Here is a 144,179-nt window from a genome sequence, read left to right as displayed (position 1 = left end):
ACCACTTGCATGATCAATTCTAAACTAGGCCACTGAAATTATGATACCAAGAATGCCGAAATTGTGTGGCAGGGTTAATTAAGTTATGTGGCATATATTAGAAAACTGTGTGGCTACATATGATAAAATTAAGAGGTTAGCAAAATTATATGGCAAGAAAAAGCCAATTTTGTTGTAGAATCTTTGTCATCAATATCTAGCTCATATATGGTACTTTCGTTTGATGCGCGCATTGCTGCAGGGTGGCTCCCAGTGGTTCACAAGTTGTAAAGAGTTCCCAGCAAAGACCTCCATATACAGTCAATCGCTGGCGAGTTGAACAGGTGCAACACCAAGGCTAGGAACGAATATCACACAGTGTATGTGGGAGCGCAAGCACACACACCGACGTCACGTGTGTGTGAGAGTGTAAAAGAAACGAGGTTGGGTAGTATAAATGAAAGAAAAAGTAGAGTGAAAAGGAAACTAGAGCAGGACAGGAGTATTGAGCAGGAGTTACCAGGTAGTGTTTCTCTGGGGCAAGGTTCATGCTTTATAAATAACTCCAATAAAATAAGAGTTTGTGAGCGAATAAGCAGCAGGACAAATGTTAGAGAAATGGGGGTAAGTTTGGATTTTCGAGAAAGGTGGCAGTGAGCGTGGGAGTGTGCTCGTGAAGAGAGTCCTAGTGAAATAGAAGTGTGTCTTTGTGGGTGGGGCATGCAAGAGAAGGATGCAAGAAAGGTGGGTGCAAGGGAATAAAATATGAAAGTGCAAATTAGAGGTACGGAAGAGGAGGATGCAGGAAAGAAAGGGAGATGTCATGTGGAGGGGCCTGTTAGGGGAGACTAGAATTTGTGAAAGGACTTTGCGGGAGAAAAATGTGTAAGAGAAGGTGGCGAGGCCTAGATGAGGAAGAGAAGGGTGTGTAAGAGGTAATGTTGACGAAAGTGACAAAAAGGAAGGAAGGCCGATGGAAGATGGAGGAAGCTGATGACTGCAAAAGATGAGGTGTCACAGAATATACCTATATCCTGAACTGCCTTACAGCGCTAATCTAACATTGCCGTTCTAGAAATCCTTTAAAAATGTCTCTACCCTGACCATGTCAATGCACTGGTTTCAAGTAAAGAAACACTCAAGAAGACCTACATAGCTGTATCAATTTCTAAATCTCATAACACTTGTATGAAATAGCAACATTTGATAACAAAATTTATTACCTTTTGGACAGGGATATGTATTAGAGCCCATGTTATGTATGGCCCCTCCCATTACTCCTCTGCCACTGTGTAGCAGTTGAAAGCATGGGCAGATGAGTGTTTTTGTTGGGAGCTGGGGATACATGGGATAAAATTATAGATAGGTAAAAAGTGAATTATGGGGATGTTTTTCACCTCAAGGTTCTGAGTGTCATCATAGACAACTCAAGCTTCGCTCTTGTCTAGTTAATGTCACTTGGAGCCCCTCTGTGAAAAACATCACCGTATTTAACTGTTACCCATCTATAATTCTACATATAATGCTCTTCCTGTTTCGGGAGGTAGGATAGCTTGCTGCTGCTTCCAGGCTGTGCTTGTTCTGTGAAGGAGGAAAGCTTGCACTGCTTCTTCCTACGCTATGCTTGTTCTGTGAAGGAGGCAAGTTTGCACTGCTGCTTCTTGAGCTGTGCTTGTTTGTTGAAGGAGGGAAGCTTGCACTGCTGGTTCTCAATCTCTACCTGTTCTGTGAAGGAGGAAAGCTTGCACTGCTGCTTCCTGAGCTCTACTTGTTCTGTGAAGGAGGAAAGCTTGCTCGGATGCTTCCTGAGCTCTACTCCTTTTGTGAAGGGGGAAGCTTGCACTGCTGCTTCCTAAACTGTGCTCGTTCTGTGAAGGGGGAAGCTTTCACTGCTGCTCCCTGAGCTCTACTGGTTCTGTGAAGGAGGAAAGCTTGCACTGATGTTTCCTAGACTGTGTTCATTCTGCTAAGGGGAAGTGTGCACTGCTGTTTCCTAAGCTCTACTTTTTCTGTGAAGGAGGAAAGCTCTTCACTACTACTTCCTAGGTTGTTCTTATTCTATGAGGGAGGAAAGCTTGTACTGCTGCTTCCTGAGCGCTACTTCTTCTGTGAAGGAGAGAAGCTTGCACTGCTGCTTCCTAGGCTGTGCTTGTTCTATGAAGGGGTAAGCTTGCACTGCTGCTTCCTAGGCTATGATTGTCTGTGAAGGAGGGAAGCTTGCACTTCTGCTTCCTAAGCTGTGTTTGTTCTGTGAAGTGGGAAACCTTGCACTGCTGGTTCTCGATCTCTACCTGTTTTATGTTTAGGGAAGTTTGCCCTGCTGTACTTGTTCTGTGAAGGAGGGAAGCTTGCACTGCTGTCTCCTGAGGTCTGCGTATTCTGTGATGGAGGGAAACTTAAACTGCTGCTTCCTAGGCTGTGCTTGCTCTGCGAAGGAGGGAAGCTTGCACTGGTGCTTCTTATTCTTTGCTTGTTATATGAAGGAGAAAAGCTTGCACAGATGCTTCTTGGGCTGTGCTTGTCTGTGAAGGAGGGATGCTTACACTGCTGGTTCTCGATCTCTAGTTGTACTGTGAAGGAGGGAAGCTTTCACTGCTGCATTCTGAGCTCTACTTGTTCTGTGAAGGAAGGAAGCTTGTACTGTTGCATCCTGTGCTCTACTTGTTCTGTGAATGAAGGAAGCTTGCACAGCTGCTTCCTGTGCTCTACTTGTTCTGTGAAGGAAGGACGCTTGCACTGCTGCTTTCTGAGCTCCACTTCCTCTGTGAAGGGGGAAGCTTACACTCCTGCTTCCTAGGCTGTGCTTGTTCTGTGAAGGGGGAAGCTTGCACTGCTGCTTTCTGAACTTTACTTGTTCTGTGAAGGAGGAAAGCGCTACACTGCTGCTTCTTAAGCTGTGCTTGCTATGTGAAGGAGGAAATCTCTGCACTGCTGCTTCCTGTGCAGTATTTGTTCTATGAAAGAGGGAAGCTTGCACTGCTGCTTCCTGAGGTGCTCTTGTTCTGTGAAGGAAGGGCGCTTGCACTACTGGTTTCTGATCCCTACCTGTTCTGTGAAGGGGGAAGCTTGCACAGGTGCTTTCTGATCTCTGCTTGTTCTGTAAAAGAGGGACGCTTGCACTGCTGCTTTTTAGGCTGTGCACGATCTTTGAAGGAGGGAAGCTTGCATTGCTGGTTCTCGATCTCTATCTATTCTTTGGAGGAGGGAAGTTGCACTGCTGCTTCCTGAGCTCTGCTTGTTCTGTGAAGAAGGGAAGTTAGTACTCCTGCTTCCTGGACTGTACTTGTTTTGTGAAGGGGGTAAGCTTGCACTGCTGCGTCCGGAGCTCTGCTAGTTCTGAGATGGAGGGAAGCTTACACTGCTGCTTCTTGGAATGCGCATGTTCTGTGAAGGAGGGAAGCTTACACTGCTGCGTCCTAGGCTGTGCTTGCTCTGTGAAGGACAGAAGCTTGCACAACTGCTTCCTTAATTTCACTTATTTTGGGAAGGGTAAAGCTTGCACTGCTCCTTCCTGGGCTGTACTTCTTCCATGAAGGAGGGAACCTTGTACTGCTGGTACTTGATCTCTACCTTTTCTGTGAAGAAGGGGACCTTGCACTGTGGCTTCCTGAGCTGTACTTGTTCTGTGAAGGATGAAAGCTTGCACTGCTGCTCCCTGAGCTCTACTCCTATGAAGAGGGGAAGTTTGCACTGCTGCCTCCTAGACTGTGCTCGTTCTGGGAAGGGGAAAGCCTGCACTGCTGCTTCCTGAGCTTTATTTGTTCTGTGAAGGGGGAAAGCTCTGCACTCTTGCTTCCTAGGCTGTGCTTGTTCTGTGAAGGAGGAAAGCTTGTACTGCTGCTTCCAGTGCTACTTCTTCTGTGAAGGAGAGAAGCTTGCACTGCTGCTTCCTGCGCTTTACTTGTTCTCTGAACGAGGGAAGCTTGCACTGCTCTTTCCTGGGCTGTGCTTGTTCTGTAAAGGGGGAAGCTGGCACTGCTGCTTCCTAGGCTGTGCTTGTTCTGTGAAGGAGGAAAGCTTGCACTTCTGCTTCCTAGGCTGTGCTTGTTCTGTGAAGTGGGAAACCTTGCACTGCTGGTTCTCGATCTCTACCTGTTTTATGTTTAAGGAAGCATGCACTTGTTATGTGAAGAAGGAAAGCTGGCACTGCTGCTTCTTGAGCTTTAATTGTTCTGTGAAGGCGGGAAGCTTTCACTGCTGTTTCCTGAGCTCTCCTTATTCTGTGAAGGAGGGAAGCTTTCACTGCTGCTTCCTAGGCTGTGCTTGCTGTGTGAAGCAGGGAAGCTTGTACTGGTGCTTCTTGGTCTGTGCTTGTTATATGAAGGAGAGAAGCTTGCACTGCGGCTTCCTGGGCTATACTTTTTTGTGAAGGAGGTGAGCTTGTACTGCTGGTACTTGCTCTCTACCTGTTCTATGAAGAAGGAAAGTTCACACTGCTGCTTCTTGGCCTGTGCTTGTTCTGTGAAGGAGAGAAGCTTGCACAGCTGCTTCATGGGCTGTGCTTGTTCTGTGAAGGAGGGATGCTTACACTTCTGATTCTCGATCTCTACCTGTTCTGTGAAGGAGGGAAGCTTTCACTGCTGCATTGTGAGCAAGCTCTACTTGTTCTGTGAAGGAAGGAAGCTTGCACCGCTTCTTCCTTTGCTCTACTTGTTCTGTGAGGGGGAAGCTTGCACTGCTGCTTCCTAGGCTGAGCTTGTTCTGTGAATGTGGAAGCTTGCACTCCTGCTTCCTAGGCTGTGCTTGTTCTGTGGAGGGGGAAGCTTGCACTGCTGCTTCCTAGGCTGTGCTTGCTGTGTGAAGCAGGGAAGCTTGTACTGGTGCTTCTTGGTCTGTGCTTGTTATATGAAGGAGAGAAGCTTGCACTGCGGCTTCCTGGGCTATACTTTTTTGTGAAGGAGGTGAGCTTGTACTGCTGGTACTTGCTCTCTACCTGTTCTATGAAGAAGGAAAGTTCACACTGCTGCTTCTTGGCCTGTGCTTGTTCTGTGAAGGAGAGAAGCTTGCACAGCTGCTTCATGGGCTGTGCTTGTTCTGTGAAGGAGGGATGCTTACACTTCTGATTCTCGATCTCTACCTGTTCTGTGAAGGAGGGAAGCTTTCACTGCTGCATTGTGAGCAAGCTCTACTTGTTCTGTGAAGGAAGGAAGCTTGCACCGCTTCTTCCTTTGCTCTACTTGTTCTGTGAGGGGGAAGCTTGCACTGCTGCTTCCTAGGCTGAGCTTGTTCTGTGAATGTGGAAGCTTGCACTCCTGCTTCCTAGGCTGTGCTTGTTCTGTGGAGGGGGAAGCTTGCACTGCTGCTTCCTATGCTGTGCTTGTTCTGTGGAGGAGGAATCTTGCACTGCTGCTTCCTAGGCTGTGCTTGTTCTGTGAAGGAGGAAAGCGCTACATTGCTGCTTCCTAAGATGTGCTTGCTATGGGAATGAGGAAATCTTTGCATTGCTGCTTTCTGGGCTGTACTTGTTCTGTGAAAGAGGGAACCTTGCACTGCTGCTTCCTGAGCTCGTCTTGTTCAGTGAATGAGGGAAGCTTGCACTGCTGGTTCCCGATCCCTACCTGTTCTGTGCAGGGGAAGCTTTCACAGATGCTTCCTGATCTCTGCTTGTTCTGTAAAAGAGGGACACTTGCACTGCTGCTTTTTAGGCTGTGCTTGATCTTTGAAGGAGGGACGCTTGCATTGCTGATTCTCGATCTCTATTATTTGGAAGAGGGAAGTTACATCACTGCTTCCTGAGCTCTGCCTGTTCTGTGAAGAGGTGAAGCTTGCACTGCTGTTTCCAAGGCTTTGCTTGCTCTTTGAAGGAGGGAAGTTAGTGCTCCTGCTTCATGGGCTGTATTTGTTTTATGAAGGGGGAAGATTGCACTGCTGCTTCCTGAGCTCTGCTAGTTCTGAGAAGAAGGGAAGCTTGCACTGCTGCTTCCTGAGCTCTACTAGTTCTGAGAAGGAGGGAAACTTACACTGCTGCTTCTTGGGCTGGGCATGTTCTGTGAAGGAGGGAAGCTGGCACTGCTGGTTCTCGATCCCTACCTGTACTGTGAAGAAAGGAAGCTTGCACTGCTGCTTCCTGTGCTGTTTTAGTTCTGTGAAGGAGAGAAAACTGCACTGGTGCTTACTGGGGCAGACTCGTTCTGTTAAGGAGCGTGGCTTGTACTGCTGGTTCCCGGTCGCTACCTGTTTTGTGAAGGAGAGAAGCTCTTTTGTTTCCACAAGCAGTGCACCTGTTTTTTGAGCAAGGGGAATTCGGTACACTAAAGCTATTTTTTTTTTGCCTTGGGAAGATAACAAACTTCCAGAACAATGCTCACTTTAATAGGCAATGTGAAACCGTGTTGTTGTTATCGCTGGGCTGCATCCAAGCCGTTTGAAGTCTTTACTCAGTTGTAAATGTTTAGCTAAAAGCACTTGGCATGCTGGGTTTTTAAAAACCCACACTTATAATGGCAAAGTGAAAATGATGAATCCCAAAATGCAAAGCGTTGTTAGTTAGATATCTAGAACTCCCTGAAGGTGTAACTCGTGCCGGGGAGCAGCTTGGCAGCTATTTGTTTCACGTTTGGCTCTGAATGTGCAGCAAGCAGTCGCAGTGTGAGGATGTTTTTGTAGAGTTAGTTTTTATTTATAACGTTCTGTTTTTCATTTGTTGCTTTGCCTTGGGAGGGAATGTATAGTCAAACAGGACAGTACGGAGGTTGTCTTTTTAAGCATGTAAACACTTTCTGCAAAAGTTGAACATGCTAATATGGAATGCACATTATGACAGCCAAAATGGAATTTGAAGAACCTGATCATAGTAGAAACACAGTTAAAGTAGGCAAAGATAGCGCATACCTCTGCAGCTCACTCCTCTAGCTGTCATACTGTCACAGCAGCTGTGCTGGCGCCTACATGCCCCAGCGCTGCCCCGCTGACATGCACTCTCCCTGGAACAGGGGCAGCACGGGCTGCAAGGACCTCCAGTGGATCTGCTCTTCAAGATGTAATTCACATTCAGTTAGTGATGTACTAGAATAGCACAGTTGTATTTATACTGCCTTCTCTGCCCTAAAAGTGAAATAGCTTGTGTTAAAAAAAAGTTTACAGTGCAGCTATAATACAAAAAAAAACAAAAAAAAAAACCGTCCTCAATTACTTTGCTCAGGCCAGCTATATTTTGTAAATTGGAAGGAACCCACCCAGAGATCAGCGTCCGTCTGTTTTCTTTTTAGAATGTGGGGCTTATGGAACCACTTTTAATCTGGAAACAACCATGCAGAACGTGTGTATATTATGTAATTATATAACTGCTACTTTAGGAAAACGGTTTAAGGAATAGGTGCTGCATTTAGAACAGAGATATAAAGTGGATTTGTGTGAATAGTGAAACAAAAACATTTTTAGGGTCGAGCCTGAGTCGCATGCGCACTTCGCTAGCGAGACGCTTTAGGTATCAGAAAAGGGCTCGGAGCCCCGTCCACGTCACGTCAGTGTCTTTCATTGGCAAGTTGGCTTGCTTGTTAGAATCCGCTTCTTTTGATTAGCGGAAGGCACGCATAGGTCATGCCTTTTGCAGTGGTTAGCCCTCCCCCAGCGCAGGGTCCAAGTATAGAAAACATGCGAGGCTTGCTGCCCTTCGTGGACTACTTTTTCTCTGTTGATAGGTATTATTACGTGTGAACAGTAGCAGCGCGATCGCGCTGTTTTTTCCTTTTAATGAAAGAAAAATCCGGTTGGGAGTTTACAACTGCGAACAGCTGTAACTCCGACAAATGTGAGATCCTAGTCCTAGTGCATTTTAAATGCTTGTTATGACAAAGGAAACATCTTCCCACTCCGAATTCCGTTGAAGTACGGAAAGATGTTCTTTCCTGCTGTAGGCAAAATTCGTTCCTCAAGTTAATTATCTGGAAAGGTTAACTCCTTCTGGCTGACTGTTATCTGCTTTACAACTTCAACAACTGAAAGATTAACAAAGTGTCCTGCTGTCAGGGCCAGACTGTCACATTAAAAATGACCTGGCACCAAAATAAAGTGCCCACGTTCAGCGAACCATAGAGATTAAAACGTGGCCCACATTTGAAAGAGGGTCCGTTTTCAACTTGCAAATAAATGCTGTATAGGTGTTTTGTAAGTTCTAGGGGGCTGCGTGCATTTGTGCGTGCTGCGGTCATTGTTTGTGGTAATATAAAAAAATCATGGGCTAAAAACCATCCCTCCTCACCATAAAACATCCCCACAAACAGCCAGCACCACCCTGCCTGGCACGGAGCGGCAGCTCCTCCGCTATAGCGGGGGAGCGTGGCCCCTCCCCTCTCCCAGCATCAGCAGCAGCTGCAAACCTTTCACAATAAAACAATACTAAACTATGTTTATTATTGTTTTATTGTAAAGGGGCGGGGCCATGGGGCATGACAGGTACGGAGGGTGAGTGTACAGCACTCCCCTCAGTGTGCATGTATATTTGGCCGGCCGTTTCGGGATGGCCAAACACACATGCGCACTGGGCTCTCTCCAACCCACCATTGTGTTGCTGGGTTGGAGAAAGCAGGCAGAGGCTTCCACTCTGCCTCGGAGTGTCAAGCCAGGGCACTCTGGCCAATCCTAAAGCTGCTATCATGCTGCCAGCAGCATGAAAGCAGCTTTAGCCGCAGGGCAGGTTTGGAGCTTGTGCATGCTGTGAGGATCGAGGAGCGGCACAGTATAGGCTGTGAGGAAGGTAACGTTTAAAAAAATAAAAAATAAAATAAGAATATTTTTTTTGTGTGTCCTCCCCCGCCTGCCACTCGCCGCACTGCCGCTTCCCTACCTTCCCCCCACCCCCTGCGAGCCGCAACTGCTGGCACAATGTAACCGTTTGGACCTTTGTCATGTCTTTTGACGAGTTTCAACCTGAAAATGCTAATTTTGTAGCAAAATTGTAAGTATTGTGGTAAGTGATGTAATGTTTCCATGGAACATGTTGCAGAATTACATAATTTTAGTAGTCCTGCTTGGAAAGCACTTTAAGAATCAAAGATACAAAACCATGAAACTTGCTTAAAATTATTCCAATATGTGGAAATGTTCTGTCCTGGTGCAGACATTTCTTTTGCTATCTCTGCATTTGAAACCGAGACTAACGCTTTGTGCTGTCTTGGTGTATGTATACTGACTTGCCTCATCGGTTTACCATGATCAACAAACCAAATTTGCAAGTCTGCACATAAAGAGGGTTTAAGTTCTGTTTGATCTTCTTGAAATGAAAAATCCCCAATATTCTAAATACTTACCATTTTTGGGTTTTTATTGGTGGTTCTGGGTACCTTTATAAATCCTTTAGTAAATCTTAATTGGCCAACTTTATTTCGCAATGCATTCCTTTGTTTCTTCAGGGGGACATTTTTTTAAAACCAGGATTTGAATTGTGTTCAGCAGTCAAACAAGTGAATAATTACATGACGAAGTAGTAGATGAATTATATTCATAACCCTCTTTCTTCATTGGATTACCCTCTATTCTAAAGTTATATTGCCTCAGCAGGGTTACATTTTGTCACAACAGTTTCTTGAAGTGTGCTGGCTCTTATTATAGACACTTACTAGACAGTAACAATAAGAAAGTGGATTATTAGTTGAGATTACTTATTACCCAAGCCAGGCAGCAATTGCGACCCTTGTCAGGGTGAGCCCTCAAAGTCACTAAATTATCTCACTAAATTAACCTGAGTTCAACCTGGGTAGCTACAACACATAGCAGACCTGCTTAATTTAGGGCAACCAGTAAAGTATTTATGCGGTACCAAAAAAGTAATAAACTTGAAATGCAAAACAATAAATGTCCCAAACCGATTTCTAAAAAATAGCACCAGAAACACAAAGCACCAATAATAGTCACTGGTTGCAGTAGATGGGACATAGGTGCAATTTAAGGCTAAGCACGATGGAGTAGAGGTTGGAAACATTAATCATGTTCATCCTCGTTCAAGATTTTACCTTCTGACTTTGTCTTTAAGTCCAGTCCTCTGAAGGATAAACTTTAAAAGCCCACAGGGCCTCAGTGAATAGATACAGGGTATCAACCATAGGATAACAGCAGGCTCCAGTCCAAGGCTAGTTGCCATTGGTCAGCTAGGTACTTCCAGCAAAAGGCCTCTAATACCTTGTTGTATCCCTGTGCCCGAACAGGAGGTCAGCTTTATGGCCCTTTGAGTCTACTGCTTTGACTTGGGCACAAGAGGTAACAGGTCTAGCCCTCCAGGGCTCCATTCAGGTCACAGACTACAGCTCCATCCCACTTCTACTTTTCCACATATCTAACAGTGTTTTGAAGTGGGTCCCTGGAGATGCTCTGTTGATGCGTGGCACTGGCTGTAGGTGGGAATGACTTCTAGGCATGCCTAACCAATGGGGTAGAAGTTTCTAGGGCCAATCCTACACACAATGGTCATTTTCAAGGTGGTAAAAGTCTTTCACCACACCAAATGTAGGCTCTGAAGGGTGGGGTGTGGGTGAGGCATGCACTAGGGCAATCAAAGTGTCCTTCCACATCTAACTCTAAAATCCAGTTGGAGTCAGTTATTTTACTCACAATAAACTAAGAGACAGAAGTCTGCTAGGACAAAAGTAGAGTCCTTCCTGAACCAGACAGTGGATTCACAAGAATTGTCTTTGCATCCTGTATTCCCCTTTCAAGTGTGTCCCAGGAGTTAAATGCAAACCAAGCATATCCATCAACCAGTATTCCCCTTTCAAGTGTGTCCCAGGAGTTAAATGCAAAGCAAGCATACCCATCAACCAGGATTTGACACTGAAGCAGGATCGACACTGTAGTGTCAAAAAGGATGCCCACATCTCACACACTGCAGATTCTGTGGAGGTTGAAGGAGTCATCTATGTCCATACAGGTCAGGCTATTGTTTGCTCCTGGGAAACATTTAACACTTAATCACACCTATTCAACGGTAATCAGTTGCTGGAAGAATCTGTAGAGCCATTGCAAATTAGACTCCAGGAAGTTTATGCAGGCAAAGGACAACTTTCTAAAAGTTACTTTTCCTTAATATTTATTTAAAATGTGACATGACCATTACATTGGCTTTTTATATGTATTAAAAATAGTTTGTTCTTATTGTACCAGCTGGTCCCATTCCTAAGATACATATATATGTAAGTTAGCACTGCCAAAGTGAAAATAGCTTTTAAGTGCTAGTTACTGTAAGCACATATTAACATGAAATTTCTATACGTTCTACTTTTTAATACCATGCACTTTGTTTTGTGGGCTACACACCGTACATTGGGGGTGAAATAGTAATATCCAAAAGAAAAGTTCTGATCTGTCAATAGGGTTTGTTTTAACAGGTTGAAAAGCAGTTTTACATTGCTACAGTCGAGTACAATGGTAGGCTTGAAGCAATGTTTGTCCTGCCACTGTAGTGGATGGCACAGCTGGGGCAGCAGTCCACTAGTGGCATTTAACGCCCAGGCCCTGGGTACACTTATCATTTACTATGAACTTATATGCAAGTTAAATATGCCAATTCAACCATGTTCGAAGCAGAAGCACAGGCACTTTATTGCTGGTTAGTGTGGGTAAAGTGCACAGAGTTTTAAAGCCAGCAATAATATAGGGTCCAGCGGTAGGCAAGAGTCAGGGTGGATTTCTTACAGGGACGCATGACTAACCACACTAGCAATTTCAGAGTTGCACTTTGTGACAGTAACCGTCATAAAGCAGCTTATTTGATTTCATAAGATCCTTCCTTACATGAAGATGTCCTAGGTAATGACTACAGGCCAGATTTAGAGTTTGGCCCAGACAAGCTTCTCTGTTACAAACCTGACTGATACCTTGTCTGTCTTATTGCAAGTGTATTATATCCTTTGGCACTTGTAAGAAGGTGAAATGGGCAGTGTGTTACCATTACACTGTGGGAGCTGCATCAATAGTAACATCACTAGTCAATACATTGGGGTAAGTTTTACACTCTTTCACATTTCAGAATGTTACTTCGGTGGTCAGTTAGCTTTAATTGTCCTAACCTTAAAAGGATGTGTCTCAAACACACACTGATATTGTAAAATTGTAATAGTAGTTCACATTAAGTTAAAATGTATTTTACTATTAAGTAATTTAATTGCAAAATACATAATTTTTAAATATTAAATTAAAATAATTACATTTGACTAAAATTAATTGATTTTTAATTTAGAATTGTTAATAAGTAATTTACAAAAATTTAACAAAATGTAGATTCATTAAAAAAAGTTTTGAGGTTAGATTTAGGAATGGCTAGTGAATGAGGTGATAAGAGGCTTTTGAAATTTGGGGAAAGGTGGAGTAGGGGGGTAGTGATGAGTTGTTAGGGCTTACTAAGGTGTAAATTAAAATCAAATCATATAAATTGTGATTCATTGATTCATATTTAAAAATAATATTTTTAAATATTTACTATATGTAATTGAATTACTCTATAATAGTGTTATTATATCAAATCTATTAAAAGGAGATTGATATAAAGAATATATAATGAAACAATAGTTACCAACTTACCTATGTCGTAAAGTACTGTGATGTGATGGTGCTCCAGAAGTAACAACTTCTGGTGTATTCACCTATGTAACAACTGACATTAGAATGGTGGACGCGCATTGGAAGCACAGCTGAGATGGCAAAGACTAAAAAGCCTAGAGTGCCCTGTGAGTTAGGAAGCAGGGAGCATCTACAACGCCAGTCAGATGCTTTATCAGGACTCCATTTTTCACGTGGCAAGGGACGCACATTGGAAGTACAGATGAGGGGGCGAGGACTACAAGCCGCAGAGTGCCCGGTGAGTTAGGAGGCAGGAAGCCTCTACAAAGCGCTGGTTGTGTGCTTTATCAGGACTGCATTCTCCCTGCAGTGTGAAATGCGCCCGGGGCACGCCTGGGTGTGCGAAGGCTGAGCCAAGAGCGGGCCTAACTGTGCACATCAGCGACAGGAAGAGGCAGGGCCACCCCCATTGGCTCTGTACATAGACATGTTTGGTACATTCCAGTAGGACTGTTTTATTTCTCTTTTCTCTGTTCACTGGCCCCAAGAGAGATCCGTGTGCTTTCCTCTTTTTGTATATTGTCTTGAGATGGCTTTTTATTATGGGGAGGAGAAAAGGAGTCAATCATCCCTCGGTACTGAGAAGGAACCCAAGTCTGTTAGGTGACAACATGTGGCCAAAAACTGCTCCTTCCAGGATATTGATAATTTGGTTGTGTAGGTGTAATATGCCCTTAATAATAGAACTTTGCCAGCGGTGCATGCACCGAAGGCCACAAATTCCAAGATAACTCAGTTTTAAAGGGGAAGTCGACTGACGTCTGCCCAGGGGCTATTTGCTCCTTGTCGACAAACTTACAAGTAGCCCAGGAGGCAGGGGTTTTGTCCTCTTCCATCCCGGACCCCATACAGTTAACCACCACAAATGGGTAGTCATCTCCGGAAGCCCTAATGGCTGTTCAATTGTCCAATCCGACCCCTGTAGTCACCTCTAACTGTAACACTCTATTGACTGGCCTGGATAAAGAAATGGAACGGCAGGCAACGTTTGTTCTCGCACCTAAATGTTTGGCTGATATGAAAACTACTGGATAGTCTGAGGAATGAATTTAATCTTGTAAAGGATGCTATTTCTGCTCTAAACATGAAGCTGGCGAATTTCCTAGAAATCAACAATTACTTACTTGAGAAATCCTCTATACGTAAGGCTTTCAACAATTTGGTTTGTCATTCAGAGCAGCCCACCTCTCATCTAGTCTTTCCATCCCTGCGACAGCCTAACGGGGTAACTGTGTCATAGAGAACGGCCATGTGATTCCTGCTCCCGCCCCCCTTATCCAGAGATATCATTGTTCATAATGGCTTGGGTTGCTGGTGTAGCGAAGAAAGATACACCTGTTAATATTGAGGCCATAACACACCACACACTCCATTATGTCCCGGGCCTACCCAAGGATATACCTGTCGCACACATTTTTAAGTAAAGATCATTCAGTACCACAGCCAAGGCCGTCAATTTGTGTCCTTTCCCCATTGCCATCCATCTGGATCTTCCACCTGAATGCACACCCTATGTGCTTGTTTTGGTAAATGTTCCACCACTCGCGGCAAACACAAGTGAAAAAATATTGTCTGCTCAAAAACCAGGTGACGCACTGGCTGATAAGAAGGGCAGGGGCTGATATGAGTATTTCTGTTCAAATCAATATGGTACACAGTGTAGGGTGTTTGGGACAGGGACACCAACATCTTGTTGGTGATTGTATAGTAATCAATTTCACGAATAGTTGGGCTGCTGGCAGAATTGTATCCTTTTTAGCGGGTAAGGAAGATCCAACTGTGTGCACTGGGATGCATCCATTGTTATTTTTTACAGACCGGGTAATATGCATAATTTGAACCTGAGTATTTCAAGGCACATCTCACTTTTGCTGAATAAAGCACCTGCCTTATTTTAAGTCTACTGCGGCAACTGCAACCACATCTCTAACAGGTTTGATGCTTTTAACACACTTGAAGGGGTTGATTGACTACCTCCTATTAGTTGTTAAATTGCAAATGTATTGCGGGGGAGGGATCTGATTCCCCTTTTGTATGGGTTTACGCCACATAGCTTAATCTTGTGCCAGGAAGTGTTGCTGGACTCGAAGAGAAGGTCAGTGACCCGAATTGGCTAGATTTTGTAAGGCAATATAGCATACTTGCCCTTCAAGAAACGTGGTCAATTAGAGACACCCCCTTCCTAGATGTTTTTGTTCACTTCTTTAACCCTGCTGCACCTTTGTCTTCTGGGCGGGCCAAAGAGGGAGGAGGGGAGTATTCTAATCTCACTTGCTTTGGATTGTTTAATGAACAAACTCCTCTAATCTAGGAGTGGTTCTCCTTACCTTTCCTGATAAAACAAATCTTTTTGACTCTAAACATTTACAGCCCTAATGGACAGTCTGCCCACTGTGTTGTTATTGCTTCTGTGGGTACTTTACCACTGCTGATGAGTGCTTAAGTGCATGTGTTGTCCCTTCTAAACTTGGAATGATTGGCACATTTAATTTACCTGTAAATCCCTTATACAGTGGTATCCCTATACCCAGGGCCTGTAAATTAAATGCTACTAGTGGGCCTGCAACGCAGTGTGCGCAACCCACAGAAGTAGCCTTTCAAACCTGTCTCAGGCCTGCTACCTCCAAGCCTGCGTGAGCAAGTTTACTGCCACAGGGACTTGGCATCTAAATTCTCTTGCCAGGCTTGGAACTTCCCTTTTTACTACATATGTCACCCCTAAGGTAGGACTTAGCTAGCCATATGGGCGGGTGCTGTGTATGTAAAAGGTAAGACATATGTCTTTATGTACTACATTTCCTAGTAGTGACATACAGCCTATTTGGTTTGTCACTACTATGAGTGCTGCCTCTCTCATAGGGCTGCATTGGAAATGCACTAACGTATGTCTAAGTGATATTATCTAATCCATGAGGGGTAGTGTAGGCATGTTTGGTATGGTTGTAGTAGTAGTGAGAAATGGTGCTTACTGGTGTAGTTGGATTTTTTTATTACCATTATAAAAATGCCACTTTTAGAAGGTGAGCTTTCTCTGTGCTTATGACTCTGGCGTTTGTCAGCTTGAATCCAATCCACGTCTGGGGCAGAGTGGCAGCTGGGGTTTGTGCATACTTTTCAGACAGCCTATACACAGGGACGGTGGAGGTGTCACAAGAGTGCATCTCCATACTGAATGGTCATCTAAGGCTGGGAGAGGTAGAGGTGTGACACACCTGCATTGGTAAAGGCTATGCAGTGGCCTCACACATAGGGCTCATTTACCCTCTGCTGATGTCTAGAGCCATAGCTGGAGGAGAAAGGGGACATTCTTGGAACCGGTTAGTGCTGGTTGGAACCCCCGCTCCACCTTTGTGGAAGCTGCACAAAATGAGTATAAGTATAGGGGGTTTGCCCCCACATTATTGAACACTGATGGGCCAGGAACCAGATGCTGCTGGAGGGACTTGCCAGGAAACTGCCATGAGGACTGCCATGCTGTAGTGATGATTTGTGGCTTGCTAGGCCACTAGAAAAACTGCCACTTTTAGTTGTAAGGAGCCTGATGTGTTGGCCTGCTGTTGTTCCCCCCACTTCTGTGTGCTCCCAGTGATCTCCCAAAACCTGTTGCCTGGTCCCCTGGGTGTTTGTGACTCCAGGGACCTCATAAACAACTGTAGCTCACCCTTGCCTTGGGACTCTGGTGGCCTGTGAGTCCGGCGGCCGCGTGAGCCACACAAGGAACTGGGCTCTGGGTCTGGCTATGGGGTTGCCGTGCGTGGTGATTACTGATGGAGGCTGGTGGCATTTCCCTCCCACCAGGGGAACCGGGACCCAGGAGTGCATAGGGAGGGCTGCCGCACCCCTAACACTCCCTTCATAGGCCTTCAGTCAGTCAATAGTGTGGGGGCTCAGTGAGGCCAGGGGAACGCCTGCCCACTGCCTCTTAGGCCGAGCAGCCCTGCCGTCTCGCACTGGGACAAAGCAGCCCCAGAGGAGTCATCGTGGGACGGACTCTTCAGAATCTCTGCCGTCTTCAAGGGGGATCGCACTCCGCTAGCGCAGAGTGGAGGACCCGGCGAGATCTCTCTCTCCCCATGCTCGGCAGTGGAGCAAGTGGTTTGCGGCCGGTGTGTGTCATTCTGCCAGCAGGGAACTTTCGAGGTTGCCCCGCCGACTTGGGAGATCTGTGTGCCCCCTCCGTCCAATACCTCTATGCGGCATACCTTGAGGGACCACCCTGGGTCATGTCACCACAAGGTGAAAAGCAGCAGTCTGGTAGGCCCAGGATGGCTCTTGGCAGGCAGCCCCAGAGAGGTAGCGCTCTGGGGGCAGATAGCAGCCGTTCCGTGTGCACGCAGGGAGCTGCCAGGCACTTTCTCTTATTTCCTTGGTGTGGGGAAACGAGGCCGACAGGAGCCGACTTCCCCCTCCGCACAGCCACTGTGCCGCATTTCTTGTGGTAGCGGCCCCCCATAAGGGAAATGGGGGCATTACCCAGGATACCACAAAAGTATCCTGTTTATGGTATTAGGAGCACAGGAGCTCCTGTGGGGATTGAGTGTGCCCCATTCACCACATTCCCCGGAAAAGAAGCACAGATGCGCTATGATTTTCAAGTAGGAAGGACCATGGAGGAATCGCCTCAATGATTTTCTCTTCTTCCACCAGGGTATGTCCTTCCCTCAGTGGTTTCCCAGCAGTTCATGAACTAATGTTTTGTGACACATCGTTTTTGCCTTGCTTGACGATGCACATATGTTCAGGGCCTGTATGATCTGCATTAAGAGGGTAAGGTTGGCATAGGGTGTATGCCCTCAGGAAATGCTTCCATGATTGGTCTATTCATGTTGGTGACACTGAAGACTTGCCATTGGGGGAATGTTTCATTTTATATGCATTCAGGATGAAGTCTTGGCATCTCTGATAATGTGTTTACCCTGACCTGTGCATTTTTGGTGGTAATGACAATCTGACTTCTGCTTGTGTTGCAGAATACGAGTACCCTATATGTTTACCTGACTACTGCTTATTTTGGCAGAAGACTAGTAACATGTGTGATGTTCTGACAACTGCGTGTGTAGCAGGGTATTACCAATATATGTTGTGTTTGGTTTAATGATGTTTTATGCAATAGAGTTTATTTTCATTTATCTTGTTGTTGTGTTTCCTTTGTGGTGTAGTTATTGTGTCTCGTGTGTTGTGTATGTGTGTTGTGCAAACGCTTCATACATTGCCTCTGGGATAAGTCTGACTGCTCATGCCAAGCAATCAATGGGGGTAGCAGGGGGCATCTTGGGTGTGTAACTCCTTCGCCCTGACTAGAATGGTGGGTTCTGCCTGGCTTAGGTGCATACCCCAGCTAATCAGAAACCCCATTACTAACACCTGGGAACAGTAAGTGAGTGCATGTGAAGTACTAGATAGCGCCACTTTTTGGAGGGTCCTTTTAGCTCAACCCTAATGGCACAGAATTTGCCAACTTTGACCTCCGTGATAGAGGAAGACACATGGTTTGATCATTTCTCACAGATATATTCCTTTGACTCATGGACAGACCCTCAATCTCAATCTGTTCTGGTAGCCTGTCATTTTCAGTTTCATAGATTGCAAGTGCCATATCAAGATTAGGGTTAAATAAGGCACCGGGGCCTGATGGAGTGCCGGCAGATCTTTTTAAGAGTGATCCTCTTGCTTGGGCCCCCTTCTTATCCAGGGTTATAAATGCAGCTGTGCATTTTGGTCCCCCGAGTTCATGGGCACGTAATCGTACCCATATTTCAAAAAGGGTGATCGGTGGGTCTAAGATGTTACAAACCAATCTCCTTGAGTGATTCAAATGTCAAGGTTCTGGGCCAGGTGTTCTTGGATAGGCTATCTCTGTTGGTCAAGGAGAATAAAATCTTATCCGACGTGCAGAATGGTTCAGGCCTGGGTAAAGCACCATCAATCAGTGCCTGAGCCTATATTTAATAATTCAGAAGTGTACAGTGGCAAAAAGAGGCACCCTCTTTCTGAATTTTATGGACTTTACCTCAGAGTTTGACCGGGTAAATCGCAACATGATTTGGCCCATGCTTTTGTCAATAGGGGTAGATCCAGTTTTTGTGTCCTTCTTGGGGGACTTACCTAAGGTTATGTCTGTGTCTGTGAGATTCTGGCAGGATGGTTGTTATACAAGTTTATTCCCAATAATCCAGGCATTAGCAGAGATGTATTCTGTTCCAATTCTTGTTTTCTATCTGTGTCAATTGCCTAGAGGCTGTGTTAATATGTGAGAAATCTGATGCTCCTCTTGTGGGCTCTCGCCTGTTACCCGTGCTGCTTTATGCAGATGATGCTGCCCTCATGTCAAGGACAGCTGTAGGGATGCATTTACTTCTTAACACTTTTGCAGATTTCATGGACCATCTAGATATTTCTACAAACCATTTGAATTCATATGTAATGGTTGGTGGAGTCAAGCCTACTAAAATTACAGCTCTTTTCTGTAACAAAATTAATATTGCCTAGGTGCCTAGTTTCAACTACTTGGGCATTCTGTTTGATTCCAGAACATATGGGGCCACTGTTAATTTCTAAACGACTAATGCTTGCCCGTTCATGGGGGAGGTTATGGGCTTTGGTTCAAAGTTAGATAGCAAACCTATTAAGTCCCTTCTCCGGGTCTATAATGCAAAATGTGTGTCTGCCACAGACTATGGTAGCGATATCTGGGGATTCAAGGATTGCAGTGTCATTCAAGTTGCGGAAAATCGATTTGCTAGACTCCTGTTGGCCGTCCTGCAAAGCACTTCAAACTTTGTAGTTCATGAGGAGGTGGTTTAAAATATATTTCAGACATCATCACTTTAAGATCACTGCTACGATGGTTATCAGTGTGGTACAAGAGTGAGCCTACCCTAAATAGAAGGCTCATTGGGGATTGTTTCACTCTGGATAATGTGAGAGCGATTTCCTGGTTTAGCTATTTCAAATCTGAATTTATCATATTGGGTCACACATAGTTGTATATGTGCCCTGATAAGATCACTAAAGCATATTATGAGTGGGTTAAACACAATTTTACCATCCGTGCTGCTGCCCTCAGGGAAAATGTTGAATTACTTAAACGTGTTGACTGTGCATATTGTTTACTTAATACTGTACCCTCATCCGAATTCTATATGACCTGGATGACCAATGTTTATCATCGTCAGTTATTAAAAAGGATTAGACGTAATCTTTTTTTTACCATTGATCAGCTTTCCTAAGCGGTGGTCTGTTGAGGGCTCTCTGGGACCCTGTCGGTATGATAATCGTTTGACACATACTATTGTATATTTTGTTGTTATTTTGCCCACTCTTTTCTTGGTCTAGGAAAATATTTTTAATACCACTTTTACAATATCTAAAATTTAAACAAGTGAGGAAGTGGTGTTACACCTCCAGATGCTTAAGAATATTTACACTTCTGTATGTGTAGGCAACTTCCTGAACAGTGTAATCAAGCTCTGGGAGGCTTGGACTTATCTTTTACTGTGGCCTTGGGAGTGTGCTGTAAGGGCTTAAACGTAGGCCTGATCGTACATTTTTTGTTTAACTATGCCCTTTTGCATTGCTGTTATCATATATGCATTTATCTTTTTATGTTTTTTTTTATTTGACATGTATTGTTCTAGTGTTATTGCATGTTTATAGTTTTTCAGTGATTGTGATATTATGGTTATGTATTTTAGAAAGAGTATTTGCTGTCATCCATGAAGGTGGAAAACACATTTCTATATGCTCATACAGTATCCAGGATATACATCTGTATGACAATAACAAGCTACACTGAGTGTTTATTCAAATTGAGAAAAAAAGCATGGGATAGGCTGCTTCTGATTAAGTTGCAAGCTATGCACTTTAATATTATTGCACTTTAATGAAGGAGAGCGTCTAGGATAGAGAGATGTAATTTTTTATACAAACTTTCTTCTTTATATTTTGTTGTACTTTAGTCATGCATTTTTATGTGAGTTTTCAGTTGCACTCTTTGTGATTATGTGACCAACAAATGGTCTTGCCTCTGATTAAGTCGTAATAAAGGTACGATTGCACTTTTGCATATGAGATTGTTTATGATAGAGAGATGCTGTATCTTTTTTTAATCATTTTTCTTCATCCCCTTTTATGTGTTTTTAATGTGATATTATATTGTACTTGTTGTGAAGTTGTTGAATTTTATGGCCAATTGCGAGCCGAATAAAGTACTTGATGATGAGCGTAGGGTATGAATCAAGATTATTATGGAGTGACATATGCACAAGACTCTAAATCGGGCCCTAAGAGTTACATGCTATGTCCTATTATAAGTGCATTCTCTGTAGATTAGCCATATCAATGTAGTTTTTTTTTAAAAAGTGGACTAAAAACTGTTGAACTGCCTGTTGGATGAATCGGTGGATGAATCGATGGGAACCTTGCTTCTATGGTTCGTCTCAGGTCCAGCATGGAAGCAGGTATTTGGATATGTGAGAACTGGTGAATTATTGGCTTTGCAAGGACTTGAACATCTCTTTCGGTCTGTTGAAGCTCCAGAGTGCCACCCATCATCTCTGAAGAAGCAAGTGAAGGAAGATGTTAGCTAGCACCTACTGCATCTCACTCATTTGTTTTCTGCTGATGTGGAAGGAGCATGGGGATTCTTCCTTTGTATTGACAACAGTACAAGCATGGGGTCCAGGGAAAGTGGAATTCCAATGATTGTTTCAATGTAGGCATAGACTTATTGCCTGTTTTTTTTCTTTACAAGGACTAAAGCACTACTGATGAGACAGATCTATCTCCTTTTTAGGTCGAGTGCAGAAGCGCTCTGACGTGTTGTAACCTATCTGTGAACATTTAGCCACGTCCACCGCACTCCCATCACTATCACTCGTTCATGGAATTACCTTTCAAAAATCCTTTGTCATCATTGGTAAATGCTTATGTTTGTTTGTCCCTCCTTGGAGCAGTTTTGTTACCGACTTGGCCATCGACCCTGCTACATGAACAATTGCACGTTTGCCGATACATTTGACTGCGACCAAACTACTTTTTCCTTTTGTGTCTCTCCTTCGCGCTCATGGTCATGGCAGCTGTGGCGCTTTGAAACGTCTCGCTTATGTCAACTGTTTTGCTTTTTATTTGAATATATATATATATAAGAAAAGTCCAGTTAGGAATTTACAACGCTAATAGCTCTAACTGCAGCAAACGTGAGACCCATTGCATTGCAAATAATTTTTTGTCAATATCGGCAACGAGATGAGGTACGCTTTGTAATGGAACTATATAAAAATCCGGTCTGTCCACAGGAAACTATAGAGGTAATATTTGCCTGCGGATACCAGTTGGTAAGGTGCCATACAGTATCTTTTATATTTTGGCACATGAAGGGAAGAAGATCAACTGAGATTATGCAAAATGGGAGACTTCCTCACTAAGTATCAACATGGACACGGGTTCCAATCCGAGGCTTTCGTGTGACTTCCTAATGCATTCTAAGTGTTGGGGTCTTCTTTAGCTTCCATTGTACTAATGAGACTGACACACCTGATAAGAACGATTTGTAGGTTAAAGAGCCTAGAACTGGAAATACTTTTACCTCCCTCCAGGCACTGCTTGCCATTCAGATTTGGGCACCTGAATAACCTGCAGTTGAAATTTAAGAGCTGAACTGTGCACCATTGGTGATTACATCTTTATTACTATTGCCTGTTTTGATATAGTGTTGACATAGTCCCAGTTTGTCCACCCCTGGGGTGACATTGCGCACACAAAATACAGATATGGTGATAAGGCAATGGGTGTACCAAAGTTGAGGTGAAATGCTGTCACCAGAATTGGGAAGCAAAAAGCCTGATCTTCCAACCAGGGGTATAGCTTCAAAGGGGGTGTTTAGGGTGTTACACCCCCCTAATAAAAGTACTCTGTAGTAAATAGTCGGGTACAGGTGCTCTAAGTTGGGTATTTTGAGGTGTTTGTGGATTTCACTTGAGATTTTAACAGACAAACACAGAGACACACACTTGTCTCTGTTTTAAAGATCTTAAAATGGTTTATTTTACAAAATACTGATTTGGTTTATCATCACTGGTACCACGATACCGAGACTTATCTTTTTTAAGTTTAATTTAATGTAATGTAAATCAAATGGCTGCCTTAATTTTGAAGCACTATTATTCTGTGAACTTAAAATGGACATCATTTACAAAAAGTAGTTATTTCACAATAACAATTTGTATTTTTTATAGTTTTTTTGGATCTGATTTAGAGTCGTCTGGTATCTTTTTTAATGTAATATAAATTCACTTAATTTAAAATTCTAAATATATTATTTGTCATGTAAAAGGGACAGGTGAAGAAATTGGATTAGCATTAGGGCTAGAAGGTGCAATAGTTTCCGCTCTAAAGATTGGTTTTGGATTTAGTTTGTGTTGGGGCTTGTGTTGATACATTCCAAATGATGGAGTCTTAGTGAAAGGCATTACAATATTAGGAATAGGAGCATGCAATAATGCTAATCGAGTCTGTGACAAGTATTCATATGCATGCTCTCTCTTCCACAGGTGCTGACTTTGCTCTTGTCACTGAGCCCAGTTATAGGTCCACTAGGGGGATTAAAAGGTTGGGATGGCCGTGTGGCCCAGAGTGCTCCTATTGTGACTATTTCCAGGATCTCGATAGTGAGCCTCCTTGTTACACATCCCATCCTTTCTTTGTACTGCTGCTTTGGTTGGGAGTTATATTGATGCATTGGCCTCCGGGAAAGGAACTATATACAGTTAATGGTTGTGCAGACAGACCCCAACTCACAGTATTCTCTGCCTACCACAGGAGCTGCCACCCATCCTTGTTTTGGGAATTAAGATGTTGCATGATGAGGTGCACACAGCATGAGCTCTGTTTGGACAAAGCCCGACTGCTCCTTTGCCTGTCTGTGGCGGGAACAGGACCGGCTTGGCTCCTCCTCCTCCTAACACCCAATGTATTATTATTATTATTATTTTTTTAGTGTTAGGGTGTTTTTTGTGTTAGGTTTAGTGTAGTCTGAGCTCTAACATAGAAACTGAATGTCGGGATAAGGAAAGCTGAATCTACCTGCCAGAAGAGAAAAACTCTAAATAAAGACACACAGGCCCTCATTCTGACCTTGGCGGTCTTTTCGCAAGACCGCCGAGTTACCGCCGCGGTGAAGACCGCCGACCGCGGCGGTGTGCCGCTGTGCGCATTCTGACCGCTGGGAGCGTTCCGCCGGAAAACCGCCAGCAGCCACACTGGCGGTCGGCGGGAAAGTGGAGACTGGTCAACCTCCACCGCCACGCCAGCAGAACACCGCCCACAGAATTACGACCCACATATCTGTGTGGCGGTCTTCTGTTGGCGGTCTTCTGTTGGCGGTCACGTCCCTATGGCTCCCGTCGCCTCCCGGAGGACCAACGCACAAGGTAAGTTGATCGTCCGTGAGGGGAGGGGGTGGGGGGGTGTTGTGTGATGTGGGCGTGCATGGGGGTGTGCGTGTGAGTGTGTAGAGGGGGTGTGTGAGTGCGTGTATGCGGGCGGGGGGTGCTGCTGTGTCTATGGGTAATGTGTGCTGTTCGGCGGGTGCGCATGTCGGCATGTATGTGTGCGGGTATGTGTCCCCGTTGTGTATGTGTGTGTAGGGGGGGTGTATATGTGCATGTTGGGGGTGTGTGCATGTCGGGGTACATGTATGTGCATGTCGGGGTGGGGGTGGGGAGGGGGTTCGTACCACCTCTGGGGGGTGGCAGGGGGGTGGAGGGTGTGGGGGGAGGACTCGGGTGGGTAGTGGGGGGTGGGGGAGACCCCTATCAGTGCCAGGGAAGGAATTCCCTGGCCCCGATAGTGCTTACCGCCATGGTTCGCACGGCGGTTCCCGCTCGCAAGAAACCGCGGCGGTAGGCAGGGTCATAATACCCTTGGCGGTCTTGGGACGACCGCCGGGCCGGAGTGCGCAAACTCCAGCCCCGCGGTCATGACCGCCGCGGCGGTCGGAGTGGAGAAGTAGCGGTCGGTCGCGGCGGGGACCGCCGCGGTCAGAATGCCATTTTTAATACCGCCGGTCTGTTCGCGGTCCGACCGCCGTCTCTCCGCCGACCGCCAGGGTCAGAATGAGGGCCACAGTTTCTACAGAAGAAAACGCTTTAAGCAAAATGTCCTCTTGGCTTGATTAGTTGAACAACTTTTGGGAGATTCTGAACCAAAAACTAACCACTTTGACCCGATATTGCTTTCAAAATCTAGCGTTATTTCGATTGACTGTGGAAATAAATTAATGGGTTTTACTTTAATGTATGATCAACAACTACCAGTGAAAATGTCAACTTCCTTTGCTAATCCTCGAAACAGACCCCTAATTGCTATGTCAAAATGCAGGCTACAATTCAAAGTATGAGTTGTTAAATTGCGAAGAATAATTGTAAACCTGCTAGAAAATATAGAGTTATCTTGGTTAGTAGTGAGCTATCGGCATCAAAGGCAACCTATGTAAAGTAAACGGCTCAGTCTAATCAAGTGAATACTCTGCAGCTTAGAATTGTACAGGCTTGTAACCCTAACCACCTTCCCGTAGCCTGTCTAAATGCCCTTGTAAAGTAGAACAACAGTTTGATTTGGTCTGTGCCCCACAGGCCAGAGTCCGGCATTCGAAGTCAGAGTACGGAAAATTTCGTAATTACAGAATCTTGTTCTAAACGAGGCTCTACTATCTAGTATGGCAGTGTATGCTTCATGATAAGCCAGTTACTGTGGGCACTAACCCTGCGTGCTGCTCCCCACAGGACAACACATTTATAAAGAAGATTCTTTTCAGATGTAAATGTTGGCTGGCAGGTTTAAAAACAAATTTTAATTGGTAGATGTACCCAAGCAGCCTCACTCCTCATATGAACGCCAGGACTCTTTTTTTCAAAATCGTAATCCAGTGGCGTCAGAATCCAATACATTTCTACCTTGTTGTTAGATCGGATATTATTGGTGCTAAGGCTATCATCTGGTCAGGCTGATACTACTTGTATACATCTTGTCCGCTATAGTCAGGATATCCACCAAGGAGTAGTTAACATTCATTATTAGAGCTTCCTATCCTCATCTATGAAAATACATTTGAAATGTAACCTACTTACCATCTCCAGTGTCATCATAGCCATGAAAAGCTTTGCCTTAAATACATCTCACCCTGGTTCAGTAAGTGATGAATCAAGATGATTAACTGGATTTGAATCACATGCCTGTGGTATGTGATTCAAATCCAGAAAATAATTATCGACTTGGAAATGTCGCTGCTAACAGCTGTGCCACTTTTGTGTCAGCTCCCAGCACAACATCCTGCGAAACACAGCCTCCTGTGTGGTTCTCCTGCGGCGTGGGATCCACTTTTGTAGTGCTGCATGGACTCCTTATGCGACTCCTGTGTCCCCATCCGGTGGGACTTCTGTGGGCGCTGCCTCTGCTCCTGTGGACTCTCTGCAAGGCTGAGGGTCCTCTGTGACTCCCTCCTCCTGGGTTGAGTCCTCCTGGGCCTTTCTAATCCCCGGCGGCACCTCTTTTTCCACTAGCCGCGAGTTTGCCTTTGCCAAGGCTTGTTGGTGGAAATCCTGCACCGACACCCGTGTGCTATCTTCCTTCCGGCGTGGGACACCTTCTGCATCCATCTGGAACTCTTGTCTGGCTCCAGGGCTGCAGTGCTGACCTGTTCTTCAGTACTGTCAACCAACTCCTGAATCCACAGCTGGGTGGGTAGTACCTCCTACTCCTCCTGGATTCCACTGTGACTGTTGGTGACGTCGATCAGCTCCGCGTCCATCATTGCGCGCATTGCGGGACCTATACAGGTGTCAACCTAGCACGCTGACATCAGTTCTTTTCTTTCTGTGCCAGCGATGCTGAGAAACAAAGAACAGCTACCTCAAGTCACTTTTTGACTGATCTTTATGAATGTCTTGTAGAATATTTTTGAGTGTTTCACCCCTGGTGCGTCACAATGTCATCACGCAGGACTGGGTTCAAGCCTTGCGAATCCTGTCATCGGATGATGTCTGTGATGGATTTGCAGCTTATGTGCTTGTGGCGTGCTGTCATAACCCAAAGTCATGCTCCAAGTGTCGGGCAATGAACCTGCAGCTTTGGGGATGCGGTCCCTAAAGTTTCTTGCGTCCTGGCACTCCGCTCCGCATCCCTCCTGATCTCGGTCAAGAGGAAGGTCCCAAGAATGGTTGTGGAGCCCCCATTCTTCGTCATCCCACTCCTCGTCCTCAGGACGGACAGGTAAGTCAAGGTACAAGAAGTCGAAAAAGAGCAAACGTTCTTCAACTTCAGCCGGTCCATCAGCCGATAAAACGACGGAAAAGGAGCATTGTAGTTCCAGGCCTCTGTCCTCGCAGCCTGTGTCTGTGTCAGCTCCACGCCTCCCTGAGTTTCCAAGAGCTGGAGTAGCTCCTACCAACTCTGCAAGTTTTATTAGGCCATGCGCCTCATACTGGGGCAGTCAGACTCTGCTGGAGCACCTTCGGACGCCATGGAGTTGGTGGAGTCCCCTTCCAGTTCCGTGCCAGTAGCTTCAGCTCTGGAGGGCACCCTTGGATCCATTCCTGGATCTGAACCGGCATTTGCCATTTCATCTCAACCTTTCCCAACGATGATTCCAACGCCGACGCTCCTGATGGTGTTCTTGCTTACGGTCGGTGTCAACCCCATCTTCATTGCTGACATGGAGCCAGACCTGTGTCTCGCGGGACGCCAATTCTGACTTCAACAGGGGCCTTGCTCCCTAGGTTGGATCCTGATTCCCTTGGTTTGGGTTATGGGGACGATTGTGAGGGGTCGCTGGACCCTTTGGAATATCAGCATGAAGAGCTGATGGACTGGCAGATAGACCTGGGTGAGGCTAGTGGTCTGGACTGTGGCTTTAGAGGAGGGAGCATCCTGCTCCATGGTGGTAAGGAGAGCGGCTGAGGTGTTGGGCCTCGAGTTCCCTTCAGTGGCAGTCAGGGCTAACCTCCTGACAGAGGTGCTTCAGCTTGGGTCTTCTGCTTCTGAACACCCTTTGCCCTCTTAATGAAGCCCTCACTGATGTCCTGCTGGGGACCTGGTTCAAACCAAGCACAGGGTCTCCTTTAAACAGGACAATTGCCGCCCCCATAGATCGGCTCCAAATGACTCAGTGATCCTGATGGAACACCTGACCACTGAGAGCTTGGTTATCCAAGCTGCCACGTCCCCAGATGCATTCCCTTCCGCACTCCCGGATAGGGAATCAAAGAGGCTGGATCAGCTTGGGAAAAATATGTGGTCTCCCTCCTATTCTGGCATTGCGGTCAGTGAACACCACATGTCTTTTGGGCTGTTACACTCATACCTTATAGGACACAGTTACATAAGTGCTGCCACGGGTCACAGAGGAGGCCCAGGGCATTCTCTCCCAAGCTGTTACTGTCGGGAGATACGCAGCTAAGTTCACAATACAATGTGGGCTGGATACAAATGACTCACTAGGCTGATCGGTTGCATCGACAGTGGCCTTAAGGCACCACGCTTGGTGAGGACATCTGGCTTTTCGGGGGATGTCCAATCCACTCTTACGGACATGCCCTGTGATGTCACCTGTCTTTTCAGAGACAAAGCATACTCGCCCCTCAAGCACTTTAAGGAGTCCCAGGCTACGGCCAGGTCCTTAAGCCTCACAGCTGCTCGTCGCCCCCCTCAGTCTGCTTTTCACCCCTTTTGTGGCTACAGAAGGGATGTGCTATCACGTCCGTTCCCCTCCAGACACTGCGCCACGCATGCTGCTCAGACTCTGTGTAGCTGGGGACGTGGGTTCGAACGTCCTCATGGATCAGGGAGCCATCGGCCTTGCCAGTCCACTGCCTGCCCACCTGTAGCTTCCAAAACTTCCTAGTCTGATGCTTCCCCATCAGGGACCAATCGGGAGCAGGATTCGCCATCACCTGCCCTTGCTGGCAGTCCATCATATCATAGAGGTGGGTTTTGTAAATAGTCCAAAGGGGCTACTCCCTCCCCTTTCAGATTACTCCTCCATCCATGCCACCATCCTACGATCAGATGACGGAGGAACACTTGGCACTTCTCAGCGAGGACGTTACGGCTTTCTTGAACAAGGGAGCCATAGAAAGGGTCCCTGTGCCAGAAGTAGGTTGTGGTTGTTATTCCCGCTACTTTCTGGTGCACAAAAAGGACGAGGACGTCCGCCCTACTCTAGACCCCTGGCCCCTCAATCTCTTCCTCGGGAAGGAGATGTTCAAAATGCTCACGCTGGCTCAGGTTCTATCTGCCCTGGACCCAGGAGACTAGATGGTAGTGTTGGACTTGCAGGACACCTATTTTCATATTCCCGTCCTGCCTGCCCACAGACATTACTTGCTGTTCATGGTAGGCCACAAGCATTTTCAGTTTACCATGCTCCCCTTTGGGCCTACCAGCACCCCATAGGTGTTCACCCTAGGGATGGCAGTGGTAGCAGCTCATCTGCGCAGCTCATGGGGTTTCAGGCTTCCCCGACCTCTACAACTGGCTGTTGAAGGTGGGCTTGCCCAGGCTTTTATCTCCGTCCTCCAGACAACAGTGAACCTCCTGCATTCACTTGCGTTCACTACAAATGTGCTGAAGTCACACCTGACTCCCTCTCCAATGCTCCCCTTCGTCTAGACACAGTGCAGTTTCGGGCTTATCCTCCCAAGCGGCAAGTCCAGGATATTGAGTCTATGATCACCATGTTTTAGCCTCTATCCCAGATTTCGGTGAGAATCACTCTGAGGCTGTTGGGCCTCATGGCCTCCTGCATCCTGCTGGTGACACATGCCAGATGGCACATGCAGGCTGTGCAGTAGGACCTGAAGTTCCTGGGGGTGCAGCATCATGGGAATCTCTCAGACATGGTCCAGATCTTGGAGGAATTGTAACAAGCAGTGCTGGTGGGGTTGTGAACACTCTTGTCAGGAGGCTCTACGCCTCTGGACATGGCTGAAACATCCAGGCATTTCCCTGGTTGTTCAACACCTGGCAGGATCTCTGAATGCCATAGCAGACAAACTGAGTGTCAGTGCCTGGTCAAGCATGAATGGCATCTCCATCCGGAGGTGTTGCAAGGTCTCTTTCAGCAGTGAGGAGAGCCTTGGTTAGATTTGTTTGCCTCTGCAGAAAATGTGTAATGCCATCACTTTTTGCGCTTTGGAGTTTCCAAGTTGGCACTTACTCATACCGGCTTTTTGTCTTGAGTGGAGCTCAGGCCTCCTGTGCGCTTTTCCACCCATACCATTTCTGCCCAGAGTTTTCAAGAGGAACAAGAATGACCAGGCCCAAGTTTGTGACTGCAGATTGAGCATGAAGAGTCTGGTATCCCGAGTTATTGAGCCTGGGCATCGATCCTCTGATATTTCTGCCCCTTTTGGAGGATCTTCTGTCGCAGCAGCAGTGGAGGGTCCTCCGCCTGAACCTGTCCAGTGTCCGCCTTCTTGCATGGAGATTCAGTGGTGGCAGTTGACAGTTTTTGACCTTCTTCACGAAGTCTGTGACGTTATCATGGGAGCCAGGCGTCCCTCCAACAAATCGGTACACACCTGTCAATGTAACAAATTTGTGGCATGGTACACAGACAAGTTTGTTGAGCCCCTCTCTGACCCTCATTCCGAGGTCCTTTTGTTTATTCTTTCTTTGGCCCAGCAGGGCTCTGCTTTTTGCACCATCAAAGTTTGTGTGCTATCTGATTTTTCTGAGATTACTTTACCAACCCTCTTTCTTTAAATCTCTTATTGTTAGTAGATCCCTTAAGGGTTTTACCTTTTATGTTTCCTCCATCACCATCCATAATGCCCCAATAGGAATTGAATCTGGTTCTTACTTTCTGAATATGGGCTCCCTTCAAGCCCCTTCACAACTTTCCTCTCAGGCTCTTGAAGTTAAAACAGCCTTCCTTGTGGCCATCATATCTGCCCGTAGGGTAGTGAGCTGCAGGCATTGTCACCTAAGCCAGTGGTTCCCAACCTTTTGACTTCTGTGGACGCCCACTTTATCATTACTGGAACCCAGGGTCCTCACTGAATCATCATTGGAATCCAGGGACCAACACTGAGTCATTACTGATATCTGGGGACCTAATATAATAATCCCCGGACCACAGGTTGGGAACCACTGGTCTAAGCCACCTTTCCTTTCAATGTATCCTGACAAAGTGGTGCTTCGCACCAGAGCTTCGTTTTTACCAATAGTGGTCATGCCCTTTCATATAGGCCAATACATCACATTGCCTACTTTTTACACACACCGCCATACTTCTAAGGAAGAAAAGAGACTCCACCGCCGGGATCCAAGATACTTGGGTATGCAGGTCACACATATGGAGGCGTTACACAAAAGTCTGAATGTTGATGAAGATGTGAATGGCTTGGAAGGACCGATACGATTCTGGAACATGCTCCACATGTCCGTCATAGGAAGGGCCACAGTGGCCAAAATGGTTTTAATCCCCCACTATCTCTATTTTATCCAGAACATAATGTTTCCACTAGGTCCCCCATTGTTTTGCAAACTGGACAGCTTGTTGATATCGTTGGTAGGGGCTGGGTGGCTTAGTAGGGTAGTGGTGTCGATCAAGCACGATATGGAGAACGGGGGCCTTGCTCTTCCGGATATGCGCTTTAACTATTATGCAGCAAATTTACAACAAGCCGCATGCGGTTCGACTGACATTGACAACTGTCAAAAACAATTATATTCAGATATGCTAGGGGACGATACCCTGGTGCGTCTGCTGATGCCGGGGGCAATCTGTCCCTTCAGTCCCTTGCCTGATGAGGTAAATGGCAGCGCTCTGGGAAGAAGTGGTTAGGAAGGTGGTGCGTACGGCCTCATTTGACAGGGAGCTTAAACTCTGGCATCTGCCACCATAGGGGTCGTTAGATATGGACATGTCCATGGGTTGCTGGAGAGCGGCTGGGTGTCAGGTCACTTATTTCCTGGAGAAGTCTTAATCACTTTTATAGAGGCGCAGGAAACCTTTGGAGTGGGTCCTGGCACATTTCTTCATTATGCCAGGCTGGAGCAGACTGCCAGAGAAATATGGGCTGGATTTCCTGCAGCACCACAGCCCTTTCGAGTGTTAGGTGGTTTGATTCAATGGGGGAGGGGAGGCACCTGATCACCTTATTTTATAAGGCTGTTCATGAAGAAATGGTGAGTGCTCTTTATGTAGTGTGTAGGAGCTGAGATAGTGAATTAGAGTTACCCATCGCAGAAGTAGATTGGGCACGTGCTTGTGAGCTGGGGTGGACGGTGTCCTGTAATCACAGATTTAAATTGCTGCATTTTAAATTTCTACATCGTACTTTTGTGACCCCAAGTCATCTGAACAGGATTGAACCCATGTAAGGTGCAGAGAGTTGGGGGCTAAATTCATGCATCTGGCTTGGTACAGTGCTGGGATCCAGGGATTCTGGAGAGAAGTGATCCTTAAGATTACAAGAGCCACCGGAATAGTGATCCCTCTGACTCCAATGGCTTGTCTCCTGTGAGTGGTGAAAAAACCCATAGAGTGGAAACAGCCTTACAAGCTCGCCCAACTTGCTCTTATGTTGGCCAAACGGAGAATAGCCATTGGCTGGTTGGGCCCTAGGGCCCCATTGATAAATGTATGGCTGCGGGATCTCCTTCAATGGGGAGTAGCTGAGGAGACCCACATACCCACATGCGCTTGACTCGTACTGATGAACGTGCTAAGGATGTGATTATGGCATTGGGTCTCCTTCTTAATAACTTTAATGATGAGGGCATTGGTCAGCTCTGAGGCTGGCTCCAGTGATGAGGGGTAAACGTGACAGACTCTGTGTTAATGTGTTATTGATATGACAGCCAAGTGTGTAGTTGATGTATTTCTTACTAGCTGCCTGATTAGATGACTTGGACTAAGTAATATACTGTCTCTTAAGGGGCTCACTGAAGGCTCCAATCCCTTGTTGCAACTGCTGTTGTTACTACTTATAATGCCACAACATGTGATCACAATACTTTTCCTACATTGTATTTGAGAACTCGCACTGCTCAAAGTTTTGTATGCTTTTATAAAGCTAAATAATATAAAGTTTTATAAAAAAACTTATTAGCAAAATTGATGTAATCCCTACTAATTTTCTGGACCTACAACTTATGCACATGTCATTTCCCCACCCACATGCACGTAAAAATAATTTGCTATATTTGTTTTCCATAACCAAATGTTTGTGTTCACATATAAGATACAACACCAGTACAATGACCATGTAATTAAGTTGTACCAATGTTCTGCAATAATTAAAACTGCACATTGATACAGAGTGTCGAAATAAACACACTTATAAATCATACACATGTGCCTTGACCAGTCAAAATTAGTCACGCCATCCACCCCATATTTTAGTATGTTTACAGGGGCGGAGGGGGGGTTTGCTATGTTTTAATGTTCATAACAGTAATAAACTAACTGGGCAAAATCACGACAGTAGCCCCTATAGAACCACTTTTGCCAAAGTAAGTGGAGGATTACATTATACTCATTGCTGGAGATCTTAAACTACATTTGAGCCACTGGTTTAATATGATGAATTTGTTGTTGAAGAGGATGACTCTTGGTGTATATTTACATTACGTCCTATATAATGCAGTAGATCTTCAGCTGTGAATTATCGGATGATCATCTTGACACTTAGGGACTGAGGGCACGTAATGGTTGCCTACCCTTGATATAATTCCAAATTCAATGCTAAAGCTACTAAAAAGACACAATGGCTCTATATGATTTATATAAATATTAATGTTGAAAGATGGCATCAGGTTATGGATCTCATTATGATTGAAACACATGAGTGATCATGAATCACTCACCTACTCTGATGCGTGGTGATAAAAGGGACGAAGGTCATGCAAAACGTCACCAGTGCTGCTAAGAATAACGAAGACTCCAGTGAAGGAGTAAAACAAGGTGGGTTTCTTTGTGCATCACCAATTCCAGTCATCTATGTCATAACAGCATTGTAAGATGACAGTTGACAGCTCAGAACGTTCCAAAGAGATGGCGAGGCAGTGGCAGGCAGGGTAGAGGAAAGAATTATGGGATCCCTTGCCTCATAGTCTGTACTGAACGTTCTTAGCTGTCAACTGTCATCCTAGAATGCTGTTCTGAGACAGCTGACTGGAATTGGTGATGCCCAATAAACTCGTCTTGTTTTACTCTCTCACGGAGACTATAGTTATTCTTTGCAACACATCTTGCCGTAGCACCTACAGGTGTTTTACGTAAACTGAAGCGAAAACGGCCTGGGCACATGCCCACTGGGAGGAATAAATGGATGTTTCTTATACGAAAGAGTTGTGTCATTTTGGCATTTTATTGCAAATGGAAATTAGTAATTTACCTCCGTGGCTAAGCTTATATGACAGAACCCAATAGGTATGGTACAAATCTTCACCTTTATCTGGAAACAGATATTGTGCTTTGTTGTCTTTTAACATTTAACCACTTCCCACATGCCGATGATTGAAGAAATTAATTTAGCACTTAACAGTCAAAAACATGGAAAATCATCTGGCCCTGATAAAATTCCTGTCAATTTTCAGATTACTGAGCTGAACATCTGGGGTACTTTCTTCTTTGATTTATTTAATGTGATATTTTATGCATCATAGAGGGCACCTATACCAGAGTCATGAAGAGTTCCAAAATCAACCCAGTGTTCAAAATTGCCTTTAAGAATAAGAAAATGTTCATCTAATGATTCTTAAAAATAGCTCACAGAACATTTTTGGTAAGACCATATTGGGCTATTTTTGAAGAATGCTTGAAGAAAAGTATGTCCTATTAAAACTGCAGGGTGTTTTGAAGGCATGTGAGCACAAAGGACCAAGTCTTCTACTGTATTTTTATTATTCAGAAATATGTGGCTGTGCTCAAGACTTTAATATAAATTGTTAGTGTTGACCTAAAGTCGGCATTTAACAGTGTTTCTAGGATAAGCTATGGAATGCAAGTCATCGACATACCTAAATGGCTCCATGAAGACAACTACGACTAGGTGTGCTGGATTACTAAGGGGGAAAGCATCTCATTTGCAACCACCAAGGGAGCCCAACAGATCTGGATTTTGGCTTCAAACATTTTCTCTTTATTTGCGACTGAAAATGTGGAGCACATTACCTGCTGCACGAATGATGCTCCTGTTATTTTGGGTACAAAAATTCCTACTTTACTATTTTCAGTCAACATCCTTCTAATTTCACGTACCCACAGAGGAATACATAAAAATCCTATTCTGAGTTATAATACAGGATTAAAGATTAATGTGCTAAAAACGGAATTAATGATAATTTACTTGCATACGTATTATCAAGTAATCCAGTCCTAGATGGGGAAGGTTGAAAAAGTCTTGGATAATAATTTGGGAGTTTAGAGTGTTGTCTTGGGGTTGGCCTTTAGTGAACCTTATATATATATAATATATATGTATATATATATATATATATATATATATATATATGTACGTATATGTTAATCTGTTTATTTATATGTGTGTGTATATATATATATATATATATATATATATATATATATATATATATGTTACAGGGTACTGGCATGGTGCTGAGTCTTTATTGTACCGATTAAAAAAAAGTCAAGAAAAGAACAACAGCGTGAGTTATTTCAAAGGAAGGTGCTATTTCGTCCTTTCAATAACCGGAAAATTGACGCCCATCAAAATACGCAGCCACATAGGCATATTCACAGAGGCTAGAAATCTGAATACATCAATAATGCATTCTGGGTGTTGTGGTCTTATTACACCTGGCTCAGTGGAAACAGACTAACATACATCAAGTTATTTCTAACTTTTAAAAAAACAAAAAACTGAAAAGCTGTTCTGAAAGCCCAAAGTTTAATAGCAACCCTATTTAAAACTGCCGTTATCCCGCTAAATGTCGTCCATGTCAGATCCTTGCCAGATAAAAGCTCGCGCCCTGACCGTAGCAGGCGCTTAGGGAATCTCTGGCACTGCATGCTTAAATAACTTTGCACTCATTAATATTGGAAAGGGATCATTATATTTTCTTTCTCGGTCACATCTTGGCCGTTTCCGCCCTTGAACGTTTTTCTACTTCGCTGCTTGCAACGTGATACCACGAAGTGCTTTTGCAAGCCGCGATCTAATTCATCCTCTGGGGATGGGACGCCTTTCGCAGTTGGAAAGGTTGTTTGCGACTATGCAGAGGAGTTATTTTTGTCGTTTATCTGGCCGCTACATTTTGTTGTTGTGTATGTCTCTCCCAAGGGATGCATCTTGCGGCCTCCTGACATTTTGTGCTTCTCTGGTCGTTGGACATGGACACGCAGTATGATACATACATGCAGCAGATAAATTCTGAGAAGCCAACAACTTGTTTTCGGGTTGCTAGGGCTAGCAAAAAGGCAAACGTGGAATGTGTCTGGGGACTGAACTTTCCTTTCGTTGGTAAACGCGATCTCTTCCTAGAAGGCTATGATTTAAAAATGGTAATACATTTATTCTTCTATATTTCCCCTTGGATTTGATCTAACGTGAAATAGCTTGAATCAGAGACTTCAATGGATCATGCACCGTGTGCATGAACAGCACACGAAAAGGTAAAAATAATGAAGATAATTGAGATCCAACCCATCTTCTGAGGAGTTTGTACTTTATTCCAAACACCAAAAGAACAGCAAACAAGCTTGGAATTTTTAGGTTCTGCCTACAGTACGCAAGCGCCTTAAAAAAACTATTATGTGTAAAAAAAGAAAAAAGCTTAAAGACCTGCATAGGGCCTGCCCATTATTTACCAATACCTACCGCTGGTGTCTTCAGGTGACTCTTGTTTCTTTGCTTCTTACTGGTCACCTCCGCGTGCATTCTTTCATGGTCTTCTGTCCCTGATGTGGAGCATGGACCTAGCAGAGCTTCCTGTGTGGGTAAGTGACCTTACACTGGCTGCGTGATGCTCCAAGTCTTTTTAAAAAAAAAAAACTTTGTGGCAACTTTAACAAGAAAATAAAGTGCTATGACACCATCAATGCTGGACGCCTCTTAATGCTTTAAAAAAAAAAAACTTTAAACAATGTCACACTGCAGCTCACGCAGACACAGCCATGAAAGCCAAATTATAAAAAAAGACTTGTAGATTAGGTCTCCTCTAGGTTCCATCCTCCCGTAGACCTCTGTTCTAGTTTTTGAGATACCATAGTAAGTGTCAGTTTACTATTTAATAGAAAAAGACAAGGATCATTCCGATGAGTGTGTCTTATTCTTGGGATGTGACCTTACCCTACGCATATGCCATCATTCTCTCTTTGCCTTGCCCAAGCCTTTCCCCCCATAGGTGAATCTCAAGATCTACCTATTCAGCATGGAGGTAACCAAATCCATCATTAGCTACTATTCACTATTCTTAATATGCTGTACAATTTTATTTTTTATTGCAGTTATTTTCAGAACTCCTTTCAGAGGGCCACAGGGGAAGAAGAAGCGACTGGCCCTAACCTTTGGGGTTGATTCCTTCTACTCCTGATGTCCCAGGGCCCAGCCTACTATGGATTTTGAGGAACTGGGCCAAGTCCCCCTTCAGCAATTCACCTTCAGGAATAGCGTGGTCCAAGCAGTCTAACGCTCCCTCGGGGGAAGGGGATACACAGGGGTGGTCACAGGATGACAACTCGGAGCACACACCTTAGCAGCAATAAATGATTGTCCAGTCAAATTCTCATTATCAGGATAAAAGTATTTTATTTTACGCTAACCACACAAAGGGAAATACAACATTTACAAAGAACTGCACAGTCCCCATAAGGTCGGGTCTCTAGTGTTGCGTAGGCAGTTCTGTGTCAAACCCCCTCCTTGCTCAAGGGATAGTGGTTACATTCTGTTCACTATAGGCAACATCCTGGGTAAACACCACTAATCGTCAGTCTCAAGGTGTTCCCACAAATTAGCTTTTTCTAGCAAGCAAGTTCCTCCAGGGATGATTGGCCCAATTCAGTCTTGCCGTCACCTGCAGGATTAGAATGCCGGGACTTCATGAGTGTGCCCCCACTGTTAGCGCCACAGTGGCCTAGTTCAAGTGAGTTCACTGCATGTGTCCCAGGCAGGCTGCACTTGATCACTGTGTTCATCACTTGTGGTCGCGCACCAGCAGCAATTGGATTTTTACCATGCTCTTCAATGCAGGGTAAGTTTTTGGTCTGTCCCACTCAGGGCTGGACTGGCCTTTTACTCCACCGGGTATTTCTCGGGTTGTACAGAGCCCTAGGAGGCCATCCCTGGTACCTCTGTCCCCCCCTCCCCACCAGCACCTTGAGGGTAACTGTAGCAGGAAGGGGGAGGCTTTAATAGATGGTGGAGGGGGGAGGTAGAGAGGAAGGAGAGAAGGAAAGAGAGAGATAATGGAAAGCGAGAGAGAATGAGAGGGAGGAAGGGAGAGATAGAGAGAAAGCAATCGGAGGGAGGAGAGAATGGGAGAATGGAAGCGGGAGATGGATAGATGTAAAGAGAGAAACGGGGAGGTAGAGAGAAAGTGATCAGAGAGGGAGGAGAGAGATGGTAGAAAGAGAGGAAGGAGAAGTAGAGAGAAAGTGATCAGAGAGGACAGAAGGGAAGAGAAATGGAGGATAGAAAGAGACAAAGAGGGAGGAAGTGAGAGATAGAATGTGATCATAGGGAGGGGAGAAGGGAGAGATATGGATGAAAGGAATGAGAGAGGGAGGTAGAGAGAAAACGTTTAGAGAGGGAGTAGAGAAAGAGAGTAAGGGATGGATGGATGGAAAGATAGAGATTGCAGGAGGAGGTGAAGGGAGAGGGCTGGTTTGAACATTTTTTCCAGGGCTACTTTTGGTTCCCCAGTCTGACCCTGGTCCCATAGTGAGAGAAAGTTGGTGCGAAGTTCCTGATGTAGAAATCTCATCTCGGGCTAGATGCATAGAGGTTGCCACTGCAGCCTCACTCCTCTGGTGACATATTGCATCAGGTCACACTACTTGCTAGTTCCAGTGACCGCTTCTGGCATACGGGAACACCACATTTCTACTGTACACTGTCACAAACTTGATCTGCACAGCAGATGCCTGCATGTCGGCCCTACGTGGCATATGGGGTCCCCGGATCATCATCATCATCATCGTGCAAGAGCTACACAGCCCAGTCCACATGGCAATCCATCCGTGGCAGTCCCACTGGCATACAAGGTGGCCAAAGCCTCACTGCACAGGGCTCTGGCCCACTCAGTTCAGTGACATCCATGGCTCACTTTACAGCGGCTCTCCTGGCATACGGCGATAGCTGACTTAGCCCTGCACACGGGCAAGGTCCTGAGAGGCTCAGTGGCTGTTTCTTCCCATCTTGCTCAGTGAGTTTACTTGAAAGGTTACCCACTGGACCTCGATCCCGCCAAAACTCTCCTCTTCCTCACAGGGCACTCTGGGCTTGGCGAGCAGATAGGCACTAGTCATCCACGCTCCAGGGCAGGTGATCTTGGATTCCCTGGGTGATGTCCCTCCTCCCATGAGGGAGACTATCAGGCCATGTCCCGCAGTCTTGGTCACAGGCCAAAGTCTTGAAGATCTCCTCCTCTCACAGGCAGACTAGCTGCTTGACAGTTGACTTTCTTGTGCTCTCAAACACCCCTTATTATAATTTATATCCAGACACCAAATGTGATTTAGAATCTGAGCCTTTGTGATTTATGTTGGGGGTCTGCTTCCTTTGAAGTGCCCACTCCTCTGCCCCTTCTTCCTCACAACATACATCATGGGAGTGATTAGCTTCACATCTGGATATCAGCCACAGCAGTAGTCTGTGACACATTCCCAGAGAGTCCACAAGTCTCAAGCGCCTACCGAGTCCTGCTCGCATGGCCAGTGATGGTGTTTGCAGTGGTGATCACTCCACAACTCCATCTCCAAATAGTTTTACCTATGTGCTGCATGTGCCCATAAATAGAATGTATCATCTGCAATTATGCGCCAGACACCGAAGTTATAACAATGTGTCCTGAGTCTTTATTCACATGTGGCGTTGCAGTAGGCCACCTGGCTCCACAGGATGCAGGTCTAGGATGAGTTCCTGCCACAGGTCTAAGCCATTTTAAAACGCATTCTGTTTGTGACCAATTAAGTAAGTCACAACATCTTTACTAACCTTTCCGTTGACAATTTATTTAAGAGCAGAGTTTGTAATGCATTTGTACTGGCTAGATTCTAGTGGACACTAGGGATGAAATTTGTTAGACTTTGAGCAGCACTATGTGAAAATCTGGAGCGTGTTTAATGCAAACAGTAAAACAAAATGCATAACGCAATATTTATTAAGAGTTGTGTGCAGATGATGCCATCTGCCATGTAATAGCATTGCCAGTGTGTTGTGCCTCTATGCATGGAGGCAAATGAAACCCTAGCGGCTGTTAGAGTTTTAAAATTCAGCAGTAATCAGGGTTCAATGAGCGCAGCCTGGCCCCTGGTGACACTACACCTGCTGCACCAAAGGAGGATACGCACCTGTTGCCAGGCTCGCACTAAAGCAACCCTTTTAGCACAATGCTTAGCCCTGTGCTACAGAACGACACAGCACAACCTTCCATGTGGTCTGAACTTGAGGTAAATTTCAAACTCAGACACCGGCTAAGATTAAATTGCATAAAAGTGTAATTCTGTAGGAATTGGAACTCTTGCATGTAACACTACTATGCAGTTTAGTTTCAAGGATAGGGTCTGCGCCCTACACTTCGCTCACAAAAACGGGTACTCGGATGATGCCCCAGCTGGTTTGGTACCATGCAATTGCCAGTGTGAGACTGTATGCTACTGGTAGACATGCACACAATTGAGGTATTATGTTTATTGGGAGACCGAGGAGAACGCTGGGTGGTAGGAAATTTGCGCCAGTGTGTTGATTCAACACAGAAATGTGAATTATTTTTTTTAGCTAAATGTTAGGTTTGCAGGGGATTCTGGCTAAGAAAATGACAGGAATACACACAAGCCACACCTTCCTGGATTCCCTAGGGTGTCTATTTTTTTTAGAAATTTCTGGGTTTGGTAGGTTTCCATAGATGGCTTCTGAGCCCGGGATCAAAAACGCAGGTGCCCCCTTGAAACCCAGGTCGTTTTGTAATAGATATTTTGGTGTCTCTACAGCATGTTTTAGGTCCCTCCCCATCCCAGGCACTTGGTCCACCCACACAAGTGAATTAGCATTTTTATTGGGAGGCCGAGGGGAACGCTGGGTGGTAGGAATTTAGTTGTTTATTTCTGTTTCTGGAAGAATATGTCTTAGAAATGCAAGGAAATTTTGTTTTTTTGGCACATTTTGAGGTGCGCACGACATTGTGGGTAAGAAAACTTGTTGGGATCCAGAAGAGGCAGACCACCCTGTTTTCCCCTGGCTGTATGAACTTTTCTAGGGTTGGTAGATTTTCCCTAGAGACAATATACACCTTGGCAGAGAAAGACAGAAAAGACAAATATTACTGCACAACCATCGTTTCATCAAGCACACACACACATACTGGTTGGATAGACACCGTGGTTGGATATGGAACAAGGGTGTGGTACAATAAGTACATTTTGTTAACAAGAGATTTCACAAAAATGAAATACACTGTTAATAATTGAAAGGTTAAAAATGAGCCAATGACTCGCAGCTTGTGAGCTGTAAAGCTGCAACAAGGCACCAACTGCTTTACAGGCCATTCACACACCTTTCATACGTAACACACACAAGACCACTCACATTGCCAGCTTCGGGCCAATCACATTACAATGCTCACATCAACAGACAGCGCCATTCAGAGGCCCGTCACTTTCATACACCCAGATGACTGACACCGCAATCAGACCGGCTTACAGAGTGTGTGGACTGTCATTTGACTGACAGTGTGTGTATTGACCAGCAGCAAGTCACTAATCACACACCACCAACCAAATACCAGCACTCACACACCTACAGACACGCACCAGCTCACACACACCACCAGCCAAGCACCAGTCCATGTACACCACTGTCACATTTGTTTTTAACAAAAAAGAAAACACAAACTAATTGCGAGTAAATACAAAACTACAAATATAAGACCTCTAAATAAATACATCACATTAATGCCAAAAATGAAACTGAGCAAAAAATATAAGACAATATATACCAGTCAGTTCACTTTTATGCTCAAGGTTGCTCCCAAAAACTCAGTTGCATGTGGTGCAATCTAAAACATGAGGCACACACAGTCCAGGTTTAAAAGGACACTTGGAACAGTGCATATGACTCTCCTTCTGCACGCCTCTTTGTACACAGATCTACATTTTTTACACAGATGTTTTTTGGCGTGAGAGGAATGCAAACAGCAAAGTGGCAATCTATCACCTAGTCCCATCCTCCACCTCTCCAACTCTAGGAACACTTGCCTTTCCCACGAAAATAAGGCTGCCTATCACTGAAACTGAAGAAATGTCATATTTGACTCTGAAGAACAATCCTTAAATTCAACAAAAGGATTGAAGGTTGCAAGATTAAACAAATGGGTAGCCAATACAAGCTTTACGAACAGTAGTGTAAGGTTCCAACCTGTAATCTACTCTACCTAGACCACCCATGTTCTTATTGTAGTCTAAAATGCACACAGGTTTGCACACTTCAGCAACCTGACTCTAAACAGTCACAGGTGAAGTACTTTCATCATGAATGGTAGTCAGCATGTAGATATCTCTCCTGTCTGCAAATTTCACAGCTAGCAGTTCATCACTACGCAAGACACTGCACTGTCCTCTCTCAAGTTGTTTACAAACAAGCTCCTTTGGATAATCTTTACGGTTAGAGCAGACTGTGTCACAAGCAACAGTGTCCACTTTTTACAATCCCCCTAATAATTGTGCATCAGGGTAAAAGCCATCTACTTTAAAATGGTGACCTTTGTTGAAAAGTCACCTATCAAGTTCCCACACAATTTTCTCACTAACTCCAAAAGTGGACGGAAAACCAGGGGGGTCAATTGTGGAATCCCTACCAGTGTACAGCCTGAAATTATAGACGTATCCTGTACTACTCTCAGACAGCAGATACATCTTAATTCCATAATATGCTCCCTTGCTAGGAACTTATTGCCTAAAAACTTAGTGGCCTTTGAACAGGACTAAAGACTCATCTACAGCTATTTATTTCCTTGGAACATAGATCTCTGAAAATCATTCTACAAAATGATCAAGGACAGGACGAATCTTATCAACAAAATGCAGGATCTGAAGCAGAAGCAAATACTGATCACGACTCATGATTGCAGAAAATATGGCCGCTGTCATCAAGGGACTGGTAGACCAATATGAAGACAGCGACAGCTTCCTTATCAAGTCAATTAAAAAAATTAAGCCTAAGAAGTTCTTCAACTCATCCAGACTTCACGCCATAGCTCTAGAGCGGGGCTTAAGTCTGGCACTGTTGTCACTCAAATACTTTTCAGCATGCAAATTAGTCTGTTCAACAGTCTCATTGAAAAATACATTGTCAATAATCAACTGAAACGAATTTATAGGCAAAACGTTTTCAGTATTACCTCCACACCTTGCGACACCAGTAAAGGCAGGCAACACCGGCTGCACGATGTTTGGGTCAACCCAGAGTTCAGCTCTCCAATGGGAAGCCTTTCAGACCCAGGCTGCAATCCAGATGCCTCTTGCTGCACTATCAGCACATCAGTGTCCCCCATCTAAAACTGGCACTTCCTTTGCACTGAGAGTGAGGTAATCATCAAATAATTTCTCTCGGACAGAAGATTTACTGTCAAGATCTTGCACTTCCTCCTCTGCCTCAGATCCAGAGTCAGTCTCATAATCATGGTCAAAGGGAGAATGGAAAAGCATACCAACAACTTCTGAGCATTAATCCTATGGCTAGCCATAATTCTTACTAATTAACTTGAGAAATAAGTCCACAGCAACCAACACTGTGTAATATAAGTAATAACCAAAGTTTGGCTTTATCACAAAGACCTATATACTCAAAATAAATACCACTCACATGCCAGACACAGCTAGAATCACCAGCACCTAGTCTGCACAGACACAGCAAGCACCAAAGATATCCCAGTAAAAAGGGAAAACAAAATAAAATTATGCATGAGGCAGCCCAGTACACACTGTGTACAAATCCAAGGAGAAGTTCTTATACAGTAAAACATAAGGTAAATGTGCTGCTAATATTACACCATTTACAAACAATCTCATTCATGCATGGCAATAATACCTCTTTGGAGTAAACAGTACAAAACAGGATTTCTTACCAAATAGATGCAACTATGCAAACTGCAGATCAACCAGTGTTGAAATTGCTTGTAGGAGCCACAGCAAAGAAATCAAAAGCTTTGCACTAGAATAAAAAGGAGCAATAAAACATGATCACACATGAAAATGATGCGCCAGTCCACACACACCCCACCACCAAACATTCAGAAACGTTCCTTGCTGTCTAGTGGTTTCTGCCCCCCTAGGGGCCTATAAAATGCCTGATCTGTCCCCAAGGGAGGGGGGGCAAGAAATAGCAAAAATAATCACCCCCCTAAAGGGGAGTGACCCTCGTCTGAGGGGCTGCTACCCAACTTCACCAAAATACAAATCCCTGGTGGCCTAGTGGTTTCTGCCCTGATAGGGAGCACATTAGCCTAATGAAATGGCTGATCTGATCTCCAGGGGACCAGAAACAGGCAAAATAATTGCACCCTAAAGGGGAACAACCCTTGCTCATGGGCCGCTCCCCAACATGGCCAAAATACAAATACCTGGTGGCCTAGTGGTTTCTGGCCTCTTGGGGCAGGTGGGCCTAATAAAATGGCCAAAATACTTGCCCCCCCAAAGGGAGGGTTACCCTTTTCCAAGGGGATGCTCAACAACAATGCAAAAACACACAGACATGCAAACAAAACAAAAATCCCTGGTGTCTAGTGGGCATTCCTGCTGCATGATCGCGACTCCATGCACGATCCTCAGCAGGAATGCACTCCAAAGAGACAACGGGAGAAAGGAAAGCCCTTTCTTTAACACTGATGCCCTTTTGTTTTCTCCTAACCTCCGTCTCTGGGAGAAACTCACCTTTTTCCCCTCTGACGCACTGGAAGCAAATGGCTTCCAGTGTGCCCCCGGCAACTTCTAATAATGTTGATGTGCTGTGCGCGCTGACGTCATTAGGTGCCGCGCGGAGGGCCGGTCAGGGTGGCAGCAGAAGAGTTTTGCCTGCTATCCCTAGTGGGGGGCTCCAAAGGGGTGGTCCAAGGGTGGGGGAGCGCCAGTGCTTCCCCAAGGTTGAGTGCAGGATGGCTGGGAGCTGTCCTACGCACACGCCCACTGTGACGTCAGACAGCTCCTAGCCGTCCAACACATGGAACAAATTAATTTTTGAAGCAGTTGCGTACCCCCTGCCTCTGAGTAGGCTTCCCCGAATCCCAGATTAAGGACCACTTCTCTACCCTACAAAATGGTAAATAGAAACTAAAACAAAGACGGTCTTAACAAATACGGCCAGTGTTTAAAGATGGCTAACAATAGAAAACCAGGCAAAAATATTTCGATTTTTCTGGCCACATCTCTGAAGGCACCTTTTCTCATTTAGAGTGACACAGATGGAAAATGTCCAACCGGCCGAAACCCTTTCAGCTCCACCACTGCACCTTCAATGTGCACAGATAACACTACCAGATATTATGGTAGTTTATCCTCTGAATGTAGATTCCTAGATCTGTCATCCTTATGGGCATTTTAGCATTACAGGTAGCAACTGGCTTTTTGTGTGAAAGCTCGGGCCTTATAGACTTTTCTCTAAAAACAAAATGCAACATAAACCTGCAACAGAAACTGTTAGTTCAACATAATGTTCTAATGAGCAGGAGTCAGGATTTATTCTGGAGTGAGTGGAAGCAGTCTTGAAATAAAGCTAAAGATAAATAAACATACTGCTGTATTCATTACTTTCCTAAAATCATGCCTCTGTTTGCCAAAATTGAAGGTGAAGCTGCACTTTAACAGATAAAAGCAAATGTGCAGAAGTAGTACCTCAAATAAAATGGCTTCTAAGTCTACTGGAATTATGAAATTTAGCAAGCATGTTAAGGCTGATCACACTTTGGGCTAAAATAAAAACAATATCCGAATTCAGTTATGCAATGTGCCATGCACATTGTGATACTCATGTGCAAGGAAGCATTAATGTTTACGGCAACAGGAATGCATGTTTAGGTTTTCTCAAGCCTCTTTTTTGCCAAGAAGCAAACATTCTCACAATAATCAATCAAGCTAGTCTCAAAACGTCTTCTGTTACATCTTCATTTCACTGTCCTCATCATCGTCACAGGCAGCAAACGGAAATGCACAGGCAGCAACTTTATTTGCTGAGTGTATAGGATGATGCAGATTATTAATTTTGTTAGCATGTATAAAACAACTACAAATAAACAGCAATGATTCTTTCAAATATGTTCATACCGAAGTGTCCACAAATTCTACCCAGACAAGACCAAATGCCACCGAGATTAAAATCTAGTCCGTTCTGAAGCTCGTGTAGTATTTTAGCACTACGCCTAAGCGCAGACATGTGATATCACATACAGAAAAAGAGAAAAAGAAAGAAAGAAGAAAAACCATAGTGCAAACAACCAAACTATGGGGGTCATTCCTACCCCTGACGGAGGAAGCACCGCCAACAGGCTGGCGGTGCTTCTGGGGCTATTCTGACCGCGGCGGTAAAGCCGCGGTCAGAAAAGGGAATCCGGCGGTTTCCTGCCGGTTTCCCGCTGCCCCTGTGAATCCTCCACGGCGGCGCTGCAAGCAGCGCCGCCATGGGGATTCCGACCCCCTTCCCGCCAGCCTGGTTCTGGCGGTTTTCACCGCCAGAACCAGGCTGGCAGGAACGGGTGTCGTGGGGCCCCTGGGGGCCCCTGCAGTGCCCATGCCACTGGCATGGGCACTGCAGGGGCCCCCTAACAGGGCCCCACATTGATTTTCAGTGTCTGCTTGGCAGACACTGAAAATCGCGACGGGTGCAACTGCACCCGTCGCACACCAGCAACTCCGCCAGCTCCATTCGGAGCCGGCATCCTCGTTGCTGGTGCTTTCCCGCTGGGAGGGCGGGCGGCCTTTTGGCGGTCGCCCGCCAGCCCAGCGGGAAAGTCAGAATGACCGCCGCGGTCTTTTGACCGCAGTGCGGTCTTCTGGCGGGGGAACTTTGGCGGGCGGCCTCCGCCGCCCGCCGAAGTTGCGAAGTTGGAATGACCCCCTATGTGTCCCATCTCCTACAGCTCATTGTATAAAGTCTGAGGCTAGAACAGAAAAAGCAAGGGGTTCATCTGCCTCAAACTCGCTACACACCCAATCCCTCCCCAATGTCCCTCCCCGTGGACTGATTCTTACACGTGGAAAAGGTGCAGAGCCCTGAGACGCGGGCTTCAGCCTGTGAGCGGTATGCCCCTGGAGAGGCTCCTAATGTGTTTTCTTCATATATGCTAAGGAAAGCATTGGGAAGATGGACACAGCACTCAGAGTCTGCAATAACCAACCCCTACCCTTTGCTCCTAAAAAGTAATCTATTGCCATCCTATTCTGAGTCAGGATCGTGGCATTTGTATCTAATTGATCTACCAGTAATTCTAAAGCTAATGTGGTAGGGTTAACAATTTCTTCCATGATTTCTGCTTTGGCGAAAGCAACAGTTCTACAATGTGTTGAAATTACTGTAAAAAAGAATGCAGTTGTAGTGAGTAAGCTTGCTTGCCCCGCCTCTGCCGTAAAGGGTGGCCATCAAGGTGTCTTGTTGCAGGAATTATATATCTGGGACAACAGGTACCAATCCAGTCTAAGGGTAGCGATGGATAGGCATGGGATCAGCAAATAAAATATGCATAGCCTACTTGCTGATGTTGCTTAAGCAACAGTCCAGTGGGAAGATGGAATTCATAAAGAGGTCATTTGAAAGAAACGGTCTCTACAACAAGGCCACAGTCTTTTATTGAAAACACTGGAGATGTTCACTTTATGCTACTAACAGTTAAGTTCTGGGTCAGTCAATGCAAAATTAGTCATGTCTAGCGTACTCCAACCAAGAGGACTAGTAAACTTTGCAAGGCTCTGCTAAGAAGTGGGAGATATGCCATCACACTCTTGGAGTTGGTGTCTATGGTAGAAGATATCAAGGCAAAAAGTATTATGACTGGCGGGCACTTCAATAAAAGGGATACACCCCGCCCTCCCCACATCAACAGGCAAAGACATGCAAATCCAGCAAGAAAGGAGATTTATCTTTTGTCTGTAGTTTTCCAGCAACAGCATTTAGGAGTTTTTCCCATATGCAGAGAGGCTAAACTTGAAATAGTTCATCATGCCACAGCAAAGATGTGTGCTATCACCAACCAGACACTCAAGGCAGCAGTGAAGATAGCAGGCCAGACCTACAGAAGGATCCAATATCTGGGGAAGGGCCACTTATATTGATCGGTTAGTGGTATTAACGTTTAGTAATAAGTCTTGTACATAAGCAGCACTTACGGTTTCCTGAGTCATCTTTTTCAGATGAGCTATGCCTGAGTACCTTTCAAACACATCCTTAAGTCCATCCAAATAGCGGGTGCTCCACCCTTATTCTGTTTACAGTTCAAGATCTTAGTCCAATCAGTTTTCACCCGACACACGTTCACAGATGCATTCATCAACACACCCTTTGGTGCACTCACAGGTCCTCATTGGCGGGGTTAACCCTTGGCCATGTTGATTTCTCCACTCAACTATTTCTCACTTCATGTGGCACCACTAAGCACATTAAGTGGTTGACATCCTCTCAATTTGGTCTGTATATGTGAAACACAATCTGCAGTTCCTCTCAAAACTGAGTTGTGCTTTCTCTAACGTTGGGAATTGTTTCTTATTGCTCATCAAATCAGGGAGGCTCCAAGAAACATGTACTATAATTCTACCCCCGGCCACTAGGAAGTCTCTCCAAGAAGGAAATTGGTAATATCTCCTCATCTGCATCACTTGAGTGAAGAGACGCGAGTGCCTTCTGGGCAATTGTTGGGTAGTTGATCAAATGCTCAAATGACACTATGAATGGCTCCCTTAAATAAGATGGTCCCAAAATCCCTGCCCTACTATTGGCATATTGTTGACCTCCCAAACTCCAATGGGACTGAAAACCTGGTTAGAAATGTTTGCTAATTTTGTGCAAGCATAGGGGACTGAAGATTAACATAAGTCAAACCAAATACACAATATTTAACCCATACATCATACGTAGGGGAACTTAAATTGGAGAACTCTGTTTTAAAAAGAGTGGATAACTTTGATTATCTGAGAGTCAGAATTTCAGCAACTATGTCATGGTCCAAGCATATCATTAAAAACAGCCTGTTAATTCAACACAGAGTGGCTGCTGTATTAAAAATGCATAAGGCCAACATATTAAGATCAGTGACTCTAGATTTACAATTTGTAGACTTAAGGCTCAAGCTACTGCACTTTAAGGAGCTGAAATTTGGGGCAACAAAAATTTAAATACTTTGGGCACCGGGAAGAACAATTTTGAAAGAAGTCTCCTTCAAATGCCTACTAGCTGGCCTTACTCCAGCTCTATCTCAATTTGGATATAAAGAGACTACTTAACAAAGCTAACTTAAGACCTCCAGTGTATTGGTTAAGAAATTGGCACACCGAGGAGCTAGAATAATACAGAAATGGGTTAAAGGTGATTTTGAAATTGGACAAATCTAAAGTAAATCTTGGCTGAACTACATCAAAAATTGCCTTATGCTCTTTTGGGAATGACCTAACAGCAGTTCATACAATCTTCAGAAAAATACATTTTGTCTCTTTATAGACGAGAAATGGTTTGCTAGCTCCATAGGAGAAGCAATAACTGAGCATTTTTTAAATGTTAAGCCCTCTCCCAAATTTAAAGCTTTTATGGGTGATATAGTCCACAATATGCTAAAACCCCGATATATATCATTTGAGTTGGGGATCTTGCCAACCAACAGTTTTACACGGAAATTGAGTATAAGCAACAACGATTCTGCCCATTCTGTATAAAGCTGCCTGAAACAGAGGAGCACATTGTGTTCTTTTACCCCATTTATATAGGGGCCAGAAGAAAATGGATTCAACCTCACACCCTGATTATAGGTGTGAGGTGCCACAAAGCAGCATTAAGATATGTTAAGGCGGACACCCAAGGCTGTATTGTCTTTGGGCTGAGTAGATTTTTGAATTTGGTTTGGTGCCTAAGGAAATGTATTATGGACTAAATAACATGATTGTATGTTTGTAGTGCAGTATTCTTATGTTGAAGTTTTAAAATATTTTTTGAAATTTTTGCATATGATCTTGTGTTCTTAAGGGTTTCCAGTTGTGATTATTTATTGTACATTGTATGTTTTACGGGAGATTTGCCTGCCGTGAAATTGTTCTGCAGTTTGTCTTAAACCTTTCTGGGTAATGGTGGGGCGGCGTTCTAGTGGTTCTCTACTCCCTGGAACAGATTGCACTTGTGCCCTGCGTCGATCTACAGTAGTGGAATCTGCTTCTTGGCTAGTCACTCCCACCCTTCTCTTGGGCGCGTTACTGGACGTCAGTCGTATAGCAAAGCTTACTTGTGCGTTACTTCCTTATGCTCCACTCACCTGATATCTTGGAGGCCCTGCTCCATTTCTGAGTGCATCAGTGGCTGCAACCTTTTCCCCTTTGGCTCGCATAAGGAATACATCTAGCAAATCCTACTCACTCAGGTCCTCATCTTTCTCCTTTTTTCTGAGGCTCAATGATCTAGGGGAATTTATATATAGGAGGAGGCGGAGCAGTGTAGCACAAGCACTAACTCTGTCACCAAGGAGATTATTTTGGTTCTCCAGGTTATCTTGAGTATTTTTCATATCTCAGACTTTGGTGTCAGGCTTAGGTTTGAGTGCCTACTCAGGCCATGGTAGGAAGTGATGTTGCTGCTCATCATCTATTTTATTTTTGGGATCCTTCACTTTCTTCAAATGTTCTAATCGTTGTATGTCAAAAGTTCCATGCTAGGGAAAGAGCTTCATCCTATCTTTGTTGGTGAGTCCTACCCACTTCTGTATATATCTGCACAGCCTTTACGGTGTTGCTAATACACAGTAATGGCAGAAGTTCCTTTCTAAGGTTGCTTGCTACATTTAGATTTTCCAGTCCCCATCACTACTCTTCATAGTTCATGCACACATAGTCAAGAAGTAAAAGTGTCTGCTGGCCTTGTACCTGTGGATCATGCTCTGGAGTGTGGAGGGAAGGAACAGAAAACAGCATAGGATTCCCTCAGCCATATTTCTTCTAACTGATCTCGTGGAAGCAGGGAAATGAATGTATTGTAGTTTCACACCCAAAGATCCCCATTTGTTCATCTTTTTTTTAATCGCTAAAGTCAACACCTGGGGAGCTTGTAAAGTTGCCCGGAGGCTGGTGAAGAGGGACTTTCTCACACACACTGTCATTTTTCGAGGGTCTGTGCTGACGTCCTGGTCTTCTGTCTTCCCAAATTACTATACTATTTATAGAGTCCAGAACCATAAAACCACACTTCTACATGTTGTTCTGTTCACTGGACTCCTCCCAATCCCACCTACTAACCAGTATTTTTGTCCTGCGATCTCCTACCAGGATGACGTTTGTGTGCACCCTATTTAGCAACACATTGACAACCAAAAAACAATACAGGCCTTGCAAAGCAAGTAACCTAAGATATGATAAGCACAGGTAAACCTGACCTAGAATTATGGTTCAGCATTCTCATGTTGTTTAGCCAATTCCACGCTCCACTCTAGTCCCTCGTAGAGAGTTTTCTCACTCACCTGCGGACATCATGTGCGTTCTGCTTCAACTCTCCTGTCGTCTCTTTGTGGAGCTGTTTTCCCTCTGACAATGCACTGTCTGTTAAAATAAAACACATGTTGGAAGGCCTAAAAGTCTAACGTGTTAAACCAAAAATAGCAAGTGGTACAACAAATAATCAAAAGACAATTGTCATTTCAACCAACTAGATCCCTTGTGTAAAAAGCCAGTTAAAGCCTGTAATGCTAAAATGCACGCACTTTTAGATGGTTATTTGATGCAACAAAATTACCATTAATAAAAAGAGGAGTTTCAAATCTGTAAATAACATAACTCCAAGTTCATAACACATATCAGCGGTACATCAAGTGAAAAAGAGAATAAAACACATTAAAAAAAATATATATATATTTTTATTGAAATTTGCAAAACCTATATCTGTACCATAATTTTATGATCACATTAACAGGATTTGGTTGATCTAGTGAAACATTTACACTCAAACAACAAAAACAAATTGTACACATTTAGGTCCAGTTATATCGTCCAGTGTATTTTTCTGCTGCTTGTGGCTGATGAGTCTTGTAATTTGGTGTAAGGTGGCCCCTCTTCCCTCCTGGGGTCTGCTTGCTAGTAGTGGCCGGGGGTGCCGTTCTATTAGAGTATTATTGGCGTGTGTTGGGGATGTGTTTGTGTGTGAGTTCTGTGTAGTTGCCCTACACTTGTTGGCTAATGTAGGTGTCAGCGGGTGTAGGGCGTAGGGCGTGAGAGTGGATGTGCACACGTGTGGTGTGTTGTGTCACGGACGGCTGCGTGGCAGTGTTGTAGGTAGGTGGCTGTTGTCTGGGTGTTTGTGTCGTTCCGCAGTTCATGGTGGTTTCTCATCATTTTTTGCCTCTAGTTTGGCTACTAGCATTTCCCAGGCTTCGCAACCTGTGTGTTGTTGACCCTCCCGCGCTAGTTTCCTTAGTACCTGGTGTTCTGTGCGGGACCAACGCAGCGTGAGGGTGTGCCAAGCTTTAAGATCGGGCGCATTGGGTGCTTTCCAGTTCATGGCTATCAATCTTTTGTACATCACATAGGCCAGGTCTGCAAACTTATGTAGGTGTTCTATGTTTTTTTTCCCTTGTCCTAAGCCCTAACAGGCAGGACTTGGGATCCACTGCCAGTGCGAGTCCCGTCATTTCTGTGATTTCTTTTACCACTCCAGTCCATTCCTTTTGTACCCGAGGGCAGTCCCAGACCATGTGGTAAAAGTGTGCCATTGGGGCGTTACATCTAGGGCAAGCCGGGTCCGACCCAGGGAACATTTGTTTAATCCTGGCTGGTGCTAAGTATGTTTGATGTGTGTAGTTGAACTGTGTGTAGTGGAATCTGGGATTTCTCGACACCCCGCAGGTGTGGTATAGGGCTTTCGACCAGTCTTCTTGTGAGATCGGGTCCGGTAGGACAGTGTTACGCCTTTCCCTTGCCCTTTCCAGATTGGGTTCAGGGGACTTACTCAGGAGTTTGTATAGGTTCGACACTGCTTTTGTTTGGGTGTCGTATTTCAGCGTATGATGTAGTGTGGGGGAGATCTCTGGCTCTTGATCTCCGGGCGCCCATGTTTTTTTAATTGAATGGCATATGGCATGGTAAGCTAAAAATTGTCCCGGGTTCACTGCTGTGAGGGCTTGTATAGATTCAAATGTCATTAGTTTTCCTTCCTCAAAGCAGTCTCCTACTGATTGTTTGCCCGCTTCCGACCAGACCGCGAGCGAGTGCGACCCAGCCTCGGCCCAGTCAGGGAGCCGTTCCAGTGGGATGAGCGGCGAGTAGGGGAGCTCCTTGTATCCTTTTTGTACGTAACTCCCCGAGCATGAATGTGCCACTGCCATTAATGGGTTATCAGACGCGCTTTTTGGTTTTTTATTTGTTAGCCATGTGAGCAGTGGTGCCCCCTGAAGTCGAGCCGACAGCCAGGCGGACTCTGCCGACTCGGGCCTATGGATCCAATTCAGTATCCACTGCAGCTGTGCAGCAGCATAGTAAAGTTCAAAGTTGGGGGCGCCCAGACCACCTGCGCCAATTGGGCGCTGCAACGTGGAGAGCGCAACACGCATCCTGCCCCCTCCCCATATAGGCTGCAGTAAGACCGCATTCAGATTGCGGAAAAATCTCTTAGGGACACTGAGTGGCAGTGCCGCAAAGTAGTATAGCAGCCTGGGCAGTATCAGCATATTCGCTACAGCCACCTTGCCCAGTGGTGATAGTGGTAGTTTATTCCAGAAACGCAGCGACCCCTTCATGGAAGCCAGTGCTCTCCCCAGATTACCATCCCTGAGATCCTCTGTTTTATGATATATGTGGACCCCTAAGTATTTAAATGTTTCGAAGCACCATTTCAGGCGTCCTACTGGGGCGTTTTCTTGTTTCGGCGGGGGCCATCTAGTTAGTGGGAACACGCACGATTTTTCCCAGTTTACCACTAAGCCCGATATCCCTCCTTACTCGGACAGCGGTGATATTACTGAGGGCAGCACCTCACTTCCTTTCCGTACATATATTAAGGTTTCGTCTGCATATAGTGATATAGCGTGATATAGCCCATTTCCAATTATTCCCCACCTGTCTTTCATTGCGCGTATTCGCGTCGCTAATGGTTCCATTGCTATGGCGAACAACAGGGGGGAAAAGGGGCAGCCCTGCCTTGTGCCCCTAGTGATCAGGAAGCTATCTGATACGACCCCTCCCGTCTTCACCCTAGTTTGTGGTTTGGTGTATAATGTCTGTACCCAGCGTATATAGTTAGGGCCGATTCCCATTCGCTGCATGGTGGCGAATAAATATCCCACTCTAGTGTATCAAATGCCTTCTCGATGTCTAGTGAGAGCACCATTTCATCGTATGCGTTCGGGAGAGTGTCTCCCATTACGCTCAGCAACCTCCGGATATAGATAATAAAACACATATGTTTCAGTTACAGTGAACAGAGGTAACTCAATCCGGTGTCCCATAACACAACCTTGTCTTCGGCTCCTCCTACAATCAGCATCATTGTAATATAATCATTATCCCAATAACATGGATACTTCGATTCCTGTAGTCAAGACCAGTTAGTGTGATCTCCTACATCGGTCTCTTTGCCTATTTAGCCCCATCCCTGTCTGTGCACCTTCCCCTCCCACGTCCTCTTGCCCCTGTGTAGCTTCCTGGGCCGGCTCCAGTGACAGCAACCCTTGCTCACCTACCCCTGTTGTTTCACTCTGCACGTTGTCTAGCATCACCACCCAACTCTCTAAATCTTCCTGCAATTTATCATCTTCGTTATTTTGGTTCATGTGAACTTCCTCTACCAGTCCAGACTCAGCAACATCCTTGTACCACAGACAAAGTGACGGGGACCTTGTGCTTATCCATCCTATGGCCACTCTTCTTTTGGCAAACACCAAGGTCAGTTGCAGAAACATCCAATTTATCTTACTCCTCTGGGTTGCCTGACGATACAGAAGAGGCACACCCATGGGACACCTCAACAGTCATTACGGTCACCACTCAAAGTCGTATGAGCACCCTTACCCAGAATCCTCTTACCTCAGGACAATCCCAAACCCTATGTAGGAAAGCAGCCCTTTCCCTCCTGTATCTTGGGCAAGCTGCACTCCTCTCATACATTTGACTAATTTTAATGGGTGTTGTATTTGTACGATGAGCATAACTGAAGTGTGCTAGCTTGCAATGTGCTTTGCACAAGACTCTTAACTAGTTCACAAGTCCTTCTCCAGTCCACGTCCGTCTGGGACAGCGTGAGCTCCTCCTCCCATGCCTTGCATGCAGCAGGTACCACTCTGATTCGATCTGCTTTATGTGCTTTGTATAAGTACGTCACCGTATGTCTCATCGATCCCGTAGTCAGTAGCAGATGCAGTGTGTTAGTCTGTTGAGGAGTGCGTGGGAATCCCACCCAAATCTTTTGTGCCATGCTTGACAGCTTGGCATACTGCAGGAATTTTCCATTCCCCACCACAAACGCATCCCGTGCCTCCGCATAGGTCAGAAATGTGTCCCCTGGATTTCGGTCTCCTAGTGTCTCACACCCTGCCTCCCCCCATTGAGCCAGTGACATGGATTAATTTATACGGCAGAAAGGCAATAGAGTCCACAATTCAAGGTCCCTAGCAAACAGTGGTCTCCTCAATAATCTGGTGACCGTTCGTTCCCAGATTTCTGCTCAATGCTGGTATGGAGGTGCTATGCAAAATCCTGGAGGTGCAACTGAGTGGAGTGGTGGGGAGGCTGGTACAGGAGGAATAATATAGTTTCATGCAAGGCCACACCACCGCCTTTAATTTGCGTTGATTGGTGCATGTGATGCATGTGGGGGACCAGAGTAGGGAAGATCTCACCGTAGCCTTGTTGGAAATAGCCAAAGCATTAGATACACTGGAGTGGAATTATATACAGAAAGTACTTCAGAAGTTGTGTTTTAGCCCACAGTTCCACTGCTGGGTGCACCTCCGGGGGTCAGGGTGCAGAATGAGGGCATTGTGTCAGATGATTGGGGGGTGAGGTGGGGTACGAGGCAGGGCTGCCTGCTCTCGCTGCTATTGTTTGTGCTGGCACTGGAGACTCTCGTGTCTAAGCTCTGGAGGGAGATGGGGTGATAAGTACTCCATGATCTTATCCCCCAAGGAATGTCTGAACTGCATGTCCTGCAGTGCATCTGTTGGTAATCACCAAGACCTCCTTCTTCCCCCGTGCCCCTAATTGACCCTTTCTAACAATAACGGAGAGTGGTCATCCAGGTACCTGCCCAAGTAACTGGCCGGATGTATACTAGGCTGGACATCCGCTGTCCCAAGTGCTTGGTCCAACCTACTATAAGTTCCATGTGTGGCAGAGTAACTTGAAAACTCTCTCTTGGCTGGGTAAAGCCATACCAGACTTCCTCAGTGCTGGGCGGGGTCATCTGTCAGTACCCGGGTCCAATACACAATTAAAGTCCCCAACCAACAGTAAGCTTTCCCCCTTAGCATCCATCAGTATGGACTGGACTCTCGGGTAGAAATCTCTATCATCTACATTAGGAGCATGCACATTTGGAAAAAACTTCTCCACTCCATCCAACACCCCCTGTACCAGGACATACCTCCCTTACGGGTCTGCTTCAGTGTATATCATTTGAAAGGGGACCCCAGGGACCTCCCAGATTAATACCCCTCCTGCTTAGGAGGAATAAGTAGATGACAACAGTTGACCCCTCCACTTCTTTTTCAGTTTCCCCGCCTCTTCATCCGTGAGGCCTGTTTCACGCAAGCAGGCTATACTCACAACTGTATGCCTCAAAAAGGACAGCACCCAATATCTTTTAACATATATTCCCAATCCTCTAATGTTCCATGAGATTATCATGAATGGGTTCATTCCTCAATATGTTTATCCATTACTGATACCCTGACCCTGGGGCTTTCTCGACCCTGCTGTGTAGCATCTTCCCTTTTCCGCAACATGTTGCTATAAATATCCAATGTAGCCTCCTCAGCACATTGTGTACCACAGTAAACATCAAACTTTCTTGTAACTAGCCCCCCCACCCCTCCCCAACCCACACCAGGCAACCCCCAAACAAGAAAACAGTAACACATGTGGTTGCCCAGCATCTTGTGCAATGGAACTGTTTATCACAGATTCCCTATCTCAACCTCTGAGCAACCTGGTTCGGCTGTGTTAAGAAGCAGAGGTCCACCTCAAACAAACACAAATGAAACACTAAACTAAAGTCTCCCTCCCCACTATGCGAAAGTGAGACAAGCAGGCGGCGCCTCCAACCAATGAAGGTTCATAGCCCCAGGGGTGTGGAATTTATTAAAATATCTACTTGTCCAGTGGACAGGTTGCTTCTCAAATCTACTTGTCCTGTAAAAAGATCTACTTGTCCCTTTGGTGCCATGTAGTGTGGCGACAAATTATGGCAGCAATCTCATTATGTAAGTGCTCTGATAATAGCCTCTCTGATTATGCCAGGGCTACTACCATAGTAGGGCTTAAATACTTGCAGTTTCAATCCCTACTGTAAAAATTTCCTTATTTTGCCACCTTTCTGCAGATCTGCATACTGGAGCTGGAGGAAGCAGTAAGCAATAGTTCTAGGGCTGGAATGCCTTTGAGTCTGCAAACCTACTAACCTGCATGTTTTAAAGATTTTTACCAGCTTCTCTCTAATATTTTCCCATAATAAGAAAGGTTGGACATTTACTCCTGACAATGGCAGAATTAGAACTTCTTCCAGGGTTGGGAAGAAAGTGGCTGGAGGGAAAATGAACTTGCAAATGCTCAATAGATTTTTACATGAGCAAATCTACACATCGTATTTACCCATGCTAAAATACAGTTCACAAATATTTTATAGGGTACAACATATACCATGGGTGCACTTTTGTGACTTTCTTTAAGAATTTGGGGCCACATGTAGGTAGGTTCAGATTTGCGACCTGCAAATTGCGAGTCGCAAATCCGAATGTAGGATGATGTCCCTGACACCATCTGTGATTCGCAAGGGCTTCGCAAATGCCCACCTCATGAATAATCATGAGGTGGGTCGCAATTTGCGACCCCCTCGCGAATGGCGGCCCTCACAGGGATGGTGGCCTGCTGGAGACAGCAGACCACCATGTCTGTGACTGCTTTTCAATAAAGCAGTTTTTTTTTTTTGTAATGCAGCCCGTTTTCCTTAAAGGAAAACGAGATGCATAACAAAAATGAAAAATGAAACGTTTTCGTTTCATTTTTTCAGAGCAGGCAGTGGTCCACAGGACCACTGCCTGCTCTGAAAAAATGTTTACAGTGACATTCACAATGGGGAAGGGGTCCCATGTGGATCCCTTCCCTTTTGCGAAAGTGTTAGCACCCATTTGAAATGGGTGCAAACTGCGATTGGTTTGCACCCGCGTTCGCGGTCACAAAACAATCCTACATTGCACTGCGAGTCGCAATTAGGAAGGGAACACCCCTTACTAATTGCGAGTTGCAAACCCGTTTTGCGATTCGGTAACCAGGTTACCGAATCGCAAAACTGGGTTTGTGCATCGCAGTGTGCTTTTTGCATGTCGCAAACAGCGAAAGTCGCTGTTTGCGACATGCAAAAAGCTACCTACATGTGGGTCTTGGTCCCTAATTAGGTCTGGTGTTAACAAAGACATTTTGTTTTTATTAAACTTCTATTTCTCTCTCTTTCGGCCGGCTTTACTGTGAGTGATCGCATTCTGCTCTTCCACAAGGAGCATATTGCCACACAAAGTAGTTTTGTTCAGTGTCAGGAACTACAGTGGCAATCAGTGACGTAACTAAACTGGAGGGTGCCCCTTTGTAAAGAACATGGAGGAGCCCCCTCTCCAGACTCACTCAGGGCAGGTGCTGTGCTGAAGGGGCCCCCTGGAGGGCGGCTGCGGGGCCTTTGTTATGCCGCTGGTGTGCTTTTAGAGAGTTCAAAAACTTTTTGGGGGGGGTTTGCCAGTGTTTGTTACAATGTTGAGGGCCTGGTAGCTCCCACAACAATAAAGTGTTACAAAAGCCATGTCAAAACAAGACACGCATTGATGAAACTAAAAGACTTATAAAAATATGTCAGATCAGTTGGCTTTGTCAGTGTTTGTTTATTTTCATGCTTCCCATAATCGTGTTGAAAATGGTTACACTGATTTTCCATTAGAAATATTTTTGGGAAATACTAGCATGCATCAACACATTTTACTAAATGACACTTCATTTGCATATAATCAGAGAGCATTCTGGGAGCATTATACTTAGCCTCATAGCCTAAACTTTTCAAACATGTGTATACACGTTTTTTTTTTTTTGTACTGGAACCAACGTCAGTAGTGAAGTGTGACCTTAAAACATTTATTTACAGCACTCACCCTAATAATGAAGACTTTCAAATAATGAACCATAAATACAAGTTCGAACAGCATTATCTTTTGGAAACACATTAACTCAACTGCAGAGAGTTCCACTCTCTGTAATCAGGCAGCCAAAGGGTTTGTGCTGCAGGGGGTTGGGCCTACTTGTCCCAAGGACAAAGTAAACATAAAAACTTGTAGCCCTTGACCCCAAACAAGATGTCCCGGGCGTCGGGCGATAGGAATTCCACATCCCTGATTTGGCAAGATTTGCAATATTGTTTTAAAATGTATTTTTATTGAAAGTTTTGCACTTTATAAGCAGAAGCAGCAAACATAAAAAAAAGAAACAATTTCCACTCCAAACCCATTCCAAGCCCAACACACTTCAGAAAACTCTAAGTTAACAATGCAAAACGAAACCACAAATAAGACCCAACAGAAAACCCTTCCTTAATTAGGCATTGATCTTAACTGATACTGAAATCAAAGCTGAGTGGTCATCCGTCCCTTTTCCTTATCTCCTCGTCAACCCGTCACTGGCACAACCTTTTGCCATATTCATCACATTGCAAACCCTGCGCCCACCCTTATTCTGATAAGCTTCTACACCCTTCCCAAAGATGAGCCCAAATCATCTTTCCCTTCCTCATGGATTTTTTATCTCTCTTTTCATATAAAGGCATTTTCGAATTCTAACACGAGATGAGCTGGGAGAGCCAAAGGTGAAAGGTTGGAGGCCAACTCTCTGGCCACAGAGACGTAATACAAAGACGTGCGACAGCAATTGCAATAACTTCATTATGCACACCTAAAATTTGAGTTGAGGGGTGATAGTCATTTCAATTCCTAAAAGATAAACTTCTCAATCCCGACCTGAACTGTCTCCAACTCAGGACATTTACTGAACATATGAATAATATCAGTAGCTATACAAATCATACCGGGGACACATGTCCTGGTGGCCATCCCCATCTTACAATTTTCCCCGGGTATAGTGGAAGTCAAATATAGTGTTAAAATGCTGCGCTTGCACGTTTGCCGAAACCAATATAGACCGTGCCAGCTGAAGATTAAAAAAACACATTGGCATGGGGCCCCACCATTTTAAGCCATTGGTCAAAGCATTTTTCCAAATCATCCGTGGACAGGGCGTTCGATGCGGGATACAACTGGCTGACTGGACACATACATCCCCGCCCACCAGTTTGTCAACCAATTCAATCTTTTTAAATCCCAGAGGGCCACCACCTTTCCGACTTCAAAAGTTTCTGATTAGCAGAAACGTAGTCTTGACATGGTATTTCAAATTTAACTGCAGCTCTTCAAAAGACAAAATATGATCCTGTGTGTAGTAATCATCGAGTCGTGTAGCCACAAGGGATACCCATTCTGACATTGGTCATCCCCTAAATAACTCAGGGAGTTATGGGTTATTATGCATGAGAGTATAAGGAAAATAGTGACCTAGACCAACCTTTTTACAAACCGCCATCCAAACCTGATAAGCACCATGAACAGTCTTAAACCAAAACCTTTTAAAAATAACTAGGTTCTACTTGCCTCTAGAAAATACTCCTGGCTTCTTGCCCCAGTAAAACTTCATAAACAGATGGACACCGAACTGCTATGACTTCCGTCTGCAATCACTAATCATTACAAAGTGGTTGCATATATTGAAGCGTGGCTGCCCAATAATATAAACTTAAAATCAGGTAACGCCCAACCACCTTTCTCTCCGGGCAACACCAAGAATTTAAGAGCTCTTCTGGCTTTTGAATATGCCCAAACGAAATCGGTAGAACATATTGTTCAGCATTTTAAACCATATGACATAAAATTCCAGGGGGGTGGCTCTAAAAAGATACAATACTTTTGGTAAAATCAATATTTCAACCTATAATATTATCCATTCTACACAGAGCCACTTCCACTCTCGAGATAACAGGAGATAAATTATACTCCACCAAGGGGTCCAGTTCCTAGGTTATAGAACCCTCCAAATACACCACTGTCTCTACCACCCGAATATCATGAAACTTTACATTGCAGGTAGTAATAATTTGGGTCTTACTATGGTTAAGAAAACATCCTGTCAAACTTCTGAATTCCTCTGCTTTTATTTCGAGATGTGGCAGTGCCCTCTCCAGGTTCGATGTCACTATGGTCACATCATCTGCCTATGCAAGCACTTTCGTATCCCATCCTTGAAAAGATATGGGGGTAATCGCGGGCGTTAATTCCAAATTCAGAATGAGTGGATTCATATATAATGCAAAGAATAATAATGGAGTTTAGGGGCACCCTTGTTGTGTGCCCCATTGTATTACAATTTCCTGTGACTGCCCCCTTTGCCCCTGCGCATACACCGTGGCAGTCAGCTTATAATACAAGGACTTTACAGCTTTTATAAATCCCTGCCCAATTCCACAAAGACCCAGTACTATCCATAGATAATCTCAAAACACCCGAATATTTGGTCTGCAACAGGCAGAACCTGACCCACTGGGGACCCAGAATCCTTTGAGGCATCTAATAGTGCAATAACTCTACGGGCAGGATCGGCAGTGCTTTTCCCAACTTGGCAATTACTGATTTCAATCTAGCGGCTAAAATTTTGAGTAGATCTTAGCATCTCTATCAATAAGTGTTATAGGGCGATATAACCATGGGTCCTCCAAAGGCTTACCCTTTTTTGGGAAAATAATGACTCTGGCAGCTGTCCATGAAGGCGTACATGGAAAGCCCTTCTGGACGTGATGGAACAATAACAATGAATCATTTTTAATATAATGGAGGAAGGTCTTGTAGAATTCCAGCTGGATGCTGTCCCCACCCACTGCCTTTCCTGACCGCATTCTTTAATTACGGTTTTCACCTCATTCATACTTGTAGTGGCCTCAATCCGCACTTGGTCCTCACCACTTAAAGTCCACAGAGGAAGTGAATTTAGATATTGTTGTACATAATTTTCAAAGGAAACAACCCTACTTTCCTATGTGTATAGCTGCTGACAAAAGGCTCTAAACACTTTGCGGACATGATCCTGATCGATAACCAAATGACCAGCACTATCATAAACCACCCACACTTTGGTATGTACGGATTTCTGTCTGCCCGAACCGGTAGCTGATGGCCTACCATATCACTATATTCATATCTCTCCCTTCTCCGGACCATAAATTTTGCAGCCGCAGTCCTGTTGAAAATATCTATTATTGCCGCTCTTGCTGAAGCTATCCTATTTTGAACTTCTCCTAAATCATCCCCACATGTTACTGCGACTTTTAAATGAGTTTTTGCCACCTTAAGAGCCATAGAAAAATCCTTCTGACAAGCTTTTTCATTTTTTTGTAAACTCCAACTGAAGCTCAGGGTCTCTCCACATATGTCAACCTTAAAGGCATCCCAGACCACCACCTCTACCATACTCCCTTGGTTACGGTCTAAAAAAAGCTGTTATCCATTGCCTCATATGCTGTATATAATCCTCATGATCAGGAGTGGCCTGTCAAAAGTCCACTTTACTTCTTTAGATTTAAGACCTTTTCCGTCAACTTCCAACACTAAAGAATTGTGAACGGATATTATCCTAGGGAATTTTTCGATATTCACTCCCTGCATCAAGGTGGCAGACATGAACATATACTTAAGCCGAATTAATTCTGTTGGGGGCGGAGAAACAAGTATAACTTGGATCAAGAGCTTTTAACTCTCTCCAGACATCATACAACCAGTGGTTCTCCATTAAGTGAACCAAACACTGGAAAACTCTTAGCTCTCTCTTTCTATGCCCGTACCCCTTTCTCAAACCATCCCACAGTCCCATTAAAATAAAAATCAACGCAACACATATTAGGTGTGGGCAAACGTGTCAATTCATTATTAAGCCAATCTATAACTGTAGGATAAGCTGCCACTGACCCACAAACAGTTTCGAGGGTAAAACGACCATTCCTGTAATATTATTCAGTGATCACCCGTCTGCCAACCTTATCCTCCTGGGTATGTCTAAATGTGTATTCATTTCAACGAGCCAAAAGGGCTCCCCTCCACACCCCTAAGTATGAACCACCTGAGTTGTGTTCCTGATCAGTTTGTACCCTAAATATTCTAACAGATATAGCGGACTCTATGTGTGTCTCCTGCAATCAATGGATATTAGAATGCAATGTCTTTAAATCTATAGCCACCTGCTCCGTTTATTACAATCATTTAGGCCGCCTATATTATCTTATCTTACCCATCCCCGCAGAACCAAAACTGAAACCAACCACGATCTGCACTATTCTGTCCAACAAGGACCTTTGAAAATTCGACTACTGCACTTATATAAGTATTGGTCCTTAGACTTAATTCAGCTAGATTAACAAACTTTCCATCTTTGTACTGCTCCCAGCTGCCCCACCACCCATCCCCCCCATAATCCCCAACTCCAACTCTGGCCCAAACCCAAATCCCACAGCCAGCCGTACGGACTACCCCTTTACAGCCCACTGCTCTCATTTCCACTAACCCCACCATCAGGCAACCCCACCCTGAACTTCTCCTCCTCACCCCAGCAAACTACTGGAGGCAGTCAGACCACCCAGGACCTGTACAATGGCCATCCAGAAGACATCACTCCCATGCTCTCACCTTAAGGAACTATTAACACGACCGTAGCCACAACTACAAGCAACCCGCTTAACACCATAGTCCATTTCCCACCCTCACAAATAGAGGGAGTACTCCTTTTCCCCCACCACTAACCGCCAAAGCACAACTCAAAAGTCTGTCGAAAATCCAGATATCTAAAAAATCTAATGTTCACTTTGTCAGTTGTAATCTGTTTTCCCCCAAGTTTTCTCACCTAGCCACTCAACCACAAATTCACCTCCTGTGATTACCCCCCTCAAAATGTCTAAGCCAATCAGCACTTAACCATGCTGTCCCACAGCGTACGATACTTCTGTGTATCAAACCATACTTTATACCGTGATCACAATACCACCCCCGCTAAGAGCAAGCCAGCACCTTTGTCTGAGGTATAACTACCCATTTTTCCTAGTCCTAGAAGATATCTCCTTCAGATATTCTGAAGCTTTAATCTCAGATACAAATGTCTGAGTGAAGCCTTTCATATTTACTTTTAGACAGGCTAGATTTAACAAGCGGGCCTCACCACCCAAGTCCTGAAAAGGTTTAATCAGCTGTCTAAGGCGCTAATCTCTCTTTACTGTAGTGTGACAGAGGTCGGGGTGGACAAAGAAGGCTTGGCCTTTGTGTGACCTCTTGGCATCAGGGTGTGTGCGCTCAAAAAGTGCTTGATGCCGTAAGTAGTTCCCAAAGTAGACCAATAAAGGTCCTAGGCTTCTTCGTTTGATTACTTTGTGATTGCCTCTGCCTTAAAGGAAACAAGTGGGCTCACTCCACTCCGATTTCCCAATTCCACATAAGTAATTCTGGTAGAGCCCCTTTAAAAAAAAAACCACCATGACGCTTCTATAATTGTTACCCACAATACCTTCTGCCAAACCTAAAAACCTTAAGTTATTCCTGCGTTGCCGATTCTCCAAATCCTCCATCTTCCACACTACATCCAACATCTGAGACTGGTGTTGATCGGATTGATTTTGCAGCGACACTAGTTTGTGTTCCAAATTGACTGTACAGCCCTCCACTTCAGAAATCCGAGAGCCCATCTCCACACAAGACTTACTAACCTGTCTAATAGCACCCTGAAGTATTTCATTGTCCATGCGGACCCTTCGACTTTCACTGCACACCTCATCCCGCAATTGTTGAATCAAACTGTAAATAAGGGTAGTTCAACTCCTTCAGTAGAGTACTGCAATCCCCCATACCGAGCTGAAGTGCCAGATTGCAACACTTCTTCAGGGTACCCTTGTGTTGTGGTAAAATAATCCCATCGCAAAACTCTGACCACAGAGGATCCCTCCTGGGACTTGCCAAGAATCTTAAATAATGCACCTGCCATCTTCCTACCACCATATTTCTTTTGTTTTATAGTGCTGGGTCCATCTATTACTAGAGTCTAGATGGAAACTAACTGACCCACCGGTACCATCTGAAGGTGCTGTCAATATCGCTCTACCCCCCCCCCCCCCCCCACACACACACACACACACACTCACCCCAGCGGAATATGAACAGTCTGTCAGAGAGAAAAACAATTCTATCTGCAAGGGAGAGTTCTGATCAAATGTCGATTCTTTGTTGATACAGAGCCTGGCAGCAACTTGCGGTCTCGCAGATGTATATTGATTATGCTGACTTTGTACTTTCTAAATAGGAGGTGGCCCTTCTAAAATTGGAACACCCGCCTGGATATCCGGCCTTTGGTGCACCCAAATTCAGATCAACTTTGCCCTCCTTATTCCGCAAGTCTTCTACCTCACCCACTAGTTGCTGGTCTGCTACCGCTTTAGTCACAAAAGTTTCCTCTAAGACCACTTGGGGGGGTTGGGGGGGGAGAGACTGATGGCACTCCCTAGGCGAGTCAGAAGGGCCTTTGAAAGTGTCTTCTTTCCTATACTCTGGGCTATTCGTATCTATTGAGTCAATCTGCCTGTTCTTCAGACCATCACTGTCCAATGCACAAACTTTATATTCAACCCAACCCCCCCCCCCCCAAACAAGTATGCGCTCAACGGATGTAGAACGTATGTTGTAGGTGGGAAAAAGTCTACAATAGTTTGCTGGGTGTTGAGACTGGAGGTGGTGTGGAGTTGAGAGGAGCATTCCCACTCACCTGATTCACAGCCATATCACCATTCCGACACACTCTGGCTCAGACCTTCTTTGCTGCGGTACTCCAATGCACCATTCTTACACGAGGGGCAACAGTCAACGCGCTCGTCCGCCCTGTGTTCTTTTTGAGTACCGACTTGGCAGCATTCAGACCCTTCGAGCCCTTTGGCGGCATCCCAAGCCTTAAGATCCAACACCGACCAAACTCTATTCTAAAGATGCTAAAAACATCTGCGGTAGCTGCAGCGGGACATGCCAAATGGAAACCGGAGAAAACCTCTATAGCACTCCTCAGTCTCTGTTCCCCAGTGTCAAAGACTGTTCTGTAAGGCAATTAGTAAGTTCTGCGCAGGGGAGTGCACTTCCAAAAGACCAGTGTGCCCATTCCTCAAACCATTTTAACCTTTCTAAACCCTTCCTCCATCACCGATCCAGACTGCATCCATCAAAATTTGTTTTAGGCTTAACCGATCAAGTTGAGGGAGAGAGGCTCACACCGGGCGTCCTACACAATCGCCATCTTGCTTCCTCAATCCAGACACCAAGTTACGCACTCTCAATGTGGATCCTGCAGTGGGCTGAATATCCTCCTTGCTCCTCGAAGACCACTGTCCTCACTGCCATCTTTAAAATACTCGCACAACTCAAATACACAAGGATAACTATTGGAGTTGACTGGAATGAGGTACCTTACCATGTTCTGAACAGGAACTGGCCCACCAATAGTCATAAGGGCATCGATAGAGTAGCACTTCATAACATGACGAGTGCCCAGGGAGTAGTTGACCCTTGAAATTTGTTACGCCAGAGGTAAAGCCACATAAGTTTTATGTCCTGTGTCCACGACATGGGTTTCTGTACAGATTATTTCCTCATCTCACATTCAGTGCTGCAGTATCAGTCTGATTGTTCAACATTGGCTTGTGGACTGTCACTTGCCAATTTGTATCAGTCTACACCTGGGTCATGTCCTTCCAGTGCCAAGAGGTGGAGGATGACTGTCTTTGGGTATAAGCTGCCCGAGGATAAGGCTTCCCTGAGATCTCAAGTTAGTGACTACATGGATGTCATTAAGGTCTTGGTATCCTCCTTGCAGACCTTCAGGAAAGTGGATACGGTAATACTATGAAACTGTACAATGAGAGGCTCGGGTTTGTATATAACCAAGCTTAAATCATGAGGCCAAGCTTGCAGATTAAATCAAACACTTGATCTGTAATTATATCGCTTATAGACTGAAGAAAAACTTTGGAATGAAAAAAGTACTAGCTTACTACCTTATTCAAAGCAGAGTGAATTACACCCTAACCTTGAATGAAAAAAGTACTAGCTTACTACCTTATTCAAAGCAGAGTGAATTACACCCTAACCTGACTACAATGGAAATAACAGAGACTTAATAAATATGGTATCTGGCAGCGTGCAGTCCCTAAATGATCAAGACCGACTAAGACTTCACCTGATGGTCTGGACTACACACTATCCTGCTGGGGCAGGATACTAGTCATACAATGGTAGTATGTCCCTACATAAAAGGAATACTATTAGCACAGGGGCTCATCTCAATGTTAATAACCACTAACAGTCACATAAAGAACTTTGTGCGGGCAGGCAGAAAATGTTGACTTAAACCACCGAAAATTAATGGAATCTCTACATCAGGAGGCCTTAACATACCAGATATTTTTTATTGTAATTGGCACATCACCTCACACAACAAGAGTTCTAAACCTTACAGGGATGGGCCGTTATTGAGTTGAGAGGCACCACCCGGCAGCTGACAGGCTTTTACTGTGGATGACTCCAGTGCAATCAGATCAGGCCGCCAATGGTCAACACACTGCTGTCAGCATGGTCTTTGCTCCCCCAAAAAAGATGAATAATTCTACGCAAAGCAGGGCCTAAATTTGGAACATTTTAAGTCTGTTGCTGTGGGGCTGTACCCTCACCAGGCAGAAATTAATAATCTGTGGTGTTTCTACACTGGGTGATCTGAACTGCGACAATACTATAAAGATATTTAATGACTTCAACACTGAATTCAAATTACCCCCATCCCAAGACTGGAAAAACTGTTAACAGACACAGTACCTAACGAGCCAGATCAGCCATGGTGCATTCACACTTTCGCCATACTTCCAAATATAACACACTGGACTGCTTCCAAGGAAGCAGTTCCCAGAATATATAACATTACGATCAGTCAGTATACTCTGCTAACGTGTGCATGTAAACTAGGATCCAATGACAATTCATTCTTGGCCTAGGATACAGAGGTGAAGACGGGTCAACAGTGCTAACTTCCAATGACAAAGACCTAAGCAAGGCAAGATTTCACCTACACTTATTTCAAAATACCTCAAAGTTAGCACTAACCCCTCCTCCTCCCCCCAAACTGGACAACCCACAATAAAGCAAGGGGGATCTTTGATGTGGATGCAGATCACCCTGAATACTTTGGTCTGTTCTCAACTAGGTCACTACAGCATGAGTCCTAGACTCCGATAACATGCTGACCCCTGGCTAAGACTAGATGGCCCCAGCACTCTATTGAAATAAACAACTATGCATCCTACAACAGTGACATCACCCACTTTCTCAATGCAAGTGAATGGCTGGACTCTTCTGCCTTGCAGTTCATGAATGCGGTTCATGAATGCACCATTATAAACTACATGGCTAAGTCCTGATGCTTGATAGAGCATAGGATCCCTAGACTGTTCTGCACCATTACATTGATTAGGTTACCCACAGAAGTCAACTACTGATTGCTCCACATCTCTTAACCAAATGTACGGCACTAATGTCTAACATTTCACCCACCTGGTTATGAGGTATTATTTAAATTGCTTTCATATTTCTGTCATAACTTTTCTTATCCTTTTTGACACCTCATTTTGTTTCACTAACAATGAGTCCAATGCCAAAGTGACAGGGATGCTTATAGTAATCTAACGTTCAAAACGTGTTCCACCTTTTCTTGTAAAGTGGATTACCTAGGAAGATTTATTTATTGGCAAACACTTGATTTAAACTCTCTCTTCTCGCATCCCAAATCCTCCAGCCCTCTGCATCTTTTACTGAGTGGCTATACACTGCATTGGTTCTTCACGCCTTACGGGCACCGAGAAATGACAGCCTCTTCTGTGTTACAGATCGTTATCAGGACTGTCTGAGATGCTTATATATGTTTCATCAGAATTTTGTAGATGCTGCATTTTGGACATTCGGGGCCTAATTACGACCTTAGCGGATGGGATATTCCATCACAAATGTGGCAGATATCCCGTCCGCCGTATTACAAGTTCCATTATATTCAATGGAATTTGTAGAACAGCAGGCGGGATATCTGTCACGTTTGTGATTGAGGATCCTGTCCGTCAAAGTCGTAATCAGGCCCTTACTGTTACATGCAAACTTTATTCAGTCTGTACATTTTCATCATGTATTGATTCATTCGCATAGAGAATATATATATATTTTTTTAAACAAAAAGAAGAAGAAACAAGACCAGGCAAAAGTAGATGATACATTTTTCACTACAATAGATGGCCCCCTTGGGGTGTAGGTTATAATAAACCTATCATAAAGATCAAGGTCCTCCTCAAGAAAATTCATCTCAATGAGGAAAACCCTAACACACTTAGGAGGAAGATGTCAGATTAGTTATAAAGTTCCCATCACACATCAAAGAATGGGGAAGTTCCCAAACAATGGGAACAATTGCAAAATAAAAGCAAAAACTGCCAATAAAACACAGGGGGTCATTTTGACCTCGGCGGTCTTTTTTAAAGACCGTCGTGCGTAAGACCGCCATTGGTGGCGGTTTGCCGCTCGGCCTATTATGACCGTTTGCAGCTCTCCGTCCTTTTACGGACGGAGAGCCGCCAACAGCCATACTGGCGGGAGGCGGGGAAGTGGAGGTTGCTCCACCTCCACCGCCACGCCAACAGAACACCGCCTAGCGAATCACGTCCTGTGATTCGCCGTGGCGGTGTTCTGTTGGCGTTGTGGTGTCAGCGGAGCTGCCCCCATGGCTCCCGTCCCCTCCCGGAGGATCGTCGGACCAGGTAAGTCGATCGTCCGTGAGAGGAGGGGGGGTGGGGTGGGGGTGGGGTTTGGGTGTGTGCATGGGGGTGTGCGTGTGTGTATGTAGAGGGGGTGTGTGAATGCGTGTATGCCTGCGGGGGTGTTGTGTGTATGGGAATGAGTGCGTGTATGTCTGTGGGTATGTCTGTATGGATGTGTGCGTGTATGTTTGAATGTGGGTGCGCGTGTATGACTGTGTGTGAATGTAGGCATGTATGTCGGCGTGTGTGCGTGTAAGTATGTAGGTGGTGTGGGTATGGGTGAAGTGATGTTGGGGGTCGCAGTGGGGAGGGGTCCCTGCCACCTTTGGGGGGTGGCAGGGGGTAGGGGAGGGAGTCGGGGTGGGGGTGAGGGATGGGGGAGACCCCTATCAGTGCCAGGGAAGGAATTCCCTGGCACTGATAGTGCTTACCGCCATGGATTTCATGGCGGTTCAAACCGCTGGAAATCCACGACGGTAAGCCGGGTCCAAATACCGTCGCCGGTATAGTGACAGCCGCCGGGCTGGAGACCAAGGTCTCCAGCCCGGCGGGCGGAACGGAGAACCGGCGGATGACCATGGCTGTAACCGCCATGGTCATAATTCCACAGAGTAAGACCGCCAGTCTGTTGGCGGTCTTACCGCCGGTTCTCCGCCTTCCGCCAGGGTTGTAATGACCCCCACAGTGTTTAAAATATATATTTGCAGTACTTTAGGAGATGTTTTGTGCCCGAAGGTACCCAACTCATTCTAGCAGTGTTCTCTACAGCCACTTGTACTTGGGAGCAGAAAAAATTATTTAAGTTTCAACATTCCTTTCTTGAGAGTCTGATAAACTCTGTGTGAGGAAATGCCTCCTTGGCATGGTTACCCACTAACTTTTTGACTTTGCTGTTGTTAGTTATGATTTGAAAGTGTGCTGGGACCCTGCTAACCAGGCCCCAGCACCAGTGTTTTTTCCCTTAACTGTACCTTTGTCTCCACAATTGGCACAACCCTGGCACTCAGGTAAGTCCCTTGTAACTGGTACCAAGGGCCCTGATGCCAGGGAAGGTCTCTAAGGGCTGCAGCATGTCTTATGCCACCCTAGGGACCCCTCACTCAGCACATGCACACTGCCTCACAGTTTGTGTGTGCTGGTGGGGAGAAAATGACTAAGTCGACATGGTACTCCCCTCAGAGTGCCATGCCAACCTCACACTGCCTGTGGCATACGTAAGTCACCCCTCTAGCAGGCCTTACAGCCCTAAGGCAGGGTGCAATATACCACAGGTGTGGGCATATGTGCATGAGCACTATGCCCCTACAGTGTCTAAGCAAAACCTTAGACATTGTAAGTGCAGGGTTGCCATAAGAGTATATGGTTTGGGAGTTTGTCAAACACGGACTCCACAGTACCATAACGGCTAAACTGAAAACTGGGAAGTTTGGTATCAAACTTCTCTGCACAATAAATGCACATTGATGCCAGTGTGCAATTTATTGTAACATACACCCAAAGGGCATCTTAGAGATGCCCCCTGACTACCTACCCGGCTTCTAGTGTAGGCTGACCATTTTCTGCCAGCCTGTCACACACCAGGCATGTTGCTGGCCACATAGAGAGAGTGCCTTGGTCACTCTGTGGCCAGGAACAAAGCCTGTACTGGGTGGAGGTGCTTCTCACCTCCCCCTGCAGGAACTGCAACACCTGGCGGTGAGCCTCAAAGGCTCACCCCTTTTGTTACAGCGCCCCAGGGCATCCCAGCTAGTGGAGATGCCGGCCCCTCCGGTCACTGCCCCCACTTTTGGCGGCAAGGCTGGAGGAGATAATGAGAAAAACAAGGAGGAGTCACCCACCAGTCAGGACAGCCCCTAAGGTGTCCTGAGCCGAGGTGACCCCTGCCTTGAGAAATCTTCCCTCTTGAGTTTGGAGGATTCCCCCAATAGGATTAGGGATGTGCCCCCTACCCACAGGGAGGAGGCACAAAGAGGGTGTAGCCACCCCCAAGGACAGTAGCCATTGGCTACTGCCCTCAGAGACCTAAACACACCCCTAGATTCAGTATTTAGGGGCTTCCCAGATCCCAGGAAATCAGATTCCTGCAACCTAAAGAAAGAAGAAGAAGGACTGCTGACCTACAAGCCTGCAGAGAAGGAGGAAGACAACAACTGCTTTGGCCCAGCCCTACCGGCCTGTCTCCAACTTCAAAGACCTGCTCCAGCGACGCATCCGACAGGGACCAGCGACCTCTGAAGCGTCAGAGGACTGCCCTGGACTACAGGACAAAGAAACTCCAGTGAACAGCGGCCCTGTTCAAAATCAGCAACTTCTTTGCAACAAAGAAGCAACTTCCAAGGACTTCACGTTTCCCGCCGGAAGCGTGAGACTCTACACTCTGCACCCGACGCCCCCGGCTCGACCTGCAGAAAACCAACACCTCAGGTAAGACTCCCCGGCGACTGCAAGCCCGTGAGTAACCAGAGACGACCCCCCTGGACCTCCACAGCAATGGCTGCAGAGAGAATCCAGAGGCTTCCCCTGACTGCGACTGCCTGTAACAAGGGAACTGACGTCTGGAACCAACACTGCACCTGCAGCCCCCAGGACCTGAACCTCGACGCAGGAGTGACCCCCAGGTGACCCTCTGCCTTGCCCAGGTGGTGGCTGTCCCGAGAAGCCCCCCCTGTGCCTGCCTGCACCGCTCGAGTGACCCCCGAGTCCCTCCATTGAAACCTATACAAAACCAGACGCCTGCTTTGCACACTGCACCCGGCCACCTCTGTGCCGCTGAGGGTGTGCTTTGTGTGCCTACTGTGTCCCCCCCAGTGCTCTCCAAAACCCTCCTGGTCTGCCCCCCGAGGGACGCAGGTACTTACCTGCTGGCAGACTGGAACCGGAGTACCCCAGTTCTCCATAGGCGCCTATGTGTTTTGGGCACCTCTTTGACCTCTGCAGCTGACCGGCCCTGAGCTGCTGGTGTGGTAACTTTGATGTTGCCTTGAACCCCCAACGGTGGGCTGCCTATGCCCCAGGACTGAGGCTTGTAAGTGTTTTACTTACCTCCTAATCTAACCTTTACTTACCTCCCCCAGGAACTGTTGATTTTTGCACAGTGTCCACTTTGAAAATAGGTTATTGCCATTTTTACAAAGACTGTACATGATATTGTTTTCATTCAAAGTTCCTAAAGTATCTAAGTGAAGTACCTTACATTTAAAGTGTTTAACGTAAATCTTGAACCTGTGGTTCTTAAAATAAACTAAGAAAATATATTTTTCAATATAAAAACTTATTGGCCTGGAGTAAGTCTTTGAGTGTGTGTTCCTCATTTATTGCCCATGTGTGTACAACAAATGCTTAACACTACCCTCTGATAAGCCTACTGCTCGACCACACTACCACAAAATAGAGCATTAGAATTATCTACTTATGCCACTAATTTACCTCTAAGGGGAACCCTTGGGCTCTGTGCACAATATTTCTTACTTTGAAATAGTATATACAGAGCCAACTTCCTACACTCTGCATGCCACAAGAAAACATACTAGACTTTATAAAAGGCAAAGATGTGTTTGCGGTGATGGATATCAAGAGTATTAAGTATTAACATGTTTGCAGACTTCAACAGTGCCAAATACCCTCCGTAATTTACTGTCTCAACAGATATGAGTAAAAGATACCTTCTTCCAAAACAAAATAACATTCAGGATGTGGTCGCAATCCTCACACTTGTTCATGAGCACATTACCAAAGAAAATGTCACAGCTAATAATTACTGAGTTGGGTCTGGTAAGACTTCCAGAGACTACATAGTGATGCATGTTAGGTTGGCTTTTGTTGAGTGCATGAACAGAAATGCCGACTTGAGGCCTGTAAATTCAATACTTTAACTGACCTATTAATAATAGGGCTTTCTTCTGCTCAGATGTGACTATTGTATCGGGATGGGTCGAATCTCAAGGTACCTACAAACAAGTAAATTCTTTTGCAGAATCATCTTAGGTTAACTTGAAAGCATGTTTCTAATTTGTACCTACACTAAATTGGGTTATGTTACATTAAAAGGTTCAATAAATCTATCTAAAAGAAAAGCCCTTCATTAGGCCCTGGGTAACAGCACACCTGTCTGCAAGACATCCTCTGGACAAAGCCAAAGCTACTCTGTTTATTTTAAATGGCTAAAAGGTACATTTCTCTCTTGCCTCATTTTATTGGCTCTTTGTAGGATTTATTCTGCCTGTCAAGAAGTGTCTTCATTGTAGTGCTTGAGGGACTACTTTCAGGGGTGTGGAATTTATTAAAATATCTACTTGTCCAGTGGACAGGTTGCTTCTCAAATCTACTTGTCCTGTAAAAAGATCTACTTGTCCCTTTGGTGCCATGTAGTGTGGCGACAAATTATGGCAGCAATCTCATTATGTAAGTGCTCTGATAATAGCCTCTCTGATTATGCCAGGGCTACTACCATAGTAGGGCTTAAATACTTGCAGTTTCAATCCCTACTGTAACAATTTCCTTATTTTGCCACCTTTCTGCAGATCTGCATACTGGGGCTGGAGGAAGCAGTAAGCAATAGTTCTAGGGCTGGAATGCCTTTGAGTCTGCAAACCTACTAACCTGCATGTTTTAAAGATTTTTACCAGCTTCTCTCTAATATTTTCCCATAATAAGAAAGGTTGGACATTTACTCCTGACCATGGCAGAATTAGAACTTCTTCCAGGGTTGGGAAGAAAGTGGCTGGAGGGAAAATGAACTTGCAAATGCTCAATAGATTTTTACATGAGCAAATCTACACATCGTATTTACCCATGCTAAAATACAGTTCACAAATATTTTATAGGGTACAACATATACCATGGGTGCACTTTTGTGACTTTCTTTAAGAATTTGGGGCCACATGTAGGTAGGTTCAGATTTGCGACCTGCAAATTGCGAGTCGCAAATCCGAATGTAGGATGATGTCCCTGACACCATCTGTGATTCGCAAGGGCTTCGCAAATGCCCACCTCATGAATAATCATGAGGTGGGTCGCAATTTGCGACCCCCTCGCGAATGGCGGCCCTCACAGGGATGGTGGCCTGCTGGAGACAGCAGACCACCATGTCTGTGACTGCTTTTCAATAAAGCAGTTTTTTTTTTTTGTAATGCAGCCCGTTTTCCTTAAAGGAAAACGAGATGCATAACAAAAATGAAAAATGAAACGTTTTCGTTTCATTTTTTCAGAGCAGGCAGTGGTCCACAGGACCACTGCCTGCTCTGAAAAAATGTTTACAGTGACATTCACAATGGGGAAGGGGTCCCATGTGGATCCCTTCCCTTTTGCGAAAGTGTTAGCACCCATTTGAAATGGGTGCAAACTGCGATTGGTTTGCACCCGCGTTCGCGGTCACAAAACAATCCTACATTGCACTGCGAGTCGCAATTAGGAAGGGAACACCCCTTACTAATTGCGAGTTGCAAACCCGTTTTGCGATTCGGTAACCAGGTTACCGAATCGCAAAACTGGGTTTGTGCATCGCAGTGTGCTTTTTGCATGTCGCAAACAGCGAAAGTCGCTGTTTGCGACATGCAAAAAGCTACCTACATGTGGGTCTTGGTCCCTAATTAGGTCTGGTGTTAACAAAGACATTTTGTTTTTATTAAACTTCTATTTCTCTCTCTTTCGGCCGGCTTTACTGTGAGTGATCGCATTCTGCTCTTCCACAAGGAGCATATTGCCACACAAAGTAGTTTTGTTCAGTGTCAGGAACTACAGTGGCAATCAGTGACGTAACTAAACTGGAGGGTGCCCCTTTGTAAAGAACATGGAGGAGCCCCCTCTCCAGACTCACTCAGGGCAGGTGCTGTGCTGAAGGGGCCCCCTGGAGGGCGGCTGCGGGGCCTTTGTTATGCCGCTGGTGTGCTTTTAGAGAGTTCAAAAACTTTTTGGGGGGGGGTTTGCCAGTGTTTGTTACAATGTTGAGGGCCTGGTAGCTCCCACAACAATAAAGTGTTACAAAAGCCATGTCAAAACAAGACACGCATTGATGAAACTAAAAGACTTATAAAAATATGTCAGATCAGTTGGCTTTGTCAGTGTTTGTTTATTTTCATGCTTCCCATAATCGTGTTGAAAATGGTTACACTGATTTTCCATTAGAAATATTTTTGGGAAATACTAGCATGCATCAACACATTTTACTAAATGACACTTCATTTGCATATAATCAGAGAGCATTCTGGGAGCATTATACTTAGCCTCATAGCCTAAACTTTTCAAACATGTGTATACACGTTTTTTTTTTTTTGTACTGGAACCAACGTCAGTAGTGAAGTGTGACCTTAAAACATTTATTTACAGCACTCACCCTAATAATGAAGACTTTCAAATAATGAACCATAAATACAAGTTCGAACAGCATTATCTTTTGGAAACACATTAACTCAACTGCAGAGAGTTCCACTCTCTGTAATCAGGCAGCCAAAGGGTTTGTGCTGCAGGGGGTTGGGCCTACTTGTCCCAAGGACAAAGTAAACATAAAAACTTGTAGCCCTTGACCCCAAACAAGATGTCCCGGGCGTCGGGCGATAGGAATTCCACATCCCTGATTTGGCAAGATTTGCAATATTGTTTTAAAATGTATTTTTATTGAAAGTTTTGCACTTTATAAGCAGAAGCAGCAAACATAAAAAAAAGAAACAATTTCCACTCCAAACCCATTCCAAGCCCAACACACTTCAGAAAACTCTAAGTTAACAATGCAAAACGAAACCACAAATAAGACCCAACAGAAAACCCTTCCTTAATTAGGCATTGATCTTAACTGATACTGAAATCAAAGCTGAGTGGTCATCCGTCCCTTTTCCTTATCTCCTCGTCAACCCGTCACTGGCACAACCTTTTGCCATATTCATCACATTGCAAACCCTGCGCCCACCCTTATTCTGATAAGCTTCTACACCCTTCCCAAAGATGAGCCCAAATCATCTTTCCCTTCCTCATGGATTTTTTATCTCTCTTTTCATATAAAGGCATTTTCGAATTCTAACACGAGATGAGCTGGGAGAGCCAAAGGTGAAAGGTTGGAGGCCAACTCTCTGGCCACAGAGACGTAATACAAAGACGTGCGACAGCAATTGCAATAACTTCATTATGCACACCTAAAATTTGAGTTGAGGGGTGATAGTCATTTCAATTCCTAAAAGATAAACTTCTCAATCCCGACCTGAACTGTCTCCAACTCAGGACATTTACTGAACATATGAATAATATCAGTAGCTATACAAATCATACCGGGGACACATGTCCTGGTGGCCATCCCCATCTTACAATTTTCCCCGGGTATAGTGGAAGTCAAATATAGTGTTAAAATGCTGCGCTTGCACGTTTGCCGAAACCAATATAGACCGTGCCAGCTGAAGATTAAAAAAATACATTGGCATGGGGCCCCACCATTTTAAGCCATTGGTCAAAGCATTTTTCCAAATCATCCGTGGACAGGGCGTTCGATGCGGGATACAACTGGCTGACTGGACACATACATCCCCGCCCACCAGTTTGTCAACCAATTCAATCTTTTTAAATCCCAGAGGGCCACCACCTTTCCGACTTCAAAAGTTTCTGATTAGCAGAAACGTAGTCTTGACATGGTATTTCAAATTTAACTGCAGCTCTTCAAAAGACAAAATATGATCCTGTGTGTAGTAATCATCGAGTCGTGTAGCCACAAGGGATACCCATTCTGACATTGGTCATCCCCTAAATAACTCAGGGAGTTATGGGTTATTATGCATGAGAGTATAAGGAAAATAGTGACCTAGACCAACCTTTTTACAAACCGCCATCCAAACCTGATAAGCACCATGAACAGTCTTAAACCAAAACCTTTTAAAAATAACTAGGTTCTACTTGCCTCTAGAAAATACTCCTGGCTTCTTGCCCCAGTAAAACTTCATAAACAGATGGACACCGAACTGCTATGACTTCCGTCTGCAATCACTAATCATTACAAAGTGGTTGCATATATTGAAGCGTGGCTGCCCAATAATATAAACTTAAAATCAGGTAACGCCCAACCACCTTTCTCTCCGGGCAACACCAAGAATTTAAGAGCTCTTCTGGCTTTTGAATATGCCCAAACGAAATCGGTAGAACATATTGTTCAGCATTTTAAACCATATGACATAAAATTCCAGGGGGGTGGCTCTAAAAAGATACAATACTTTTGGTAAAATCAATATTTCAACCTATAATATTATCCATTCTACACAGAGCCACTTCCACTCTCGAGATAACAGGAGATAAATTATACTCCACCAAGGGGTCCAGTTCCTAGGTTATAGAACCCTCCAAATACACCACTGTCTCTACCACCCGAATATCATGAAACTTTACATTGCAGGTAGTAATAATTTGGGTCTTACTATGGTTAAGAAAACATCCTGTCAAACTTCTGAATTCCTCTGCTTTTATTTCGAGATGTGGCAGTGCCCTCTCCAGGTTCGATGTCACTATGGTCACATCATCTGCCTATGCAAGCACTTTCGTATCCCATCCTTGAAAAGATATGGGGGTAATCGCGGGCGTTAATTCCAAATTCAGAATGAGTGGATTCATATATAATGCAAAGAATAATAATGGAGTTTAGGGGCACCCTTGTTGTGTGCCCCATTGTATTACAATTTCCTGTGACTGCCCCCTTTGCCCCTGCGCATACACCGTGGCAGTCAGCTTATAATACAAGGACTTTACAGCTTTTATAAATCCCTGCCCAATTCCACAAAGACCCAGTACTATCCATAGATAATCTCAAAACACCCGAATATTTGGTCTGCAACAGGCAGAACCTGACCCACTGGGGACCCAGAATCCTTTGAGGCATCTAATAGTGCAATAACTCTACGGGCAGGATCGGCAGTGCTTTTCCCAACTTGGCAATTACTGATTTCAATCTAGCGGCTAAAATTTTGAGTAGATCTTAGCATCTCTATCAATAAGTGTTATAGGGCGATATAACCATGGGTCCTCCAAAGGCTTACCCTTTTTTGGGAAAATAATGACTCTGGCAGCTGTCCATGAAGGCGTACATGGAAAGCCCTTCTGGACGTGATGGAACAATAACAATGAATCATTTTTAATATAATGGAAGAAGGTCTTGTAGAATTCCAGCTGGATGCTGTCCCCACCCACTGCCTTTCCTGACCGCATTCTTTAATTACGGTTTTCACCTCATTCATACTTGTAGTGGCCTCAATCCGCACTTGGTCCTCACCACTTAAAGTCCACAGAGGAAGTGAATTTAGATATTGTTGTACATAATTTTCAAAGGAAACAACCCTACTTTCCTATGTGTATAGCTGCTGACAAAAGGCTCTAAACACTTTGCGGACATGATCCTGATCGATAACCAAATGACCAGCACTATCATAAACCACCCACACTTTGGTATGTACGGATTTCTGTCTGCCCGAACCGGTAGCTGATGGCCTACCATATCACTATATTCATATCTCTCCCTTCTCCGGACCATAAATTTTGCAGCCGCAGTCCTGTTGAAAATATCTATTATTGCCGCTCTTGCTGAAGCTATCCTATTTTGAACTTCTCCTAAATCATCCCCACATGTTACTGCGACTTTTAAATGAGTTTTTGCCACCTTAAGAGCCATAGAAAAATCCTTCTGACAAGCTTTTTCATTTTTTTGTAAACTCCAACTGAAGCTCAGGGTCTCTCCACATATGTCAACCTTAAAGGCATCCCAGACCACCACCTCTACCATACTCCCTTGGTTACGGTCTAAAAAAAGCTGTTATCCATTGCCTCATATGCTGTATATAATCCTCATGATCAGGAGTGGCCTGTCAAAAGTCCACTTTACTTCTTTAGATTTAAGACCTTTTCCGTCAACTTCCAACACTAAAGAATTGTGAACGGATATTATCCTAGGGAATTTTTCGATATTCACTCCCTGCATCAAGGTGGCAGACATGAACATATACTTAAGCCGAATTAATTCTGTTGGGGGCGGAGAAACAAGTATAACTTGGATCAAGAGCTTTTAACTCTCTCCAGACATCATACAACCAGTGGTTCTCCATTAAGTGAACCAAACACTGGAAAACTCTTAGCTCTCTCTTTCTATGCCCGTACCCCTTTCTCAAACCATCCCACAGTCCCATTAAAATAAAAATCAACGCAACACATATTAGGTGTGGGCAAACGTGTCAATTCATTATTAAGCCAATCTATAACTGTAGGATAAGCTGCCACTGACCCACAAACAGTTTCGAGGGTAAAACGACCATTCCTGTAATATTATTCAGTGATCACCCGTCTGCCAACCTTATCCTCCTGGGTATGTCTAAATGTGTATTCATTTCAACGAGCCAAAAGGGCTCCCCTCCACACCCCTAAGTATGAACCACCTGAGTTGTGTTCCTGATCAGTTTGTACCCTAAATATTCTAACAGATATAGCGGACTCTATGTGTGTCTCCTGCAATCAATGGATATTAGAATGCAATGTCTTTAAATCTATAGCCACCTGCTCCGTTTATTACAATCATTTAGGCCGCCTATATTATCTTATCTTACCCATCCCCGCAGAACCAAAACTGAAACCAACCACGATCTGCACTATTCTGTCCAACAAGGACCTTTGAAAATTCGACTACTGCACTTATATAAGTATTGGTCCTTAGACTTAATTCAGCTAGATTAACAAACTTTCCATCTTTGTACTGCTCCCAGCTGCCCCACCACCCATCCCCCCCATAATCCCCAACTCCAACTCTGGCCCAAACCCAAATCCCACAGCCAGCCGTACGGACTACCCCTTTACAGCCCACTGCTCTCATTTCCACTAACCCCACCATCAGGCAACCCCACCCTGAACTTCTCCTCCTCACCCCAGCAAACTACTGGAGGCAGTCAGACCACCCAGGACCTGTACAATGGCCATCCAGAAGACATCACTCCCATGCTCTCACCTTAAGGAACTATTAACACGACCGTAGCCACAACTACAAGCAACCCGCTTAACACCATAGTCCATTTCCCACCCTCACAAATAGAGGGAGTACTCCTTTTCCCCCACCACTAACCGCCAAAGCACAACTCAAAAGTCTGTCGAAAATCCAGATATCTAAAAAATCTAATGTTCACTTTGTCAGTTGTAATCTGTTTTCCCCCAAGTTTTCTCACCTAGCCACTCAACCACAAATTCACCTCCTGTGATTACCCCCCTCAAAATGTCTAAGCCAATCAGCACTTAACCATGCTGTCCCACAGCGTACGATACTTCTGTGTATCAAACCATACTTTATACCGTGATCACAATACCACCCCCGCTAAGAGCAAGCCAGCACCTTTGTCTGAGGTATAACTACCCATTTTTCCTAGTCCTAGAAGATATCTCCTTCAGATATTCTGAAGCTTTAATCTCAGATACAAATGTCTGAGTGAAGCCTTTCATATTTACTTTTAGACAGGCTAGATTTAACAAGCGGGCCTCACCACCCAAGTCCTGAAAAGGTTTAATCAGCTGTCTAAGGCGCTAATCTCTCTTTACTGTAGTGTGACAGAGGTCGGGGTGGACAAAGAAGGCTTGGCCTTTGTGTGACCTCTTGGCATCAGGGTGTGTGCGCTCAAAAAGTGCTTGATGCCGTAAGTAGTTCCCAAAGTAGACCAATAAAGGTCCTAGGCTTCTTCGTTTGATTACTTTGTGATTGCCTCTGCCTTAAAGGAAACAAGTGGGCTCACTCCACTCCGATTTCCCAATTCCACATAAGTAATTCTGGTAGAGCCCCTTTAAAAAAAAAACCACCATGACGCTTCTATAATTGTTACCCACAATACCTTCTGCCAAACCTAAAAACCTTAAGTTATTCCTGCGTTGCCGATTCTCCAAATCCTCCATCTTCCACACTACATCCAACATCTGAGACTGGTGTTGATCGGATTGATTTTGCAGCGACACTAGTTTGTGTTCCAAATTGACTGTACAGCCCTCCACTTCAGAAATCCGAGAGCCCATCTCCACACAAGACTTACTAACCTGTCTAATAGCACCCTGAAGTATTTCATTGTCCATGCGGACCCTTCGACTTTCACTGCACACCTCATCCCGCAATTGTTGAATCAAACTGTAAATAAGGGTAGTTCAACTCCTTCAGTAGAGTACTGCAATCCCCCATACCGAGCTGAAGTGCCAGATTGCAACACTTCTTCAGGGTACCCTTGTGTTGTGGTAAAATAATCCCATCGCAAAACTCTGACCACAGAGGATCCCTCCTGGGACTTGCCAAGAATCTTAAATAATGCACCTGCCATCTTCCTACCACCATATTTCTTTTGTTTTATAGTGCTGGGTCCATCTATTACTAGAGTCTAGATGGAAACTAACTGACCCACCGGTACCATCTGAAGGTGCTGTCAATATCGCTCTACCCCCCCCCCCCCCCCCCCCACACACACACACACACACTCACCCCAGCGGAATATGAACAGTCTGTCAGAGAGAAAAACAATTCTATCTGCAAGGGAGAGTTCTGATCAAATGCCGATTCTTTGTTGATACAGAGCCTGGCAGCAACTTGCGGTCTCGCAGATGTATATTGATTATGCTGACTTTGTACTTTCTAAATAGGAGGTGGCCCTTCTAAAATTGGAACACCCGCCTGGATATCCGGCCTTTGGTGCACCCAAATTCAGATCAACTTTGCCCTCCTTATTCCGCAAGTCTTCTACCTCACCCACTAGTTGCTGGTCTGCTACCGCTTTAGTCACAAAAGTTTCCTCTAAGACCACTTGGGGGGGTTGGGGGGGGAGAGACTGATGGCACTCCCTAGGCGAGTCAGAAGGGCCTTTGAAAGTGTCTTCTTTCCTATACTCTGGGCTATTCGTATCTATTGAGTCAATCTGCCTGTTCTTCAGACCATCACTGTCCAATGCACAAACTTTATATTCAACCCAACCCCCCCCCCCCCAAACAAGTATGCGCTCAACGGATGTAGAACGTATGTTGTAGGTGGGAAAAAGTCTACAATAGTTTGCTGGGTGTTGAGACTGGAGGTGGTGTGGAGTTGAGAGGAGCATTCCCACTCACCTGATTCACAGCCATATCACCATTCCGACACACTCTGGCTCAGACCTTCTTTGCTGCGGTACTCCAATGCACCATTCTTACACGAGGGGCAACAGTCAACGCGCTCGTCCGCCCTGTGTTCTTTTTGAGTACCGACTTGGCAGCATTCAGACCCTTCGAGCCCTTTGGCGGCATCCCAAGCCTTAAGATCCAACACCGACCAAACTCTATTCTAAAGATGCTAAAAACATCTGCGGTAGCTGCAGCGGGACATGCCAAATGGAAACCGGAGAAAACCTCTATAGCACTCCTCAGTCTCTGTTCCCCAGTGTCAAAGACTGTTCTGTAAGGCAATTAGTAAGTTCTGCGCAGGGGAGTGCACTTCCAAAAGACCAGTGTGCCCATTCCTCAAACCATTTTAACCTTTCTAAACCCTTCCTCCATCACCGATCCAGACTGCATCCATCAAAATTTGTTTTAGGCTTAACCGATCAAGTTGAGGGAGAGAGGCTCACACCGGGCGTCCTACACAATCGCCATCTTGCTTCCTCAATCCAGACACCAAGTTACGCACTCTCAATGTGGATCCTGCAGTGGGCTGAATATCCTCCTTGCTCCTCGAAGACCACTGTCCTCACTGCCATCTTTAAAATACTCGCACAACTCAAATACACAAGGATAACTATTGGAGTTGACTGGAATGAGGTACCTTACCATGTTCTGAACAGGAACTGGCCCACCAATAGTCATAAGGGCATCGATAGAGTAGCACTTCATAACATGACGAGTGCCCAGGGAGTAGTTGACCCTTGAAATTTGTTACGCCAGAGGTAAAGCCACATAAGTTTTATGTCCTGTGTCCACGACATGGGTTTCTGTACAGATTATTTCCTCATCTCACATTCAGTGCTGCAGTATCAGTCTGATTGTTCAACATTGGCTTGTGGACTGTCACTTGCCAATTTGTATCAGTCTACACCTGGGTCATGTCCTTCCAGTGCCAAGAGGTGGAGGATGACTGTCTTTGGGTATAAGCTGCCCGAGGATAAGGCTTCCCTGAGATCTCAAGTTAGTGACTACATGGATGTCATTAAGGTCTTGGTATCCTCCTTGCAGACCTTCAGGAAAGTGGATACGGTAATACTATGAAACTGTACAATGAGAGGCTCGGGTTTGTATATAACCAAGCTTAAATCATGAGGCCAAGCTTGCAGATTAAATCAAACACTTGATCTGTAATTATATCGCTTATAGACTGAAGAAAAACTTTGGAATGAAAAAAGTACTAGCTTACTACCTTATTCAAAGCAGAGTGAATTACACCCTAACCTTGAATGAAAAAAGTACTAGCTTACTACCTTATTCAAAGCAGAGTGAATTACACCCTAACCTGACTACAATGGAAATAACAGAGACTTAATAAATATGGTATCTGGCAGCGTGCAGTCCCTAAATGATCAAGACCGACTAAGACTTCACCTGATGGTCTGGACTACACACTATCCTGCTGGGGCAGGATACTAGTCATACAATGGTAGTATGTCCCTACATAAAAGGAATACTATTAGCACAGGGGCTCATCTCAATGTTAATAACCACTAACAGTCACATAAAGAACTTTGTGCGGGCAGGCAGAAAATGTTGACTTAAACCACCGAAAATTAATGGAATCTCTACATCAGGAGGCCTTAACATACCAGATATTTTTTATTGTAATTGGCACATCACCTCACACAACAAGAGTTCTAAACCTTACAGGGATGGGCCGTTATTGAGTTGAGAGGCACCACCCGGCAGCTGACAGGCTTTTACTGTGGATGACTCCAGTGCAATCAGATCAGGCCGCCAATGGTCAACACACTGCTGTCAGCATGGTCTTTGCTCCCCCAAAAAAGATGAATAATTCTACGCAAAGCAGGGCCTAAATTTGGAACATTTTAAGTCTGTTGCTGTGGGGCTGTACCCTCACCAGGCAGAAATTAATAATCTGTGGTGTTTCTACACTGGGTGATCTGAACTGCGACAATACTATAAAGATATTTAATGACTTCAACACTGAATTCAAATTACCCCCATCCCAAGACTGGAAAAACTGTTAACAGACACAGTACCTAACGAGCCAGATCAGCCATGGTGCATTCACACTTTCGCCATACTTCCAAATATAACACACTGGACTGCTTCCAAGGAAGCAGTTCCCAGAATATATAACATTACGATCAGTCAGTATACTCTGCTAACATGTGCATGTAAACTAGGATCCAATGACAATTCATTCTTGGCCTAGGATACAGAGGTGAAGACGGGTCAACAGTGCTAACTTCCAATGACAAAGACCTAAGCAAGGCAAGATTTCACCTACACTTATTTCAAAATACCTCAAAGTTAGCACTAACCCCTCCTCCTCCCCCCAAACTGGACAACCCACAATAAAGCAAGGGGGATCTTTGATGTGGATGCAGATCACCCTGAATACTTTGGTCTGTTCTCAACTAGGTCACTACAGCATGAGTCCTAGACTCCGATAACATGCTGACCCCTGGCTAAGACTAGATGGCCCCAGCACTCTATTGAAATAAACAACTATGCATCCTACAACAGTGACATCACCCACTTTCTCAATGCAAGTGAATGGCTGGACTCTTCTGCCTTGCAGTTCATGAATGCGGTTCATGAATGCACCATTATAAACTACATGGCTAAGTCCTGATGCTTGATAGAGCATAGGATCCCTAGACTGTTCTGCACCATTACATTGATTAGGTTACCCACAGAAGTCAACTACTGATTGCTCCACATCTCTTAACCAAATGTACGGCACTAATGTCTAACATTTCACCCACCTGGTTATGAGGTATTATTTAAATTGCTTTCATATTTCTGTCATAACTTTTCTTATCCTTTTTGACACCTCATTTTGTTTCACTAACAATGAGTCCAATGCCAAAGTGACAGGGATGCTTATAGTAATCTAACGTTCAAAACGTGTTCCACCTTTTCTTGTAAAGTGGATTACCTAGGAAGATTTATTTATTGGCAAACACTTGATTTAAACTCTCTCTTCTCGCATCCCAAATCCTCCAGCCCTCTGCATCTTTTACTGAGTGGCTATACACTGCATTGGTTCTTCACGCCTTACGGGCACCGAGAAATGACAGCCTCTTCTGTGTTACAGATCGTTATCAGGACTGTCTGAGATGCTTATATATGTTTCATCAGAATTTTGTAGATGCTGCATTTTGGACATTCGGGGCCTAATTACGACCTTAGCGGATGGGATATTCCATCACAAATGTGGCAGATATCCCGTCCGCCGTATTACAAGTTCCATTATATTCAATGGAATTTGTAGAACAGCAGGCGGGATATCTGTCACGTTTGTGATTGAGGATCCTGTCCGTCAAAGTCGTAATCAGGCCCTTACTGTTACATGCAAACTTTATTCAGTCTGTACATTTTCATCATGTATTGATTCATTCGCATAGAGAATATATATATATTTTTTTAAACAAAAAGAAGAAGAAACAAGACCAGGCAAAAGTAGATGATACATTTTTCACTACAATAGATGGCCCCCTTGGGGTGTAGGTTATAATAAACCTATCATAAAGATCAAGGTCCTCCTCAAGAAAATTCATCTCAATGAGGAAAACCCTAACACACTTAGGAGGAAGATGTCAGATTAGTTATAAAGTTCCCATCACACATCAAAGAATGGGGAAGTTCCCAAACAATGGGAACAATTGCAAAATAAAAGCAAAAACTGCCAATAAAACACAGGGGGTCATTTTGACCTCGGCGGTCTTTTTTAAAGACCGTCGTGCGTAAGACCGCCATTGGTGGCGGTTTGCCGCTCGGCCTATTATGACCGTTTGCAGCTCTCCGTCCTTTTACGGACGGAGAGCCGCCAACAGCCATACTGGCGGGAGGCGGGGAAGTGGAGGTTGCTCCACCTCCACCGCCACGCCAACAGAACACCGCCTAGCGAATCACGTCCTGTGATTCGCCGTGGCGGTGTTCTGTTGGCGTTGTGGTGTCAGCGGAGCTGCCCCCATGGCTCCCGTCCCCTCCCGGAGGATCGTCGGACCAGGTAAGTCGATCGTCCGTGAGAGGAGGGGGGGTGGGGTGGGGGTGGGGTTTGGGTGTGTGCATGGGGGTGTGCGTGTGTGTATGTAGAGGGGGTGTGTGAATGCGTGTATGCCTGCGGGGGTGTTGTGTGTATGGGAATGAGTGCGTGTATGTCTGTGGGTATGTCTGTATGGATGTGTGCGTGTATGTTTGAATGTGGGTGCGCGTGTATGACTGTGTGTGAATGTAGGCATGTATGTCGGCGTGTGTGCGTGTAAGTATGTAGGTGGTGTGGGTATGGGTGAAGTGATGTTGGGGGTCGCAGTGGGGAGGGGTCCCTGCCACCTTTGGGGGGTGGCAGGGGGTAGGGGAGGGAGTCGGGGTGGGGGTGAGGGATGGGGGAGACCCCTATCAGTGCCAGGGAAGGAATTCCCTGGCACTGATAGTGCTTACCGCCATGGATTTCATGGCGGTTCAAACCGCTGGAAATCCACGACGGTAAGCCGGGTCCAAATACCGTCGCCGGTATAGTGACAGCCGCCGGGCTGGAGACCAAGGTCTCCAGCCCGGCGGGCGGAACGGAGAACCGGCGGATGACCATGGCTGTAACCGCCATGGTCATAATTCCACAGAGTAAGACCGCCAGTCTGTTGGCGGTCTTACCGCCGGTTCTCCGCCTTCCGCCAGGGTTGTAATGACCCCCACAGTGTTTAAAATATATATTTGCAGTACTTTAGGAGATGTTTTGTGCCCGAAGGTACCCAACTCATTCTAGCAGTGTTCTCTACAGCCACTTGTACTTGGGAGCAGAAAAAATTATTTAAGTTTCAACATTCCTTTCTTGAGAGTCTGATAAACTCTGTGTGAGGAAATGCCTCCTTGGCATGGTTACCCACTAACTTTTTGACTTTGCTGTTGTTAGTTATGATTTGAAAGTGTGCTGGGACCCTGCTAACCAGGCCCCAGCACCAGTGTTTTTTCCCTTAACTGTACCTTTGTCTCCACAATTGGCACAACCCTGGCACTCAGGTAAGTCCCTTGTAACTGGTACCAAGGGCCCTGATGCCAGGGAAGGTCTCTAAGGGCTGCAGCATGTCTTATGCCACCCTAGGGACCCCTCACTCAGCACATGCACACTGCCTCACAGTTTGTGTGTGCTGGTGGGGAGAAAATGACTAAGTCGACATGGTACTCCCCTCAGAGTGCCATGCCAACCTCACACTGCCTGTGGCATACGTAAGTCACCCCTCTAGCAGGCCTTACAGCCCTAAGGCAGGGTGCAATATACCACAGGTGTGGGCATATGTGCATGAGCACTATGCCCCTACAGTGTCTAAGCAAAACCTTAGACATTGTAAGTGCAGGGTTGCCATAAGAGTATATGGTTTGGGAGTTTGTCAAACACGGACTCCACAGTACCATAACGGCTAAACTGAAAACTGGGAAGTTTGGTATCAAACTTCTCTGCACAATAAATGCACATTGATGCCAGTGTGCAATTTATTGTAACATACACCCAAAGGGCATCTTAGAGATGCCCCCTGACTACCTACCCGGCTTCTAGTGTAGGCTGACCATTTTCTGCCAGCCTGTCACACACCAGGCATGTTGCTGGCCACATAGAGAGAGTGCCTTGGTCACTCTGTGGCCAGGAACAAAGCCTGTACTGGGTGGAGGTGCTTCTCACCTCCCCCTGCAGGAACTGCAACACCTGGCGGTGAGCCTCAAAGGCTCACCCCTTTTGTTACAGCGCCCCAGGGCATCCCAGCTAGTGGAGATGCCGGCCCCTCCGGTCACTGCCCCCACTTTTGGCGGCAAGGCTGGAGGAGATAATGAGAAAAACAAGGAGGAGTCACCCACCAGTCAGGACAGCCCCTAAGGTGTCCTGAGCTGAGGTGACCCCTGCCTTGAGAAATCTTCCCTCTTGAGTTTGGAGGATTCCCCCAATAGGATTAGGGATGTGCCCCCTACCCACAGGGAGGAGGCACAAAGAGGGTGTAGCCACCCCCAAGGACAGTAGCCATTGGCTACTGCCCTCAGAGACCTAAACACACCCCTAGATTCAGTATTTAGGGGCTTCCCAGATCCCAGGAAATCAGATTCCTGCAACCTAAAGAAAGAAGAAGAAGGACTGCTGACCTACAAGCCTGCAGAGAAGGAGGAAGACAACAACTGCTTTGGCCCAGCCCTACCGGCCTGTCTCCAACTTCAAAGACCTGCTCCAGCGACGCATCCGACAGGGACCAGCGACCTCTGAAGCGTCAGAGGACTGCCCTGGACTACAGGACAAAGAAACTCCAGTGAACAGCGGCCCTGTTCAAAATCAGCAACTTCTTTGCAACAAAGAAGCAACTTCCAAGGACTTCACGTTTCCCGCCGGAAGCGTGAGACTCTACACTCTGCACCCGACGCCCCCGGCTCGACCTGCAGAAAACCAACACCTCAGGTAAGACTCCCCGGCGACTGCAAGCCCGTGAGTAACCAGAGACGACCCCCCTGGACCTCCACAGCAATGGCTGCAGAGAGAATCCAGAGGCTTCCCCTGACTGCGACTGCCTGTAACAAGGGAACTGACGCCTGGAACCAACACTGCACCTGCAGCCCCCAGGACCTGAACCTCGACGCAGGAGTGACCCCCAGGTGACCCTCTGCCTTGCCCAGGTGGTGGCTGTCCCGAGAAGCCCCCCCTGTGCCTGCCTGCACCGCTCGAGTGACCCCCGAGTCCCTCCATTGAAACCTATACAAAACCAGACGCCTGCTTTGCACACTGCACCCGGCCACCTCTGTGCCGCTGAGGGTGTGCTTTGTGTGCCTACTGTGTCCCCCCCAGTGCTCTCCAAAACCCTCCTGGTCTGCCCCCCGAGGGACGCAGGTACTTACCTGCTGGCAGACTGGAACCGGAGTACCCCAGTTCTCCATAGGCGCCTATGTGTTTTGGGCACCTCTTTGACCTCTGCAGCTGACCGGCCCTGAGCTGCTGGTGTGGTAACTTTGATGTTGCCTTGAACCCCCAACGGTGGGCTGCCTATGCCCCAGGACTGAGGCTTGTAAGTGTTTTACTTACCTCCTAATCTAACCTTTACTTACCTCCCCCAGGAACTGTTGATTTTTGCACAGTGTCCACTTTGAAAATAGGTTATTGCCATTTTTACAAAGACTGTACATGATATTGTTTTCATTCAAAGTTCCTAAAGTATCTAAGTGAAGTACCTTACATTTAAAGTGTTTAACGTAAATCTTGAACCTGTGGTTCTTAAAATAAACTAAGAAAATATATTTTTCAATATAAAAACTTATTGGCCTGGAGTAAGTCTTTGAGTGTGTGTTCCTCATTTATTGCCCATGTGTGTACAACAAATGCTTAACACTACCCTCTGATAAGCCTACTGCTCGACCACACTACCACAAAATAGAGCATTAGAATTATCTACTTATGCCACTAATTTACCTCTAAGGGGAACCCTTGGGCTCTGTGCACAATATTTCTTACTTTGAAATAGTATATACAGAGCCAACTTCCTACACTCTGCATGCCACAAGAAAACATACTAGACTTTATAAAAGGCAAAGATGTGTTTGCGGTGATGGATATCAAGAGTATTAAGTATTAACATGTTTGCAGACTTCAACAGTGCCAAATACCCTCCGTAATTTACTGTCTCAACAGATATGAGTAAAAGATACCTTCTTCCAAAACAAAATAACATTCAGGATGTGGTCGCAATCCTCACACTTGTTCATGAGCACATTACCAAAGAAAATGTCACAGCTAATAATTACTGAGTTGGGTCTGGTAAGACTTCCAGAGACTACATAGTGATGCATGTTAGGTTGGCTTTTGTTGAGTGCATGAACAGAAATGCCGACTTGAGGCCTGTAAATTCAATACTTTAACTGACCTATTAATAATAGGGCTTTCTTCTGCTCAGATGTGACTATTGTATCGGGATGGGTCGAATCTCAAGGTACCTACAAACAAGTAAATTCTTTTGCAGAATCATCTTAGGTTAACTTGAAAGCATGTTTCTAATTTGTACCTACACTAAATTGGGTTATGTTACATTAAAAGGTTCAATAAATCTATCTAAAAGAAAAGCCCTTCATTAGGCCCTGGGTAACAGCACACCTGTCTGCAAGACATCCTCTGGACAAAGCCAAAGCTACTCTGTTTATTTTAAATGGCTAAAAGGTACATTTCTCTCTTGCCTCATTTTATTGGCTCTTTGTAGGATTTATTCTGCCTGTCAAGAAGTGTCTTCATTGTAGTGCTTGAGGGACTACTTTCAGGGGTGTGGAATTTATTAAAATATCTACTTGTCCAGTGGACAGGTTGCTTCTCAAATCTACTTGTCCTGTAAAAAGATCTACTTGTCCCTTTGGTGCCATGTAGTGTGGCGACAAATTATGGCAGCAATCTCATTATGTAAGTGCTCTGATAATAGCCTCTCTGATTATGCCAGGGCTACTACCATAGTAGGGCTTAAATACTTGCAGTTTCAATCCCTACTGTAACAATTTCCTTATTTTGCCACCTTTCTGCAGATCTGCATACTGGGGCTGGAGGAAGCAGTAAGCAATAGTTCTAGGGCTGGAATGCCTTTGAGTCTGCAAACCTACTAACCTGCATGTTTTAAAGATTTTTACCAGCTTCTCTCTAATATTTTCCCATAATAAGAAAGGTTGGACATTTACTCCTGACCATGGCAGAATTAGAACTTCTTCCAGGGTTGGGAAGAAAGTGGCTGGAGGGAAAATGAACTTGCAAATGCTCAATAGATTTTTACATGAGCAAATCTACACATCGTATTTACCCATGCTAAAATACAGTTCACAAATATTTTATAGGGTACAACATATACCATGGGTGCACTTTTGTGACTTTCTTTAAGAATTTGGGGCCACATGTAGGTAGGTTCAGATTTGCGACCTGCAAATTGCGAGTCGCAAATCCGAATGTAGGATGATGTCCCTGACACCATCTGTGATTCGCAAGGGCTTCGCAAATGCCCACCTCATGAATAATCATGAGGTGGGTCGCAATTTGCGACCCCCTCGCGAATGGCGGCCCTCACAGGGATGGTGGCCTGCTGGAGACAGCAGACCACCATGTCTGTGACTGCTTTTCAATAAAGCAGTTTTTTTTTTTGTAATGCAGCCCGTTTTCCTTAAAGGAAAACGAGATGCATAACAAAAATGAAAAATGAAACGTTTTCGTTTCATTTTTTCAGAGCAGGCAGTGGTCCACAGGACCACTGCCTGCTCTGAAAAAATGTTTACAGTGACATTCACAATGGGGAAGGGGTCCCATGTGGATCCCTTCCCTTTTGCGAAAGTGTTAGCACCCATTTGAAATGGGTGCAAACTGCGATTGGTTTGCACCCGCGTTCGCGGTCACAAAACAATCCTACATTGCACTGCGAGTCGCAATTAGGAAGGGAACACCCCTTACTAATTGCGAGTTGCAAACCCGTTTTGCGATTCGGTAACCAGGTTACCGAATCGCAAAACTGGGTTTGTGCATCGCAGTGTGCTTTTTGCATGTCGCAAACAGCGAAAGTCGCTGTTTGCGACATGCAAAAAGCTACCTACATGTGGGTCTTGGTCCCTAATTAGGTCTGGTGTTAACAAAGACATTTTGTTTTTATTAAACTTCTATTTCTCTCTCTTTCGGCCGGCTTTACTGTGAGTGATCGCATTCTGCTCTTCCACAAGGAGCATATTGCCACACAAAGTAGTTTTGTTCAGTGTCAGGAACTACAGTGGCAATCAGTGACGTAACTAAACTGGAGGGTGCCCCTTTGTAAAGAACATGGAGGAGCCCCCTCTCCAGACTCACTCAGGGCAGGTGCTGTGCTGAAGGGGCCCCCTGGAGGGCGGCTGCGGGGCCTTTGTTATGCCGCTGGTGTGCTTTTAGAGAGTTCAAAAACTTTTTGGGGGGGGTTTGCCAGTGTTTGTTACAATGTTGAGGGCCTGGTAGCTCCCACAACAATAAAGTGTTACAAAAGCCATGTCAAAACAAGACACGCATTGATGAAACTAAAAGACTTATAAAAATATGTCAGATCAGTTGGCTTTGTCAGTGTTTGTTTATTTTCATGCTTCCCATAATCGTGTTGAAAATGGTTACACTGATTTTCCATTAGAAATATTTTTGGGAAATACTAGCATGCATCAACACATTTTACTAAATGACACTTCATTTGCATATAATCAGAGAGCATTCTGGGAGCATTATACTTAGCCTCATAGCCTAAACTTTTCAAACATGTGTATACACGTTTTTTTTTTTTTGTACTGGAACCAACGTCAGTAGTGAAGTGTGACCTTAAAACATTTATTTACAGCACTCACCCTAATAATGAAGACTTTCAAATAATGAACCATAAATACAAGTTCGAACAGCATTATCTTTTGGAAACACATTAACTCAACTGCAGAGAGTTCCACTCTCTGTAATCAGGCAGCCAAAGGGTTTGTGCTGCAGGGGGTTGGGCCTACTTGTCCCAAGGACAAAGTAAACATAAAAACTTGTAGCCCTTGACCCCAAACAAGATGTGTCGGGCGATAGGAATTCCACATCCCTGTAGCCCACACCCGGTCTCAGCTGTCCTAACAGCTCTAATAGCATCCCCATAGGGTCCAATAAAAAAACACAATAATGCACCATGAAGTCCAGAGTTACCACATCCTAAATACCTATCCTCACCCCCACATGTCGATATCTGAAGGATATATCATCTTTACCCACTGTTCATGTCTCAGGGCACCCTTACAGCTTTCCTCATTGTCTAGTCATTTTGTACAATCTTGTGTCTTAATCCGACTGAGAACCAACATTTTTCGACAGATTCAGTGCAGGACTCTCTCCCTCCCCACTGGAAGAGCGGGGAGGGGGCCCAGGTTATAGAGTGGATTAATTAATGAACAAGATTCCAGTTTGAAGTTTACTGGTCAGACCAATAAAGAAATCCTAAAATATTTGGATCTGTTGATTTCTAGTAAAGATGGCCACTTAACTATCACGGTTTACAGAAAGCCTGCAGATAAAAACTCCCTCTTAAGTTTAGAGAGGTTTCATCTTAAAGCATTGAAAGAAAACCTTCTGGTAGGCAGTTTCTCCGTCTACTTAGAAATGGTTCAGAATTGACAACATGCTACAAGCATTCTAAAATCTTGGTCAGGCAACTACATCAGAAAATATATAGAGTGTATTATTAATAAGGCCAATAACATAGCAAAGAACAATTATAGAGAGGCCTAAAACCCCCCAAAAATAAACAGGTCTGTGTAAACATGTATTGCAGTTACTCTAATACCGTTGAGAGACTGATTAAGAAGCATTAGTACCTTTTAAATACTTTTAAGCAATACTTTGAAAATCCTTTATTTGCCTTCAGATGTAGCAAAAATCTAAGGTCCCTTATGGTCCACACTCATCTAAAAAATACCAGGAACCATAGGCAAACTGAACTTTGGGGTTTACCTAAAAAATAGGATCATCGTCGATGTGGATCCTGCTCAGCTTTCCATTTGACAGCGACTACATTATTAGAGATAGATATGGGTGTGCATAGTCCATGGGAATTGCACCAATTTCCCATTTGCAATAGCGAAGTATTTATGTGTATACACGATTACTTGTGCCTCCTCTGTTAGTTATATTGATGTGACATTGAAAAATATACAAGGGCACATTAGAGAACACAGAAGTAACGTACACTAAAAACGCAGCACGACAAAGATGACCAATCATTTTTTAAGTATGATCCATACAGCGCATAACCTAAGATGGATAGTGTTAGATAAACCTGACTTAAAAGGTGTTCCAATGAGACATTCTGAAATTCTTATGCTAAGAGAACAGCGTCGGATACACAGGTACAATATGGACGAGATGGCCTGAATGATGACACTACGTGGATGGCTGTCTCTCAAACCAGTTAGTATTAGGTTTTTACATCTATTGAGTTTTCACTAACCTTTAAAATATGTTGCAGCAGAGAGCGTTTAAGTCCAGGCGGCTTCATGCTGCAGGTAGTATTTTATTTGGTGTATGGACACGTCAATGTGTGATGGCATGGACAAAAACAGTTACAAGAGATTGAATTGATTATCGTGTGAGGGCTTGTTATTTCCTTTTTTGTGGATTACTTTCCTTTATGCATCGCTACTGAAGTATTTTACATTGATATTCTATTTATTGACAGTTAAATAATGCACTTCTATCAAGATGGCATACGAGTTTTGGTTTTGATGGTTGTCTACTATACCGGACATAGTGAATGCCTTTGCCGCCTTCAACAATACATACTATACCCCTATTGAATTGAAATTACTTGAACAATATTGGAGACTTTGGAATAATATAGAGTAATTGTTGTTGCTATCTCTATTTAGAGTCATTATATCTATGCTCCTAGATCGGGGATGTCATGATATAGAAGCGCCTGTTACAGTATGAACCACTAATTCATTATAGGGCATGCATTTGTTGAGCACTTTCATAAAAATATAATGTAAAAGCCAAAGGCAGGATACTTCAGTCCGACTTATTTTTATTGAAAAAAATTAATTGTTCATAGGTTTCTCATTACTGACATTTGAAGAGAGCACCCAACATCATTATTTCTTCACCTGATGTGGGTTAAGTAAACATTTATTATTTATCATTTTAGATTTCCAGCATAAAGAACGCCCACAGTTCTGAAGAATGCCAATGATACCTCTGTAAAAGGCCAAATGGGCAGAAATATTTTAATTCAACCCACTAGCAGAGTGGAGGTTATCCCCACTCTTGTTTTAATGTCACCTTCGGGGGACTCAATAAAATAACTATTCTGATGGATGCAACTACCTGTGGATTCCTCACCTTATGAATTCACCCATGCGCCAGCATCCGACGGAAAATCTTCTTCCCAGCTCTCCCCTTCGACGAGGACGTCCCAATTGCACGGCTCCTCGCGACTCCATGTGATGTCACTGTGCCAATAAGAAGTCCTCTCCGGCGTGCTGGCGTCAGTTTCCTTTTTTATCTGACTTCGACGCTAACGGTTTGCTCCTAGCTCTCGCTACTGTTGGAGGTGTTTCATCGTGTTGCTAGTTTCTATCGTTTTCTAGTTACAATGTCTCCTCCTAAGAAGTCAGGATTCAAGCCATGTCGAGAGTGTGGGGGTCACATGTCAGTTACTGACCCTCATGACGATTGCTTTTGGTGTCTGAACTCTGAGCATGACGTCGAGGAGTGTGTCTCTTGCCAGAGCTTGAATCCTAAGGCTCTGAAGGAAAGAGAGGCCAAACTCTTTTTGGCCAAGGTGAAGAAGGGGCACAAGAGCCATCGTAGATCCTCTTTCCATGCTTCTTCGAAGAGACATAAGAAATGGCGCTGTGCGACGTGGGAGGTGAGTCCGACTTTGACTCCACAGCCTCAGAGCCCTGAGGCTTCTCTGGCGCAGTCGGTCTTCGAGGTAGTGGCACCTCCAGACAGTCCTCGATTTTCACCTGCTGCTCGTGATTCCGATGTTCAGCAAGCAGAGGTGCAGCATGGAGATCAGCGGTATCCTGCCTTCCCGGCTCTGGGAGCGGATCCAGCGGCATTTTTGAATGCCATGTTCAATGCGATGGCCCCTGCTGGTGCACCGGCCTGTCCCACGGGTCCATTATCATTTTCGTTGGGCTCCCCGGCTCCTTACAAGGTGGCGCCGTTTATGCCCTTCTATCCGGCTGAGGGTGCCGGTTCGGCGCCGATGACGTCGCCTCGAGGCCCTGTGGTTCCAATGACGTCACCTCCCAGGCCTATGGGGTCGATTTAATCGCCTTGTCAGTCGACACCAATGGTGGAGCCGCAAGTGTCCTCGGCGCCGTTGGGATCCGCTCCGGCGCTGGATCCGAGTGATGGATTCGACCAAACCCAACCTTCCTCTCCTGTTCCGCGTCAAGTGTTAAAGCCAGTGTCAACGATGTCGGCCAATTCTATGTCAACGCCGAGGTTAGAGGCCAGACTGAGGTCTCGCAGAAAGGCCTTGAGACTCTTGGAAGAGGAAGAGTACCAAAGGCAGCTGTTGGAAGAGGGGGAGATTAAGGAGCCCTTGGGGGAATATCAAGGGCTGGATGCGGCCAGTGGGCTTGACACTTCCCTGTAAGGGGATATCGGTATTCCCTTACCTAGACGATTGGTTGATCAAAGCCAAGTCTCCGGAGCTTGTGTTGCATCACTTGCAGATGACAACTCAGTTGTTGTTCAGTCTGGGTTTTTCGATAAATGTACCCAAGTCTCACCTGGAGCCCTCTCAACGCCACCTGTTCATAGGGGCAGTACTGGATACCACATTGATTTGGGCCTATCATCCGCCTCAGCGGATTCAGGACATTCTGGCGTTGATTCCAATGTTTCAAAATGGAGCGGTTGTTCCAGTCCTCAAGGTCTTGCATCTGCTCGGTCTGCTCGCTTCTTGCATTCTGTTGGTCACTCATGCACGTTGGCACATGAGGGCCCTTCAATGGTGCCTCCGCAGGCAGTGGTTTCAGCACAAAGGAGATCTCGAGGAGTCGATAACGATCTCCAGAGACGCTGCAGCGGAGTTACGATGGGCTGTGGACAGCATCCTTTCTCAAGGAAGGCCGTTTTCACTGCCGCCTCTGGTGGCCACGGTCATGACGGATACTTCCACTCTATGGTGGGGAGCTCATCTGGGGGAACTGGAGATCAAGGGTCATTGGTCTCCAGTGGAAAAGACTTTTCATATCAATCTGTTAGAATTGCGGGCGATACGTTTGGCTCTCAAGGCCTTCCTCCCGTCCCTTTACGGTCAGTCATTTCAGGTTCTGACAGACAACACTACAGCAATGTGGTACATAAACAAGCAGGGAGGAGTAGGGTCGTATCTTCTCTGCAGAGAAGCTCTGCATCTCTGGTCCTGGCTTCAGGACCATCGGATTTGCTTGATAGCGAATCATCTGGCCAGAGTGCTCAACGTACGTGCGGACTTTCTCAGTCGACATTTTTCGGCCGATCACGAGTGGCGTCTCCATCCGGATCTGGTCCTGCACATCTTTCAGATGTGGGGTTCTCCAGTGATAAATCTGTTTGCCACTCGGGAGAACACGCACTGCCCGTCATTCTGCAGCCTCCAGTATCCGGCGCAAGAAGCTTTGGGGGATGCGTTTCAGATCTCTTGGTGCAACCAGTTGCTTTACGCAGTCCCCCCCATACCCTTGATTCCTCGGGTTCTGAGGAAGGTTTGCCAAGATAAGGCTCAGGTCATTATAATAGCCCCGGATGGGCCAGGAAGGGTGTGGTACACGGACCTTCTCCAACTCTAGCTGTGTCCTCCGCTCCGTCTCCCTCTCAGGGCAGACCTCCTCTCGCAGTCGCAGGGGCAGGTTCTACACCCCCATCTCCAGAGCCTGCACCTTCATGCCTGGAGATTGAACGGGGCAACCTGAGTTCCTTTTCTCTCCCACCAGATGTAGTGGATGTTATTTTATCGGCCAGGCGACACTCCACTAAGACCGCTTATGCCGGCACCTGGGGAAAATTCGAGGCTTGGTGTGGAGGAAGATAAATTGATACTTTGAAGGCCCACCGCTCCGATATTCTATTATTTGCTTTAGATTTAGCAAAGAAGGGTTGTGCAGTGGCTACAGTTAAGGGTTATTTAGCTGCTCTGTCGGCCTTTCTTTGCCTCCCGGATCAGCCCTCATTATTTAAATCACCTATTGTGATTAGGTTTCTGAAGGGTTTAGTTAATAGTTTTCCTCCCACTCCTTTTCATGTGCCTCAGTGGGACCTAAATCTTGTTTTAACCTTTTTAATGGGCTCACCTTTTGAGCCCATGCATTTTTGCCCGTTAAGGTTTTTGGTCCTTAAAACAGTTTTTCTCGTTTCTATAACCTCGGGTAGGCGGGTTAGTGAGCTTCAAGCTCTTTCTGTTAAACCCCCCTTTACCTTGTTTTTCTCGGATAAAGTGGTGTTGAAAACCAGGGCGGCTTTCCTGCCAAACGTTGTCACTCCTTTTCATATAGGGCAGACCATTATCCTTCCATCTTTCTACCCTCCTCCTCACCCCTCGAAGGAGGAAGAGAGGCATCACGTTTGGACCCTAAAAGGGCGCTTAGTTTTTATATTGAAAGGACAAAAGACTTTCGCCTGGAGGACCAGCTCTTCGTGGGGTATATTGGACAGAGGAAGGGCAGAGCAGTTCATAAAAGAACAATCTCTAGGTGGGTCATTCTTTGTATCAAGATTTGCTACTCGTTGGCAAAGAAAGTTCCCCCTGAGGGTATCAGAGCACATTCCACCAGGGCTAAGTCTGCTACTTCGGCCCTGGCAAGGGGGGTTCCAGTGGTGGACATTTGCAAGACAGCAACTTGGGCATCCCTCCACACCTTCGCAAAGCATTACTGCTTGGATTCGGAGGTTAGGAGGGACGGCCATTTTGCGTGATCTGTAGTGCAGGACTTCTTGGTGTAACCAGGCAGGCTTCCACCTCCGAGATCGGTACTGCTTTGGGAGTCTATTCATAAGGTATTCATCCACAGGTAGTTGTATCCATCAGAAGAACAAGTTACTTACCTTCGGTAACGCTTTTTCTGGTGGATACAATAGCTACCTGTAGATTCCTCACAGTCCCACCGGCCTCCCCATTGCCTGTCTGGTTACACTGAGATATGTGGTTGTATAGGTGTATGTATATATTAATGTCTTTTCCTACATATATAAATGATGGTTTTGATTATATTGCATCATGGTAGTTTTATGTATATATGTATTTCTTGGAGTTATTGTTGGGTCGGTTCTCACCTGTTCGCCTCAAAGGCACATAAAAAATGGGTGAAACTGACGACAGCACGCCGGAGCTGACTTCTTATTGGCACGGTGATGTCACACGGAGTCGCGTGGAGCCGTCCAATTGTGACGTCCTCGTCGACGTGGAGAGCTGGGAAGAAGATTTTCCGTCGGATGCTGGCGCATGGCTGAATTCATAAGGTGAGGAATCCACAGGTAGCTATTGTATCCACCAGAAAAAGCGTTAGCGAAGGTAAGTAACTTGTTCTTTCCACCCAGTAAGTGATTTTAACACTCACAATTTCCCCTCTGCACAAAGTCTTCACTCTTAAGACACAACATGAGTGCGATAAAAATACAGCCATCAAAATATTTCCCCTAATCTCTCCCAAAAACACCAATTGGTTAATAGATTACACCATAAAACCCAAATGGGTAGGTGCTAGGAGGGGCCAGATTATTAAGCATGCCACCCAATAAGTGGGGGAGGACTTTCATTTTTAAACTAAGTTAGTTCCCACCCTGCACACTTGTTATTCATTGGGTTTGTCCCACACAGAGACAGTCAGTTCCTATGTGTATTATAGTGTTAATAGGAGGATTAAACTAACTTCCCTGGTTTCTCCCGACCCCTATGTGTTAGATGATAAAGATACATAAACATACTGCTAAATTAAATATTTTCCTAAAATCACACTTCAGTTTGCCAACATTGAAAATGAGAAATTGATTTAAATTGAATGCAGGAAATGTTCAGATGTAGTACTGCAAATAAAATGGCTACTAGGTCTACTGGAATCATGAAACTTAGCATGCATTTTAATGGTATGACCACTTCAGGTTAATATAAAAATGATATCCAAATTTGAGTATGTAGTTTATCAGTGGACGCTGTGATATGAATGTTCAAGGAACCATTATTATTTAAGGCAGCAGGGATACATGGTTCAATCAATCAATCAATCAATCTGGGAATTTGTAAAGCGCACTACTCACCTGTGAGGGTCTCAAGGCGCGAGGGGGGGCTGCTACTGTTCAAACAGCCATGTCTTGAGATGTCTCCTGAAGGTAAGGAGGTCCTTGGTCTGACGCAGGTGGGTGGGAAGAGTGTTCCTCGTCTTGGCAGCGAGGTGCGAGAATGATGTGCCGCCAGTGGTTGTTCTGTGGATGCGTGGGATGGTGGCGAGGGCAAGGTCGGCGGAGTGAAGCTGTCGGGTCGGGGTGTAGAAGGAGAGCCATCTGTTGAGGTATTCTGGTCCGGTGTTGTGCAGTGCCTTGTGAGTGTGGGTGAGGAGTTTCAAGGTGATTCTCTTGTTGACGGGGAGCCAATGCAGGTCTGTCAGGTGGGCTGTGATGTGGCAGTGGCGGGGGATGTTCAGGAGGAGGCGTGCGGAGGCGTGTTGTATGCATTTCAGTCTTTTCTGGAGTTTGGCCGTGGTTCCTGCGTAGAGGGCATTGCCGTAGTCCAGTTTGCTTCTTACAAGGTCTTGGGTGACTGTTCTTCTGGTTTCAGTGGGGATCCATTTGTAGATCTTCTAAACCATGCAGAGGGTGTTGAAGCAGGAGGAGGAGATGGCGTTGACTTGCTGGGTCATAGACAGTGAAGAGTCCAGGATGAATCCCAGGTTGCGGTGTGGTCTGTGGTTGTTGGTGCAGATCCCAGTGTGGCAGGCCACCTGGAGTCCACCCATGTGGAGGGGGTGGAGCCGAAGATGAGGACCTCAGTCTTGTCGGAATTCAGTTTCAGGCAGCTTTTCTTTATCCATTCGTTGATGGCTATATGTTTCTTAAGCCTATCTCTGCCACTTTGTGTTTGAGTTTGCATGACGCCTTTATGGTACTTAGGACTTCATATGGAGATTTGTGTCTGGCCTTGGAGGCCACCTCTTTGTATATTGCTATAGTTCTGGGAGGGTCATTTGTGGGGTCAACTGGAGTATTGCTTCAAATGCCTTAAGCCATGTCCACAATGGTGAATACGTTGATAGTGAATTGTGAATGGATGGAGAATATTATGTCATGCCATGCAGTCCAGATCTTAATTATGTTGCTGGAGAGGTGACTGGATGGTCTTGTATGTGAGGAGAGTCTAGGGTGAATGAATGGGTGGTGAATGAAAAACAGAGATGTGATCCAGTTGTGCATGGTCAGACTCATAACAAAAGCTTATTGGGCAGAAATCACACAGATGCATATTATTTTGCTGAAAGTTGTGTACAGGTTGTACATATGCTGGTGAGATTTCCATGAGACCATATGTTAGTGGTATGTAGTCCCCAAACTAATCCATTGCACTGTAGACTAGTTCTATCACTTTATATGGAAGGAAGAGAAAAATCTCATGGGGCTTTTCACAAATTTAAGCTTACAGGCGTAGCTCTCTTCATGTTTAGATCTACTCTTACATGTAATTCTCCTCATGCATGGTATTTGCCACTTTCTGGTTGATTTAAACCTAAATGTAGACTTCCGAGTCTCCACTCTTTCAAATGAGAATATGAAGACTCCTTAGACTGAATTTAAAACTGAAAGGTTGCTATTAGTAGCTTTCAGCCTGTTTGTGGAGATCTCTAAGTCTGGGGTTGAGATCTCACTGTAGAAAGTAAGGGAAATAAGACAATTAATTTTAAATTATTTTTTAAATGTAAATTAAAAATAGTAATATACATTTCCCTACCCCCTATTTCCCTAGGACTACCACTGTCACAGACAGCTGTGACTGACAACTCGGAAGGGGGACAAGTGGTGGGTGGGTGCATGCAAGGCAAGTGGTGACTATAAATAAAAAGAAATAGCCACTTACCTTGCTTGCTGCATGACATCTGTCCTCCTGAGCTCCGGTCCATGTTCTGCTCTTCAGGCTCCGCTGGTCCCAGACAATTTCCCTAACCAATCCTGGTGCTGCCCTCATGCTGGTAACTAGCATGAAAGAAGTGCTGGGATTAGAGGGAGCAGCCTCTCTCAGTGCTCTCAAGAGCACTGGAGACCTGTGCTTTTTCTAACCCAGCTGTCTAAGACAGCTGAGTTAGCGCAGTTTAAAATGCTCATGTCTGGCTGGCCATTGCAAGACAGCTGGTCAAAGAGGCATTTTTGTTAGTGGGGCAAAGCTCCTTCGCCCTAACAGAGGAACCGCTTCTGGTCACAAGGTACAACACACTTCACTAAAACTTAACAAAATGATACATTTTAAATTATTTAAATGTTTTATTTAATTGTTTTAATTTAATAAAAGCAAAAAATATTTATCCCTGTCACCCTTCACAGTGTAATTTGTGTTGAACATGTTGCAATTTTCGATGCCAGTTACTATAATTTGCCATTTACATTTAAAATAAAGAATCATTTAATATATTGTATTAAACATTTATGTATCCCTTCCGACTTTGTAACTAGTTTTATAGTGTGAGAATGGGGAAGGTTGTTTCCTACTGCCAATTTTTTTCTATGGGAGTGTGTTGTAGTACAAGTTGTTGTCTATGTGTGGTCCAAGATTGGGCTGGCGTGCATTTAAACCGTTTTTTTAGTAGTACTTCTGTATTAGACTTAAATTGTATTTTGTGGTTTGCAGTTGTTTTACTCACGTTGGTGTATGTTATGTATCAGCATGTCCCACCCTAAACCCATCCATCAACCTCTATCAACCTAAACCATTTTGTAGTAATTATCCCCCATTTTACCACCACTCCTTCTACCCCTACCACATGCACTACTAAATCCTATACCTATAAGTGTGGGGATCTCATACTGAATAATTGAGTGGGGAAATCTCCAGCCAGCATTTTGCGAATTGTATTTTGGACTATACAAAGTAGTACTATTTTACAAGTTCCAAAATAACTTTTTTCAATAGGCCCTTGCGTAGTCTTGTTTAAAATCTAGAATCAGTAAACTTATAACAGTCTCTTTCTATATTCATGCAGGAATATCAGTTGATGGGCTGGGTGGGGTCATAAAGTGCACTTAAATTGTAAGATGCATAAAATTCATTATCTTTCTTTGAAAATGCAGAGGTTATATCATAATCTACAAAGCCCAACAACTCTATCTTTTCTTAAGGTGGTGCAGGCAAAATTCTATCCTGGATTGTCTTTTGGTTCATCAGACGTCAAGGGCAAACTAACCACGGCCATCGATGAGTTATGCGATTGTACTCGTACAGTGCCATCTGGCAACCTCTGTTTCTCAGTCCGATCACACTAGAATTTGACCTTTCACAGCAGAGTCTTTTAAAACATGTTCTACATTCAATATATATGTTTATACCTCGATAACTAAGGATAAATCTTCAAAGGCATGACCCCATTAACACTAATTAACAACTTCTTAGAAAACTCTCTCTAGACCTGATTTCTCTTAGAATTAGGGATATATCGTCATTTGGTATATAAGTGTCTGGTGAAAAGTCATCTGCGGTTAATATTTCTGAAGAGGAATTTCTAAACCTACTGCGATTGAAGAGAATAAACTAATTCATTAAATCATATGCGAATATTTTACAGAATTATGCTTGATGACTCCTTAAACAACTAGCATGTAGTGTGTGTTTTCTGTTGTTCGAAGTAGCAGAGTGCAGAATCCATTCAAATGGTATGCAGGTTAGGAAATGTGTGAATTGTGTAATGCTAACAAAGAAACATTATTGCACATAATTTGTTGAAGTGAGGTGTTAACCCCAGATAAAAGGAATAAAAGGAAGGTAGGGGTACGCTTTTTAAAGGCTGTGCTCACTTGCTGTCTGCTTGGCCAAGATATTCAATTTATTGTCCATTTGATTTATTGTCCATTTGTTTTGTTTTTTAATTTAAATGACGTTGAAATAATCAACAGTTAGTAATTGTTTTGTAAACATTTTTCATTTCTTCTTGGCATCGAAGGAATTCACAATTGTCTTGGTTTTAATTAAGAGTCAACAAAACTGATTGATTTCTTAGTGGAAGAGCCCTATCAAGCATTTGCTAGCTTTCTGGAAGTGGAGGCAGAACTGCAATTTCGAGATGTGATCTGTTGTAGCATTTTTCGTCCTTTGCAGGAATTAAATGCTCACTGAGGTTGAGTGACCTTTTGACCCAGTAAGTAATGTGGAAAAACTATCAACAAAATTTCAACAACACCCCAAACTATTTAGAGACCACGACCAATGTGGCCACAGGAGGAAAACTCCAATCAGTAATAAAGTTAATGGATGTATTACAAAAACAAACTCATGAAGACAATGTGCAAAACCAAAAGATACATAATCACCAAGGGTTGCCCAAGACGTTGAAATAGATTCAAGCGAACTAAAATTAATAACACTAAGCATTCAAGAAGAATAATGCATACCATCAATGAAATATTCTGAGACACTGAAATAACGTGTTGCTCAGAATTTACATTTGTTAGTCAATTCAGATTCAGCAGAGACAAAATTATTTGGCTGCGTACAGGTCAACACAAACAGCTAGCAAAATCAGGGAAATACATGTGTGAGAAGAAATACTTGAGCAAAAGACAAAAAGCATAATAAGGACAAAATTAATTTGGGAAAAAATAATCTCGGACTGCAGGCCATTAACTAAGTTTGGAAAAATATAAGTAAAAAAAAAAAAGGGAAGTGTAAGCATATCAGAAGTTTGGCCTACAGTCTTATGAATTGGAAAATAAAAGGATTCAAAATCTAAACAGGGCATTTCAAGGGTAAGGGCAAATGGCAGAGAAGAAAATACCTCTCCAAGGTTACAGCAGTCAGGGAATCTTCAACAGCAAGACATCAAGATCAACAAGGCATCTGCAAGCATCAGGAGCTCTCTGCAACATGCTGGGATCTTATCAAAGTTGAAATGTCCATCAGTACTTTAGAGTTCACAAATCATTGTGATTTGTCAAAGGTATCAGTTCATGTCCTGTTGAATAAACATCATCCAATGAGTGATAATCCTATGACTCCTAATTGAAGAAGACCAATTTCTTCCCAGGCCTGTCATGGGAACATCTCACTTCTGTGTGAGTCCAAACAGGTTTGAAACAAATGTATACAAACTCACTGCATGTTCCTGCAATGTACTGTTTTAAAGGAGAAATTAATACATATTTCCTCATTTAAACAATGGGGTCCATTATGAAAAGACTTTGATTCTCATGGGAAAGAAATGTGAAAGAAAGCTTCATGTTCTGAAAAAATAATTCAACATTTTTACGTGACTGCAAAATGCAGGCTTTGCGGGCCTCACTTATGCTAACACACAACCACAATAATATATTTAATTAATACATTTTAATAAAACAGATATTATATGCAACCCTATAAATCCACTATTAATAATATTTCATCAATATGAACAATACATTTGAAAGAAATGGAAAAGCTTCATTCTTGCATTGCATTAAGTACAACAGAGAAGTGCATTTTCCTCACCTGGCACATTTTTTAAAACTCATTAATCTTCAATTAATCACAAGAAATTCAGTATCGTTTCTATATGCACTGTTAGTCTAAAGTCTGAATTACATGTTAACATAGGTTTTATCCTTTAAACATGTGAATTAATTCAAAAGGCACCTAAGTTGAACTCGGAAATACAAGCAGTAGCACACTTAAATGGCGTATCAGCTTTCTACATTAGTGTTTATTTCACTCTTTTACTTCCATAAACTTAAACTGACACATCCTGGTGACTTTTGTGACATGAGGGACAGCACCACATTTTAAGCTGTATCATAATCAAGTGACGCAAGCACTCTTAGGAGCAGGGTGTGTGTTTTTATTGTAGGGAGAAGGGGGTACAGCCTGCACCTCCTGCCCTCACCAATACTGTTAATATAAAAGTGGCTGTAATTAATTGTAGAAGCAATAAGCACACCTCCTAGAAATGTTACCTAAATACTAAATGATCTCATCTGGAAGAGTGTTTTATCCTCTTGGTTTCATTGCTGTGGCGATCAACATTACGGGTCAGTTAGGGTTGCTTGTCTTTACTTGTGCTTAGTTTTTGTAGAGGCTGTAATGTAGCCATTTTTTCACTTAAGATTCATTGCATGGCACCTTTTACATCATCATTACATGAGATTGGACCTCATTTTACTTATTTTTTCCGTTGTTTCTTTAACAAAAAAAAACAAGAGCGCGTTAACACACCACTTTCACTATTTTTGACGTGTAGATTTCTTTTTTTCCAGTCAATAACCATTGTAACCTTCCTTTCTATTGAAAGCGTTTTTTCACTTTTTTAAGTGAATGAGATTAAGTATTGAGGTTGTGTGCAGTAATGAAGATGTGTTTTTTCTGCCAGAATTTTGTGGTGCATGAGCATACACCAGATGTTTGTTTGTCAATGTGTACAGACTGTAGACATACGTAGATTCTCTAAGTACAGCAGAAGACAGTCTTTACCTACAGTGAAAAAAGATCACAATACAGATATCATAGTCATTTGCATACTGTGGAGTATGGATGGCTGAGGAACACAACTGACCATGTCATATCATGGTTGATCTTATGTCCTTACACCAATTGTAGGTACTGTGCAGATAGTAAAAATATGGGTATTCTATGCGATTTTAAGGTACAGAGTAAAGGGAGTGAGAAAGGCTTCTGTCTCCACCAGCATTTCCCGCAATCTCACTGAAGTGCAAAGCATTTCCTGGATTTAGGAAACAGATGTTAAATTACTGAGTTAACTTTAGAAGAGCGCTTCCTAGCTGAGAAGCGCCTGGGGACTAGAAGTGTATCGGCATAGTGCTAAATTATTCAAAAGGCAGGTTTAATTATTGAGGGCACCTATGATGTGTGTCCATAAAACCTCTCTGGGAGGATTAAGACATGCCCACATACAGTGGTGGTCTGATATCATGCTTGTGACCTTTCTACTAAACCTCTTCAGTTGTCATCTCTCTAGACTGTCTCCCAGGATGAGTATACTGCTTCTTAAAAACTGCCTACTAATATACAAGGCTTTCTGACTTACGACCTTGAAATACCTAGCAGACAACCTCAGGAGGCATCCGAGTGCAATGACACAAACAAGAATATTGCCTGGGAATTGTCACCTTCAATAAAAAGCAGCCACTCTTCAAGTTCTTCTTAGATTGCACCCTGAGAATGAACAACCTCCTGTATCTTGGACTTTTGAAGAGAATCCTCATTGCCTTGGCCTTAATGCATAGAGCCCACTGCTTATATTCCCTCAGAAACCGTGTCCCCCATATTCCTCACACTAGAGGAACATGCTTCTCCACTGATAATCCTACCACAATAAGACCTCTCGTCCACGCTCACTACGGATAAAAGCTTGCCTCTGCACACCTCCTCCTCTTAAACATTCTGCTTCCCCAGTCTGTCTTGAAACCTCATCCTAAATCACAAGCTACTCTAACTTGGATTCTCAACAAAGTGACCCTACCTGACCAGCAACCAATTCTCTGCCTAAAAGACTCTTGAATAGTACTGTTCTTTCCATAACAATAAGAAAGCCTTCTGTTCTCTGCATGTATAAATGTAGACATTGTTCTGTCTGTCTTAAGTATATATTTCTTGTAAAGTCCCCACTAGAATATTGATCTGTGTTATTCAGAATGTCTTCACATCTACTTCTGCGATGCCCTCGGTGTCGAGTTATCCAGTTTTTCTACATACTTCAGACATCTACACATCTGACAGTACGGGCCTGGTTCTAGAATGGAAACTTCAAATAGACATTCAGTACTTTTTAGCTGTATCTTTTTAACATTTGGCAAAGAAAGTGTGAGTGTTTTAGAGTTTTAAGATATTTCAGACTACACAAATTGTGCTGAATGTAGCACTCCTCTTAGTACATGCAATAAAGTCTGAGCACTGGCATTATGCAATTTTGTGGCCTCTGCATATTCCCCATAATTATGGATTTGGCACATTTACCACAGAATTCATGATCTGCTGCATAAATTGCAGTTCTGAACAAAAATCAATTTTGTTTCTAGCTCAAACGGATCAAAAGTTTATAAAAACGCGGCTACACGTGTTGCCGCACAGTGTATGGACCTTCGCAAAGGTTGACTGGACACCTTTCTGTTACTTACTGCTGTATTTACGTGTCAAGATTGTACAACTGAGGTGAAACCAGTCAAAAAATGCGCAACATGTCTTATGCCACCCTAGGGACCCCTCACTCAGCACATACACACTGCTTCACAGCTTGTGTGTGCAGGTGGGGAGAAAATGACTAAGTCGACATGGCACTCCCCTCAGAGTGCCATGCCAGCCTCACACTGCCTGTGGCATAGGTAAGTCACCCCTCTAGCAGGCCTTACAGCCCTAAGGCAGGGTGCACTATACCACAGGTGAGGGCATATGTGCATGAGCACTATGCCCCTACAGTGTCTAAGCAAGACCTTAGACATTGTAAGTGCAGGGTAGCCATAAGAGTATATCGTCTGGGAGTCTGTCACACACAAACTCCACAGCACCATAATGGCTTCACTGAAAACTGGGAAGTTTGGTATCAAACTTCTCAGCACAATAAATGCACACTGATGCCAGTGTGCACTTTATTGTAAAATGCACCCAGAGGGCATCTTAGAGATGCCCCCTGAAAACATACCCGACTTCCAGTGTGGGCTGACTAGTTTTTGCCAGCCTGCCACACACCAGACATGTTGCTGGCCACATGGGGAGAGTGCCTTTGTCACTCTGTGGCCAGGAACAAAGCCTGTACTGGGTGGAGGTGCTTCTCACCTCCCCCTGCAGGAACTGTAACACCTGGCGGTGAACGTCAAAGGCTCACCCCCTTTGTTACAGCGTCACAGGGCATCCCAGCTAGTGGAGATTCCCACCCCTCCGGCCACTGCCCCCACTTTTGGCGGCAAGGCTGGAGGAGATAATGGGGAAAACAAGGAGGAGTCACCCCCCAGTCAGGACAGCCCCTAAAGTGTCCTGAGCTGAGGTTACTCTTACTTTTAGAAATCCCCCATCTTGTAGAAGGAGGATTCCCCCAATAGGATTAGGGATGTGCCCCCCTCCCCACAGGGAGGAGGCACAAAGAGGGTGTAGCCACCCTCAAGGACAGTAGCCATTGGCTACTGCCCTCCCAGACCTAAACACCCCCCTAAATTCAGTATTTAGGGGCTCCCAGAACCGAGGAAGAGAGATTCCTGCAACCTGAAGAAGAAGAAGGACTGCTGACCTGAAGCCCTGCAGTGAAGACGGAGACGACAACTGATTTGGCCCCAGCCCCACCGGCCTGTCTCCCTACTTCGAAGGAAACTGCAAACAGCGACGCACCCAACAGGGTCCAGCGACCTCTGAAGCCTCAGAGGGCTACCCTGCATCTAAAGGACCAAGAAGTTCCCGAGAACAGCGGCCCTGTTCAAGAAACTGCAAATTTCTGCAACAAAGAAGCAACTTTAAAGACCCCACGTTTCCCGCCGGAAGTGTGAGACTTTCCACTCTGCACCCGACGCCCCCGGCTCGACCTGCGGAAAACTAACACTACAGGGAGGACTCCCCGGCGACTGCGAGCCCGTGAGTAGCCAGAGTTGACCCCCCTGAGCACCCACTGCGACGCCTGCAGAGGAAATCAGAGCCTCCCCCTGACCGTGACTGCCTGTAACAAGGAACCCGATGCCTGGAACCTACACTGCACCCGCAGCCCCCAGGACCTGAAGGAACTGAACTCCAGTACAGGAGAGACCCCCAGGCAACCCTCTGCCTAGCCCAGGTGGTGGCTACCCCGAGGAGACCCCCCTGGGCCTGCCTGCATCGTTGAAGAGACCCCCGGGTCTCCCCATTGATTCCTATCTGAAACCCGACGCCTTTTTGCACTCTGCACCCGGCCGCCCCTGTGCCGCTGAGGGTGTACTTTCTGTGCCTGCTTGTGTCCCCCCCGGTGCCCTACAAAACCCCCCTGGTCTGCCTTCCGAGGACGCGGGTACTTACCTGCTGGCAGACTGGAACCGGGGCACCACTATTTCCATTGAAGCCTATGTGTTTTGGGCACCACTTTGACCTCTGCACCTGACCGGCCCTGAGCTGCTGGTGTGGTAACTTTGGGGTTGGCTTGAACCTCCAACTGTGAGCTACCTTGGACCCAACTTTGAACCCTGTAAGTGTTTTACTTACCTGCAAACTTAACAATTACTTACCTCCCCCAGGAACTGTTGATTTTTGCAGTGTCCACTTTTAAAATAGCTTATTGCCATATTTGTCAAAACTGTACAAGATATTGTGATTATTCAAAGTTCCTAGAATACCTGAGTGAAATACCTTTCATTTGAAGTATTACTTGTAAATCTTGAACCTGTGGTTCTTAAAATAAACTAAGAAAATATATTTTTCTACATAAAAACCTATTGGCCTGGAGTAAGTCTTTGAGTGTGTGTTCCTCATTTATTGCCTGTGTGTGTACAACAAATGCTTAACACTACCCTCTGATAAGCCTACTGCTCGACCACACTACCACAAAATAGAGCATTCAAATTATCTCTTTTTGCCACTATCTTAGTTCTAAGGGGAACCCTTGGACTCTGTGCACACTATTTCTTACTTTGAAATAGTACATACACAGCCAACTTCCTACACCTGGCTCCAGCTGTTTTTAACATCCCATCAGCCTGCTTTCTTGCACTCCCACCTTCTCTCCTCCCTGCTGCCCCACACTATTAAAACCCCCTCCAACAAAAAACTTGGCACCAGCGTCAGAAGCTAATCTGTGCTTAATTCATATGAGTGAGGGGTGGTGTCGAGATGTTCACAGGCCAGTCACTACTCTCAAGTATTCAGCCAGGGGTGGACCTCTGAACACAAAGGGGGCTCTCCGCTGCTTTATTTTATTCACCAGTTGCCAGGGCATCAATTTGATTTCCGCCCAGGGTGCTAGTAAGCGCTATATAAATACTATTACGATACGATACACTGGCAAAGGACGACTCTGATTCCCCTAGTGTGTGCCCCAGGGGCTTACAAGCTCCTTTTATTTGAGGCACGAGTTAGGTTTCTACCAACCACTTCCATGCATTAATCCATCCATTTTCTTCATGAATACATGTTTTATACATTATTTCTGCTGTCCTGGCCACTAAGTTCCTTTTCATGGAGCCTAGATCTCAATATCTTGATTGAATAGTTTACTATTGCCTTGTGCTGCACTTATTCCCCAATGATGAGTGATATTGACACACGCAAAAAAACTCTAGTTGCATTTGAAACTAATCCCTCTGACCTTTTATTTTTTTTTCTCCCTTTTATCGAAATAACAACATGGATATTTTCATACCCTTTGCGGTTTCGTTTTTTTGTTCCAAGTAACAGGAGATATTGAACGGTCCCTCCCAGCCTGGGAGCATGTAAATGAATGAGCCACACACAGAGCTCTGTGATGTCTTTAGACTTCAACATACTATTGCGCTCTGCCAGCATTGCGTCATAACTTTTATAACCACACCTTAGCACCTCCCATCTGATTACGTAATTCCTGTGTAGAGTGAACCCAAGACCGCGAGGGCCCTAGCTCGCATGATATCAGAAAAACTACACAGATCTAGCACTTTTGTTTGAGGGATTTATAACAGAGGTATATTTTATTTCTTATTATGCCTGACTAGCTGCACATTTTGCCTGTGCACAGCATGGTGTATTGTGAACACTAAAATAGTTTAATAATCTGGTTGAATCTTATTATACCAGTTTTAGGAGGCCTGATTACCTGTAAATGAATTGCAGGCCAAGTAGATGCAAAATTCTAATCTGTTGTCAAACTGTGGACCCGGAACCTGGAAAAAATATTTCCTTGTCCCTGTAGAGCACTTACAAAATTGGCGGACAGCCCATTACATACAGAACCACATTTCAGATAGCCTTCAGGCCAGGAATGAGCACTGAAGGAGATCTCCTTTAGGTTCTTCCTCTCACGATGCAAGTGGGTTGTGGTGATATTGACTATTTGGTCCTGTCACATGTTTCTGACATTGTTGACCACTCACTTCTGCTTCATCATCTTCCTGTAATAGTTATTCCTGGCCTCACTCACAAATGGATCTCCATTTTATTTGGAAACGTTCATAATTAATTTTATTTAATTATTACCACAGAGCTCAGGCCTATTTATGTGGATGTTACCCAACCGATCCTAGGAAAGGATTTCCCACCTTTCCTAGGATCGGTTGGGTAACATCCACATAAATAGGCCTGAGCTCTGTGGTAATAATTAAATTCTCATGGGCCCTAATGCGAGCAAGGAAAACAGGCCACCTCCTCCCTAATGATATCTTGGTACTCCCGAGTGACAGTGTTCCTGGTTCTACAACTAGAAGGGCTTCGTTTTTTTCTATGTCCTGTGTTTTGGCTAAAGGCATTTTAAAACACAGTGACTAGAAACCTTGCTCCAAAATGCATGCACTGCACAGGCACCTTTGCAGAAGATGGTGTTGCTGCACTCTTGGGGAAGGGTGTCTCTGATTGCGCACATATGCACCTAAGAGGGGAAGACTTACTGCACAATTTGACACATCCATTAGCTTCACCACTAGGCAGATCCAACAGAAAAGAGCCCATGGCCACGAATCCTATAGAAAGCGGTGACATTGGCTGCACATGACTATGTCTTACCCGTATTTGTGGCTAATTGCACCTCTGTCTTCGATGTAGTCAAAGTTGCCTTTGACAGGGAACACAAGTGTGAAACAGCCCAGTAGGACTGAGGTGGAGGACTCTGCAGGATTTCAATGAGCCACCATTAAACTGGTGCTCAAACCTAAACTAAATGCCAGCATTACCTACCTATGGAACAGGATAAAGCAAAGGAAGGGCATTTCCCCTGTCTCACACAAAATGCACAGCGTCTCTGTACGCATTAGACTTGTTTACAGGTTATCAAGAACCGTTCAGGCATCCATTGTATGCCTGGCCTCTTCCTCCGCCTTCACAGCTGGTGTGCAAAAAACAACATAATGGAATCCCCAGCTTTTATACATCTGTAAAGGAAAACAACATTAAGAACAATAATACAGTCCAGGATGTGAGCAGAATATTACGTTTCCAAATAAAAATGACATGAAAGACTTACTGTACACAGGGGACCCAGTTTCCCAGTCCTTGCACCAGAGTTAATCGTCACCAAGAGTGAGGGAAACTGTGAATCAATACGAAGGGACTAGCAGGGCTCTGAAGAACAGATGGAGATGTTATGATGTGGATGAGGGGTTAAACAAAGCCCTGGGCATATTGTCTTCAATTCTAGCACTGTTGCAGCTGCACTCACAACTTCCGACATAAAAATTGCGCAGACATGCCTCTGGACAGGAGAGCCAGCTGTGTCCTACCCAATTTCTGAGCTGCAAAGGTTGCATGATGAACCTGGTCCTTTTAAATTCTATTATTCTAGAGAGTAGAAAGAAAGCAGAAGGGACCTAACAGACTCTATTCAAAGGCTTGTCTCAATAGCGGAAGATGAAGCTCTCCAGAAACCTTGAACCACAGTTTCATCTTTTCAGAAAACCTGCCTAGGAGCCAGCAGATCTTAACATGGGTACCCTTGTTATTGACGAATCTCCCTCACAGAGCACTGACAAGAAGTATTGGGTTCTGAGAAGGGTCAGTCTTGACTGGGGATAAAAGGACATTTTGTGTGGTTCACAAGCTGCTCTTAGCCTGCCACCACCCACTCCCTCCACACTGATTGAGGAGATGAAGCGTGGAATATCCATTATTCCAGGGAAGGGAAAACTGAATATGGTAAAGGTGATGATGAGCCATAATCTAGGCCAGACCTTTTCAGGAAGCAGCTAGGTAACAGCCCATACTAAATGGAAAGTCTCAGAATTGAAGGTCTCTTCTAGATTGAATGCCGAAAGATTTGGCAAACAGTTTAAGTGTTGGGGAATTAAGCCAGCAATGTGGCTTTGTCCACTAAGTAGCTTCCCAGCTGCAGCAGCTGGATGAGCCATTGCAGGTTTACCAAACTAAAGATAAACAACTGCACCTAGCTCTTTTTCTTTGCAAAATATTTTTATTGGGTTTTTCATTGTGATCAGTACAAGCAGCATGCACTTTGCCGCAATGGTATTAAAGGGGGCTGCAAATGAGAACGTGGGAGGGTAAGGGATATATACAAGGGTTGCCAATGGCAGATAATCAATGTCAAGGGAGAGGTGCGGGCTATGGTTTTAAGAGCGAGCTATAGACATGATGGGGCACAGTTCGGAAGCTGGGCCCTCAGGCAGGACAGGAAATGAGGGTAAATGGAAGGGGCTTCCCTGGGATTCTTTCCCGCCTCAAGTCTGTATAATGGAATCGTAGCTGTATGGTAGCCCTGGTTGCTAAATGAGGGTTGCTGCATCTAGCGGGCTTGCCGTGAGTATAAAGCAGGTCTCTGTATGTCATGGTGGAGTTCATCTTGTTCAACCGCCTGTAGAAACTGTGTCTGAAGCGTAGCCTGTTGTGAGGAGGTGGGTCATTTGCAGAGATGTCAAACCTCCTTGTAGTAAAGAGCATCCTCCTCCATTCCTCCCCATTTGCAAATTCGTTCCATGCCAGGCCGCTGCCACCGACGCTCACCACTGAAGTGTAAATGTGCACTTGGCAAGGAGGAGCAACTGCAACTAGTTATGCGCTTTCCTGACTAGGGTGGAACTGAACATGGTTTTCTTGTAATTCATGTATCACTATTTTCTATATACATTTTATTGTACAACTAGTGGCGCCAAGTAACTCCAGGGAAGGTGTGGAGTAATCTATGAAAAGCCACTCTGGATTACCTCTAGCACACCATATCCAGCCTAGATTGTTTTTGCCAGTGGACCCTTCTCACTTCAGCAATGTGCACCTGAAGACTTATTCAAATGAGATGCTGGAACGCTTGCCTGCTTTCTACCAAACCAATAATAATTCTTGTCTCTTTGAAAGAGGGCTTGAGAACATTCCTGCCTCCCAAGTAAATTGGTATTGTGGGCCTTGACAGCTGCTCCAGAGTTTGCCTTTAGTAGAACCAATAGGATTGTCCAGTCTTGCTACCATGGCCTGCTTGCCTCAAGGAACTTCTCATATTAAATTGAAAAGTACAGAAGGTCCTAAAGACTGGTGAAACTGAGGCTGCCTTTGAGGAAACCAGCAGGCTCATTTTATCTGGATATTTCCCCTGCCTATGCTTGTGAAATACCTCCTCTGTGTCTGTGGAGTGAAGCAGTGCCCCACTCTATCTTGAAAGCATGGACTGGTGTCTGGGGAACAAGTTTTGATTATTTCTATATGTGCCATTGACTACTTTTAAACAAGCATCTCATTTGCCTTATGATTGTGGCATTTCACTTAACACATTCCAATTGTTTAACTAGATTTTCTTGGACCTTTTTAAATGTTCTTTGAGCCAGTCCAGAATAATGAGCTATTTATTCCTCTGAGTTTGTGTCAGCTGTGTCACAGCTCTTTTGAAAAATGTGACCACCTTACTATCTGAACACTCCAATTTCCTACACCATCCAACAAGGATGAGCATGGTGCCTCCTCCACATCTGTCTGGATCCACAGACCAGACTAACCTCCAGCAGTCCAAAGGAGAAGTATTAGGTAAGAATGAGATCCTCCATTGACAAATATCAGTGACCAATACAATGTTGCTACAACTCAGAGAGTATAAACCGCTATAATTGGATTGATACAAACTCAACCCTGGCATCTGCTGGAACTGGCACTCTAGGAAACCAGTGCAATTTGGTATAGCTGGTGAAGAAATAACAACTTCATTTAGCACATTTAAAAGTTTAAAAGGTGTTCAGAACTCCCACCTGTGAGGGATACGACTTTGCAATCATACTTAATTCACTTTAGTGTGGCCCAGATGTGTCACGCATTCGTAGAGATTCTTGTAACCCATCATTATTTACTGGGATACAGAGCCACCAAGTAAACACATTCTTCTTCACACTCTCCCTGCTTTCAAATGTGTGTGCATGAATAAAAGGGCAAATAAGTAGTTGAAGGCCAGAACATCAAACAGATAGGACAGGATAGCTCGGTGGATTGACAGCTCAATGAAGAGAAAGGCACTGAGCTAAAGATCATGAGTTCAAGTCCTGTTCAGATCAACTTAACATTCTATCTTACCAAGGTCTGTAAATTGAGTAACATTAAATTGGGTAATAGTTAAAGTCATTATTTGCAGTGCTTATAAACTATATATGTAAAATGTTTATCTCAAAACAAGGTAGGAGGATATTTTCTCTTCTAATTGCAACTCCAACAAAAACACTTGTTTCATCATAATAAGTGCACAGACTGGGAATCATTGAACATACATCTCTACCTGTCTTCGCCTCTCACAATTAATGATTTTCATATTCCTTGCGGCCAGAGAAACCAAAACTCTGTGCTCATAGAATTGTGTTTCTCCAAGAGACCAAGTAGAACTTTGTGCACAGTTTTGGAGCCATGATTTATCTCCATGTAATACTACTTGTCAAAAAAGCCACTTTGCTACTCCTCTGGCCCAATTAGGATAGTAAATCTTGAGTTTCTGATGGCCGCGTAACCAGAAGAAACTCATAGAAAACTATCACTGCCACGGTTAAAACTCATGTAACAAAGGGTGTTGTTTTGAGCCTGTGTGGGGCCGTGATGTTCCTCAACTTCCCATTCTACTAATTCGAGGCATTGGTCCCAAAACTACTCTATATCCAGCAAGGAGGCTTCATGAGAAAGGGGAAGGAATCCAACGCTTTGCATTGTGCACACTGAATTTGCTGTCCCTCTCAGACAAGAAGAAAAAAGAAATGGTGCTTGGAATGTAGCTGCCTTGATGGCCGCCAGCTGTATTAGCAGCATTTTTCCCGAAGATTATGATTCCTGGTGCAGTTCAAATAACTAGTGATGACTATGATGAGGAAGAGGAAGAAATTGTATTTTAATGAATGTAATAATATTTATATAGAGCTTCACGCTCCTGACATGAAGTTCAAGTGCATTAGTCAAAGGATAGCACACAAGACTGTGTGTGTGTGTTGGGGGATTCTTGGAAGAGTGCTGAATAGCAGTGTGGACCGATGTCAGGATTGTGGTGATGTTGATATTCACCAAAGTAGCAGTCTTATCTTGTCATGGGTCACTCCCCTTTGGCTTGTGATGTCGGGAAGTGGAGCTAACGATGGAAAGCATGAAGTTTACATTAGTATATTGTTCTACCTGATTGAGCAGGTCTCAAAGATATCCACCCATGAGCTAAAGCTGCCCATGGCACGCAGTGGGTGCAAGAAGAGACAGCATATGCTCTATATACTCACAGTTAAACAACAGCTCAGAGATCTGCTGGCATGCACTAAATACACCCAGCAATCATAAATGATCCTCATTTATCCAGGAGTGATGAAGATATCCCACAGATCCTATCCAAATCTGGAGTTTCCACCAGAGATCGAAACGCGTAGGCTGCACAGTGGATTGCTGTCATGCATTGGATTTATATGAATCCCCGCTTTTTGTATAAAAATACCTTGTTATCCTATGAGCATCACAAGGATGCCATCATATGGAACAATAGCAATTAAGTTATGAACTGTGTCTTCATCATCAGGTGTTTTGGTGTAACTATATAGTAGTTCTGTTTTTCAGTGACTGTATGTATTTAAACAACTATGGTTCTGTATGATATGTCGAATTTTTTTGTTGTCACAACACCATTTTCAAGGCTGCCGGGGGATTGTGCCATGAGGTTTTGATTCAATGTTTTTGTAAGGAATTTACAGCAACAAGTTAATTAAAGTTCCCATGCTGCATGAAAAAGAATTTGATGTAATTTGTGGTGAATGAGGGTGTTTTTGTAAGGAATATTTACTTGGCTCCTTACCCAGGCTTATCTTAACAGAAGAGTAACCCACAGGCATGTACAGGAGAAATGCAGACGTAGTAATTTTCTTTAGAGTCTACCCAGGAGCAATAGAGAGCAACACGCAGGAGTGCATTGTTTATAATCAGCTAAGATCATTTCTCGCTTTGGTCCACCTGTGAGTGACAAGAGTAGTCCCCGATATACACTAGTACAATCAACCAAGGTGAATGCGAACCCAGTAGGGACAAAGGAGTAACCCACTGAAGTGCTCTGATTACTTGTAGCCACAGTAAATACATTAAAGCATTCACTGAGAAGTGACAGGGAAGCAACCACTGGGCATACACTGGATTCAGCCATCCATTGTAGATGATAAAAAGAGACTTTCAAACAGTCATTTAAGAATACAGTTTGACCAATATGTTAACTCTACACAAGGCTTAAAATTGGTTCACATCATATGCTAGAAGAAAGATTCTGTCACGGCGGTCGGCAGGCGCATTTTTATTTTAGCGAGCCATACCCATCAACTATCATGAACAGCCTTTTCTACATGATATTAATCATTCTAACTACATTACAACAGTGAGAATGGGAACTGTTTACTTCTGCTACAAATTAACAGTTCCCACTCCCTTTCAGAACCGTTCAGAGGCGGTGCGGCCAGTAGGAATTACGGACCCAGCACCCAGGTGTTGGCCCTTTTATACTACTAGTGATCTGCTATAGCTCTAGTAACCCTTTCTGCACTTGACTTTGCTTGGTAGTGAGGTTGATCACGCCAAGGTTCCTCAGGAAGGTAATGGGGGGTTAAAATGAAGAACTCAAACAGTAAAAAAGACACAACTACTGCCTAGCCAGGTTTTATTCTTTGTAAGAAGAGAAGTACTTCTGTCAAACACCTGAATGTAAGACTACACTTTTCAAATAGTAATCAGCTACATCAGTGGTTCCCAACCTTTTGACTTCTGTGGACCCCCACTTTATCAATAATGGAACCCAGGGACCCCCACTGAATCATCATTGGAATCCGGGGATCCACACTGAGTCATTACTGGAAGCAGGGGACCTAATTTGTTATTATTTGTTAATATCTTTTCATTTTCTAAGCAGTCGCGGACCCCCTGCGAAAGCTTTGCAGACCCCGAGGGGTCCCCGGACCACAGTTTGGGAACCACTGAGTTAGATGGTTCTAAGACTGGTGCTGCAGGGTTCATTCTCAATTAAGTATTCAGATGTAAATCTGGAATAGGTGCAAGTTCACTCCAATATGGTGCAAGCAATCTCCCTGGTTCTGTGATGCATAGACCAGTATGTGCATGTCTAACTACCAAGGTTCTTTAGGCTGACTCATTCCTACTGTGTAAAATAACCAGTTGGAGTTTTAGTAGAGGAGAGACCGTCCAAGTTCAAGTTCATGTGGCTCACGTTACAAGGTGGAATGGTCACTTGAAACGCACTAACATGAAGTGGCTGGTAACAAGAGCACAAGCAAGCGATACTTTTCACAATAGTGTGGTCTCCTGGCCCTCCTCCCCAGGTTCTCTGCATTGATGATTGGGTATGGTGACTCTGGGTTGGACCACCCCAAGTGCGACACTGCCTCAAAGCTTTTTGCCCAAAAGGACTCCTTCTGTCTTCAGTCCCAGGGCCCAGTTGCTATGATCTCTCACCCTCCCACCCCCAACCCCGCCAAAGAGCCGCAGTGGTCAGATTTCTGACACCATGGTGCTAGGACATAGTTCAGTGCACCAACATAATTTAGCAATCCAGTTGGACTGGGACTCATACACATCCCACTAAGTTGAGCTGTGCAGGTGGTGTTTTCTGGTCCAGATTAGCTTCTGTAGATGAGTTCAATGACACAGTGGAACTCCATATCCACTTTTGTAAATGAAGTACACACTCAAAATAGCACTGAGAGACAGAGGATAAAGCTTTGAAGTGTTCATTTCTGAAACCCAGGTCTAGTGCATAAAATATGACAGGTAACCAAGCAGAATGAATCAAAATGTAGCAATGCATGAATGCATGACAGGTCCTTCACAGAGCCTCTCGAAACATGGCCACCTATTGGGGTATTTATGGCAACTTAGCACCCATTCTTATCTTATGTTTGTAAGTTTGGTGACACTAGATTCCCAACAAGACAAAATAAGGATGTCAAAAAAATACGTCCTCTAAATTCACCTATAGACATTTTAGCCTCTACTGAAAGCATCCATAGTAATATAGCTGTGCCCATAACACAAACAACAAAAATGTCAGCCAACATCGGAGGTGGACATGATGCTAACACTTTTGCACCTGTTGTCTGCACCGATCTAAACACATTCTAAGAGAAAGAGATAAGAGTCTGCGGGCGGCAAGCACACAATCAAATAGAAAGGATTTTAAAATGTCATGTTACAGTGTTCATGACACAATGTTGTGGCAGTCTACACCGGTTTTCCAGCCTCTGGCAGACAGGCATGTCACAGTTCTGTTTTCTGACGTCTTGGGGTCGTGACAAGATTTGATTCCCTTGGCTCATTGTGGAAACTTGTAAGGCGGCCTCAAGACCCTCTCCATTCGTAGGTTATTACTGGTTACACAACAGTACAGTTCACTTATTCAGGCCTGCCCCACTCTTTGGATTCAGTAGTTGGGCTTCTCCTTCTTGAGCAGTCTCTTTCTGCAGAGGCAGGTGCTCTGCCCTTTCTTAGCAGGCCAACTGTCAGGTAGAAGATCCGCTTTCCAGCAAGATGAGCAGACATCAAGCCAGACATCACCTCTGGGACACTGGCTGTCAAAGATAACAGCACTGGATCTCAGCAGTACTTACTTGTTCTGTAGAGTTCTTTCTCCCTTGTTCAGTGAAAAATTTGGAACTGAAACTAAGAAAGGTAATTTGGTCCCATCTTTTATACACATTTTCCACAGAAGGGATGTTAATCCACTATCAAAGACCAGGAACTCGTTTGAAACGGTTTCTTTCATAATTCATTTTCCTTCTGCAGAACAGACACTTTTTTATCAGAGGTGATGGATCTCACAATAGGGAGTGAAGATACTGGCTCCAACTGAAGCTCCCAAAACATAAGCACAATGAAGACTCTGCACCCGGCTGTCATCAGCCTTCTGTATTAGCCTTCTGGGGAAAGAACAAGTGGGCAGTCCCTGCCTAGATGACTCCCACTCCTCAACAACAGAATCTGATGAGTCACCTCTCCTATCTCACTATCAACCCACGTGGCAGTGCTCAGGAAGGGATTAGTAGGCCCTTCCTTACTACATGGTCACGTTTCAATAACTAAGAGAAAATTGTCTCTTTCCACCCACGTACTGTTTGGGGCTATATTCTGTAGCTTGGAATGCAAACAATACACTCCACTTACGGGGGAAGTGATACTTCTACTTCCTTTTCTGAATTATGTTTTACCATGGGTATCCAAAAGGAATCCCACTGATCGCTGTAGCCCCTTCTTCACAACAATATGGAGTCCTGCTACTGGACACCTGCTTCACAAAACACACAGACTGAAATGTCAGTGCAGGGTCTTGGCATTACATTCAGGAGTAACTTTATTTACATGGCTTCTAGGGACCATATTATCAGAACAGAAAAAAGGTCTAGTCAGTACTATCAAGCAAAAAAACGGTGTGTTTTCACCACTGCTTAATGTATATAACTCAGTATAAGCACTGTAGCTCCTTGATGAATAGAGAGCACAGTTATTGCGCTCTTCCTGACCACAGTGCTAAATTCAGAGTCGCAGAACCGTGATGAAAAGCATATGTCCCAGCAGCAGGAATGTTTGTTGTGAGTGGAGGGGTAGAAATATCAGGATATCGGACAGCTAAGATACCTCAGGGTAAGCCGTATGAGGCCATAATACCATGCAGGGGACATTCCCATCCCAACATCCAAAATGCAATAAAGATACCTATTCATTTTCCTTAAACATTTTGTGAAGGTGTTGCAAAGTTCTGCAGCCAGTTTCACTATTTGAACGAAGAGCCAAGCCGGTTTGTGAGGGTCGACTCAAGTCCATGTAGTTCGGAGCTACATTAATCTTACTGAAAACTGAAACAGGCACACTTGGCAAACATCAACATTGGAGCTTTAAATTTACTCTTGTAGGCCACAAACCTCCATCCACATGCCATCTTTTCAAGACCACACCCTCTGCAAACATGTAAATTGTCTCAAACTCTACACTTTCCAACTGTTTCACTACGGAGCTGGAGACTGGCTCCTTCAGTCCACATGGATTGCTATGATTAAAATACCACAATTCAGAAAGCATGTTCCAAGTAGTAGAAACCTATAAATATCGTAAGAATAAAGATGGGTATTGGTGGGTTGAATGAAGGGGCTTCTTTTACACTTAAGGGTCCTTAGTGGCATTAGGGACATCTCTAGCTTTACTCTTGTTAATTTCCTGTCACTCGGACCCTCTCGGTGAAAACATCCCTATTATTCAGGGTCCCACATCAATACTTGTATATGTCTTTAACTGGCTTGGCTATATGGATGTCATTTATTTGGGACGTCCTATATAGTCTCAGGGCCATGAAGCCTTTAGAACTCTGTAGCTACACTGCTACTTAAATTAAAAAGATTCATCAGATCTTGCGAAAATTGCACTGCCATAATTGGCTCCAAGTACTGAAGCCTGTCACTTATAAATTCCTCTGCGCTAGTCACTTTTCCTTAAAGACTAATTCTGGAAATACCATCATGGCTGCACAGTAATACCCGCCACAACAGGGAAGAGAGAAAGCTAGAAGAAATGCAGAAAGAAGAAGGAAGGGAAAGATCGAAGAGCGACAAAGGGGAATGCGGGGGTGATAAAGGACATGCAAGAGTGAGGCAAGAGGCAGGAAGTGCAGAAAGACAGGAATCACGAATCTGGAATTAGCCATACATGACAATCGCTGGCTTGGCCTCCGTGGCTATGTTTTTTACAAGGTAAGCTCTGCCTAAACAACGCGATACATCCTCGGATAGTCTGAGCTATATATCCATGAAAAAGAAGGAAGCTGAAGCGTGTAGCTGTTCTTTAAGAGTGACGCGGACTACCTTTGATTAGTTTTCATCCTGGGCAGACCTGAACAGTTACCTTTGCAATCGTAAAGAAAACGCAAAGCATATGAACACTTTAGACTTCAAAAGAACAATGGCCACTGGTATTTTTTACATCCGTCTTCTCCCGCTCACTTCCTGTTTACACATTACTACAAGTATGTGCTCGAAGAGGCTGAGAACGATCTATTATAGGAGACGGGGCCCTTTGTTTAAGAAATCAGAGTGTTACTTTGACTTCTCTTGGGGCATCTTTTTCACATAAATATTTAAATTGATCTGAAACATTTGGTAATCTTACGAGCAAAGAAACACAAAAATACTAGATTAACACATTAGAAGACAATCGTAGGTAGTGCTCAGTGTTACTTAAAAATACCAGCATAATTCAGCAACGTTCACCTCACTCTCAATTCCTGAATTGTCGTGAATACCACACTGGAGATACTGAGGACGGGAAGGAAAGATGGCCACGTTATGATAACAGGCAGACAGGACGCCCCCCTACCTCCCCTCCCCCGCAAGAATTTAGTTCAGCGCACCAACACAAGTTAGAAATCCAATAGGACTATGACCCGTACACAACCCTTAAGCCATACTGTGACAGTGGTGATTTCTGGGAAAGATTAGACCCTATACCTCACTTCAGGGACATACCTCTTTCTTAAATGTGTAACACATTAAAACTAGCACTAAAAGACTGGGGATACATCTTTAAAATGTTTGTTTCTAAAACCCAAGTCTAGTTCTTAAACTATGAAAGGTAAGCAGCCTGAATGAGAAAATAAAGGCAGCAGTGCAGGACATGGATGTTAAAAAAAAAATATATATATATATATATATCTTCAGACTTAGAGGGGTAAGGATCCCTCTATTCTTACTTTGGCTGAGTGGCTTCAGGCTAAGCACAGTTCTCTTGCAGAACGTCTACTGAGATGTTTGTTATTCTGACACTTTTTTCTATTATTCATTTCATAAAACTCTGGAGAAATCTTTAGGTTTCCCCATAGCATAATTAGAATATTTAGATTTAATTAGCCTTCAGATGATTAGACAGGAGGATCGCAATTTGGACTCTAAACAACAAGGGCCTGAATACGACCTTAGCGGATGGGGTGGAACTTGTAATGCGGCGGACGGGATATCCGTCAAGTTTGTGACAGAGTATCCCATCTGCCAAGGTCGTAATCAGGCCCCCAGTGCTGTTTCTTATCTTTTGCATTGCTGCATAGAAATATTTGTATGCCTTATTCCTGCATGATTTAATTTGATTGGATGTTCCAATTCGCCTTTGGAGATTCTGTAATTATATAGTATGTTTCTGAGACTCATTTGCATAAGTCTGGCCTCGAATTTACAATAAAAGTTTGAACAGTATCTTCCGCCTCCAAGATTTACTTGTGACCAAATGGGTAACACTGTTAATTGATTGGAAAGGGTTGGGTTTGTTTCTCCTTACCTCTTGGAACTCCTAAAAAAATGAATCAGAACCAGAGAAATTAGAAAATGGTCCAGATGCTTTCTTAATATATATATCTACAATATACAAGCCACACAGGGTCGCTGCAGAGCAGCGGGTGCACAGACCCCACTAAAAATCAATGGATGATTGTGTTGTGGCCTCTGAAAACACAAACTCGCACTCCAGGATGCGTATTTAAAGAAAACTTTTATTGGCAACGATTTTTTGGCCACAGAGGTTCGTCATGGCTCCAAAACAACCACCACTGTACACCAATAGCATTTAAAAGGCTTTACAGATGTATAGACTTAAAGAACATACTTTTCAGATTTGCTCCTCAAAATGCAATTTAACATTCAAGTGGGGGAATCATAAATGATTCTAAAACAACAAATGGACAAACAATATATACAAATTTAAATCATGTTGTGCTGATATATCTTACAAAACGTATTGTAAAATAAAATATTTGGAACACAACCGCATTTCCGCATTTGCATAACATTCTGTCTTACATGCAAGAGTATGAATATAGTGAACGTGTTCATTGTAATCCATTTTCATAGAGGCGGCATTGCTACATAGTTTCCAAACTGAAACATTGTAACTGATATTAGAAAAAAAAACTCTTCAAAGCAGTAGAAAGAGGAATGCTTTCTTTGCCAAGTGGTAACATTGTTATTACAATTGCCCCCGCCAAACTGAAACTGGGCAGAACACAATTTATGAACATTTTAAATGTGTCTGCCCTCGCATTTAAACAAAATAAAATAAAATTATATGAATAAATAAATAAATCACATCAGTTCAAAATTCTATTTTTCTCACACAGTGATTGTCTTCACCCAATGACCTACTCCTCAAGTACATTATTTTTAAAAAGCAAATGGAAAGGTCAATGCAGACAAAATTTCTCATACAAATGCCCAAAACTATTCCAGTTTACATAATGCATGCACAGTTAGCCATCTCCTTATATCATCCTTGGAAACCCAAATCCTATAAGAGAAACATATATATAGCTGTCTCATTACATTAATAAAAAAAAAATAATAATAATAAGGATACTGTCTAAAAAGGCATTCAGAGAGTGTCATGAACAGAATGTAACCAGAGACATTTAAACAATATGCATAGAAAGCTCTTCATCTAAGTTTAAGCATTCAGGAAATATACTGCTGAGAGTGTGGATATATTTCAACACTAATCTCCTCAAATTCTTCTCTCTGACCCCTACCTCTCGTATTCACTGAGATCCTGTCACTACCAAAAAATGAAAGAGTATCACATCTCTGTTTGTGTACCTGATTCCAGTGCCGTACTACATGGTAATTCTGATCACTGTTCTTAATAGCACACAAGTGCTCCAGAATTGTTTTATTTACAGGGAAGATGGTACTACCCACATATTGGAGGCCACAGGGACATTGTGAGACATAAACACAATAATCACTACTACATGTCATTAATTTCTTTATTGTAGCTGTTTTGCCTGTTGGTAAAGTATGTCATTTTAATGGTGCTATTGCTACAAGCTTTATATCTTCTGCACTTATTGAAGCCCTGTTGCCAGGATCTTTTCCTTTCATGTTCTTCCAGATAGCTATGGACCAGCAGGTCTTTTATTGACCTACTCTTCTAGTAAGAAACCATAGGATGTTGGGATACTAGCTGGCCTATCAGTGGATATGATTTAACCAAGTGCCAGGCCTTTGCTAGTGTTCGTTTGATCCTAGGTCACTCACTATTAAATGTGGTAATTAGTCTCCCTCCACCAGTTTCTTTCATGCATTTTCTCTTTGGCAAAAGACCCTCCCTAGATTGATTTATTGGCCTTCTCTCGAGCTGTATTCAGGATTTTACTGGGGTGTCCCCAAGCCCTGAATCTGCTAATCATTCTGCTCTGTTCTGCTCTTCTGCAAATGCCTGTGGTGTGCTGCAATTCTGTTTGGCCTGCATCAACTCTCCAAAAGGGATGCTTTATTTATGATTATTGGGGTGGTGACTCTGAGCATGAAAAATACTGTTCCCAGCAGTCTTTGTTTCTACAAAAGACTGGTTTGTACTATGTCTTCTTCAACTCTCACCAAAACATCCCAAAAATCTATTTCAGTTTTGTGTTTTATTTGTAAACCTCAAGTTGAGGTAATTCCCTGCAATATGTGTCAGAAAGCCCAATATTTTCTTTGGTGGACCATCCCAGATGATCAAAAAGATCATCTATGAATGAGGTCCAATACACCAAGAGCCTCATTATGAGTCTGGCAGGCACCAGACAAGCGGTTGGTGGTTGGACCGCCGCAAATGAAGTGGTCCGAGTGCCACATTACAAGCCTGGCGGTCTGGCCTCCTGGGAACCGCCAGCTCCACCAGGGACTGGTGGCTGTCTTAATCTGCCCAGGCAGCGCTTCAAGCATTGCTGCCCTGGGGATTATGACCTCGTTCTCCTCCAGCCTTTTCATGGCGGTAGCACTGCCATGAAAAGACTGGTGGAGAATGGGCGCAGGGAGCCCCTGGGGGGCCCCTGCACTGCCCATGCGCTGCAGGGGCCCACTGGCCAGCACCATCGCAATGTTCACTGTCTGTTTGCAGACAGTGAACATTGCCAGTGCACCCTGCAGGCTACAACATTGCCGCGGGCTCGATTATGAGCTGGAGACAATGCTGTAGCCTGGTTCCCACTAGGGCAGCGGGCAGAAACTGAGGTTAACACCTGCTGACCTAGCGGGAAACTCTTATTAACTCCAGCAGGGGGGCCACCCTGTTGGGAGTTTGGCAGACAGAGTTTTCCATCCCCCAAACTCAAAAACGGGCCTTAACTGTCTTGTCTAGTGTATGTTGTCCTCTATCCAAACATGCTCCGCCTCCCACCAACCTATGAAAATACCAGCGTAGCTGGGAGCGAAACAACTACCCATCGCAGTCCCGGGTCAATTGCTCATACCATTCGTCTTTGAAAAGAAAAAAGATTATTCTCTATGCAAAAATGTAGCATTACCAGTAACATCTGTAGTTATAGCTAAGGTGACCAGAGATGAGGATTTTTGTTCCTTAATAAGTTTGCACAGGATTGGCGAATGTCCGTGAAACTTTTCAGACCTACTGCCCCTGTTTCATACTCAGAATCCTGAAAGTTTTGCGTTGTTCTTGCAAGCTGGTGCAAAGTAAAAAGTGGTATCCCAAAATGGGCATAAAATCCAATGCATTTTACATAGACTTTTGTATTTCATGTAGCAGGAAAACGGTCAGTCGGATTTTGACGAAATCTGGAAGGATTATATATTATGGTGATTCTTTGGGATACTGCAAATAAGTAGGACAAGTATTTAATACGTTTTACGTGTTTTTAGTTTAGCTATATCTGTGGCAACAGAGGTACTAAAATACTCCCAAGGTATTTAGTGATGACAAGTCATTAGTGGATTGGCTAAAGACTGGCTTTACAAAACTGAAAGGCAGCCCTCTGGTTTTCACCTTGAGTTTCCCTGTATTCTGCATTAAACCATTCAATGTTGATATGTAGCTGGTTTGATATTTTTTCTATTCCTAATACCACTTTAGTAAAGCAGAAATAGGCGAGGAAAAATATTTATAAATATATATTTTTACAAAAAAATCAGGAGTGGTGTGGCACCGCAAATCCCAAAAAAAAGTTAAAAGAAAATTTGGAAATACATTGTAAGACATTATGGGGGTCATTACAACCCTGGCGGATGGTGTTAAAGCGGCGGTAAGACCGCCAACAGGCTGGCGGTCTTTTTTTTAGTATTATGACCATGGCGGTTACCGCCATGGTCATCCGCCGCTTCACCATTCCGCCCGCCAGGGCAGAGATGACCGCTGGGCTGGAGACCTGGGTCTCCAGCCCGACGGCCGTCACAATACCGCCATCGGTATTTCGACCCGGCTTACCGCCGTGGATTTCCAGTGGTCTCCAGTCTCCAGTGGCCCTATCAGTGCCAGGGAATTCCTTCCCTGGCACTGATAGAGGTCTCCATAACCCCCCACCCCCACCCCGACTCCCTCCCCTATACCCCCACCACCCCTGCCACCCCCCAAAGGTGGCAGGGCCCCCCCTCCCCACCCCGACCCCCAACATCACATAACTCACACACACACGACACGCACGCAGGCACCACCAACACACATACACGCACACACACCAACATACATGTCTACATCCACACATTCAGTCAGACACGCACACCCATATAGACATACACGCACATATCCATACAGACATACATACAGACATATATGCACTCATTCCCAACACAAGCAACACCCCCACAAGCATCCATGCACTCACACCCCCTCTACATACACAGACGCACACCCCCATGCACCCACACAACACCCCCCCACCCCCCTCCCCTAACGGACGATCAACTTACCTTGTCCGTCGATCCTCCGGGAGGGGACGGGAGCCATGGGGGCTGCTCTGCCGACACCACACTACCAACAGAACACCGCTGCGCCGAATCACAGGATGTGATTCGCTGAGCGGTGTTCTGTTGGCGTGGCGGTGGAGGTGGAGCAACCTCCACTTCCCCGCCGACCGCCAGTATGGCTGTTGGCGGCTCTCCGTCGTACAAAGGACGGAGAGCAGCCGACAGTCATAATACACCGAGCGGCAAACCGCCACTACTGGCGGTCTTCCGCACGGCGGACCCTCAGCGGTCTTGTTAAAAGACCGCCGAGGTTGTAATGACCACCTATATGTTATTGATATATTGGGCTACAGTGTATTTTCAACTTTTACATATCAAAATATGTGTAGAAAAGCGTACGGAGTAGCATCCTAATTACTAAAAACTACTGAATAACTTTAAAAAAAAGTGCACTTAACGTAAAATCTACAATGGTATAAAAATGTCCTAAAAAAAAAAATATATATATATATATATATATATATATTTTTATATACAAGGACGGTTACCTTGGAAACATTTTTGGGGGTTCTGTGGTGCTCCTGTGCTACTCTTTAGTTTTTTTAAAACATATATAGAAGGTTATAACTATTTTGCTCTACCTATTACCACTTTACTAAATTGGAAATGGTTAGGGCAAAAATACAAAACCTGATACTTACCTACATCAGAAGGTGTAGCGCACAATAGGGTGAAGCTGTACCTAAAAACAACATGTCTGCCTTTAACTTTCGTAAAAAACAATGATTACCTAATCGACTACTGCGAAATACCACAACATTTCGCAACAATACCACAGTAAGAAGTTTTACTAATTTTCAATACATTAAAAACGTATAAAATAACTACATTACTTACCTGCACTATAAAAAATAAACATGTGTGCACCGTAATAAGTAATCCTGTCAAATCCAAACAAAATACTACTCCTGCTTTTTTCGCAACACATATTTTCATGGTGTACATTAAATCTATTTGATTTAAGCACGTTTTAGGACACCTCATTTTTCTTTATACACCCTTCAGCCAACCTTGCAAACCTTTTACTCATTCCACTATGAAACTAGTGGAAGAATTCTTCTAAAATGTGTAGACATACCTTAATAACATTGCACCTGTTTGAGAAATATTTTTTTTAAAAAATCCATACCTTGAATATATAGTATTTTATAAACAAAAACCTTAACCTATTACTACTTCATAAAAGTGATAATAGGTTGTTAACAATAATAAAAATGATTAACTATATGTAACACCTTAACCAAGGAGTCAGCGAAACGGTGAACATACAGTGATGCAAAAGTGCCATAAAAACTACGTGGTTGATTTCTACCTTTAGTAAATATGGCCATCAACTAATCACATCACCAGTTCCAAGCCCATGTAGTGTGGTATACCTTGAACTTTGCATGGTATACCATAGCACAAAACATAATGTATGTAAGTATGAAATATATACTTTTACAATTACTTACACTATTTATATATACAGTCAGAAAATTCACATTTAGATATTAAAATTAAAATTTTTCAGATATAACATTCACATCGTTTCACATAATTTTATGGTACGTATCCTTTTAAATACACATTCCACTTTATGCCACAACTCTGTATAAAAGTTGACTTTATGCCACTGCACTCAAAGCTAATTACAGTATGCCACTCCACTTTGACACTTCATTATAAGCCAATAAATTCTATGTGAATCCACTGCATGTTTGTTTATATATATATTCACATGTATAGGTATATACATGTGAAAATATATATATATATATATATATATATATATATATATATATATATGTATATATGTATATATATATATGTATATATATATATGTATATATATATATATATATAAACAAACATGCAGTGGATCCACATAGAATTTATTGGCTTATAATAAAGTGTTCTCTCCTCCATTATCTGAATCCCAGTAAGCTATTTATTCTTTTCTCTTACCAAGATGCTTGCTCCTCTCATTCACAGGTTGGCTCCACTCATCTACATTACTATTCTAGCACTGCTCCAAGACTTCCCTGCTGACCTCTCTGACACCTATGCCAGCTGTGCAACCAAGCCTCTCCAAGCCATGTTATTAAGTTTAACTCGGGCTCACTCTTTAAGTTCAGCCAGTCAGCAACCCAGACCCATTTTTCTTAGGGTCCACCTGTTGTCTGTTCACCTGTTCATGCTCACACTGCATTATGTATATTGTTACTCTGTGGACTTCAAGTTTTGTATGTGCAGCATTTCTTTTGTATATGCGTGCCCATGTTTGGACTATGTCCCCTTTGGGTTTTGCTGTGACAGCACATAACATATATAACTGCCTGACTTATGTGCTTCAGGGCAGAAGATGCCAGCTTGTAAGAAGTAACACTCAGATGTGTGCCTTCTGCCTTGGCCTGCCAATAAACCTTGGTACCTCAACAAACATTTAATCTGTTCCGGAGCCTTGCCTGCTGTGTGTGTTTTCTTTGCGAAACTCTGAGGAGGGTTGGAAAAGTAGTTTCTCTAAAACTGTTTCTCCACCCCACTCCACTGTACGCCACTCCATTCTACACCACTATACTCTATGCTATTATACTATTCATCACTGTATTCTATTACACTTTTGTGAATGCATGTTTACTGTTCAACCCTACACTACTGCGCAGAACTGTACCCAATTACACTGTACACAACTACACTTTAAGCTGCTCCACTATATTCTATTCCACTATGCCCCACGGTACATTACTGGAGTGTTCCCTATTCCAATGTATGCTACTCCACTCAAGGGCACTCAATGCAACTAAAATGCAGTATATTTCACTACAGTGTACCACATTGTACTGTATGCTATTTCACTTTAGAAAAATACTGTAGCATGGTGGCAGTGTTATGTGATATGACTGGGAGTTTTACATTTCACAACACCAACATGGATGATAAGTAATTGACACACCTCAAAAGAAATCCAACACCGATTTATAAAAATAAAGTAGATTTTTATATTAATTTAGACACCAAAACCACGGTTATTACGTTGTAGATAACAAGGGTACTTTGCAGAGCTGGAAAAATCTATCATAGCAGTCAATGGGAATAAAAAACACGGTATGCAATCGGCCACTTGTGGGGTGAGTTCTGTGTAACCAACCTGGGGTTAAGGTCTTGTGGGTACCTAGACCAAGTCGCAACAGACAGTATTTTGTTACTTGCCCAGGGAGTCCGAGTGCAAATGTGCTCTGGTTGTCCTTGGTGCTGATGGATCTGCAGGCGCTGTCAAAATTGCAGCACTTGACAAATACACACTTGGATGTGGATCTACACTCTACCCTCAGAGAGTAGAGGCCTTTAGGATCCTAGGATCTAGATTTAATCTCTGGAACTTTTCTACCACATCCAGCGGTCCGGCTGCAGAGGTAACCTTGGGGCTGTCAATCATGGGAGGGTCACGCCAAAGACGCTTTGCCACTGGATCAAAGTCATCTTCTTCAGGATACAAGATCTCAGCAGTGGGGTTGTTGCTGACATCTCTCACTATTGCAGGAGTTGATTACCAGGCTGGTGACTGACAAGCCTTGTCAGTGGCGAAAGTAATTCACAGGTACTTAATTGGCTGTGGGTTGACAGGAGCCTCATTACAACTCCTGGGGTGCAGGCCACTGACTTTCTTTGGGCTCACTCTGGAGGGGCCAGATGGGTTGCTTTTCTTGTGACAAAGCATGCTGATTCTTTTGCAGGTGATTGGTTCCACGAGTCAGGGGAGTATGCTTCAGTTTCTGGCGTCCTTTAGAGTCCCTCTTGATGGGAGCAATGAGGTTTTGCAATGGGTACACATTGAACACAAAGTTCCAGGATATGGTCTGCTCAGGTCACTTAAGTGTCCTATCCTTGGGTGGCGGCAAAGTCCTGTTGTCGGTGACTGCGTCTTCTCTGTGCCTCATTTTAGTTTTGGAGAAAGAACTGAGGTTCTGGTGTCAGGGAGCCCCTTAAATTCTATTTTAGTAGGCATTAAGAGTGTTGGGGACAGTGGCTAATGGGCTACTGGTCTCTGTGACTGGTCGCCCCTGCAGTGACAACTTTCTGTGGGAGTAAGTCACTTTTCTACCCAGAAACCCATTAATTCTGGGTTTGCCAAGATGGCAGAACCTTTCTTTGGATGTACAGACCTCCTAGCCCACCCTAGAGGTGTGGCTATCCTTTTGGGGATGTACGCCTCCCGAATACCTTATTTTCCTGTCTGTCAGATTGTACAGGGCGGTAAGGGCTTTTTCCTCTAGTGAGGGACAAGAGATCATGTATCAAAGGCAGTGAAAAGCCTTTGAGGCCCACCGCCTTGATTACTGTAAACACTAGCCATCGTGGGTGGGAGGAGGTGTGACCTCTTTCCTGTCTAGGTCCTTTGTCTCCATCCGTTGGAAGTGCTAGCACAACCAGCAGAAGGGCAGGCGCTTTCCTTGGTGGCAAACACTTGGGGAAGCCCGCCAAGGCAGGAGAAAGCTGGTAAACTTGGTGGGCATCCTCGGAGGATGCCACCTGGGTACATGCTAGGTAAACCTAGGCATGGAAATCACGTTCTGGGTTGGAAAGCACAGTGTTTGACACCAAACAGGGGGTAATTTAGTTGGACCATCATGGAGCTGGACATCTGGGGTTTGCCCGGGTGCCAGCCCATGTTATCCCATGGACTGCCAGTCACTTAACGGTAGCATTAAGTTTTAAATGCAACCACAGTGACATAAATGCTCGTGCACGGATGACTCCTTTACCATCCCTGTCATGGGTACCAGTAGTACCATTTACTAGGGCCTTATAGAGGTGGTAAAGTCCTTACCAATTGGGTTTACCAAATCGCAGTACCCTTTAAGTGAGAGAGCACTGGCACTGAGGTTTGATTAGCAGGACTTAGTGCACAATCAGATAAAAAATGGCAGCATCAAACAGCAAAAAGAGGAGGTTGACCACCCAAAAAAGAAACTTTACAACAACTATATTTTGTGCCACCAGAGGCGGCCCCCCCGCTATGGCGGAGGAGTGTCGCCCCCCTGCCAACAACAGCAGCTGCAAACTTTTAAAAATAAAGCAATAATAAACTGTATTTATCATCATTTTATTTTTAAAGGGGCAGGGGATGAGACTGAGCACTCCCCTCAGTGCGCATGTATGTTTGGCCAGCCGTCTTGGACCAGCCAAACACACATGCTCAGGGCTCTCTGGAACCCGAAACTATGTTGTCTGGTTGAAGACAGCAGGCCCAGGCTTCCATTCTGCATTGGAGTGCCCAGTCAGGGCGCTCCAACCAATCATAACGCTCCTCTGAGCAGCGTCATGATTGGCTGCAGGGCAGGCTGGGAGCCTGTGCCTGGAGTGCATCGGAGAGCGGCAGTGCGACGGTGAGCTTCAGGTAAGTTTATTTATTTATTTTTAAAATATTTTTTTTTCTTCTATTCCCCCTGCCCCCTCCCACCACTTTGCCCAGTCGCCAGCTGCGACTGTGTGCCACTCCACTAAACAGCAGCTTAGTGTATGTCCCTAGACTCTATGCTTTTATAATTAACCCTATTGAATTGTATGAAACTCTACTACGGGACGATATACCACTGTATGCCACTCCAATATACAGCTGAAGACTTAACACCTGTAAATTCTACGTTACTACAGTAAACACTACTTAATTCTATGCTACTCCACTATATGGCAGTACACTTGGGCTACTCCACTATACACTATTGCACCGTACCCGGGTACACTGTACACCACTGTAATGCATGCTACTCTGCTCTGCACCACACAGCCTCCAGGATATGCACCTCCACTTTATACAACTGTACTTTACAACAGTATACTGCAAAACACTCGACTTTATGTAAGCCCACTGAACACCACTCAACCGTATATCACTCAACTGTATGCCACCCACTGTCTGAGACTCCACTGTACCCCACTCCTGTGTCCTTTATTCCAGTTTATACTACTCAACTGTTCACTATTTTAGTGTACAATATTCCAACATATACACCTATAACTATAAAACACTCAACTATATAGCACTGAACTACAGTCTACCCGAATGCACTCTCCAATATTTACAAGACGCAACTCCACTTTACCACACTTACCTCTATGCTATGCCACTACATACCACTGCATTGCACGTCAGTGTACTCTATGCCACTGCAATATATGCCATTCTACTGTATCCGACTTCAGTGTATGCCACTCCACTTAATGCGTCTCCACTCTACGCCAGTTCACTGCATACTATTCCAGTGTACGCCACTCCAGTATACCTAATTCCGCTTTTTCCACTCCAGTATTCCAAGATATACTGTACTATTATACACTTTACAACACTATCCTCCACTATATCCTACCAGACTCCACTTAATAGCACTCAACTCCACAACACTAAACTGTACCAATATTACACATTTGTTACTAACATTTGAAAAACCATTGAAAATCACACAAAAAAAACAAAGGTTAAAGATAAGTTATAGTTAGGAGAATGTCTTTATGTTTACTCTACAAACCCAGCTTAAATGACTCAAACATTAGAAATTCTACAGTTCTAGTTATATCTTTAATTTCTCATTTAAGCAACACTTTCAAAGTAATATAAATCATACTTATAACACACATTTATAGTTACACTCCACTTTAAGATTCAGGTAACTCATGCACCTCCGTATACAGTCGCCTCGCCTCATTCGGCACATTGCATTAACTATAACTCGCCCCTTCTCCATGCACTACCTATACCCCTGCATATTTCAGAAGTTAGAACATGTGAAAACTATTGCATTAATAACAACATGTATAATATCTCAAATTACATGATTTACCTGAACACACTACATGGTGCAGTTTTGAACCTATTTATTGACGTGCCTGAGAAAATAATAACTTTCATTAAAAAAGCGGCTCATTAGTGCAAAATTGTTAACACCCAGATTTATAAATCAGTGGCATATCTTTATAGCCATGTGGATATGTGCAAATTACTATTTGCTGAAAGCATGTGTACATTCAATATCAGTATCCGCTATTTTTTTTTAATAGATTTCAAACCATTTATTTTGAACATTGGAGGGCAATGAATAGGGGTAAGTCCAGTAAATTTTGTATGAAATATTTAACTACCCTCTTTTATTAATGAACACATTTCATTGCTATTCTAATCTTAATGAAAAAGAAATACTGAAAATGATGAGTTATGATAGCAAAAGGTATTTGATTCACTGGCACAAGTATGAAATCTGCTACTTGCACTACACAATTTATAACAATGTTAGTTCAGCCAGACATGGAGTATTCACAAATGTAAATGAAATTATATTTGCCACTGGTAAAGAGCTGTAGGTATGTAAATTCCATAATGTTTTTGAATGTCAGACTTTCCCTTTCATTTTGTTGCTTTCCTACAATGCTAAAATAAATGTTCCTCTTCATTTCAAAATCTAACATTGTCCCGTTATAGTCTTTCTTTAATAAACATAAAAATGAGAATTGCTAGCTTCTATAAGTTTAGTAAGCATGTTTTATCTTAGTAGGCTGACTAAGATAAAGGTTGCAGAATGGCTCCGTACCTGGCTTTAACAATCAATTTCTAAAAATAAGTCTTCAGTTGCATTATATAGCTTACTGACTTTTACCTGTGCTGTGGAGGATGCAGTTCAGGTCAGAGGGATTAACAGAAGGTTTTTCTTGTACTTGAAAAACCTAATCTATGTTCAGGCCATTAGTAAATGTGGGTCGATCAAGAAAATATTAGGAAGTTGGAACGCTCAAGATACTGGCTTTATAAAATTTCCATTGGTCAAGGAGACGGCAATCCAATCACCTGTGTATTGTGGAGAATTCCTGACAACTCGCCAATGATTTGTGTCTGAGCGCCACAAAAGTATAAAGTGTATGGGAATTGGAGCAGTCTAGTTTCATGTTGTGATTCTTCTTGCCAAAGAAATGTGCACATTTAAGCCATTTATCTGGCAAGAATGTGATCGAGTTTTGGGGTAAGCAGTTGCTTTGTCCCATTTGTTTCAACATTGGTTTAGACTTTGAGATGACGCTGAATTGGCTGTAAACCTGCTTCCTTTATGTTTCTTTCTGCTAACTCAAATAACATTTCAGCACTATCGGTGGGATTGTGTGCCCACCATATTGCAGATACATGGAATTATTTTAGCTCTGTGCATAGGGTAGAATCTCTGAGCTGAGGTCTGGTGTTTTTTACTTCAGTACAGGGGTGCTAGTATCTCAGTGATGTCTGACATGTTATAGTGTATCGTTGTAATAACACTGATGTCTTAGACATCATCTTTTTTCTGCCATGAGTGATGATCTTTCCGAACCAAAGATGCTGCTTTTTCAACTGTCCAGCATGTCTCACTTTCTCCAAGCTAATGGAAAAAGGAATCAAAATATTGGTTGATCAATGAACCCTAAATAGGTCTGTGACTTGCCAGGTACGAGAAAAATATATGTAAAGGTTCGTAAAGGATCTCATGTCGTATTTACTTAATGTATGGGATTATTAACGCTACAGTAGTGTAAGAAGGATTTGAGCATCAGAACTGTCTGTCACTCCTGTGGAGGTGCAAGTATCCGAGTATTATATTCTCTGTATAATTGATCAGCTGAATATTATTCTGATCAATGAATTGCACTTTAAAGGGATTGTTTCCTCCTAAAGTATGGCACATTGATCCTGTAAGGTAAATTCAAAGATTTTTGCATACTTACAAAACCTGTAGATCTGAAATAAAATGCCATTTTGAGTCAACCCACACCCAACGATCATTGAAAATTGCATATATGATATTGAAAAGTATTCAATTAAAGTTTCCTTTTGACTGGAGATCACACACTGATGGGTAGCTAAGATTTCCAGATTCATTTTCGCCTCACCTCATTGTTAATCATTATGTCTCTTTTGAGTGATGTGCAATTATCATTCGGTTGGAGAATTTTCATTGGATGTTACTAGTTCTTTGGCTCTTAGAAAGATTGTTTTGTCGGTATGAATTTGTTAGCAATGTTTAAGGGGTTAGGATTTACTCTGGATTAGAGTCTGTAATATAGCAAATTGCCAGGATTAGCAACAAAAAAAATCTGCCCCTACAGGTTTCCAATCTCAATATGGTACAGATTATAAATTTGATGCCATTTACAAAGGTTTTCCAATTGACACTTGTATACCTAAGACAGTAGCAAGGTTCTAGATGTACTCCAGGAAATCTTTAGAAATTTCTTTTTTTTTGTGTGTAGGGGTATGCACTTGTACATTTTAATATACAAAACAACCAAGTACAACAGTACCACTAACTATTTTTTCTATTTTTTTCCAGTGAAAACACATATCATGCTTCTTTTCCGTTTTTTATTTTTTACTTCTTGGACGCGGGTGGGGGGTTCTTGTCCCATCCTGGAATGGTATTTAATCCTGACCTTGGCATGAGAACATTTCTAACCATGTCCAAGTTGTGAACGGATCAGATATGCATTTGTGTATTCCCACAACATTTACATTTCTTTGTTAACAGGTGCATTTGTCATTCCAGCTCTGTAATGCTCATTCTTGACCTACGCTGCATTTTTGCTGCATACATTTACCCATATGAAGATCCTTGTTGAAGCCAATCCTTTTATAAATCCCAAACTATTTTTTCAGAGTAGCAAAATGTGCATTTGCTCATGTACGTCATACATTCTTGTGAAAATAATATATAGAATTCGGGTGTCTATGTGATGTTGCAAAAATGTAAGCATTCTCCTTGAAATTACAGCTATTTTATTAGGTCATGTACATGTTGAGAAATTCCTGTGCATTACTTTTCAGGAATTTAAGATATAGGTTTCTTGCAGAGTTAAATAATCTAGGATTGAAGCTGAGGCTTGAGGTAGTGTAACAACTCCTGTGCCTGGAGTGGGCAGATCATCACTTTGCCATTATTAAATAGGCAGATGGTAAATTGCAGGTGGCCTAGATCAAGAATGAATGAATGAATGACAAGGATTTATAAAATGCACTGTCACTCCCAAAGCAGCAGCCTGGCACTAAGTCCTGGATTAATTTTTGCTCAGTAGGGAGATGAGCACTTTTAGAAAAATGTGAAGATTTCCTAAGCTACTTTGACGTATAAACTCTCTTGCCAGAGGTGGCCTTTCCTTTAATTATAGATTGCATGTTGCCACCACTCAACATTTCTGTAAATCTGAGCATGGGCAGCTTAACGTTTCCACTACATGTTTCTATCTGAATTCAGATTTCAGGGTTTGATTCAGAACGACCTTTGTAGATTAATAGGTAAGTGACTAGTAAACTAGGGTTCACCAGTATTACACATACATTTCAGGCACAGATTCTATGATTGTTTTCACTGGTGCATGTAGATTTGTTGCATATGTAATGTCACAGACGCTCAAACTTGGACTCGTTGTTTGATAAGAAATAGGGAGTACATTGTATTTCACGCAGATTAGTACCACCATTTTTTTTTTTGTGTATTGTCCTTGATATGTTTGAGATAAATTTGGATTGATGTGTACATTTGAGAAAGACTGCAACATGTTATGACTTACAATAAATCTGTCTCTGCAGAGGTGATGAGAGGGATGTATTATTCTATTTGGGGGTGAGTGCATATCTTCCCAAACAAAGCTAAAGTCCACAAAAGTGTGAGTACTCAGCTCGACAGTGCCTACAGGATCTGTACTAGAGTTAGCAAATGTCTTGAGGTTCAGAGGCACCTCTTAAAGGAGACACAACTCTGCTATAGTAAAAAAGATAAAGTGTACCGATTACTAGAACCCACAAAACAGGTAAACTTTTTCGGAAAAGGCTCTCCTCCAAATAGTGAGTGGGAAAAAGGAGAACCAGACCATTTCTTGCCGGTTCACTTTAGTTTTATCACCAACGGGTGGGGGGGACCTGGTGTGATGGATTCGGAAGAGTGTGACCTTGAAGGGATTGCATCACTCTCAGATTAAGGCCCTTTAATTGAATGAAGTGCATGGTGACTGTGTGCAGCACTGCAAAGTGGATAAATTCACCTAGAGTCTTCATTATATTGTAGTCACATTGATGTTATGTAAAAATGAGGAAACCGGACAGACTTAAGCCTGTACTCTGTTGATTTGAGGGTAGTGAGATCACTCTGATTTTCACATCTATTAGATTTGGGTGTGAGCCTAGCGTGTGTGTGTGTGTGTGTGTGGCCTGATGAATTCCTGAAATCTAGAGGTCTGTAAAATGACCGAAACATGTCAACACTTTAAGGGAATCAAATAGGCGTATGCATACAGATAGATAGATATTTTTAATCCTGTGGAAGGATAGGCGAATAAAGAAATATTACCTTCCCTGACTTGCAGATCTCTGGTGACTATATATCACTGGAATACATCGGAGGGGGGGGGGGCAGATGACAATATCCAAATCTCTATCCAGGAATGTTAGCATTTGCCTGCCAGGTATTGTTTGAAGGCTAATACTATTTTAGACTTCTGAGCGCATGATTGACAGTTTTTGAGCATCCAAATGTAGCCACCAAGCATCTTGCTCAACCTTCATCCAGAGAAAGTGCAGCGCTAAGCCCTCCTCTGTGAGGCCCAGATAGCCACTACACTGTCTTTTGCTGAGACTTCTGTGAGCCTCCTAGAGCAGAGGTGAGGAAGAGGTCTGCACAGAATCAAACTGGGATCCCTTCTTGATTCATCAGGACCCCAGCATTGCATCCCCAGCATGTCTCTGAGTTACTTGTGGTCGTACTTATTGCTTTGGAGCTGTGTTGGTAAGGTACGCATGTAGGTGCTGTTTCTCTGGCACAGCAAACGATGACGGTTTGTGCTTAGTATGATTAAGCACTCTGGGGCTTTCTATCTTGATGGTTTTAGTTAAAATATTTTGGAGTTATTCTAGATATCTTTAGACTTAAACAAGCAATATTTAGAAGAATATTTGTATTATTCTGCTTCGTATTAGTACGTATTAGTATTAACAAAAAAGAAGAGGCAGTCGAAGAGTACTCAGAAAAATGACTTACGGACCACAGTGATGGACACATTATTTGTGACACCGATCAGGGAGCTGGCTTGCCAAGTACATCGTACTGTAGCATGTGTGAACAACAGAATTCCATTTTATACTTCGAAAACTGTAAAATGTGATTAGATGATGTACTTGCAGAAAATAAACTATGATAGTGAGTTAGGCTGAGAGGCTTCTATCAAGTAAAGAGTATGGAGCAACTTATACTGCCTAGCAAAGACTGCTAAAAACTGCCTTTCGAGATTTCACCGTTACCTACATTTACATACCGATGGCTGGCTCCCATGTCACTCTAATTTCCTTGCTTTTGCTTTCTATTGGTCAGTGCCTCCTCCTTGCCTCCGCCTTTCCCCTCGGCTTTGAGTCGGCAGGTACTTTTTTCCCCTACCTTTCGGGCATTCTCGTTCACCAACCACCTTTCCTGCGTTCTCAGTTAATTTTGAAAAAAAAAACACTTGCTCACTGTTGTACTTTTAAAACCCACTCCCTATCCAGCTCTCCTTAACCCAGCGCAAAAAATATAATAGGCTGTGTGTAGTCAATTGTTTCCTCTAGCCTACAAGTAAAGTTCTATGATTTCTTAATGGAGATTTTTTGTGTGTTTCCTTATCTTGGGGAACGTGAGTGAAATGCTGAGGAATGGAACATTAAGGAGATTGGAATCGGCTGTTTGAGCGATCATTCGTAGGTACTTTGATGGAGGATAATGAGCTGATTGGAAATGTTTACTATAGACGTACCTCATGGCAGCACGTGGAACGAAGCTCATACAGCTGTTTGCCTTTGTTATCACTACTAGCGTGTGTCCAACCTGCAGGCATGAGCAAACCTTCAGTAGTGTTGTATGTTCACTGTCATTGTATGTGAATTAAGGCAGAAAGATACCTAAGTCAATAATTAACTAAAGCTATCATTTGGCCCACGTTCTTATTTATTACTGCGCAGAAATGTGGAATATTGTGTTTTTGAAGTCTACCATCGGCGAGTGTACCCTTCTATAATACCACTCCTTTGGATTTCTACACTTAGGCCCTTATGTACGAAATTTCACATTTGCTATTCCTACTTTGCAAATGCCCCCAAAAATAGCTATATGCCAATTGCACACTGGAATGTACAGAAATTGCGATTTCCTAATAGCGATTCCGATGGAGTTGAAATCTGTATTAGGAAATTGCTATTTTGGAAATTGTAAAATTGCGATTTCCTGATAGGAAATCTCAACTTTGGAAATCCTTTTCTGGTGCACAATGATGATATCAGAGTAGGAAGGATAAAAATATAGGTTGTGTGCACAACACAAAGGCCTATGCTGGAAGTAAGGAGTGTCCCTGCAGCACCACAGCCACAGAATACACACCATCCCAGGAGAATACTATGGCCACAGAGGATGGGAGCAAGACTCAGGGTCAAGAAAGTGCAAAGTGAAGTTCACTGAGAAGGAGTTGGAGCTCTTGACAGAGGAATGGTGTGCCATTTGGACCAATGTTTTGGAAATACCTCCTTCTCTGTGCCAGAAAGCCAAATGACCCAGATGTGGACCACCCTCCTGGAGAAGGTGAACTCCCTAGGAGTCACCCAGAGGACTATCCTTGAGATTCGCAAAAGGTGGTACGATCTGAGGTCTCGTATGAAGAAGCTGGTCAACAGGATCACAGAAGGACATGGAACTGGTGGAGGACCCCCACAGCTTCCCCCCCCCAGCTGGAGGGGACCCTGGAATCAGAGAGTGTTGTTGGATTAGCTGACATCAACACTTTTAATCCAGCAGGCACCATCCACAGGAAATCATGTTCCCTTAACTTACTTAACTAAACAGAATGCTAGTAAATCTACATATCATACACACAGCATCATTAGGTTCATTGAGATGCGTGTCGCACCCTGGCAATGCATTATGGGAGTTGTGGTACTCATCACCTGCTTTCTGAACTGTGTGCTGAATACTGTCACAATCATACCCCTACAACATTAATAAGTCACAAACTCATGTATGAGCGATACTACATCATTGTGGCCGAACAGTAGCTATTTCTTTACACTAACTATTTACATTAATTTACACAGATCACAGCCTGTACGTGCCAGGACCTGTTGCAGCCGCAGGGCCTACTGACACTGATGTGGTCAGGCAGCACACACCACCACCAACCCCTCCACCCCAACTCCTCCTCCCATCACCCCAACTCCTACTGGCAGACGAGCAACCATCTCACCACTGGCAAATTTTGTGGAGAGTGATGAGGGCCAATCAGAGAAGGGACTGACAACATTGGAGACCAGGGCACAAAGACATCACAGAGGGCAAATATCAGCAGTCCGTAATGAGAATATGTCAGACAACATGTCCGATAGTGCTCCTCTGTATGGTTGGTTGGAGAGGACCATCATCTCTGTATAGTGCCTAAAAACAAAACAGATGCGG

The sequence above is a fragment of the Pleurodeles waltl genome, chromosome 7, assembly GCF_031143425.1.
Source record: "Pleurodeles waltl isolate 20211129_DDA chromosome 7, aPleWal1.hap1.20221129, whole genome shotgun sequence".
In the NCBI taxonomy this organism is placed as follows: domain Eukaryota; kingdom Metazoa; phylum Chordata; class Amphibia; order Caudata; family Salamandridae; genus Pleurodeles; species Pleurodeles waltl.
Note: the sequence above shows the minus strand (reverse complement) of the source record.